Source organism: Pleuronectes platessa, chromosome 22 (genome assembly GCF_947347685.1).
Source record: "Pleuronectes platessa chromosome 22, fPlePla1.1, whole genome shotgun sequence".
Taxonomy (NCBI): domain Eukaryota; kingdom Metazoa; phylum Chordata; class Actinopteri; order Pleuronectiformes; family Pleuronectidae; genus Pleuronectes; species Pleuronectes platessa.
The window spans coordinates 6,319,479-6,433,416 of NC_070647.1; the positions used below are offsets into that span (position 1 = coordinate 6,319,479).

Sequence of the window (113,938 nt, forward strand, 5' to 3'; positions counted from 1 at the left end):
GGAAGTTAATTTTTCCAGTCGACAGTCGACTCTTTTAACCTGCCAAGAATCCAACCAGGAAACGTTATAAATACTTTACGTGAGTTCCCAAAGAATCTAGCTCCGCAGTGTCTGAGGTCATAAGAACAACTTATCAGGCCGCGGTGACAAACAAGCAAGTTAACAGAGCTCTTCAGGTTCTTCAGAAGGTGTGAAAATCGAAGGACAGACTTCCTCAAAGTCTGCCATGTTGTACCACTGTGTTTCTACAACAGACAAACATTGACCTTTCATTTTTCGTTAAAAACATAAAAAGGGAGGGGTGAGAGGAGAGGGGAGGGGTATTCAGTCGGTTGAAATCCTCAAACTCACTGCTAGATGCCACTAAAGTCTACACACTGGTCCTTTAAAACAGCACCGGTAAATCAGACCTCTAGTTCAGGACTTAATTCTCGTCAAATGTTTGTCAGGATATTAAATAATATGTGATTGTACCAGTGTTGTTTAATTAAGTCTCTACATATAGCAAGTGATGATGATAAAATGTGGTCTATTATACAAAAATGAAGAGTAAAACCCTAATTCCTTTTATCTTCCCGTGTGAATTATACGCACTAATATCAACGCAAACATTTTGATGTGATGGGATTCACATGGGAACCTGTAAGGGGGAATTAAACTGTGATTTTGGCTTTTAAGGCCAATCCACTGGAGCGCAGTCCGATCTGTGAAGACACTCCAGTGATGGTTGTTGGGTGCTGTGGGTTTTCCCACTGTGTTAGGAGGTCGTGTTTAGCTAAGGATTGTTTACGTAGTGACCCTGATCCTGTCGCAGGCCTCACGTCCGATCAGGATCAACCATGCATCTGTGTGAGTGTGCGTGTGTGTGTGTGTGTGGGAGCGACATGACAAGGTTTCCAAAAGATAACTCACTTCCTCTTTGGCGACTTGTTTGCTTTTCAGTCTGATGGCCACTAGCCTCTTTTGTATCACCAAAGTAAAATGGCGGCTGCATTCACGCACCCGAGGCCACAACCACAACATGTATAAACATGAAATGAAATGGCCTGAAAACCCTAACCCAGTAACCCCTCACACATTTGACCCCTGCAGATCTTTGCTCTGACTTTTTGTTCACACCGAGAGCGGGTGGAGAAAAACCCAACAACCTTTATTTTCCTAATAAAGCATAACCGATCATGAGATCTCCTCCTGGGGGGAAAATGAGAGATAAAGTTGTCCGTCTATATTGTAATACGGATCCTCCTTGGAGGTTAACCGTTCCAAGAATACGCACAGTGGGGACGGGGTGAGTAAGTTTGAGAGGCAAGAAAATCCATGGTCTAAAGTCAGGGAAAATGAAAAGTTAATAGGAATAGCAAGGAGTGGAGGGAGTAGGCACAGGAGGGGGGCTCAGTGGGAGACTGGTACAGTTAAACCTGATGTTCTGGGAGGTATTCAGTCGGTCAGTGGACAGTGGACTTACATAAGAAATGGACAGGATGTTGTAAAGTGTGGGGTCATCAGATCCCATCCACGTTAACTCCAGTGAGGAAACTGACACAGAGCTGATTTAAGTAAACTTCTCCTGCATCCACAAGAAGCCAGAGAGATGGAAAGTTAAACGTGTGTTTCGTATATAATTCAAAATCCCCTCATCTTTTAGCTCTGGTTTGGCCTTCACCAAAAGGCTAATTAAAGATGCCCTCACTGGTTGTTAGCTGGTAACCTTGATTGTTCTCTTAATGTTTGGTGCTTGTCAGGGTGCGTACAGAGGGTTAGAGCTGTTTGTCTCTAATCAACAGGCAGCTCAAGAGGGGAAGGAGGATGATGAGAGCATTGAGGCTGAACCCAACATTAATGGTGTCAGAAGTAAAACCTAAATAAGGAGCTCAAAGCTGCCTAAGCTTTCCATAGAGCCGAGTGGAACTGCAGGATTGGAGGATTATTCTCTGGCCCCGCTCATACTTGGCTTCAGGGGCCTTGCAACACGGTTGGCAAAGCAGACCTGGGGCCCCTGAGCACAGTGAAGACCAAGTGGTTGCATTTGACTAATATTTCTTGAGAACCCCTTAAAATCTTATGATCGACTAACTGGAGACTTCAACGGAAGCAAAGTTAGAAACCCCCTAACGAAGCCTTGTGCCACTAACGTTCTACCAAAAGCTTCATAATTGTAGAGGTTTGGGTTGAAGACTAGGATGACTAAGTGTGTATGATAAACCTGGGATGGTAGTGGGGGGTTGTACTAAATTATTCAATTTTACTCTTGTTATAATTTGATAATAAAATAATCTTTAAGGATGTTATGATGTGGCTTGGTATCATGAGTTTATTTGAGGGGGTTGGGTTTACTTCTGGGCCCCCAAAGTCCCAAACTCCTGCCGGGCATCAACATGTGATATTTGGTGATCTTATCACAAGTTTCATCTACTGCTCTCATTAGCATAAGCCTTCATCACTCAACTTGTTTACTTTCACATTGGAAAACCTAAGGAAATCAGTTCATGTATGTCAAACAGCCATAAGCATTAATATCTCCATCTCTGGTAAAAATGTATTATCTCCTTCTTCCCTTTTGATATGTTTAAAAACAAAACATCTAAAAAAAAGTTAATGAAAACGTTGTGATAATTTAACAACAGTATCTAAAAGCAATAAAAGTGGTGTCCTCTACGATTAGACTTCTGTTCAGGTAGAAGGAGGGCAGAGCTAAGAACTCCAAGTACCAATTCAAAACATGACGGTGTAAGTAGTCCCAAATTCAAGGGTAAGGTGAGAGTGAAATTTCAATCAAGCACTGAATGCACACACACACACACACACACACACACACACACACACACACACACACACACACACACATAGGGAAAGCACCAGTGTCCACATATGTGGTCCATGCAATAATGGAAATATAGATAAAGTTCACCCAGTTTATTGAACAGGCACGACTGGGCATTGTGTTTTTTTTTTTTTAAATAAGAAAGAAAACTTATTATACAAAATGCAAAAATATTATATGAAGATAAATGTGTACACAATTGCTCTGTGACAGAGAACCATTGCCCCAACCAGGAAGCTCAAAAGAACAGGACGTGTAAACAAACCAAGTCACTCATCAGGTCTAACCAGGCGGAGGTCACACGTACACATGTTGCTGATCCTGTTCTGGGAACACAGAACTTTCTCATCCCTCCTGAGTGTAAACGCTGCAGTACAGTCCCAAACACCTATCATGACAAGGCCAAATCATCTATGACTTGTGAATTACAGGGTTCCACAGTAACACTACAGCCATAGGTACAGTTTGGTTTCTTTGGTTTGAAAACTGAGGGTAAATCCGAGTCAAATCAGACTTTATATTGTCTTTAAGTGAATACTTGAAGGAGCTTAAGTAAGTTTTTTGGAGGGATTGCTTTTATCTGAAATAATTCGATATGAGGATTGAAACCATTCTCTTGTCGGTGCAATAAGTGAAATAATATAGCCCGCTACTAATAAGCTAGAACCTATTTTGTAATCTTCCTGTTTCTCGTGAAAGCTGTGGTTTTGTTCAGTGGCAGTGGCCCAGGCTGTCTCTTATTTGCTGCATTTCCCCTATTGATGACAAAACAGCTAGAATCTTCTTACAGCTACAAAGAAAACAAAAATAGCCCAGAAAAGGTTGAAGCATTGACACTTTGAATATGACATTGCTCACTTCCCAATTTTAAAGCAAGCCTCGACACACACACACACGGACACACCCAGACAAGTTTGCTGAGTGCCATTGTTGTGGGGTTGCAGACAGAGGCAGCTCATGTATGCATTACACAGTACAGAGCCTCAGTGAAATCGCTTAGATCCAGACCCTGATACAGTGAACGCCTTGTTTCCTAAACTTCTCAGAATTGGCTCTCAGTGTGACAGCTGCCTCATGACAAAGTCAGCATTATTCAAGCAGAAGCAGCAGCAGTTGGAGCCGCGGTAGCAGTATTACTGCACCAGGGGTCAGCCGATATAGGCCCAGCAGAGTTGTAATAAAGATGTAATTATAAGGGCCCTAATGGGGGGAGTAGTTTTGGTGTTAGCCAACTTCAGCTTCCTTTCATTTTTTTTACCTGTGCACCTCGCTGGCCACACCCTCACTTGCAGGTCTGGCCATGCACTGCTCCCTGGACCCCGAGACCAGATCTTCCTCTAGTGGGTTCCCTCACATCACAGCAAATGTTGTATATATTGATTTTGTATGTGTGTGGGTGTTTATTTGTGGATGGAGGTCACCGGCCATCAGTGCTCACAACACGTCCCCTCTTGACCATTTGCCCCCGCTCCAGTTTCCTGATCCGTCTTGGATCTGGTGGGTCGAGCTAAAGCCCCAAACAAAGGCTCGTACATAGAGAGAGAGACACACTAACGTACTCATGTGTGACTGAGGGCAGCGGAATGCAAAATGTGTGTGTGTGTGTTTTTCTGTGTGTGACACAGAGATTACGAGGAACAGGGGGTGAGAAAATGAGCAACTTTGTCCTTAAGAACAGGTTGCCTTTCGAAGTATTAATTTCTCTAGGTGTGTGGTTATCTGCTTTTTATTTTACTTTAAGTTGACTGACGTCTTGCCCAGTCAGTTAAAAAAAAAATTGATCGATGAAATGTTTGTGCATCTTTAAGAACAATGGGAAAGAAAATCATGCTGTGCTGTGCACCTGAATTAAAACACTTACATAGAATATGTATAAAGCTCCCTAAGAGAAACCAGCTTTTCCTGTTTTATTTAGTTTCTTCCTTAATGAATGAAAAAGGAGGAATGGACTGTGTTAACAATAAAAATGCATATCATTAAAAATATATGTTCTTAAATATAGTGCAACGGTAAAGGTTTGTGGATCTGTCTATCTCCTCAAAAAGCTTCCCCATCGTCATGGAAAGCTGCTCGGCAGTGGAATGTGTGTAGTTGACACAATGTGTCACAAGATCACAAAGCCAAAATGAATGTGAGGCCAACATGTGGTTGGGCAGTTCGGGGTGTAAATACATTAAGGTATTGCATAATGTGTCAGAGAAGAAAGATTCCTTTATTTTCAACCACTGACATTTCACATCCAGATTTCTCAGTAGAGAGAGAGAAAGTGAACATATAGAAATACTGTCCAGCGGATATTGGTAGCTACAGGAGGTAGTGATACTGTTGGTATTTGTGGTATTCGTAGGAAAATGTAGTTGTTGTAGTGCAATGGAGTAAAGAGGATCAACATAGAAGATAAATGTAGTAGAAGTACTAGTAATGGTATTAGTGCTAGTACTAATAGTAGCAGTATAGTGAACAGAAGTGGTATAAGTAGAAGCAGGGGTAGGAGAGTAATACATAATACAGGTAAGAGAGGTGTAGTGCAAACAATAGTAGTATATTAATAGTCACAGTAGCCGTTGTGGTTGTAAGATAGGGATAGTTATCATTATCAGGATGTTACAGTAGCAGTACTAAGTTGTAGTATTGGCAGCAGTTGCATCAGAAGGACAGTCTGTACTTATCAGCTCTCTGAATTCCAAGGTTATAAACCAGTCAAATAATTAACAGAGATCACAGCCCTGAGACTTCCCAGCATTAATAATAAACTGGAAACCTGAGCTGTGGAATATTCCCCTCTCACTCCCACACACAGACACACACACACACCTGACCCAACGAGATGAGCCAACACTATGAATGAGGATCAGGATGGCCACCGTCACATGACAGCGTTTGTGCGTAATCTCCTTCAGACAAGGAGGTCTGCTTTGAAGCCGCGTTCCAACCCTGATCTGCACTGACAGGCGTCCAGGCCACTTTACGTCCACTTGCCGTTAAAGGAAAATAAGAAATCTCAGCCTGACCTGCAGAGTATCTGTGGAGCGAGGGAACCACCGACCTTTTTCTGTTCTAAAAAGTAAAGGGCAGAGCAATTATTTTATGAAGAACGGCTGGAAACAAATCAGCCTACACATTACACAAATCTGTCCACCACTACATAAGTGATTCTACATAGGCTACTCCACCAGCCACCGTGAGGTACATGGAGAGATTGTGTAGCTCAATTATTTTGTAGAAAATATAATTTTATTATAAATGATTCAGTAGGCCCAGACACTGAATCACTGGAGACTGTGTGTAAACTATTTAGCAAGCTAGCAAAATGTAGCATTAGCCAAAGGTTTTTCATAAAAAATATTAAATATAAGAAATGGATATGCTATTGTAATAATTAACTAGAAATAAAGAATGCTGCTAAATGGTTCAGAGTGATTGGTTTTAGCTTCAAGTCCAAGTAGAAAAATATCTAAAAGTACAGTAAAAACATTATGTTCCCTAAACGAAACGGATATTTGTAAATAACAGTTAGGTTAAAGTAACTAAAATAGCTAACCATAGTGGTTACATTGTTGAAACAATGGAAAAGTCTTGGGAAAACATATTATTAGCTAATCGTAGGCAATAAATACATGAAACGTTAGGAGTGACACTGATCAGAATCTTGGTCACTTTACATAATTAATTAAAAAAACATGCAGATTAAAACGAATTCAAACTGTCACTGTTTGAGACTTGATGGGCACATGACCACATTGACCTCATTTGTGTTATATGGGACCATTAGAACCATCACAATACAGAGGGCTGCGGCTGCTCTGCACTGAGTTCATGTCAACATGCTGTAATAACTATGGGATGAGTTGATATCTGAGGTATTCAGTGTGTGTGTGTTGAGTTGAGGACAGTCTCTAGTCTCATGGATCTCTCGGGGGGGGAAATTGCAGGGGAGCACCTGTTGTAGAACGTACTACAGGACTCCAGTCTCTCGGTCACTGCTGTGTTTGTATACAAAACCACGGCTCCGAGGTGCGTAAGAGGACAAAAAAAAAAAAAAAAAGGTCTCCTCCTCTGGAAAGCTCCTCCTCCTCCTCCTCCACCCTGCCCTTCCTTCCCCGGGTGTGAGCTGATGCAATGCTCATCTTTAAAAAGGCTGAGTCCTCACCCCTCCTCCAGCAGAACACGGTCTTGTGCCCGATCGCACCACATCTCTGGGAATTTGGTTTGAACTCGAGTAAATAAATCTAAATTCTTCTCGCTTTTTACGCGTCGGTCAGGTTTATTCTGAGACGCCCTTTTCGTGTATTACTTGAACCTGTCGTGTTTTAGTTTTTTTTTTATCAGATCCCGTCTGGCAACAGGCCTGTATCCATTCATTTGCGTTCTGATTTAACATAAATACAGTCAAGGAGCAGCAGGGTTTTTATTCTCTGAAGAATTCGTCGGGACATTTGCTGTGTCTGTTTCTTTTCCTCGCATCGGAAGGATTTCACAGGGCTCCTGCCACATCTGAAAGGTAAGAATGCCGGTGTCTCTTCATCATGTACAGACGCTCAGTAATAACAGGGTGGACGCGGCACAGGCGCTGAAACACCAGTGTGAGCCTGAGGATGGCAGGATTTTATATTTTACTTTCATCATCTCCCTTTGTTTTGTGTTGTGAATCTTATGAAATTAACATAGATGCTGCAGCTGGTTGTCTAGGCTGGTTAGGGAGCATTAAATCCATATGCTGACATGTTCGATGTTTGGATTTTTTTTTTTTTTTTTTTATAAATAGAAATAGTTTTTTTCTGAGTGGCCTGAGGCGTTATTTCTAACCAGGTCAGTCCTGGTCCAGATTAATAAATAACGAGGTTGGTGTGACAGTGGTGCTGCAGTGCTGGACTCATGTCTGGAGGTGGCTGTCACTGCCACACTGACAGGCTGACAAAAGATATGACAAAGAAAAAGAGCATGTGGTGTTTTTTTTTTTATATCTTCACTGTGTGTGTCTGTGTGTTTTAATCTGAAATAATCTTAACGTGAGCATGGGTCTGTGCGCTCTCAAGCCTCTGCGCAAAATGGACAGAGCCATGCCCATGAAGAGACAACACGTGCCATTGTTTCCATCGGAGCTGGCCATGGAAATAATGTCATTAAACTGATCCTGGTCTGCTCCTGTTGGGCTCTGTGTGGATGGACATGTGCACAATTCACAGCCAAACACAAACTAGTATTGTCATTACTATTATTGATTGTACTTTAACAATAAAACGTGCCACTTCATTCCCCTTCATTAAAAGAAGCTTAAGGGTGTTTTGTGTGAGTAAAAAAATGACATTTCATTCCACACATCCCCACTGGTTCCACTGGGAATCGGGCGCAAATTCTGCGGTACTTTACTGCGTCTTTTTGTCATTCCGCGTCTGGTGTTAGGCTGAGGTGGTGTCGGGTGGACGAGGATGCCGGTCTGGTATTTTTCCACTGCCAGTGCGTCACCCACTTCCCCCCTCCTCTTTCCAAAAGGGAGTCACATGACCCGAGCCGTGCGCATGCACGCTCGCCATAATATTGATTATTCTAAGGGGGAGCGTGAACGCGCACAGCCAGTAACGGGCTGGGGAGGGAGCGCACTGACGCACTGGAGCAGAAATGAGTGAAAGATGAATAATGAATAATAAATAAATATTGTGTTTTTTGTTCCTTCTCTTCTGCTCCGCTACTCACAGCATGAAAAGCTCCACTACCAGAACTGAGATGGATTATCTGAACCATGAGGAGGACAACAGCAGCACCAACAGCACTGAGTGCACTTACCAGGACTGCACCAAGAAGGTCCAACTGGGCAGGTGAGGGGCAGGCTGCGGAGAAACATCTGAAAACAAATCTGGAAAAAAGTGGTCTTCATTTTCATTGTTTTCATGTCTTTAAATAATTTTCTATTTCCTTTCAAAGAGAATGCCCTGACTTAGACGCAGAGAGTCAAAAGTTCCTCCCTGAAATGAGCACGGGGAAGAAGAAGTATGAGACTGAATATGTAAGGGCTCCTCTTATCCACTTCATTTTTTTTTTTAAACACCTTTTCCCTTTTTTTTTTAAGACTGTTAAATCTTTTATTTTTCCCACAGCACCAGGGCAACGCCTCCTTCGGCATGTCCGTTTTCAACCTGGGCAACGCCATCATGGGCAGTGGCATCCTGGGTCTGTCCTACGCTATGGCCAACACTGGCATTGCTCTATTTGTGTAAGTTTTTATTCCATTGTATATAAAGTGGTATTTGGGATTTTTAAGTTATTTATACACTTCAAAAACAGGGCTTTAAAGCTGAAAATAAATAATTTAATTTAGAAAGCATAAAAAAATTCCGATCTTGTACTAATCATGCGGGTATATCAATCTAACGCTTTCCAAGGAATACACTTTCGTTTGATAATAAACCTCGGTGGAGGCAAGCACAGGCAGGTGTGTCTACCAGTCAAGGTTGTTGGTAACGATGTGTTACACAACAGGATGTGTTTTCCCGCCTACAGCATGTGTGTGCGCGTGTGTGTGTCGACTCTGCAGCTGCTTAACCCTGAGCCGTAGATTACACAGGGGGGTCGAAAGGCTACAAATGATCACCTGCACAGTCTTAGAACTCACTATCAGGTTGGCTGTAGATACAACTGTAGAGAGAGGATAATGGGAAGGGATTGCTACTGGGAAAATGCTGTGTTTTTATAAGAGTTCCCTCTATTGGTTGTCTACTGCAATTTGGGATCATAATTGCGGCAGTTAAAATTGTCTGGAGCCTAATATCATGGGGAAGAATACAACTTCTTCTTCAACCACACACAAGCAATCTACAGCTCCTCACCGCACTGATCCCCAATCAGCTTACTCTCTCTGACATCCACTCTGAAGCACTCAGGAGCCAGAGTTCAGCCGGAGAACCCCCCCCCCCCCCCCCCCCCCCCCCAAAGAAACAGAAAAAATGACCAAATACAAGTATCTGTACTCTGAGTAGTAGACTAAGCAGATACTTCCGGTGCCAACCAGTTTGACAGTAGTGTGTCAGTTAGTAAACAGGGGGTGGCAGGAGAAGCAGCTTAGCCGAGTTAATCCTGTTGCATTCAGGCCAGGGTTACGTAAAGGGAGCTCTCAGTTACGCTCGCAGGAGCTCATGAGTTGACCAGAGTCTGGTTCATTGTCTGACAGCAGCCGACCAATCAGGGCCCAGCGTCTGCAGGAAGTGAGCGGATTACAAAAAAACAAACAGCTACCACATTTCTAAATCCGATCCGTTTATCAAGCTTCGTCACAAGTAAAGCGAGAAAGTTTGTTTGCGTTTTGAAACGATGTTTGTTGATCTTCCTATCTGCAATTACGTGTACAAAAAAGCCGGGCCTCTCGCAGAACAAACTCACTCCTGGAATAGGTCATCCAAAGTATATTTGTGGAGTCTCAGTGTATAAAGTGATAAGATACGAACAATCATGAGGTCAGTGGCAGGCAGGTGGAGGCCAGTCGAGCAGCCTGATGCTCTTATGCCAGGAGGAAGTGCTGTGTCTTTACCACACAGGTCTCAAGTGACCTGGAGATTATTTTCACCTGGACTATTAATACGCCGGGGACACAGTGCTGGCGGTGCAGCATCCCAAGGGTGCTAAGAGGATCCCTTACCGGGAGACGTTTTGTCCTTTGCATCCCCCCCGCCCACGACGCTCGTGACGGACAACGTGCAAAGCGGTGATGCCCTCAAGGTCTTTGTTGATCAGGCCGATGAAATTAGACAAAGTTCCAGATTTCACCGTGCCGGATGACTTGCGAAATGATCGCCTCTTCACGGTAGATTCTTACAAAAGAGATACGATTTGAGTCATTACATGAGAAGAAGGTAGAAGACATCTTCTAGAGTTGCAGCAGTAGAGTGCGACCTTCTCAACACATTGGCTAAATGTGTCATTGAACAATGCAGCACTTCATCATTGATCTGTTTCCTCATCATTTGCATCTTCTCTGTTCACAGGATTCTCCTCGTGGCCGTCGCCATCTTCTCCTTGTATTCTGTCCACTTGCTGCTGAAGACGGCCAATGAAGGAGGTGCGTCTCATTCATGCATATAAATCGTCCCAATGGCTCCTTTAGGTTTTCAAAATGCTAAATCTCACTTTCTCTCCTCCTCAAAAGGTGCGCTTGTGTACGAGCAGCTGGGCTACAAAGCCTTCGGGTTGCCAGGGAAACTCGCCGCTTCCTGCTCCATCACCATGCAGAACATCGGAGGTGAGAGACATGAACACAGTTAATGAGTGTAGTGTAACTCCACGAGTTGATTCCCCGAGCTAGACACACTGTCACCCTGTATCCAAACTGTGTGGGTGGAAGGATAGATAGAGAAAAAAAAACTGAAAAGTCGGCTTACGAAAACAAGCGCGTGTTTTTGGAATGTCGAGGAGCTTCCAGTTGAAACTTGAGTGGTTCAAGAGAATGTGTTAAACTTTGTTTCCTTTGCGTGGAAGAACTCTGCCCCCTCGACAAAGACTGTTTCTGTTGTGGAGTTCCCTGCACAGACACATGAGGGAAATATACTAACAGCAATTTTCTTCTTCACAGCCATGTCAAGCTACCTCTACATCGTCAAATACGAGCTGCCCATCGTCATTCAAACCTTTCTGGGAGCAGGCAATGGGTGAGTCATAGAAAACACATGTGATCACCTTCAGGTTTAGAAAAAGCAGGAAACAGACTGTCTCGCTCACAGTTGCACTGGTCAAAGTGACTTGAGGGTTATGTGTCTTCAAAAACGACAAAAGTTGAGTTAACAAAACACTCATCCAAACATTGCTCCACAGCGCCACCAGTGGTCAGAAACCACAAAAGGATGTCTTTAAATTTCCAGTAGCTTATCAAGATGCACAAATCAAACAGACACTGTAGTAAATTCACTTCTTTCTAAAGAAAGAAAGAAAAGTATAAGCATGTTCCTGCGGAGAACATAAATAAAAAAACATGTTTTCATTGACTTAAATTATTTTTACAATCCAGCTCTGACCATTAGATAATTTGTTTTGCAACAGTGGTTGTTCAAACAAACCTCAATACAAACTAGTGTACCCATGTGTAGGGGGGGGTTTATAGAGTCAGGACTTCAAAGAGTCGGTGCTGTGGTGAGATTAGAAATGTTTTTGGTGTTCTATCCCAGCAGAACAACAGAGTTTAAATGACAGAGGCACTCGAGGTGAAGCGGCGCATCAAGCAAAATGGCTTCCTTTTGTTTTTCAAGTGCGGCGTGTTGGAGAAGGCGTCTTTGTCTCTCAGTTAGCAGAGGGTTGAAGGGTTGTGGTGGAGAGTCAGTCTGTGCATTCCAAAAGGACGTTCATTGCTCAGTCTCTTCACGTGGCCCTTCAAAGAGTCCTTTCAGAAGAGGCAGCCCGTGCCGCAGAGAGACAGAGCGCGGGATGAGCTCACCGCGGCCTCGCTGCGAGTTTGAAAAATTGATGTGGTCTGGGTCCTCGGTGCTGTTTCCGCGAACGATGCAGTCATCCTGCTGCATCGGGGCTAGTTTTTTCTTATTTTTTACAAATGGCGGTAAAGCTCAGATGCGAGAGCGCGCGTCGGAGCAGCAGCTGAGAGGTTTGATCAGGCCTGAAGCTGCAGGAGGATGTGAAGGAACGTTCTGACAGGAGAGGACATTAAAGGAGATGTGTGCTGCACAGGGCTGTCAATCATAAATAAAGTATAAGATACACACAATGTAAATTGCGTAATATAATATAGCGGGGTAAAAAAAAATGATAGATTACAAAAACATCTGTTATTTGCGTAACCTAGTATTGCATACATTTCAGAAGGGCCTTTTTATAAGCTGAATCTAGAGTAAACATTGCTTAAGTAATGAAAGATTATAAATATTGTTTTTATTCTAGCAAGTTAAAACTGAATTATCCGGCCCGCAGAACACTGGATGCAACATTTCACCAAAATGCTAACATCTGTGACCACAGCCAAAGAAAAAAGTGACATAGGTTTAAGTTACCTGAAGTTCATGTGTAAAATCGCGGGTTAACACAACAATAACAAGTTAACACAAGTTTCCAAGCAAAAGAAATCATCAGCTACATCATGATGACTGTTTCTTATTAAGATATGTGAACTAAAGGGGAGAGTGCACAGAGAGAGTACACAGAGAGCGGTGTTCCGGAGCTAGTTAATGAATGATTTATTCTCACTGACGTGTTGTTCTTTGTTGTGTTCCAGGGAGTGGTACACTAACGGAGACTACCTGGTGCTAATAGTGTCCTTCAGCATTATCCTGCCCCTCTCGCTGCTCAAGAATTTGGGTAAGCCGTGTGTGTGTGTGTATATGTGTGTTGAGAAAACAGATGCATTTTTTAAGTAGCGCTGGGATATGGGTCGGCCACGCACTTGCACGTGTGTGTCAGCAACTTTAAAAAAAAGTCTTCAAATGTTCACGACTCAAAGTCAAGTGATAAAAGGGGGAAAAAGGAGCATTCCACGGTTTTAAAATAGAAGCCTCTCATGAAAACAGAAGCTCATGTGTGTATGTGTGTGCTCCGCCCTCCCCCCCCAGGTTACCTTGGTTACACCAGTGGTCTGTCCCTGCTCTGCATGCTGTTTTTCCTGATTGTGGTGAGTAAAACACAAACACTGGCTCACACGTCTTTCCTACACAGCCCATGAATCAGTCGGCTGTTGCAGATGAGTCAGAGAACACGGTTCAGTTTTTCCATAGAACGCCTGGCCCCTCCCTAGTGGGAACAGTGGGGATCCATTTATGGGAAATGCAAAAAAGTTTGTATCGTAAAACTTCAGAAAAAACATGTTCTGCACCTTTGGCACCTTTTACAACTGGATTCGTCCCTAAACTGATTTCCCAAAGTAGCCAGCTCTCAGTGGAGCTTTTGTTCGGCCATGATAAATGCGATTTCAGCCCAAAAAACGTTGCCGCCTCAGCCGATTAAGACCTCTGCCGGCTTGCCTTCCAGGTGATCATCAAGAAGTTCCAGATCCCGTGCCCTCTGCCTGCCGAGATCCACAGTCTGAACGAGAACTTGACCCGGGTGCTGAACGCCACCCTGGCCCAGCTGAACACCACCGCCGTGGACTACAGCGAGGACGACTGCACGCCGAAATACTTTGTTTTCAACTCACAGGTGAAGATCTTTGACACGCAAACATCTGGAGGGTTTGAATTGGAATTGAAAGTAGTCAAATCGTAACTAACATGTGCCCCCCCCCCCCTCCTTAGACTGTCTACGCTGTTCCCATCCTGACCTTCGCCTTCGTGTGCCACCCGGCCATCCTGCCCATGTACGAGGAGCTGAAGGAGTGAGTGCTTCCAAAGCTACGATCCACAGCTGCTGTCTTATCAGCATGTTGCCACTTTTAAACACTTGTGACTTTATCTCCGAGATTATTGTGTTCTTGTGTTTCTAAATGAAACAACCTCCTCTCTCCCGAACAGCCGGTCCCGTGCCAAGATGCAGGGCGTTGCCAACGTGTCCTTCCTGGCCATGTTCATCATGTATCTGCTCGCCGCCCTCTTCGGATACCTGACCTTCAACTGTAAGTTGAATTGTGTTATACATCTGTATTCATATTTAGCTGAACTGACACTGGTGTGAGTGTACAAGCAGTCGTTGTCCCTTTATGATAAATGTCAGAGCGGATCAATAATCCAGTTAAGCGAGAAAGCTTCCAGGTCCAAACTAAATACACAGTAAAAAAAAAAAAAAAGAGACAGGAGAGGACTGGAGGTCCGTTACGTAATAGTGTGAAAAAATATATCTGGTGCAGCTGACCAGTTTGGCAGGGTGTTTGTCCTCCTGTTTGTCATTACTGGGACATCCGAGCGTAGGCAGAGAAAAGTTCCTGGAAGAACAAAACGGTACAAGAGGCGTAACGGAGAACGAGGAAAGGCCGACGGCCCTGCAAATTGTTGTGAACAAGAGATTGAGAAATCACTGACGTGTGCCGCTAACCTGTTTGGTGGGAGTCGGCCGACAGCAGGTGCCAGAAAAGGCAGCCGATCCCAAACGAAGGCATTTAAAGCGATAGAAGCAACACATCTAACGTAACTCAGGAAGCAGTGATGTGCATATATGTCTAAATAAGAGCTACATATTTCATATTTGCAGAAATGAAAAGTACACTGTTATTTTCCGACCCGTGTCACAAGAGTCTGTAGCCGTGTTAGCTTCTCTTTTAGCTAGCACATAAGCACAGCAGGGCTTTAGCTAACGTTGATATTGCTAAAACATTTAGCAGATCTAATGTTAGCCATAGCTTCCAACATTTGACCATGCTAATATCTGATAACTAGAACAACACAATGCTAATATGTTTAGCAGGTGTAATATTTTTCAGCATCTTAAAAAGTCAGCTTGCAAACATTTGATGATAATCATTAAAAATAAACATTAAAAAGGCTAGCATGTTTTAGCAGGTCTATGGTAGCATCTAACATTTGATAAGGAACACTAAACATAAAGGAAAATGAAAGAAGCGACTTGCCGAACCGGTTTCCTCCTTACGACAAAGGCTCTATTCAATGAATGTTTTAACAACTGGGCTGTTCCACGTCGTGAAGTGCCTCCTCTCTAAACTTGTCTGTCCACACAGCCCACGTGGAGCCCGAGCTTCTGCACACCTACTCCAAATTCTTCAAGTCCGACATCATCCTGCTGATCGTGCGTCTGGCTGTGCTGACCGCCGTCACCCTCACCGTCCCTGTGGTGCTCTTCCCTGTAAGTGTCGGAGATCCTGGGAATATATCAGGCAGTGTTGGTGGAACGCGGTCGGCCATGTTAGATAACCTCTCCGCCCTCTCCCCCTCCCTGTAGATTCGTACCTCCATCAACCAGCACCTGTCCAGCTCCAAGGAGTTCAGCTGGATCCGCCACACCATCATCACCGTGGTCCTGCTGGCTAGCACCAACTGCCTGGTCATCTTCGTCCCCTCCATCAGGGACATCTTCGGCTTCATCGGTGGGTGCATCTGTGATTATGCCATAAAAAAAACAAAAGAAACACCTCGCGTGTAAATAATGTTTTGATTGAAATGCCAAATTTCTTTCCGCTCACAGGCGCCTCTGCTGCTGCCATGCTCATCTTCATCCTGCCGTCGGCTTTCTACCTCAAACTGGTCAAGAAGGAGTCCATGAAGTCTGTGCAGAAGATCGGGGTAAAGAGTTGCTTCATACGTTAGAGAGAAAAAAGCTATTTGATTGTTGGCTTTGGTTGCTGTGGTTGGACACATAAGTTAAATGTGGAATTGTTTCCTCTCCCCAGGCCACCGCCTTCCTCGTGTGCGGCCTCATCGTCATGATCGGCAGCATGACCCTCATCATCCTGGACTGGACACACAACGCCACAGCCGCCGCAGACACACAAGGCAACGGACACTAGACACTCCACCTCTGCTGCCGCAGCCAGCCGGAGAAGAGGAGGACGCTGCCGCCGCTGGACTGCGGCGACCACGCAACCAATGAAGACCCTAGCGTAAAAGAAGAAAAACACAAGAACTCTACTTGATGCTCGGCTTTGACTTCCTGAGCAACAAACCATTGCCATTCCATGAGGATGTATCTAAACTTTGTACAGTATGCTGTTATAGGCCAAGAAGATGGTGTTCTTCATTTCCTCTTTTTTTTTTATCGTAGCTTATTTTCATTGTCGTTTTTGCTCGTTTTTACTCTTTAAGGTTTTTTGTTGTAGTTACTGGTACAGCTGAAAACAAATATTTGAAGGTGCCTCATGACAGAAACGACATCGTCAAAAACGCAGCTCACGCTCAGGCGCGGCGCTACGTGCACGCTCGACTGCGGCTGTGACCTCAGAGCTCGGCATCAGCCGGGTCCTGCTGAGAGAAGCACGTGAACCTCCCGAAGATCAACACGAGGCTTGAACGGTTAATCCACCTCATGGACAATTAATTTCCTTCCAACATTTGTTTCTTTTATTTTTTCCGTTCGCCAAAAAGTGTATTTGTAAAGCATCTTTGTATATTGAAAAGCACTTACTGTTCAGCACACTTGTGGAAAACAAAACAAAAACCACCGATTTGTGAGTGTTTGCCTGGTGAGGCCTCCTACCAAGGCTCTGTGACCTTTCGTGTAGCGTCAGCTTTTCCTTGTACAACATAGTGTAAGTCAACAAAACCTGCCTTTTCAAGCCCAACACTGGGAGCTGCAGAGTACCTCACACAGGGAACTCGTCTCAAACTGTATTTACTCGTTTCAAACCTGCTGAAGATCCGGTTGGGATGGCGCGTGTGCGGCGACACTACTGCTTCGAAAAACCTGGAGGCCGCCGAGCCTTCGGTTCCTGTCCCCGCTGCGCCCCTGCTCCGGGGCCGGCGGGGAGGGAAACTGAAAAATGTTTTTTCTTTATGGGAGAATAGCTTGAATTTGACCACATGCAGTGGTTTTAATGTACCTGTTAAACTTGCAAAAAAACAAACAAACAAAAAAACAACCCTAAAAACGTAGAATTCACGTGTGCTCTTCGACACTGAGAACCAAACATGTAGAGAGACGGCGGAGGAGAGCGTCTGTCACCAGATCTCCAGTGTTCTAGGTACGGTCGCACAGTTTTCTGCTGAGAAAAAACGATTCACACTGAAGAACTTGAAAGCTCGACGCGGGCCATCATCCCGTCGGGTCGTGAGCCTCGTGTGCTTCCAACACTAACTTAACACATCACCAAACTGTTATTGTCCAACATCTATTTATGGAAAAACAGTGAAATCAATGTAATTTAATCTATTTTACTATATTTATATAATATTGTATGTATATATATGTGTATATATATATATGTCTACTGAGTTCAACTGTATATATGCTTTGTTTTTGTTTTTTTTGTTATAACTTTTTTTTTTAAACGATAACGAATTTGAGCTGTAAAACAAAAAGTGCAAAGCACCCGAGGCTGGTGAGATTTGCGATGTTTAATTTGCATTGATGCAAACGAGCCGGCGCCGCTCGTCTCCACTAAGACTGACTGAATTCTCCTGGATCATCCTTCTGTGTCGAGTCTGTGAAAACTGTTACATGTGGAAACCACAGGGAGAGGGCAGCAGCAGTCTGCTTCAGTTTCGGCCCTTTGAACAACAACCTGTATTAGCAGAGCGCTCTGTGCGCCCGTGTTGGTTTAGAGACAACGTGAGCCGTCTCTTGACCTCGGGAGCAAAGAGGGCTTTGCCCACCAGTGTTACACTCTTGTTTCAATGAAACACTATGTATATCCTGTAATTAATGTCCAATTAAAATCAAAGATAATCTATGGCATCGGCTGTTGGTGTTCTTTGTGTCCCTCCTTTCTTGAGCAGGGTTTGTGGTTTATCGAGGACACTGAGCTCAGACTGACCAGGTCCTCCATCGTGCAGCTGCAGGAGAACTTCAGAGATCTGGTCCACGGCCTCTCGCCTCATTTTCACAATATTTAACACAATCATAACACAAACTTTAAAACTGTTTTCAAGGAGAATAAAGGAAAGATAAAAATAAATCTTTCCCATTTATTTATAGCAGTTTAGATCTCGCTTATAGCTTAAACACCAGAATGTCATTCAGCAGACCGCCAACCTCTGCCAGTACCAACACTCTCCTAAATCTAATCAAGTTGCACCAAACTACACAGACTCATAGAAATCCGACTCCTGAATATCCTGATTTCTTTCATCAAGATCTGTAAACTTTCTTGAGAAATCAAGAAAAATGTCATAAAAACTCAAAATGCTACAGAAAAATTCTTGTCTCTCTCAGCTCGTGTCCCATCTTTTGACCAAGTTACAATAAAACTGAGTCAGTAGTTTCCTGCCAAAAGAAAGTAAAACAGACACATGGTCATATAAAGATAAGATCCTTGGCAGAGGTAATTAAACCTTTCAGGTAGCCTTGTGCATCTTTAACTAAACTAATAAGTTTATATGATATAACCTCTACTACCTCTATTAAGACTTCCAGCATTAGGACTGTACATGGAGGAGGTTCAAGTATTAAGAAAACATGTTTTTCCCCTCTTTATTTTTCAACTCTGGCCTTGACCATGAACCTGGATCAGCCCCCCTGACCACGGTCCAGTTAGACCAGACACAAACTAAAACATGGCACGTGTCCACTTGTCTCTCTCTGGGCAGGTGTTGTTTTACGAAAACAAAGTTTAAAACTGACCTGGATGTTAGTCGGTGGGTCCTTAGCAGATCATCAGGACGAGGAGTGGGACTTCAAAATATCTGGTCAGGTGTACGTCAGACTTTAAGTCCAATACTACATCTCTGAGTGTATAAAACAAATATTTATATATATAAATATTCATAAATATAGTCAGATTTTTACAGATAGACAGATCTTGTCATTACTGTTTGGTTGTTACTATTCATACTTAATAAGGAATGAGGAAAATCACTTCACCCCATAGACTGTATTTATAAGCTTTACCTTAGGCAACACTGCCCCCTAGTGGTCACCAGGAGATCATCACATCTTCATTCAACTCCCTTTTACAATTCAAACATATCTAATGACACATTTGTGTGGCTGCTGCTCACCCTTACTGTGAATTAAGTTCCAGTTCTATAACTTTTCAAAAAATGAATATCTACTGTTCTCTCAGATGCCTTTGATTTATTCTACTTGTTTAATCGGCCCCAAAATACTAGAACCATTGCATCACTATAATAAACAGAAAAAATCAAAGGTTCACATTAGGTCTGAATATCAAACATTGTTGATTATACATAATAAATGTGAATAAACACAGGGTTCGCTCACTTTTTATAAACACAAACCATAGACTGCGTAAAAAGTCTTTATGTGCATTCTATGGTACAAACCTCACGCTTACAAGTTGTCATTATCAGGGGATTTATATAAACTGGCGTAACTATTCTGCATTGCACAAGTTATTACACTCATCAGTCAGTGAGGACCAAGGCAAACACACATGCAGGGCTTCACTCGAGGGGCTGATGGGGTCGACGCTCTGGACTGCGTGAAGAAGCTGTGGTCGGATCCCTGATCCTGGTTCGTTTTGCTGCATTTTCTATTTCTCTTGCACGTCAGGTGTAAATAACAATGTTCAACATGGCTGTGATCCGTTCAGCTGCTTCTGTTTCAGGCCCCTGGTGCGGCATGCTGGCTCTGCCACGGTTTACAGGGGGACTCAAACACCAAACCATCTTCTGTTATTTTTACAGAGAAAACCTGTGTTGTAGTGTCGGATGTCTAACGAGTAAGTTCTGCACACACACAAAAAAACTATTCTGAAATTTATGACAGTTTCAACAGATATGAATGAATATCAGAGGCTTAAGTTAGTCAAACTTCCCCATAACTGGAAAGAAGGTGAGGTGAAATACAGCTGGAAACGTTCTCTCTCAAACTACAGGCATTGGAAGTTGTTATCTTAGTTTTTCACATAACCAAGCCCAGTGTGCTGAGATCAATTCTGACTGGGGTGTTTGTATTCGTCTCTTCAGTGTTGGCCAAATAACTTTAAAGCAAACAGAATCAGCGTATCAACGAAACATGAACATATTTAAGACCAAAACCTTAATGTGTTTGACCTCGTGCATAATATTACTGCAAGATATTTTTTTTAAGCCTACAATTCAGATGATTACATTTTAAGACAGAGTAGAAACCGTGAATTAGTTCAGAGTCTGGTAACATCATGTTGACTTCCACACACAGGTCCACCCGCCGTCAGTCTGAGGAACTGCAATGACCCGTGTTCAGTGGAAAACAGTAGTCGGGCACATTTAGATGTAAAATATCGATACGATTAATACTCTGTACTGTAGCAGTGCTCTGACACTGTAAATCTATTTCATGGAAGCTGTTCACTTCCTGTCTGGTAGTTGTTTCCTTTGATGATTTAGGGAGTCGTGGTGGTTTTAACGGGCACAGAGACAAACCCTGTGCAGAAAACAAAAGCGAAATACACACATCACAGCAGTAGTTGTTTGAGAGGTGATTGTTGGGAAATGCAGTTCACCAGATGCAAACGCTGCGGCTCAAAGACGGATACAAAAATGAGGATGCGCCCTCCGGTGGTACGGAGGCGTTGGTGACAAACACACGGGGCATCAGGAAGCAGCTGATTTATTTCACTACTCTCTGGATACTTTGCACAGTTCATGTTCTGGCATTGACAGTTATTACACATTCAGGCAGGGTGCGGGGGTCAGTCTGACCTGGGTCGCCCCCCCTCCGGGACCTGCACCTTCCATTGAACACTCGCTGCTGATTGGCCGTCCCGCTCATCGACCAATCAGGGCCCTGATTACAATCACACTCATCAGATTCGTGCCCGTCACTGGGGCAGCACAGAGATTAATAAAGGCAATGCACTTTTTTTTAAACTAGGCTTTCCTCTGAAATATTGTATCATATTTAAAAAAGAACATTGACAAGAATCAATAAGCTATGTGATCAGGAGTCCTCGGAGGAGACGTTGATCGTACCAGCCGGCACCCTGGGAGAGGCTCTCCTCTACATGATCTAATGTTGTTCACTGAGCGATGCATCTTCAGTATCGAGCGTCCCTCTTCCCCGACCCGCCCCACGCCACCCCGCGCTCCTTACAGTAGTTCCCAAGTCACACGATCTATGCAAAATAAAGGGCTCTTGCATTACAATTTCTGATTGGGTCATTCTTTTTCTAACAAAATATGAAAATCTATAGAAAAAAATCTTCATTCAATAAAAGGTACAGATATCCAAAAAAATGAAAATGCTGACACGCCGTCCTCTCTCAGATTGGAGGCCAAATTCCAGCTTGAGGAAATTGCACTTGAGCAGCTGAATGGGTCGGCGAGGGGCATCGCCGCGCCAACAGCACGCTACAGATTCATTTCTTGCGGGCGTGTTTGTATTTGTCCACGTAGGCCTTCACCAGGTTGGCCACCTTGCTGGAGTTCACCTCACCGCTCTTGCTGTGACACACCTGAAGAAGAAGGAGACCACAGCCAAATGTCAAATAAACTGTGTTTTGACCTAATATCAGATATTAACTTCCGGCGAGGTTAAAAAATGTATATTGATTAAAGTTTGATACATTTTACAATTTCAAGAGTGAAGCGTCTACCTTCTCTACTGCTTTGCGGACAATCTCCTTGTACTCATCCTTAGTGACTTCCTTCTTTTGGTAATAAGGTTTCATGGCGTTCTTCACTTCATTCACAGCTCTCTCCTGGATCTGCTGTTTCTGAAGAGGACCACAGGATGATTGGAGACAAACAAATGGAAAGAGAACACTCTCATGGAGAGGCGGGCAGACAGGCGGCTGAAACGCACCTTTTCCTTTTTGGAGCTGTCGGCGTGAGCCTTGTTATGGCCGTACTGAGTGGTAGAGGATGGGAACATCTGGCTCTGTGCTGAGTGCATCTGGGTCACTGCGCCACCAGCTTTGGTAGGGGTGGGAAGCAGGGCAGGTTTCCCATAACCCATCATGGAACTCGACATCTAAGGCAACCCAGGAAATGACAATACATTTGAATAGAGCCTGGATTAGAACAGCACACATGTATCTTATTCGCGTATTGAAGCTAGTTTTAATGCTAATAGAAATGCAGGATGTAAAACTTAATCCCTTCCCGCCTGTATCCCAGTTTCACATACCTGAGTCATGTGGCCATCCGGCTGAGCTGCTGCCATCTGGCTGCCGTGCTGCATGGGTGGAGGCGGCGGAGGGGGAGGCGGGAGGCCCTGAGCGCCAACAGCGGGCACCTGAAGCAGCGGCACTGCAGGGTGGAGGTGCAGGGGGACCTGAGGGGGCATGCCGTATGATGCCGCCGGCTGCAAGCTGACAGGCAGGGCTCCTCGCTGCCCCTGCACGGGGTAGGGATGGTGGAGAACATTCAGCTGAGGCATCGCGTTCATCACCGGCACCGGTGCGTTACCTGGGACAGCCGGGGCAGTAGGATCGCTTTTAGAGAGATCTGGGGAGCAAAGGAGATGAAATGAAAACTGTTGTATAAAAGATATAACACGCAGATTTGGAAGCCGTTTTACACTACTGTTTATGTATATCGGTAAAATCATACAGATGCTTAGCGAGTAATACAAGAGAGATTTTCAAGGAATAAATCCAAAACATCAAAGCACTAAAATTATCTTCCTTTCCGAGCATCAAAGACATGACTTCTGCTTCTATTTTAGAAGGAGAGTTGGCTGATTCATGGCCTGCTTTTGGAAAAGTTTTCTCGAGCAGTTACAGGTTGTGATTTAGTGTTTTGGGAGTAATAACCAAGCAAAGACTGAGGAGGCCTCACCTGCTGCTGCTGCTGCTGGCTGCTCCTCCTCTGATCTGTTCCAGCCTCCTGCTCCTCCCCTCTCCCTCTTCGAGTAATAGTCCTGGACGTCGGCAGGAAGCGATCTCCTGACAGCCCAGCTGGATGCTGATGACCATCCCGACCGATCGGCCATGGAGTCGTTTGGATCCATGTCTTTCCTCCGGCCACCGCCGCGGTTTTCGTTGAAGCGGCTGTATGCATCATTCCCTGAATTGCCGCCTGTACCTGAGAAGTTGTTTCTGGGCCAGCGGCTATCGCCCGATTCCTCCTGATTGTGAAAGCTACGGTTGCCACCGCCTCGCCCTGCACCTCGCCCCCGTTCAAACCCTCCCCGGCCCCCCCTGCCTCGTGAATCCCCTCTGTTCCCGTCACTGTTGCGTGGACCAATTTGCCGGCTCCTGTTCTCAGCGTCCTCGCGAGCCTTTTCTGTAACCCAGTCAGGATTATCTGACCAGCTCTGGCGTTCAGGGGAACCTTCAGCGGGCACACCGTTTTCTAAGCGGCCAGCGCCTCCTTGATACCTGCGTCCCTCGCTACCTGACCCACCACTCTGCCCTGACCTCCATCCGCCCTTGCGCTCCTTCTTCTGTGGAGACTGTTCTCTGGAGTTGGGCCATTCGGGACTCCCTCGTCTGTGGGTCCTTGTTCTGGATCGAGACCTGGACCGAGAGCGGGACCTGGATTTAGAGCGACTCCTCGATCGCCGTCTCCTCCTCTCATGGCTACGCTCCCTCCTAGAATGGTCTCTCTCGCCATCCCGGTCCCTTTCTCTTTCTCTGCTGCGAGCCCGGGACGAGTGGCTGGAAGGCGGGCTGCCATCCCGCTCTCTGGACCGTGAGCGCGAGCGCCTGGAGGATTCCCGTTTGGACTCCCTTTTAGGTGACCAGGTGGAGGTCGAGGAGTGGAAGCGAGAGCGCCGCTGCTTGCCGTTCTTCCTCTCTGGGCTCTTTTCCCGCTCCTCTTGGTCCTTTTGGATCTCACCCTCGGTGACTTGGCTTTCAGGAGGAGGGGGTCCCGCAGCAGCTGGGTCAGCACTCTCCTTCGGCGGATCCAAAAGGGCACCGTTACCGTGGTCACTCATGGGTGAACTACAGTCCATGGGGATGACATTAGTATCATCCTTGGATGGACCGTCATCCTTGGTTTCTTCCTCAGAACTGTCACCGGCTGACTGCTTTTCTGAAACAAGCTTTTTAGATTCAGTGTCCTCAGAAGCTTTCGTTTCTAGATCAGCTACATTTTCCTCTGAGTCTCCAGCAGGGGGCGAGCCAGGTTCTGACAAGTTCTCCAACGATTCAGCCTTCTTATCCTTGGCTTCTTCGGACTCTGAAATCTCCATTTCATCATCCTGCTCTGTTTGCTCATCGGCGCACGGAGACGTCAGGTCTTCCAGCAGAGCGTTGTGAGAGTCAGAGGGTGAAGGAGTCTTCTCATAGTCCTTGTCTCCAGAGGAAGCTGGGCTGGGCGGCTCTTCCTCCTCCTTTTTGCTCTCGTCGCCCTCGGAGCATGAACTGGGGCTGTGAGCAGCCAAGTCAGGGGGAAAATACGGCTCATCATCGACCTCATCTGGCTTCTCTTCTTTTTCTTCTTGTTCTTGTTCATGAGGTGGTTCCTGAGTGTCATCACTGTCCTCTGCCACATCGTTACTCAGAGAATCTGCACGTACGCCAGCAGAGTTGACACCGTCCTGGTCTGCACTGAGGCTCCCTTCGGTATCAGAGTGCTGCTGCTGCTCTGATATTTTTGTATCCTGCTCTTCATCACTTTTTTCGCCTTCTTCTTCTTCCTCCTCCTTCTCCTTGTTGTCAACTCCGTCAGCCTCTTCTTCCTCATCACTAGCGGCCAGACTGCTAATGGGTTCGGGAGAGCGCTTTTTTCTTGCCGCGGCTTTCCGCTTGCCGCTGGCCTTTCGGTTTGTCGCCTTCCTCTTGGCTGGTGCCTGAGAAGTTTTGGCCGGCTTGGCAGCCTGGTGGTTGTTAGACGAGTCAGAGTCTGATGAACTGGACTGAGGCGGCGATGACGGGTCAGTCGCTGGAGTCTCTTCCTGGGTTTTACTGTTGCGTCCGGATCGTCTGGTCGGTAGAGACTCGGTCTCTTTGGTGGGCGCTTTGGAGGTTGAGGCTCGGCTGCCTCTCTTCTCTCCTCCTTTGGGACATGTGATGGCGCAGACAACACCCTCAAACACTGTGGGAAAGAAGTTAAATGATCAAGAACCCTTTTCACTGGCAAATAAGAGCCATGTACACACATTCAGATTCCCTTTTTTAGCTGATGCTGACTGGCACTTTTGCAAAATCAGTTTGAATCGCTTATGTCAGCTATTGCTAATTAAATGGTAATGTAGCTTGATGGTGACTCAACTCCAACAAAGTGATCCATCTTCTCTCTGGCTGATCTTTTCATGTCAACTTCAGGAGGTGAAACTCCCAAATGCATCTTTCATACATGTCATATCAATAATTTAAGCTGGCCAAATTATATTGAATCAAGCAGCTCATGTATGAAGTGTGCTGAGGTCAATAATCTACAGTAGCTATTTAAAAGCACTAGATAAGGACATCTTTAAATATCTTCTGCAGATATAGCCGTATAAGTTTACTAATGCAATCATTATTGGGTCCAGCTTTGGCAGACCAGGTTTGGTTCAAAAACACAAACGGCAACAAGGTTAGTTGAAATATTTCCGCATCTAGCACTGCATTATAACGTCTGAAGAAATAACCTGGTCCCGTTAGTCGCAACCTTTCGCAATTGAACTATTTAAATAATTCCATATGCTTCAACGATAAATCTCAGAGGTTACCCCTGTATGATACATTTCTCAAAACGAAGTATGCACACATATGGGGTGTGTAAAAGTGTGGGAGTGCTTCGGTGGCCAATTGGACAGAGTGCATGCCATGTAACCACAGCATCCACGGTTAAATTCCAGCTGTGGACTTTGCTGCATGTCATAGCCCCCCCTTCTCTCTCTCCTTGTTTCCTCTCTGTCTTTACACAGTGAACTACCTTAGTAATCTTGTTTTTAACTGCTAATGTCTCTCTTTTGAACTTTTTACATTCACATTAGAATGTTTTCTCGCTAGTCCTTTACTCCATCTTTCTCTCACGCTGTTTTTACTTTCTTCTATCTATACCTGTATTGTTTTCCTGTGTAATGTTTGTATTTTAAAATGCTATATAAATAAATCGGACATTCCGATAAAAATTAAGGTTAAATTGGCAAAAAAATTAAAGCTTTTCAGTATGAAAGTATCTAACTTTTAAAATGACCCCCAAACCTCTCCAATGATCATTCAAACAATCTTAAAATCTATTGGTAACATTTAAAACAGTAAACTCCAATGATATTCACAATGTGTCCAATGTGACTCACCAAAATGTCCGGGGCTGAACAGTGAGCTGGAGGTCAAGGGAGATGAGCAGAGTCCAAATGGAAATGGGCTGTGGTTCCAACTTGCGGGATGGAAACTCCGCCTGTAGAACAGAGACGAGGGTAAAGGTAGTGCCAGACTTTCCATCTGTGGCTGAATAAATGTAAACTTAGCCTTTGATATTGTTTCAGAATGTCCTATTATTTTATTATCATCCCTTCATTATTGAGCTGATACCGTGCCTCCAAAGTCCTGATGCTAATTACTAATCACAGCAATGAGTAAAATGTCGGTCTCAAAGTATGTGAATAAAACGTGCTTCTCTGTACTGAACCAAGGAATCAGCTTTTCTCTGTGGTTGTGTGACTTATTGTCAAATATTTGAATAACTGGACAGTGGAAAAGCAGGACAGAGACTTATTTTCTTGCTTCTATATTTCTGCCACAAAACTCCAACTGAAGTTATTCTGCTCTGGACATTAAAGAGAAAACTGCTTCCAACCTGCTTGGACTTTGTGTGAGCAGTCCCCTTTACAGCTGTATAGTGTTTTCTGCAGCTCTAAAGAGAGATGATGTGCCCTGCTAGTGTTCAGGTGAGATTTCATTACCTTGAGGTGCCATTAACAGGGATGGGAGCAGCAGGAGACAGCCACGGACAGTCTTGCACTTGGGATTTGCACGGTGTGAAACCAGCATCATAAGGTATCTCCTCTGTCACCCATACAGGCTCTGCACTGCAGGAACAAGACAGGAAGTTAGTTGTTTTTATGAAGTACTTCAGATGTTTGTTGAAATGTGCTGTAAATTTCAAACTTACTGACACACAAGCTATAGAAATGTCACTATGTTTTAAAATGCTATAAGATATACTATCAATAAAAATTCTAGTATTTTCATATTCTTCGAAGGTCGACATCTTGTGAGGTTAAGTGAAGACGTGATCCCCAAATGTCAGAGTCGGGACACGATATCAGTGTTTGTTAAACGCATGCAATGTTGTGACAGTGGATGTTAGCATTTGCAAGCTATGTCCAAAGATCACTAACAGTTCTCCTGCTGTTACAGCCCCCCCCCCCCCCCCCCCCCCCCCGCCTGCCACTCCTTCTGCCATGTTTGTAAAACACACAACAAATGCAGCGCTTGCTGCTCCTGCATCTTGGAGACTTGCTGACTTTGGTTAATGATGGACTGTTTCAACCAAATCATAATGGTTCAGTATTTCTCAGCAGCGCCACTGCATCCAGGCGTATTACTCTGCGCCGGTCAACAAGAGACTCTTTTCCAATCTAAGATAAATTCATATTTATGTTATGTACACAGTGCACCTTTGTGTGGGATGTCATTACTCACTGTGGTTGATGCTGGACAAGTTTTGAACATGAGCTTTACACTGTGTTTATCAACTTCGGTTATATGATCATTTCAATTTCAAGGTAAGACTAACTGATTGGAATTCAAATTGCAAATAGACCATTGCAGGCAATGTGGCTTGTATTCCAGCAGGGGGCCTGCTTAAAACGCACTGTTCTCCTGACCTATTGACCCCACTACAGGACCTTAGTCCAAACACACACAGCATTACTGTTCTTGTCATAATTTATCACAATATATATTACATAATATAATAATACATTCATTCAGGGAAGTGCAGCTTACATGTCCTGTGCTGATGTGGTGGTTAATGAGACACAGGGAGAGGGTGACCAAGTGCAGCACTCTGTTCCTCGCACCTAGAGAAAATACAAACATTTACATTCAAGTAAAAGTCAAGCAATGTGCATATAAGACAATCAAAAAGGACCAAAATAAGAACGTACCTTTTTTCTGCTCAGAGACGAGGGGTCTTCATCGTTACCTGGAACAGACATTTACAGACAGTTAGATCTTGCTGAAGAAATATGAGTAGGACAGATATGTAAATGTAGGAAGAAGGGTTTTGACATACATTTCCTCACAAGTCCTTTTGTTATGGCATCTGCTGTCCTCTCTGCCTTTTGCCGTCTCAATCTTCTTGCAGGTTTACTTCTGAAAACAAAACAACACCTACATTGTTCAGGAACTGGTTTCCAAACTAAACTGCTTAAAAATCAATCTAAATCAATCCTAAAAACAAGAGAGAAAGATCTACAACATCAGATTTCCCCAATTTCAACGGCTTAAAAAAGGGACTATTACACCTTATGATTCTATTTTAAAAAAGCTGATACTCACTTGAGACAGTCTTTTTGTTCAGGGTTTCTACAGCAGCAAATTTCAGCTTCAAGTGGAGTTGTTCTCTTCCTTACAGGAACCTTTAAACAGCAAGGACAGAAGAAGATTGTATTTTAGGGCTAAAATGTAAAATAGCTGGAAACAATGGATATTCAAAGCTCTGTGTTTAAATGACGGTTGGCATGGCTGGAGCACAGAGACACAATGAATGGTAATTGACAAGTAACTGCATCAAAACCATATAATTTGCAGTTTTTAAGTTGTTCAAAACGCTACCACGTGCGATTTAGTCGGCTGACAAACAAAAAGCTTTATGCAAAGACATTCTGTCCACAGAGGCAGAGGACAAGTGGGAGTCAGTGAGAGCATTTCCTGCTGAAAACAGGCCAGGGGATATCTTCTTTAAAGACCAGCAACCCTGGTATCTTAAGCTATGACAGAGAAAATGCAGGTATGAATCAGACTGACCTGCACACAGCTCAGATTCCCGTCCCATCTGTAAACATTAGTGAAAGGTCTTCTGTCCACCGGACAGGAAGGAGCCATCTGCAACTTTAAAGTAAAACACATCCAAATCTTAAAATAAGATTGCACACTGCTTAAAAAATAAATGATTTTGAGCTGAACAAAAAATTACATTTCACAAACGAGCTGATGCCTGCTTCTGTATTGTACAAATTCCACACTATGACAATTTAAAAAGCCAATGACGTGTGTTTGATTCTAATAAACAGTGGTGGGAACAAAATCCCACCCATTACAATTATGCTTTTTGGTCAGTATTCAGCTCACGACTACTGTACAGCTTCTTTACCTCTGCCCATGTGAGGAGGCACCTGAGGCAGAAGACGTGGCAGCAGCTGTCGGGCATGGCGAGCTCGCCTCCGGCCAGGACACCCAGGCAGATAGGACACCTCTCTGCCTCCTCAGGATCCGTCCAATCAGGCGGACCCTGGCCGCCTAAAAATACAGGGGAGGAGACACTGAATCAGATGGGAAATTTATAGGATGATACTTCAAACAACAGGAGCCCAAAATATTACTCACTGCTTCCGGCTCCAGTCATGTCCGGTCCTGAGCTGTCCTGCTCACGCCTACAACGCAGAGAGAAGGAGAGAAAATTAAGAAATTAAGCAGAAAGTATAGATACAAAAAGAGGAGTTCAGTTGCATATCAGAATTAGATGCATTATCACATCAGCAAAACACACAAACAATACTGCAAAAGTCCAAAGTGATCTGAAATGAGTTTAGATCCTCATCTGTCCACGGTTTAAAAACTGACTATAAATGGAGATTAATTTGTTGTGTGGCTTCTCTCCCTACAACTGGGTGTCCTGCTTAGATGGATCAAAGGCAGAAAGCAGAGCAATCAGTGGCCTTATATAGTAAATACAACCCCAGCGTAAAAGCTGCAGACTACAATCACTAGAGCTGATTAACATTAACAATGGTACCATTAGAAATGCCTCAACTGCTGATAGTGCCGGGTTGAGCATTGGCAAGTACGCGAATCTATGTACCTAAGTTTATTAGTTTTCCTCCCATTAAACTTTCTTTTCCCATAAATCACTTCTTCTCTGCACCAAAACAGCAGTTGGGCTGTACTGCCACTGACGAGTAGTGTTATTCGAGTGGTGAAGAAGAAATGATCTCCGGGAGTGTAGCCTTAGCCAGAGGTAGCTCACTTCAGCAATTTTGGATTATTTCACACTGGAAGCTCCGACAAGTGAAACGGCGATGTGTGTCGAATGCATGATCTCGGTTTCGAGGGGTGGCATTAGTGTTGCCAATAACACAATAGGCCATACAACAATGACAGCAATCAGCTGCAATCACTTCTACACAGGGTTAGTAGCATCGAGCTGTTACAACATTTTAAAGTTTTAAACAGCACTGGTATTGGATCGATGCTCAGTATCATCCAATGAGCAAAGTCCAGGCAACCAAAGGGAAAAATCATGACATCACTGTTTCTGAGTCTACCATACATACATCAGTGCTGTACAGAAGAAAAAAAGAAAACATAATTGTATGTTGAATGTTTGCCAAAGACGAATTCAAAAGAGCAAAAGATAACGGACCAAAGGTTTTGTGGCCTGATAAACTGAGGTTGAATTGTTTGGGAAGAGCACGCACTGCTACTTATTGTGTGGAAAGGCTAAAAGATGGGAAAGAGAACTTATGTAGCAGCAATGAATAAGAAATATCTTCTCTTCATTTCTTTTGGGCAGCACAGATAACATCTGAGCGAATCGATCATACAGTCTACACCATTTAGCCCCGACGCCACTTTAATACCAGGTTTCAGAGCCAATTCAAACGTCCTCACACTATTAACAGCTGACCAATGTGAAAGGGGAGACGTAACCTTGATTATCCTCATCCCAATGTGACCCCACTCTGAACTAAGCAGCAGGAAAAGTTAGGTTTGAACGGTATTTATTAACCCTCCAGCTCCAACACCAGCAGTTTCTGCAAAACCCTGATTTCTGTGCCACATTCCCACATATCAGAAATAACTTTCAGCCTCACAGAGGCAGCTGGACTGCTCGTGCTCATTTTCCTCAAACAGTCCAAGTTCTGAGTGTGTGTGTTAGCTGTAAGCTAGCAAACGTAAACATGTGGGAGTGTGTGATGAGACGAGGAGGACCTGACAATTGTACAAGCTTTTAACAAGAGAGCAGCTACTGTTTCTTCATAAAGCATCTTCATCAGTGTCAGCGTTGTCTTTTCAGTGACTTGTACAGTCGCACCACCTCTAAAGCAGGACTTGTTGAATTGAGGCTCGACAGTTGGTGTTCACAACGCATCGTCATAACGACAACAATCTTAGTTTCATGCTCGGGACACAACATAGCGAGCTGCTAGACGTGCACAAAAAGAGATGAGCACACACAATGTTCACTTGCTGCCTGCTCTCTAACGTTTAAGTGTTTCGGATTTGGCTCGCACCTACTCCTGAGTATTTGATTAAACACAACTGCTTACATAGACTCCATACAGCAAGTGGTCTATAGAGGCACTGACAAAAAATGCTATAAGCTAAATGCTATATGCATTATTTCCATGGTTTTATTGAAATAATTCCACCTGGCTAGGGACGCAGGGATCACGGACAGGGACCACGGACAGCTCCTCAGCCTGGCCACAGTGCCACCAAGTCCGGGGCAGACACCAGGGAGCCATGCACAGCTCCACTAATCCACATACAGTGTTCATTTAGGGTCTTTTCATACATCTTTGGGCCGAGACAAGTTATTTTTTTTACAGCTTTTTGCAACTCTGACAGTAATTTACTGCTCCTCTCTGTGTCTACGTCATCCGCGCTGTGCACTGTGCCATCTGCGTCAAACCCAGCGTGCCGCCATCTCCTCCGGCTCTACATACATTGACCACGCTTACAAAGTCTGTTGTTTCTACCCAGTCTGAGTTGACACGTGTGTCCGATCAGACAATTTGTGTGTGTATGTGTGTGTGTGTATGTGTGTGTGAGAACGCGAGGGCGAGAGAGGGGAAGAGATCAAGCGGGAGAGCTGATGAATGCGTGTACTGCTCTGAAGACAGATTTAATTAAGAAAAGTACAGATTATGTGATAATCAGTGTTGATATTTAGGCGACAATCTTGGCCTCATCTTTTAGACTGTTGTGAGTCAGTGATGTCCGTTGAGCTGGGCTAAACAAATGCAATTTGATTCGATTTGACGTGGAACACCAGTTATCACAGTTCAACCTGTCTTTTGCAATACCTATATCGCTCATGTTGATATCACGATGAAGATGAATTTGATATATCGTGCAGCCCTATATCCATTAATGGATTACATCTGGCAAGATCCAATATTCAGTTTCACTTGATGACTGTTAAAATGACATTGTTAATAATATTATTTGCAGTTTACCTTCAAAGTCAGTCCTGTTTCTTAAGAGCAGAGGGGAGCCCCAAACTCTGACCTCATGCCTCCCTCCAGTAATATGCCACTCATGCTGGGTTTAAAGTGCTACGTTAAGAGGAGCCGTCACAGAGTCTACAGAGTCATCCTAGCTACGCCGCAGCCCTGGCTCATGTGCACAACCTTAATTTGTTTTACTTCATATCGTGGCTACAAAGATACCACATGGAGACCACAAGAACTGAGACTGGTCAGCATGGCCCACTTGTGATTTTGATATGTGTGGTTCTGACAATAAAAAAGTTGTTAACGTCCTCGGTAGCCTTCTCATATTCAGAAACGCTTCACAGCATTTGCATCGATTGCTTTCAATGCAAATCATGAGCTCAGCAGGACTCTGTCAAAGAACAGAAACTGCACAGAGAAACCGTCTCCTGTTCAGTCATGCAACCAGAAGCTAACTAAATGTGAGGTGTACACTAAGCACATCACTTATCACAAAGTGAACTGGAGCTATAAATTGTGTCATAAATAAAGCATTGTGGTTTGTACAGAAATTCCGAGGTCCACAAATCACAGTGGTGCGATTTTATAAACAAGCATGTTATGATACATCTATAGAGTATCGTTCAGTGCGTTTTCTCAGCCAAAATGATATCCTAAATTTGACACCGAAATTGCGACTCATATCACAATAACCCGTGTCTAAGATGTTGTGAGGCAAATAAGGACAACAATAATTCAATATTGATATTTTAAAAATCCATAATCATCACATTGATTTAAAAAAAAACAAAAAAAACATGACAAATAAACACCGTATTCTTCACTGGTGGACAAACTAACAACATTGACAATTTTTCTGAAGTAAAGCGCATGTAATTCCTCGAGTGAATCAAACAAACAAAGTTAACGCCAGTACTCTACAATACACGTCCTAATAACTTGTGATCAGGGATTGTGTTCATTGTTAAAGTGTAGCGCAGGTCAGAGGGGGGAGTCAGGAGGAAACCGACTCCGACAGAGACTCCGACACAGGACGACCGGACCTTTATTCAGCGTCTGTCCTGATCCTGAAGCAGCAGGGTTATAATAATTCAGCGGTGGAAACCCGCTAAAACAATGAATGTAGTGGAAAACATGTATCGATTATGCTCTGTCACTGTATCGATGCAGTCGTCAACCTCCATGCTGGAGCACAAACATTAACTCGTGAGCTGCTGCTGCTCCTACACTCTGTGCTGTGTGGGTCACCCCAGCCTGACGTGGCTATAACGCTATTCCAACCACATGATTGGTTCGGCGAGGTGCTATTCTCATTTCCATTGGCTCTTCGTGTTGTCTGTCAATACATAAATTGGAACAAATTCTATCGACCATGACTTCACTTTCTATCGAAGGAAAAGTTATACCGCGATAATATCGTTATTGTTGTATCGTCCAGCCCTGCTGTGCATGCAGTGTGTGAGTGCACAAACTCAATGCATGGGTCTGAATGATCAAACTGTACAGTAATGTGATTCAATCAAAACAAAACTAAATCTAAATAAATATAGACCCTTTACACTATTACTTGTTCTAAACTGTATTGAATGAACAGAAATAAAATAGAGGGAAGGAAATGCAGGAAGGTTATAGGCTACAGGTTTAAATCCTGGCCATACAGTGGTTTGTATTATTGTATGAATTATCACAATGTATTTATGATACTATATATCTGTGAAAAGCTAATTTTAACTGATATCTTCGCCTTGTGGATTTATTGACCAGGCTGTGGTGATAGGGTTTTTACAGTATGTACGAGCTTTATCATTTAAACTGTAAACATAGATAGATGATAAGAAATATATAAATGTTGGTTGATGCAACCTTAATTTGGAATCAGTTTACAAGTTTAAGTTTATTATTTAATACTCTGCATTAGGCAACAGTGTCTTTAAAGGTCGCTTAACTGATAACACTTGTGTGAAGTGTGAGAGCTGAGATCAGTTGGGATGTTTAGGATTGAATGTGCAGGAACGAGCCTGTTCCCCTCCGAGTCCCGGTGAAGTAACACAAGTCCCGCTCGCCATCACACCTCCGCACAGGGCTCACAGCCAGCAGGAGTCCGGTGTCTGACACTTAAACCCTGCGATGGCTGATCCAGGCTCTGCTTCTCCCGCCTCGTTCGTGACGATCTAGTTATTAGCCAAAGTGAAACCGACACAACAGACTGGGAGTGGTGGCTCTGGAGAGAGGAAGCCAGCGGCCCTCACTTCAAAAACACTTAAAGTAGTCCCGGTCAACACAGGCCATTCGTCTCCAGTCCTTGTGCTCAAACTGTCATCTCAACTACCCGCTGCCCATTGAACACACCCGGATCACTTGCAAACCCGAAATCCTTCAGCAATGTGTAGCCTGGGGTTACATGAACACCTCATGGTAACTTCTATGAATAGAGGGAGGTTGTTGTGGTTAACGGGGAGTTGGGCTTGCAGATAGAAAGCGGTGAATGCCTGCTGCTGTTAGGGGCAAACACGGCCTGGCTACTGGAGACGTAAAATTAGCACCAACTTGATCAACCAGTGCCAACACGACGGTGTCAACACGGTTGTTGTCGCTTAGCCAGGCAGCTATCGCTAGCTGAAACGCTACCTGCGAGCTAACTGGCTGCTGTTAGCACGACAGCAAACACGGGTAAAAGCGTCTAATATTAGCTACGGCGATTGCAATGAAGGTCACAAGTTAGCTAGCCTGGCTAGCGGCAGCAGTGAAGTTAGCTAGGGGGGCTAGCTGGCTAGCCGCTTTGAACAACAGCACCTGCCTACGTCGCTTTTAGCTTGCTAGCATATAGCTCCAGTTAGCTGGTGACAAGAGTCGCTACTCACCTGTGAGTGCACCTGCGGCTGGTTTGCAGCTCGTAAAGTGTTCCTAAGAGTCCAGAGCTCCGCTATGAAGCGACGATCACTCGCACTATCGCAGAAGTGTTTTGGGCTAAAAACGGAGCGAAGCTTTCAGAAAGTCTCAGCCACATGTCTCGCGGTCTGCCCGAGAGTCGCTGCGAGTGGCGACACCAACCGGCCCCGCCGAGAATTACAAGGAGAAGCGGATTCTGTCCATCTGGTGGCGTTTACATTCGATGACAATACAGAAGCAACAGGTGGAGGAGTCAAGATAAGGGTTTTAGTTTAAGAACTAAGGACATATATGACCTGATGCGATCGTTGTCTCATATCTGCTAGTTTATATTTCAAACACATCAGCAAAATAGATTTATATGAACTGTGTAAACATGAAAAGAACAGGAACAAACGTGAATCTTTGCCTTGATGCTTTTCCAGATGTTTTTTATCAAACCTGACTATTTCAATCTAAAAAATGTGTATTATCTGCAAGAGTTACAGTAGATAGCTGAATGAACAATGGTAAGTGTAGCTGAGATGGTCCAAAATCCTTGTTCCAATCAGACAGATCCATCCAGTCCACATCAAAGACACATCCACCCATTCCTTATCAATGACACATCCATCCAGTCCATATCAAAGACACACCCATCCAGTCCACATCAAAGACACATCCATCCAGTCCACATCAAAGACACATCCATCCAGTCCACATCAAAGACACATCCATCCATTCCTTATCAAAGAAACATCCATCCAGTCCACATCAAAGACACATGCATCCAGTCCACATCAGAGACACACCCATCCATCCAGTCCACATCAAAGACACATCCATCCAGTCCACATCAAAGACACATCCATCCATCCAGTCCACATCAAAGACACATCCATCCATCTATGCATTAATCAAATCAGTCCACATCAAAGACACATCCATCCATCTATGCATTAATCAATTCAGTCCCCATCAAAGACACATCAATCCATCATCTATACTGCTTATCCTATCATCAAGGGTTACATGGGGGCTTGGGCAAATCCCACCTGACAATGGGTGAATGGTGGGGTAGATCTAGTTAGTCTGTCCATAGACCAACTAACAACAATTCATGCTCACATCCCCACCTACAGTCTGCATGTCTTTAAAACTGTGTGAGAAAGCTGGGGTACCCAAAGAAAGCCCACACAGACAAGCCCCTGGCTGGGATTCAAACCTAGACAAGGAAACAGAACAGAACATCTCCTAATGGGCACAAAGAAGAGTCCTACATTCAGCTGACACAAGTCATCATAAGCTATTCTCATGTTTTTAGGATAGCAGAAAACTAAATTAAAGTGGGTCCACGGAGGAGTCATCTCATATAAAAGTGCACAAAACACTGCTGGCACACAACTGCAGAAATACCACGAATACTGAAGAACATGCATGGAGGAAAAAATGAACCAACACTAAAATGCCAGATTTTCCACTAACACAGGAAGTTCTCTGACATGTACAATGAAATACAAAATATGTTTCGGGAGCTGTGGGAAGTGGATCGCTCAGCAAAAGTCATAAAAAAGTGTCCAGTGGTTAAAGAGAACAAGAGGCTGAGCTTTGCCTTTAAACGGAGCTTGTGAGGTCATAACAGACCTGAGGGCTGTTTGAAGTCCTCACTACCAACCATGACAACTGAGCGATGAATATTAAAAACACTGGCATCTGTTCAGATGTCTCCGAGTCAGATCAGAACACAGGAGGCCTGCTGAGGCCGGTGAAAGTCTTGTCCTCTGTTGGTGTAAACTCAACTGAACATTATTAAAAACCCATTACCTATATTAAAGTGGATGTTGCAAGTGTTGGGATCAGTTTTTTAAATGTGTATTTACATTACTACCAGTACAGGTAGTGGAAATTCAACCATAGTCTGTATATAAAGATTGGACGACATGACTGCTCTTCAAAAAGTTAAACCAAAACGCCTCAACGGCCCCCTGGTGGCCGATCACAGCTCCATCCCTGATCACTATTTTGCTGAATACTTCCCAATGTGTAAGATGGCAGCATTTGTCTCCAGGTTATCTGGCTTCATTTTTGGATAATGGGATACATTGTTGATCTAAATGTACTGATATGGTAATAACTATAACCATGCATCCGCCACCTTAACTTATTTTATATCTATTATATTTAAAGTTTTGGTATTCCATTCATTTATCTATGACTTTAAACTAAATATTCGTCATAATCTTTGATTCAAGTAACTTTTAACAACCTAACTCCTCACTTCACTCTGTTATATGAGCCATTTTAACAATTACTCTACCCAGAGCAATCTTTTTTGACCATTTAAGGTTAGTTATTGCCATTTAAATTCATCCATTACCTTTTGATAAGTAATTCATTAATTCAGCTACAGCCATTCATTAAACCACTTAACATGAGACATTACCATGGCCAAATTTTTCACCATTAGCTATATTTTGACTAATGTATACATTTATCAATACCCATATATTTAAACAAGTGTATTTTAGCCAACCTTCATCCAGCAACTTTTAGTATTTTTTCAACCATATAGCTTATCTATACTTAACCTTTAGCTACATAAACATTTGGCAGATTTTAAGTTAAACATGTTGTGACATACAAAGGTTGCTAATGAAGTTTTTTCAGCTCTTTCCACTTTCTAATTATGACCGTAAGCATATAAGACCATTTTTCTCTTGCATCCAATCAAAACACATGGTATACCAAATATTACAATCAGCTTCATATATCAATTTATTTTTAATCAAATCTCTAATACAGTTTTTCAAACAATCTGAACTACTCAGTCTTTTCAACGTCACCCTCCACCCCAGGATCTGCACAAATAGAGCCTGGGGCACAAATACCCCTGATTTGGAATCTCTCTGAATGTGCTTCAATGAAAAGTCAGGAAAGTGGGATAAGCTTGTAGGGGTAAAAAAAATAAATAAAAGGAAGAAGCAAGTGAAAAACCAAAGCAAAATGTTCAGTGTTTTATTTAAAAACTATAAACAGTCACCAAAGTAAATAAAGCCAATCTCTAACAGACTGTTAGGTCTATGTATAGTCACACATCCTACTGACACCGCAGAAATGAGGATGGTTGGGTCGCCCCGGTCAGATGCTAATACGACAGGCAGTCATAAATGTTACACAACACACGGTAGAGAGGACAGTCTGAGGACATGAGCCGGAATGTGGCATGGTATTAAGAATGAAAAAATAGTACAATAAAACTCCACACTATATTAAGATAGAAAAAAGTAGTGAAGAAAATATCATACCTGCACGTAAAGCAAAGAACACAGGAGAAAACCTGTATAAAAACTCCATGTATTTAAACCAATTTACAAATACAAAAGAATTTTGGTACGCGCACTGTGCCCGTACAATGACAAAACGCTTACAGTGGATATATGTCACTTGTGTGTGCGTGTTGAGGGGGAGGGTGTGTGAGGGAAGAGGAAGGAAAGAGAATACCTTCAATATTTTTTTTCTTCTACAAAATGACATGAGATATATTATTCCATACTCTTTCAGCCAGCAAAATGAGTTCTACAAGGTATTATAATACAAAAAATGTCACAGTTCCACAAAAAACTGTTTTTCCCCCTCCCTAAGCTTTACAGCATCAGTACCTTTGCAGAAGTATTTACAGGTTTTTAAGTACATTCATCCACTGCTGAGTATAGAATCACATTAGATACAAGTGACCAGGGATCATAAAAAAAGCAAAAAAAACAAACAAACAAAAACAAAGGAACATACTACTTTATTCAATCCTACCAAAGTAATGCTTCTATTACTCCACAGAGCAAGTTCTCCAGTGGCTGCATCGGCATGAAAGAGGATCTTCTTTATATATATTCACAACATATTTACAAGATTCTTTTCATTAATTGTAATGGTATTCATTTCAATAATAAATAAGTGAAAATATATTGACTCAAGTAAGAAAACCAAGCTACCAAGTTTCTAAAGAAAACAAATCTCTGCGCCAGTTGCCTGCTGAGTCCTCCTCCACCCAACCCTGGGGGATGCCTACGATGGCCCCGCCCCTTCTCCGCCTCCCTGCCCACCTGCCCACCTGTCCTCTTCAGTCGACAGCCACTCGCTCCAACGCACACATCAGTTCACGGGACGAGGAGAGAAAAAAATAAAAACAACAAAAACCTTGAACAAAATGTGCTCGTGTTTGGGGTTTCGGCGGTAGAGTCCCTTGGGGGAAGGAGTCGTAAAGAGTTCCCCCTGGTGGGCAGCTGGTGGAAGACCCCCGTGGCAGTTTTTGTGTGTGTGGGTGTGTGTTTTTTTGTGTGTGGATGGAGGGGGCGTTTGGAACACAGGTTGGCTAGGAGGGAGGTGAAGGGGGTTGGGGGGTGGCAGGCGCGGCAGAAGGAGGGTCTTTGTTGCGGATCCCGCCCTCTGCTTCCCCTGTGGACCCGCCGTAACCCGCTACGGCTCACCGGTGGCTCCTCCCCCTCTCGTCTCAGGAGAGGGATGGGGTTGGTGGGTTAGTTGTGGCTTGTGGAGGTTGTCCTTATGGCGTTAAGCCTGGAGCGAGCGCGTCAGTTCATAAAGGCATTTGGCGAGCGTGGTGGAAACCTCCATGTTACTTAGCGCGAGCACAGAGAGGTGCGTCTCATGCCTCTTTACCAACCTGAGATAAAAGGAGAGAGAAAAGCAGAAACTTTAAGAAACAGTATTCAAGAAACATGACATCTTCATTCAAAACACCCAGGGATTAGCAAAATAAATATTAATGCAGTTCAGTATGCAACTATTTTATTATTTCATGTCTATATCTGTTTAGGGACTGAGAAATTAAAAGTTAGGTTGTTGTTGTTTTCAAGCAATGCCTTGGTTTCAGGGATCGCTCTTATAAGGCAACTTAGGTTTTAATGGGTTAATAACTTCTTGACACCTAAAACCCCGCAGTACACCAAGAAACCAGCAGGAAACTTACATGCGACCACAGTCAGAGTGCTTGGCGATGTTCTTTAACGTTAAGGCAGCAGTTAGTCGTATGTGTTTGGTCACTGGTCCCTCTTTCTCATCCTAGAACAAGGAAAAAACGATATATACATGGATTCCAGTTTTAAAGAAGACAGTGGTTCAGTAGGTTTTGCAGTTAATGACAGACCTGTGCACACATGTATAAAGTAAAACTAACATATTTTTTCTAATAGGGAAAGTTACTGTACATGCTTATTATATAAAACAGTGGGTGAAGTATTGTTTAATTGCACATAGAGCCTAATGACCAATTGACAAACTATATTCAAAGTTAGAGTCACAGATATGAATTCACTGAGGACCTGGAAATGACCAAACTCCTCCAATTACTTCCAGTCAATCCCGACCTGTGCTTGATTCGGAAGGTGATGGAAACAGTGGGATTTAAAAATCTCCAGAGCAGCTTATATCCAGCCCGACTAACCAACAGCTTAGTGAGTCACACATGAGGGTGAAGGCAGAAATGTGGCTGTGGTGAGCCCTGTTCGACTCACAGTGAAGTCCCTGAAGACCAGGTTTCGAGAGCCTCTGCGTAGGGCCATGAGAGCTGCGCTCGGATGATTGACGATCGCTTTCGGCGCTCGCTGTGCCGGAGGACTGCCTGCCACTGGTGGAGTCCTTCAAAACACATCACACACATGCACATTAGTGTGATTGGTCAAATATTACCATTAGTACATTTCTTCCACTTGGACTTGATCTGTGCTAATTGGCTGTGGTTTCTAAAAAGGCAGATGATTCCTTTAAACTCTTTTTTTAAACTAGATTTTCTAGAACCAAATGATAAGTGAGTCAGTTAGCAGTGGTAACAAATAGCCAGACAGTGAAATCGGCAAAATGGCTTCTTATTTCCAGTAATGAAAAACCTTCGTAGACATTTAACCATCTTATATTTGATTAGTGACTCTAAGTAAGTTTCAAGTGTACAAGTCAGTTTATAGTATAGTTTCAGGAATTAACATTGTATTTAAATGATTTAGAAACGTGTACGTACTGGGAAGAAGTCTGATTGGGACTTTGTGCCTGTTGCTCTTCTAACTTGAGTCCAGCCAACAGAGCCTCTCGAGAACAGTGCTTATCCTTGGGAACAAAGAGAAGAGCATTTTTCATTATCATCATGTTGGAATTTCGTATTGGTGTGGTATTATCAGATCCAAGTGTGATAACACTACTGGGAAAGTAGGGGTCTTACTTGTAGATGCGTGACGAAGGACAGTCTCTGCCGAGGAAAAGGTTCACATCCCTCCCACAGACACTGGCCTCCATACACTTCCTTTCCACCGTGTTGCATTGCCGCGTGGTAAAACACCTGAGACGGCGTCTCAAACCACCTGGAGAATGAAAACAACAACATATCAGCACAAGCTTTACAGTGACTCAGCTCAGGCTGCAACTATTATGATAAGTGATTATTGTGTTGTTTTTATTTTTCGATGTATGGTATAAAAAGACAAAAGCTACTTTTGATAATTTTAGAAGTTTATTCAAAAAGCAACTTCCTGGTCTTCCTTGTATGATGCTCTTTATATATATATATATATATATATAATAAAGATATCTGCAACCTAATCATGACTATAATTCCTGTTTCATATATCTACAATTTAATTCTGACCATTCATAATTCAAGTTCAAGATACCTTACATTAAGTTTGAACTGCAGTTATCTGAACGTGGAATTAAAGATGGTAATAATTAAACTGAACTCTAGACATCTATAATGAGAAACACACAGACGTATGAATGGAAAAAGTTTTAAGTTTGAATCTTAATAGTCCAAATGTAAATGACGATGTAAAACTAGTCCAAATGACATTGATATAAGTTAATTCTGCCATAGAATCCATTAGGTGTTACAGCCCTAGAAGAAGTCACGGCCTGTCTAGCCTGCACCGACACGTACCGTTTACAGGACTGCCACAGACACTTGAAGTTCTGCCCTGGTTTCCTGCTTTGCTCTGGCGGTGCTGCAGAGGTTTGCTGTGCTGGGAGGTGAGGGTTGTGGTGACCCGCTGGTGCAGGCTGGGATACAGGGGGCGGGGATTGGGTGCCGGTCAGCTGTGGAGAGGAGACGCATCATTAGAACAAAAGGACTTTGAAGGACAATATCCACCATACATAACAGACGGTAGTAGTGGTCGGCATAAAGATTAAACATTTGCAAATAGAAACTGCCCAGCTGATACATGCTACACAACAATAACTATGTGTACTTGTTGACTGAGATGTAACCTCTGACTGTCTATTGTCAGAAGTTGTTCTCCCAGTAGCTTCACTATAGGAGGTGGGTATCGGTGAGAGCCACATGGTCTTAACTGGCTTCACCTTCTTAACCTCCAAACATCAGCTCATCGCACCCCCGACCTTTAAGCCACAAGTAGTTCTGCATCGTACATGTGCATCAGTTGTTGGGTTTAATTTTGGAGAGTTTTTGAATTGTGCTTTCCTCGCAGACGTATGATTGATTTTGAAGCTTATCTGCTGGACTACAGACGCCTCAACAGTCACAGGAACAAAAAGGGGGAAATGAGATTCTTTACATTCAACCGACGATTTTTTTTCAGTTGAGCGATAAATAGCAAACCATTTCCCAGAGCAGCACCAGCAAGTCGCTTCGTTCCTTCTAACAGAAGCTCCATTATGTAAATTAACTCATGCAGATATATTCACAGCGCAGGTCATCAGATTTAGAACTTCCATAAAGCCTGTGTCATAACATGCATATAGTAATAGTGTATTATATATACCACTAAGTTATAACAGTGAACATCATAACAGCTTTAAAATATTGAAGTCACGGCAAACTAGTACATTGTTCTATTAACTCAACCAATCCATAAATGTATCCCAGTGATCACACACACACACACACACACACACGCATGCGCACGCACACGCACACTTCTGACTAACAACATGACTCCAGTCCACGAAGCAGCAGTAATACAGAGGACTATACAAAACGATTACTCTATATAGATGCGGCAACACTATAACAGTAAACATGGAAGGATTCCGATCCTGCTGCTTTTGTACAGAATCATATACAAAATGCACAAACAGATTTTTACAAATTATGGCGGTGACTGTCTGGCTCCAACTAAATGGTTGAGCACTTGAAAATGTTTGTTATGCAACCTAATATCAGAATCAAACATGAACTATATCAAAAGTACACAGTGTTTCTCGGTTTCTGACCACCAGAGGCAGTGTAGAGCAACGTTCTGGGTTCTGGCAGTGGGTAGAGAGTAATGCAAGAAAGCCACAAGCTTCACGTTGGTTTTATGTGTTCAGTGCAGTGTCTTACACGTGAAGCTCAGCTTTAGCGTTACCCATTACAATGATTGTAAATGTGAACATCTCCGTCTCCGTCTTAATTTTGATTTCTCTACGCCAGCAGCTCATTAAGACACTGAAGTAAGAAAGCCAAGAGGTTTCTGCTCCTTCTTGGTAAACAAATCTGATGTTTGTTGCATCAAGATATAATGTTCCCTATATATAAAATTGAGAGTCAAGTTATGGCTGCAATGAGACATTCACCGCAATTGAATGTGAATAAAAGAGTTAACTACTACAATTCCGCGGGAAACCTTTAAACTGAACAGTAAAATATTTGAATATTCACAGAAAACATAAATGGCGTTGTAACACTCCCCCCTAGTGTGTCTGGGACATATTGTGTATTGCATGTCTGTCATCAGGTCACACTACCCTGCAGAGACTCACCGTCGAGCCAGCTGCCTCCATCGCTGAGCAGTTCCTCTGCTGAGAGGCCTTCTCTATTGCTACTTTGGCTACTGTGCTTGGGTCTGTTCCTGCTGGCACCGCCACCATGGTGGCACTGCTGCCGGCGTTGTTGGGGTCAGTGATGGTGATGATCCGCACTCCCACTTTATTGGGGATCCCCGAGGATGCTGCCGCTGCGCTGCGGTCCTCGCTCTCGGCTGGCCTCTTGAGGCCTCGAGCCTCAGAGGCCACTCCATTTGAGGGAGAGGCAGCAAGACTCTGGGAGGTAACAGTGACAGTGGGGGGGAGGGAGGAGTTGGGGTGCAGTTGCTGTCTGAGCACAGAGTGGCCGAGCATCAAAGGTCCATTGGTTAATTCCGAGGGAAGCCTATTGCCTACCGCCTGGGGTCCATTAGCAAGGCGCTCAGCCTGCTGGGCTTTGGCAGTGTCCTGCTGGGGGAGAGGAGGACTTGGGAGAGGAGGGTCAGGGCCATGACTCTTTTCAGAGGGGCCCACCTCCCCGTTCCCCAAGTACTGTTTGGAAGCGATGTGATTTGGAATGTTTTTGTTTAAGTTGCCAGCACTGTCAACCCGATCAAAGTCACACACTCCGTTGAGAAGAGTCTTTTTGGGGTCGGTGTTGCCCTCCAAAGGGCTGTTCAGGCCGGGGGAGAGGGCCTGCTTCCCATTCGCAGGGTGACTCTCCACTGCCGGGCCATTGAGCGACCCCTGGCTGTTCCCTGAGTGGTATGGAGGTAGATCAGACTCCATGCACCTCCGACCATTAACCAGCTTCCCGCCTGCCGCAACATCGCCATTACTGGTTTTGCCATTGGAAGAGTCTCCTTCCGCCAAGGAGGAGTTCTCCATCACCTCTATCTTCCTTTCGTGAATGTGAAGCCCCGTGGCATCCTTGGCCTCCTCCTCCTTTTGACAAATAATCTTATCTCCTCTGAGGGGAGCTGGCAGTGGCGGTGGTGTCGGGGGAGCTGCTGGGCTGTGGTGGGGCACAGTTCCAGTGGAGAATTGAGGAGGGGAAACGACGGGAGCCACAGCAGCGACAGCAGCAGAGGTGGTGAAGCCAGTGTTGGGGACCACGGTGAATGTGACTTGTCCAGATGCCGTGGGGCCCTGGATGATGGTAGCCGCCCCTGGGCTACTCGTGGAAATAAGCTGGCCTGGCAAGAGCTGAACCGTCTGGAGGGCTGGAGCTCCTGTAGCAGGGAGCTGGCCAGGAACCAGCTGGACATTGAGCTGCTGAGGCTGAGGAGAGGGGTTCTGGGTGCTGTAGCCTGTCTGGTAGATGACCTGTGGACTTGAGGCCATCATGCTGTTGGGAGGGGGCACCTGCGGAGCCGGTAGGATGAGCTTTCCTCCCGGCGTAGAAGGCCCTCGCTTTGGAAGCAGCAGCTGTTTGATCAAGCTGGACTCAGTGGAGGTAGGTTGAGAGGGTGGAGCTTGGGAAATAATTTGGAGCGGTTGCTGTTGTTGATGCCGTTTCATGGACAGTGCTTGGCTGACAGTTTGATTGGACTGGGTGCTGGAGTGAGAGGAAATGGGTGGGCAGGGGCTGGAAGCAGCTCCGGGCTGCCCTGCTATCTGGATAGTCTGGGCAACGGGAATGGCGGAGGGGTTGGCAAGAACAATCTGGTGTATGGCGGGGTTGTAGCCAGGGCTCTGTTGGGGGTTGGGGCCGACTATTACTACGCTCTGCGCCTGCTGCTGGTTGGGAGACGCTATCGTGGCTGCATGTCCACCTGACTGGTTTGGCGCTGGTTTGGGTGCGATATTCTGAAATGCGACACGTGACGCCTGTCCAGCCCCCACCTGAATGGAAGAGGAGGGCGTTGATGCAGTCTCCATCGGGGAAGCTCCACCAAGGGGAGAGGGTTGTGGCAGGGAAGGATGCTGGGCGATTGGAGGGCACACATTTTGTACCCTGGTGGTGAGGATATGGCCCTGTGGTACCTGCTGAAATAACGTGACTGGCGTCCCGGTGGGGAGCATGGGGGAGTGTTGCTGTGGACTCTGGGGGCTGTGGTTCTGAGTGGCTTGTACCGACATGGGAATCTGGACCAGTGGACCAGGTCGGATCTGCTGTTGCCCCATTGCCAGAGCATTTGGAGCCACCTGTGGGGAAACCAGGTGGCGAGAAACAGTCGGGTGGCTTGAATGGGGAGGTTCCTGTGCGGTCAAGGCCATGGAGGGGGCGGCAACCGCAGTGCTGAGTTTGGGTCCTAGGGCCCGGACAAACGTCGGTCCAACAATGAGTCCGGAACTTAAGCCTGGTTACACAGAGAGAGAGAGAGAGACGTGTTCATGTTTGGTAGCAAAGTTTTCCTAATTAAAAAACAGTCTTTTCCAAAAAAGACATAATTAGAATTTGGTGATTTATATTCATATTTCAGACTGGCTAGGTATGTTTTTACCATGTGTATTGTGAATATGTAAAGGAATATAAATTATGAGTCAACAGAGCTTCAAAGAGTGAGTCACAGAAGAAGCCAATAACTAAAACAACCTTATATGTGGCACATCATACACACACCAACATCAGAGAAAACGAAAAGCATCAGGCTATGAAATATTAGGAAACTGAAAAAATATATCTAGTTGAATATTTACTACTGCACCAGTGACTCTTAATTAAACGCAACCCTGTTCCCTAATCAGTACTAAGCAGGTCACATTTGTTGAGCTTGGTTGATTTTCTTGCTCTATTCAATTCAAGCTAAAATGACTGAGGGTCACATGATTCTCAATCCTGGATGATCTGGATCCTGCTGTATTCAAATCGTCATATTTATTGTTTCTTTTTAAATTTGAGGAGTAGAAAAGCTAAACATAATTCTAACATATCTCCATTACTAAATGTTCTCTGTGTTCATTTCCATATGATAAAGATATAGTCTAGCTTCAAGCCTTTCCATTTCCCTAGCAAGCTCCGCCAAGTAACTTCTTTGACTTTGATCATTTTCTCAGTGTGTTTGGCTTTGTAAATAGTTCAGCCATCTTGGTCCCAGTGGTACCAACTCGGCTCTCTCTGTTACACTGCCAGCATCCTTCTTCCACACTAACACTTTTCTCAAGTGCTTTTTCCTCCACATAGCATTCAGCTCCTGACATTTGGCCCTGCCCGATTCACTTGTGTATACTAAATGTATTGTGAGTTCAACATTACAAAACTGAACCAGGAGAGAAGAAGAGTCAGCATCTTGGGTGATTCAACCCAACCTGATTACTTTGATTCACTTATAGTCTCTCTAGCTAGATCACTCGACTTAGAGTCTGAATACATAATCACTTGGATAAAATCAAATGAAATAACCTAAACAGGATTAGTTCCACTTGTTCTACCTGATGTTGGGGCCTGAGGGTCTCCAGGTGCTGGAGAAACTGCTGCCGGATGCTGCTGCTGCGGAGACTGCTGGTAGTACAGCTGGATGGGCAGGGGGATTGACCGTCGCCTTAGCCCCACCAGGAGGATGTGAACCTGGCCGTTGGTCTTGGACTCATCCTGCCGCCGCATCGTGTGGTTGGGGAACACAGTCCTGTGGAGGCAGTTAGAAGATTATCACAAAGGGAAAAAAGGATTTAAATGTTGAGAGGTGCAGCAACAGATCTGCACATTTACTGGCACTGTCCCAACTATTTAGTTCACATTTGTCTCATCACAATATGAAAATGTAGGTCATAAATGTTCTGTTCGAACCAGAAGGTAGAGAATAGAATCAAGGAGAAATATAGAAGAGGTGCTCTTATGTAAAAAGGATTGTTTCCTATAAATACATGTGTGTCTAGGGATGTGTTGTGAACTGATGTGGTACAGGCTCATCAGTTTATTCAGGCCATTCAATACTTCCTGTTCCATAATATGCACACGTTTTAAGAATTGCGTAAAAAACATAAATAAAAAAAACCTGCTTTCCTTTCCTTGTTTTGGAGTCTACCTGGAGGATGATTGCCATTATCCAAACTGAAAACAGCTATGCTTTGCTCAGGCTATTTAAAACAAACAAACGGCGGTACCTGCTGTTGAGCAAAGTGAGAGGATTAACTAGTTGGGACTGACGAACCAGACGAGGGAGGAAAAAGAGACTCACCGCAGACATTTGAGGAAGCCGGTGGAGTTCAAGATGTTGCTTCGTCCCATTTTACTGCACGTGGCCAGGTACTCCGAGTACATTTCTGACCGAGACACGGAGCCCTCAGAGTTTGTCTCGAAGTGTGCGTTTAGCCTGTTGGAGAAACATGAACAGAGGTTAATCATCCATGCAAAAAAAAGAATCAAAAATATTATCTCTCACTATCACAAATGACATTTAAACTTCATTCTACAGATATCCATGCAAGAATGAATCTTACCACTGCAGTATGAATTTCTCCCCGTCTAGTTCAACGATACCAGATGGTGGTTGAGTGGATTGAACTGGGACCCTCGTTACTGCAAAGACAACAACAAGATCAACATTCAGGGCTTCTGTATAAATGATTTACTGGTGAAACAAAGCACTGCAAAGCATAAGGAAAACGCTGTCTATTGATTCAATAGGTGTCAAGTCTGTGGTGCTCCTCCAGCTGTCCACTAGATGTCAGCACACTGACAGTTTAGTAGCCTTGAGAGTATACTGACTGCACTGGATTTGCAACTCCAAGATTAGGCAGGTGTAAATCCCACCAGGGGTCACCTGTTAATTCACACACGGGGTGCTGTAAAACCTGCCCAATAATGTGTGCATTATTCAGATATCTATGACTACTACAGCACAAATATTCAATCTTTTATACCAAAACAACTCTGGCAACCAGTAGCACAATGGAATAATGTTTTAAAATAATTATAGATGTAAACAATCAGCGGTAAGTTGAGCCAGGACCGGGCAACGAACATGACAGACTTGACTGACACAGGACACGGGCTCCATGTTGGAATGTTGTGTGGCTCAGCAACAGGTGAGTTTATCATTTGAAAGTGAAGTATCGAAAGCAGACAGTGATTCCAAATTTATTGACTACAGACTCTTTCGATGCCTCTGGCCTGACGTGTATGATTGAACAACTTTTAGCCTCTGTTGGCCCAAAACACAGAGTCAAACGCAAACAGTAGATTTATTGCTGCGTGTGGCCTTGTAGTCTGTTGCCTTATTTACATTGGCTTTTTAAATCTTATTTGCATAGACACACCTCTTCAGTTGCCATCTGGGCTTTAGAAGTCAGAATACAAAACAAAAGGGGTTTTCTTTTAAACTAAATAATGCAAACTAAATTATGCATTATTTCAAAATATAATATACAAGTGATGGTAAACAATCCATTGGTGTAGATGAAAGATACTAAACATTTCCAGTGGAACACGGTTGTTCAGAAAAACTAATTCAAAACTATGTTTATAAGTTCTGAGACGCATGGAATTCCCTCGAAAATACTAATTTAATGGATAAATAAATGAACAATACTCAGCACTCCGATACTTGAGCTTGTCAGACCATAGTTTCAATCTACTCAAATCACAACAAAGTGTTCAATCTCTTCTTTAGACGGGAGAAAAAACTCCGTCACAATTCAATAATCAGGGGTAAAAGCTGTGACCCAACTCCTGTCAGCAGTGTGAGAGACCGTGTGTGACTGACATATGGAGCAGAAGTAAAGACACTCACCAGGTGCTGGTGTTCCCTGCACAGGGGCAGGTACCTGCTCTACCAGCTGTGGTCGCACCTCGGCTGCCTGGTCAGCGCTGGCCTGATGCTCGATCAGCCGCACCGCTGTTAGGGCGTCAGGTCCAAACGTGTGAAGGTCAACCGATACCAAGCGCACTAACAGGTCTGACCGGAGAGAAAGAGAAACGCACAAGAATCAGCACAGGGGTTGAAACACACAATCACATTTCAGCCATTAAGCAGAAAATTCAGCCCAAACCCAACAAGAGCAATTAATCAATAAAAGATTTCAAGGCCAGAAGGAAAGAAAGTAAAAAAAGTCACACCTATGCTGTGGTCGACGCAGGCGATCTTGCTGCAGGGAATCTCTCCGAGCTGGGCCAGCAGGTATAGCACCTCCAAGGAGGCCATGAGGAGCATGAGGTCAGGCAGGGTGAGGAGCATGATTACCTCCCTGTACGAGTCCTGGTCCACATACTCGCAGATTAGCACCCCGTTGTCCTCTGCCTTGCTGAGGTTGCCCAGGATCTCCATGGCTGAGGACACATTCATATTAAGTTCCTTCACACACCAGCCTTGACAAGTTAACCCACTGAATATTTATCGCATCGATCCCAGAGAGTGCCCAGCCTAACAAGTCACCACGGTGAGTCACCGGAGCACTCACCTCTCATTTTGAGGAACCTGTCCCTGGACATCAAGCATTTGGTGATGGTGTGAAAGATCAGGTGAGTCGTCCGAAAGTCAACGGGATCCAGCTGGAGCTACAGGAGGTCACACAAGGTTTATTTCAATGATCCCTACAACTAGCGAGACAGCAGCCAACAACTGCAACATTCTTTATCAAGGGCCGGCTGTGAAGGAAACACTGAATATAAACTAAACACAACCATTAGAGAACACTTCTGTTACTTAATTTAAAAAGCAGGTTGAATGTCCAGGCCAGTGTCCAGCAATAGGTATTTTGACCCAGTTTTACTATCCATTCATCTGTTCAACAAATCCTTAGACATCTGTGCTGTAAACTGGGAGACCCCACGGTGGAAAATACCTGCTCAGACTGTGCACCAGACCGACCCCATAGCAAGTGGGCCCATTGCCATTTGTGAAAATAAACCAGTAGAAAAGCGGTCGGCTGATGATCGAGGTTGGCCTTACCAGTTAATGGGGGTTGATTCATGCGATTCCCCAATGAACATGTTTGCATTTTACTTACATGCCAATCCGAGTGACTTAATGCCTGTCTCAGCCGCAGGAATTTGTATTTGACATTTTAATATTGTCAGGTCATGGTTAACTATTGGTTAATGAGCGCTGATTAGCAGTACAAAAAAACATCATAAAATGTCTTCTTGGTCACAACATAATAGTGCCCCAGTAGGAATTATATTATCAGCATTAAGACGTGACACAAGGCTCTGCAGTATTGGATCTGTGTAATGTGCCCTACACCCAACCATCCAATTAATCACTTCAAAGACTGAACTGATTATATCAGGGACCCAATGCATACAGTTTCTAAAAATAGATACAGGACTCATTTACATGTATTTCCTACCAGTAAATGAAACTCAAATTGAAGCAAACCCATGTGATACATTCACTTTGACTGAACAGTCGGCATATTATTTTACCATCATTTAACGTTTTCTTTCTTTCTTAAAGTAAAAATCTTATTTTTTTTTTAAGCTGAACTAGAAGTGGGTGGGTCTGAGTTCAGTGTGTAACTGCCAATAAAACATATTTCAGCAAAATTAATATGTGACAACTAAAGCACTGCTTGTGAGTTCCAGTCCTCATTTCTTTGGAAGCTGCAGCTACATTAAGCTAATGTTGTAGTTAATGATCTGCGCAGAGGCCTGGTCACATGTGCTAATCATTGCTGCTGCTAAACAGACAGTATTTCTCTTAGTACAGCCTAACGCACGCTGCTTCAACAACTATAGAAAATCCAGACTTCGACCGACCTGCTGTACATAGTTACTGCTGCCTGGCTGTAGTTGTGCCACTCAGGGGAGGCGCTTTACAAAGTAATGGATTAAATCTGTGCACACCGCTGCAGTGAATTAAGCAATATGCTGTTAAGGTTTCTTCCCCGTCAGAAGAGACAGATATCATTCATCAACTGAAGTGACTCATCTCAGGCTCCAATTCCGTCTGTTCTGGAGGAGGTGTTGGCTCAAGACAAGACACTTTAATGTGTCACACTAACCTACATTTGGATACAAATCTTCCTCAGGCCGTTTCACTTTTACTCCACAACTGAAGTGACCCAGATCCAGAAGATCACTTATACCTGACAACATATTTTGAAGCATTGAACAAGACTTTTCACTATTTCTACCCCAAAACTAATGCTGAAAAGCAAACCCACCTCGGCAGCCACGTTGCCCAACGTGTCCAGTCCGAGCTGTCGGAGTGAGATGAGGTTACAGTGGGCACAGAGCAAAAGGAAGCGCAGGCACGTTCGGTTGGCCGCTAGCAGCTTGACGTTGGTTTCCTCGAAGGACAGGTTTCGCAGGATAACGGCAATCTGCAGCACCCGCTGGGCCTCCATGTCGTTGATGCCCGCCCGCCGCGGCGGGTGGAAGAGGCTCTCCCAGCGCCCGACACACGACGTACCATCTGTAGAGAAGAGACGGGGGGGGTGACTATGAGCTCTGTGCCTCATGAGGGTGTGTGCAAATGTTGTAACAGGGACAAAAAACTAACTAAAACAACTGTGGTTCTGAAATATGGTGCATTGCTTTGTGTTCTCATGAAGATGTCAAGTCGTTGTTAAAATGTGAAATACTCTGTGTATGCAAGTTTGGAAACGTCAACAAAACCAATCCTACCTCAAAAAAGTGGTATAACACAATAATGTAAAAAGAAGCAACGGCAAAAAAATCTCTACACTCTCAAAAACAGCCTTATTGCCTTCAATAAAATAACATGGAAACATTCACAGATGTACTCTTATACACTTTTCTCTTATTTTACCACTGTAAAATAAAAACGTATGTTTACCTTGCGGTTGACTGCTCTTGTCCCAGATCAGCTCCCTGACTTCCCTGTCCTCCACCACCTCCTTCCAGAACTGCAGAGGGACAGAAGTTGTTTACATTTACACTCCGACTGAGACAATGATTACAGCCAAAGGTAGCTACTATAAAATTAGACCAACATACGACCTTCATGATAATCAAACAATTTGCTCACAGCTCAGTAAGTACATTTAAAGCATAAGGAAATAGCATGGCAAGTAATATAAAACTAGCAGCAACTCAAAATTATCTAACTCTGTTACTTTTTCCTGACCGCAAGAAATTCCTTGTTGTTGCCTTCTGTTTGTATTTGAAACCAAGGACATTTTGTCAGTGTTTCTCACAACATTTGTTGCCATTTACATTTGTCAATTTAACTCACTGATAAACTGAAAATTTGAACTCTAATCACACCATTTTATACTTTCAAGTTCCCATAACCAAAACAACCACATGTTGTCAGCAGCCTGCGTAAGAAGACCAGACTTCTCTTTGATAACCCACATTAAAGCCTCTTGCATTAGCGTCACACTGCAAGATGCGAAATTCCTACTGAACGTGACCTCTGACCTCACAGCCAAGAGGACAGAGCCGAGGACCGAGGATAAAAGAAACAGCCCAAAGCAGTATTTAAATTGCATTATTATTATTAAGTCATGACTTGACCACACATCTGAACTGGGCCGAATTCAAAGTGAATTGATCTTTACATTCTGTGTGAAGATGCCTGAGAGAAAACTGCTCTGTGAGGAGTGATAACCAATCTTCACACTGTAAAAAGTGTGGTTTCTTATTGAAAGCAGTATTTCATTTCTATCTTTAATACTTAAATGAGACGCATTGAACAGAAACTACTTACATAACACGCACAGATAGAAAAAACACATTTAACTTTACCCTGATAAAGTCCCGGGAGGTTTTCTCCTTCCAGTCTATCCCGAACACCCCGGAGAAGCTGCCTAACGCTACAGAGGGAGGTTTAGAGTAGAGGATTAGATTCACTTTAACTTGTATGTATTCCTTGTTCTTCCATTATATGGAGGTGGTGCTCAGTGCAGAGTGCCACTGATCCTAAAACAAAGAGGTGAGAAAAGGGGGAGGGCCAACCCCAGGGGAAATGATCTTCTCTAGGGTTGGGCAATTCAAAAGAAAAGTAGGTTTCTCTCAAGGAAGTTAGGATTACAATGATTATGATGAACTTTGGACATGTGAACTCAAACAACCATTTCTATCATATCATTGCATTTAGCTGTAACACAATAAATAAGCAGAAAAGCTTTATTTAAAAAAAAAAAAAAAAAAGGTATAAATATTACAAGGTTTCTTTGAGTGGTGAAGCCCAAATAAATTATTCGAATCCCTAAATAGAAATGACAGTCTCAAAAGGACAAGCTGAGGTGAGGAATCGGGAACTTACAGTCGTCGAAGACGCCGGCGTGGGCCAGCAGCAACGTGACCAGTTTGGGGTCCTTGTCCAGCTGCATGGAGTGCTTGCTCTCGTTGGAAAGCAGCGTGCAAACGTTAACAGCAAAGTCCACTTCGTTGGGTAGGCCCGAAAGGAGTGACAGCACCAGTTTGTTATAGTCACACGGTGGAACGAAATCCGTAGACAGTCCATAGCTTTGGCGGAGATAGTCTGGAGACAAAGAAAGAAAAGAAACTCAGGGTTATTATACAGACGTATTGGACAAGATATCAGCTATAAACATGTTAAATTTGAAAATTGCTTAGGTTTGAAATTAAATTGAAATTAAAGACAATTTAACACCAAACTTGTGAGGCAAATACAACAAAAAAAAAATTAAACGCGTTCATGTCTGTTAGACTCCACTGTCTTCTACCAAGTCTGAAATACTTTCATACATTTCCCAATGTTCATAAACTAGTTAGAGGGCGGGCTAGAAAGACACTAGTTCAACACATAAACAACAACAGACTGAAAACGCAGCATATATCAGAAGTGATCATTCTTCTTCAGTCTGGTTGTGAGCAGAGAAATGCAACAAAAAAATATATAAGGCTCATAGAATTGCCTATTAGTTTAAAAACTGAATTTCAGACTTTTTAAAAAGGACCTGTGGCCACCCTGATACACAAATACATAGTGTGATAAGTGAAATGTCCGACACCCACATAAACATTTACGGTCAAAACAGAGCTACTAAAACATTCTAACATGCAGTTAATACATTCAAGTTAGGGAAGGAAAAAATGGGAATCTAAATGAAATACTTTGTAGAACAGGGCTTCTAAAATAGATAAGGCATGTGAAAGGCAAAGGACAAAAAGCAGTGAAAATAAACAGATAACCCCTGGATGTCAACGTCAAGATCCCCTATCAGATGGGTCACAGTTTTAGGTCGGACTCCGGAAATAACAGATTTATCTGCAAGACCCACATCTGTGATTTATGCAGTTCTTTTGTATTCAAAGTAGATAAAAGGAACATCACACCACCATCTAGCCATGTGTCAGAGGAGAAACAGCAGGTTGAGACACTGGAGGTGAGTTTAGCATCAGCCACAGAACGGAGGTGCAGAAAAGGAGGGAAATCCCAGTTCTGTCGCTCCTGCCTCTGCAGACCTTCCGCCATGTCGACTCAGATTCCTCCTTCAAGTGAGATTAAACCAAACAGGCTTTTATCGGGTAAAAAATGATCTTTAGTTCCAATGAGTCTGATGAATGTTCGGGAACTTTTAATCGTGTTTGTGTTAGCGTCTCAGTCCCCCCCCCCCCGTGATTGGCTTTTTATAATTAAAAGACGCCTAATCCTAAATACTAAAGAGCTGTTTGTGTTATTATTCAGCAGCTCTAAGTGACAGATAATCCAGTCTGTGGAAGTGCAGTCATTGTGTCAACGATTACCCACAATACCTCACTGTGCTACAGTTCGATTTGCTGCCATCAATCATATTCTGTGCATAGGCTCCACTTTCTGTACAGGGGACATTTCAATTTGGTGCAGGACTTTTGAAAACCGCTGCCTCTGGAAACCAATCATAAAAAAGAGAGGAGTCCCACTGAGTGAATTTGATTTCCATGCTGAAAATGTAATTCAGCAGAGTTGGCCATTATAGCAGCAACAGCTCCAGTCAGAACCTGCACGTCTTTGCTCGTCCTGCAGCGAGACGCCACCACTCAGAGGGACCGAGGATATATGACAGACCAGGCTTCATGAGCAGTGTAGGATTTCTAAAGGTGGTTTCCAATATTCAAATAATAAGACATCACTGAACCTGCCGAGCCAACATTAAACCCCTTCCACCTTGCTGCCCCACTGTATTAAGGTTACATTTAAAATTCAGAGGCTGGAGAACAGACAGACTTATTTTTAAATGTCATGCATCAGAGCTAGACTAATAAATCAGCCAGTCAAATACACTTACTGCTATTAGCCTACTTCAGCAACATAAGCTCCATGTGTATGTAGAGGCTGCAGGACAGAAACTGGGTTGGTTTTGTAACATGATTTTTTTTGCCAGAGTACAGACAAGTTGTCAAATCTCAGAATGCATCTTGGTCACAATTTTAATAGATATAAATTTAAAATCTGAAAAACATATTTTGTGGAATTATTTAAACTTCAAATTTTAATATTACTATCAGCCATGAAAATCCAGAATTGCACTAAATCCAACTGATTATTCAGATAGAATTTGCAGAACCATAATAAATTATTTTAAGTATTCCTGCCTATATTGCAATTTGGTTTTCAACCTACAGTAACTTTTTTGTCCACTTGGGGACAGTGAAAACCAGCTTTGAATACAACACTTGTATGTGGTCATCTTTAAGTAAACAGTTGTGTATTTATAGCAGCAGCATTAGTATTTATCTGAAGGTGTATATCTGGTCCCCTGGTACAGACTCATCCTTGATTAGCTGAACAAATAATTTATCAATTAGTGTGTCTATGACTCAGGAGGCAAGGCAGGTCTTGCACTAACCACAAGGTCAGTGGTTCGATCCTAGGCTGCTCCATTATGTGTGCAGCCCCCGACAGTGGTACTGACAGTGTGTGAGGTCGGGGTGAATGACAAAACTGTATTGTAACGTGCTTCGAGTGCTCATCAAGACTAGAAGTGCTGTATAAATACAGACAATTTAATACAGACATGCAACACCTGCCACATACAAGCTGCTTGTGATCCACTGTTAATATGAATTAAAGAAGCTTTAATCTTTAAACCTAAATGCCCGAATGGTGAAGGAGATAATACCCTTACAAGCCACAGACTAGATTCACCACTGTTTGTTGTGCGTCTGTTCCCACCGCGGACATGTGTCGGAGTCAAACAGCTCAGCAGGCAGCAGGCTGACTGCCAGAGAAACAAGCGTGCGACTGAAGGGCTGCAGGCTCGGATCTAAACTCAGGTGGAGGGGGGAAAAAACAAGTGCTTCCTTCTTCCCTTCATCAATAACCGCTGTCAGGACAGTCAATTACCTCTGAGAGAAGCTCAGCGGTCAGCTCCACAACACTGCGAGGCTAATGGACACCTCGCGTTTACTGCGTGTGAGCACGATCCGACAACACAGACAAGAGGCTGGCCTTGGACCGCCGCACAAAATCATTTACTTTGAAATACGACGTGGTTACTCGGAGGCTGCTCTTTCATCATGAAAGCAGGAGCACGGCAGGGTTTGGAGCAAATTTTTTTTTATTCAGCAATGATTAGATGTGTGGAGGCAACTTGAAAGAGAGGGAAAAAAGGGCCCCGGCAATCACAGTATTCTTCACAGCCTTGGTTTGAAAGAAGGCAAGGTGAGGACGGAGCTACACGAGTCACAGATATAAAAAGGGATACATGTTCAATGCAATGAGGAGGCTCGTGAAGAGGACAAACAGCAGAGTTGAGCTGTAGCAGATGGTCTCCTGCTTGGGTTGTGAACGGAAAACAACACAGAGCCGTTTTCTCCCCTGCCTCTAAACTTTGCGAGAATCGTGTGAAAACCAAGCTTCACTGAAGCGGAGAGAATGGAAAGCCTCTTCGAGGCCGTTGGGATGTTCAGATGTTTGGTGTTGAAGTTCAAGGGTACCTGAGTCATGTTGTTATGAATAAAAAAACTTAAAAAAAATCACCATGGAGATTGTGTGGCAAAAACCAGCAGGTGGAGCATACAGCCAAGGACTTAGAAAACAAGTCGAGCAGAAAAACTTTAGAGCACACCTGAAAGTACCCATGGTTAAATAAAGTAATCCCATCCCTTCTGAGGGGAAAGTCCACATCAAAGTGCTTCATTTGGAGGCGACACAGTGGTAACGTGATCTACCTCAGCCCATCATTAACTGGCTAAAGCCTAGAGGAATAAAGGACATTTAGGGAAATATACCTATCCCTTTCTTGCTCAGTGATGAGTAGAAACAGTTCACACGCAACATGGGGCGTGGCGTGCTCAGCCAGGACATCAGGGTTAAACTGACCGGAACGATCTGGATTCATGATCCGACATCAGCGATTAATAACTTAAATTAATGTGAGTTAGTCAGTTTGTGTGAAGCGCGTCAGGGGCAAGGAGACACAGAACCAACGAGCACAACTCAAACCTGACAGGCACTCTACTCCGCTATTAAGTGTCCGGACTTGACCCCTGACTGATGCAGTTCATGTACTGTTGCAATCAGAGTGAGCTATGGCCTGGTCCCACATACAAACGTATCAGTGACGAACTTTCTCCTTCCATTCACTTCAAATCAAATCTGTGAGAGCGAGTAGGTGAATAAAACATTAGCTTCCAGTGGCGACGCAAATCGCAGCGCAACTCACATGGAATTCAACTTTGATATGTGTGACCGAGCCTATTCACAGCAAATATTCTCAAATTCAAATATTTCTCAAATCCAAGTTTGATCACTATGTGTAGCAAGGGTTGCACATCTAGAGGGGATACGACAAATGAATCCAACTTGTTTCAAATCACACGCTAAATGTTCCCTTTAAAAACACTGCTCATCTGTATCTTAGGCTGGACAGCAAAAATAGTCATCACTGACAAGACACATTCAAGCAATCGGGGGAGATAAAAAATGATCAAAGACACGAGGAGACATATTCCATCTGGATATGGACATGGTGCCATTCAAAGCTGTAGACAATATGGGATTTATTACACTGATGCTCTGTACGAGCCACTAGTGTTTTAATGTAATACTGTTTCTTTTTAAACGGTGTTAATAGCCCAGAGGCTGGTTGGAGTCTACGGTCCAGACTGTGGGTCATGATTGTGATAACAAGATTGTGATTTTTGGGAAGATCTGCCCCTCATTTCTCTTTTGGTGTAAGCCTGACAGCAGCTGTTTGAGCTGGGTCTGCTTTAGTTGCGGTGAAGTTTCACATTGATCCGCGACACAGTTACTCAGACGGTTCTGGGTAAATGAACAAAGCACTTTCATCCTCTCCCTGCCTCTCAGTAGAGCGCTGGCAGCCACTACCAAACAAATGCTTGCACTTTATCTGTCACTAAAGTATTTAGCCACAAAGCTAAACACACAGACAGCTGTCCTACCTTAATTATACTCTTATGAAATAAATTCAACTGACATCAAAAAATCCTTGAAACAAAATGCTGTTGTCGAGGCTCGTTTCTATGCATAGACCTGACCTGTGGGCCGACCGGCTTCCCATGAATCTAACACAGCTCTGATGAAGCGATGCCTTGCTGTAATCACATTTACTGAAGTGTCTGCGTTGGCCAAGGGGGTCGGACAGAAAGAGACAGAGGGACAGGATGAACTTGTGCATCTGAAACGGAGTGAGACAGAAAACCACAAACAGAGAGTGAACCAGTGCCCGCACTGGGGGCGTCTCTGCCTACCTGATACAACGTGTTGCTGGTAGTTGTAAGAGTTGGGAATTGCACCGATTGGAAGAGAGGTTTTGGGATTCCCCGGCTGCGCTTCTTCATCATCCTCGCCGAAGTGGTGGACTTTCTCATACTTCTCCAAGTATCTGTAAAGGGGGGGAAAAATAAATAGACCATGAGCCAAAACTTGCTTGGAATGAATTTGTGCTCTACATTCTTTCAAGGACTGGAGGGACTTATTGGGAATGTATGCAGGCACTATGTGTAGTGTAATCATCAGGTTATAGTTCTATAATATCCCTTGAACTTATACATGAATTTTGTTCTGTACTTGTAAAGAAATTACTGCTACAATAATAAAGGGATGAGGGGAACATCTTTTTAGAATTCTGCAATTATATGCAAAACACGAAAAACACTTTAAAGAACTGAGAAATGACATAGTATGTGCGTTTCATTTTACTTATATCTGCATTTCATCTCTTAATGTATACAATACAAAATTCAAATCAATGATACAAACATTTTTAAGTTTACCCACAGAATAATGACACAAGTTACCCTTCAAGGCACATTTTCCATAAAGTCCCTTCTTCAAATTCCTATAGACATTTTTTTTTTTATGATTTAACAAAGCTGAACAAACGCCATGTAAAAACAATGATTGCTTTTCCCAAACAGATTGAGAAAAAACTATAACCTTCTGTTGAGATCACGCAGAGAAACATCAGACGCGAGTCAGAGCTCTAAGCTGTTCAGATAAAGAAAACAGGTGAAGTCAATCACCCTTACTGCAGCATGTTGTTTCACAAAGGACCCACACCTGCACGTATTGTCAAGGAGACGACACGCTGAAAGCACAAAACTCACTTTGGAGAGCGAGCTGTATGACAACACTCACGTGTCAAAGATACCACCTGTTGTGGCTAATGATTCACAACATTAATCTGTGGAGCAACAGACTTTACTGGGGGGGAATCAAGCTAAAGAGAAAGACGTTCAAGTCAAACTAGAAATCCAATGAACAAGTGAGTGTAAAGCAGGAGGGCTGACATTTAGCATGGCTGATCAGACAAAGAGCATTGTCCAGACAATCAGAGGGAAATGACTCTCCCATACAGTCCGACTGCTGAGAAGTGCAGAAACAACACAGCGACACGCACTTAAGTGGAGAAATGACACGTCAACATTAATCTAAGATAAAATATGAATCCACTCGGGAACCCTGTGTACACAAGCGTAAAAGTCAATGGTAGGGAGACCACCATTTTATTACTATGAATTACACAGTTCAAGGGATTAGTTCTGAAATATAATCGGAGAGCTACAAGAGCTTTCACCGGGCACTGCTGGTTTAGAATTTGTTTAATGGTTTGAGTCAGTAACAAGAATCTTGCCTAACATGTGGTTCTTTCAAAACACTCAACACTATTCAGTTGAGCATGATCCAGTGAAAATGAGAAATGACTTTGTATGAGGGAATGCTGATGAGTCAGAGCTGAAATAAAATGATGTGAAAGTTATGTATCACGATTAAAGTGACCATTAAAATCAAGGTTCCTGCTGAACACTTTCTGTACCGATACAAACTGGAGGAATTTCATCAATTGTTGTATTCAAATAGTTTATTTATCATAGATAAACATTTGCAACATCTACATTGAAGACGAGAGGCTTAAGCTTCTGAACAAAGCTTTTGTTTTATAAACAAACCTTCCCATAATGCAGGATTAAACCTTAAATAAGTGGCCAAAGCATTAGCATCACTCATGCTGTTACAGTATGAACCAAATCACCATGGTAATTCGAATATTGAAGATTGCATACATGGTATAATGTGAAACCGGAAACTATATTTCATCACTAGTACCGACTGTGTGAGATGTGAAACCTCAGTAAAACCACGCAAAATAAGGTCAATTTAGAGTTCTGCATTTTTTTCCAAACTTGAAGAGCCTGTGAGGTTCATGCTGTGTTAATGCGAACGTGAAGGCATTATATAAACTTTACAGCGACATGTTTCAGAGGATAGGTTGCCACAAAACTTAAACAAATCAATAAAAATCAGGTTGAATACCCCTTTTCGATTTTGGCTAACCCGGGAAGAGCAACAGGACCAAAACCTGTTTCAAACTTTGAATTTGAATTACACCAGCAGGGTTGGAATGGCAGCCAATCCTTATTCTGAGTCCAGCATCATGATGATTCACTGTACATCATATGCCAGTTTGGTAGACACATCGCCCAACCCAAAACACCACAACCACTCATCTGAATAGTGGAAACTGAAAACAAGTGAACTGGCTGCAACACGAACAGCTGTGTTCAGACATCAAACCAGCGTTTCGTCTTGAACTCAAACTCTTCTCATATTTTGGAGGCACTAGCATTGAACTTGGGGGAAAAGATCGTTCATCAGCATGCAACTGCCAACCGGCACACTTACTTGGATTTGATTAGCACACAATTGTGATGCGTGGGAATCTGCCAGGCAAACAAAAACACACACACACACACACTTTCACACACATGCAGCAAAATACCTCAGCAGTGAAAGTGTGGTGAACCCTGCATGTGTGGCCGTGAGTCACCGAGCGAGTTTCTGAATGAGGCCCCGCTTGTTCATCGCGGCCAAGGTAATCCCCCGTCCGCTGGCTGCCGGGTGACACGCTGGACTATAAATACACTCAGCCTTCATTTGTAGAGTGAGGAAGAGAGTGAGAGCGTGTGAGAGATCTGACGCGGTCCCAACTGCAGCGTCATCAACCGCTGTCTGGGCACGAGCAGGAGAAAAAAGGGCTCGGGTGGAGGTATGGGAGGGAGAGAGGGGGGTCTACTGCAGCACTTCCCCTTTTTTTCACATGCATGATGAGGGGGACATCAACCCCCTCCTCCTCGAGTAGCATCCGATTACCACCCAACAGAAACCACTGGGATTTCATCGTTTAACGGTATTTTGGGGGGAAACGTGTGCATCATCACTAATAGAGGCACGTTTTACCTCTAAACGCTGCAAACGGGTGGGAAACAAGCAAAGCATGAGAAGTGAGAGATCGCCTGTTTGCAACTGCTTGTCCCTGTCATTAAACATTGTGTTATTTACAGTCATCTGGATCCCACCAGTGCAGACACTGGCTTCGGTTACTCTCAGCTGCCGGACTGCCCAAACGCCCTCGATGTGTCAGTGTGTGGGAGTCGAATGCCCCCTGCTGGACGTGGACGCAGACATGAACACACCCCCACTGCTGAGCTCTGGACAGACATGCTTCCTGGGATCCAACACTGCAGGCTGTGGGTGGTTTGCTTTGTCAATAATAGAAGGTAAAGTTTATTCACAGCAGAGCCAATTGAGAAAATGCGGCTATAGTACATTTAATTTAAAACACAGGAAGCACACTTCAAGTGGCTGCATGGTAATAAAAAAAAAAGGGAGTAAGGTGACTGACATCGTATTTAGGATACAAGGCTTGCAACCCTGAGTGACTGCAAATGATGCAAAGAGTAGAAAACCCACGTAAGAGTGTTTAAACGTGTGTAAAAACAAATTGCATGTTTGTTAACATCTCTATTTCAGTTATCAGGTTGGTCTGTCTCCATGTCACAGAAGGGGTTGTGAGCAATTCCTAGACACACTTTTGCAGAAGGAAATGTTTTGCATCAATTCAAATGTTTGCATCTTTCTGGAAATGAAAAGCAAGGGGTTGGCCAACGGCTTTCACTGAAAAACATGCTTTTCTTTTGAAAGGGTTATGCAAAGCTGCTTACTCAGTTTGAAAGTGCACCATTTCTTTGGAAATATTCCTGATGACCACTCGAATGCATTCTACCTCGCTCACTGCGTTTTGTGTTATTGAATTCAGGAGAAGGCTCCACTTATTTTTGGGCTGCTAGTGTTGAATTTGCTTCCCTTTCACCCCAAACATTAATCCTGTCCCTCAGTGCTTCATTGTAATGTATGAGATGCTGATCCCATCCACCTGCAGCTGCTATTTATTTTGTGGATTTCGCCATTTCCCTTGCGCCAGGCTCACTACACGAGATTTTGGGCCGATCTATTCCCGATTCAGCCCCTCCGGACAGTAGGGAGAGAAATCTGGTGTGGGACCTTGGTCGGTGTTGATGTTCAGCCCAGATTATCTGGTAATGTGAGGGGTTTACAGATCCTCTCTATAACCTCCCGAACTTTTTGAGGAGTCAGCAGGGCCGCCTCAATAATATCAAACGTGTTGGAAGCTGGATAACAGTGATTACGTCCGTGCTCTCACAGGACGGAACGAGAGAGACGCGTCCACAAGGAGACAGAGTCGAGGAGTGGCTCACACTGTCACCTGCCAAGCCACAGTAAACATTCTAGCCCATGACGCTAACAGCTAGCATGCAACTGTTGGCAGGTATTAAAACAGACAGTTAAAGTCTCACCTTCAGACTTGGACGACCACCAGCGTTAACCTAGTCTCCCCTGACATTCTCTCAGTCTCACTCTTTCAGCCGCCTGCTTACCATGTTTCTCACTGCTTAGTATTACTAACATAAAAGTGGGTTACTGCGACAGTTATCTGGCTCAGGTTATCTCATGACTGAAGCTTTCACTTCTATGAGACATACAATTATAAAATGTTCAATATGATAGTGTTTTCCTTTAGCATTTAATTGTGAATTTAGATTTACTTACATTTTTCAAAAATAATAAATGATATTAGGGACTGTGTGGAGAAAATGACACTTATCATTCATGGTTCATTGCTAGTGACACCACAATAAACCCCCGAGCGATTTCCTGCATCAAGTGTATACATTGAATATCAAATATACCCACAGGTTTCTCCTATCTCCACAGTGCTAGAAACATATGTATGTACGTGATATGAATAAAAAAGATACATGTCAAGTAAAGCCAGAACATTTTTCCTGCAAAGCTTGGGGCTATGCAACACCCAGAGAAAACAGTCAAAATATATCTGATAAAGTGGTACAGCCAGATTCTAGCATACAAAGCAGATGTGTCCATCTGCTTGTTAGCAAGGAGACTGAGCTAAGGAGATTAGGCTTGGTGACCAACAATGCTGGAGGGGAGGTCAAATTACACACTGGCTAAAAACATGAATTCTCAAGAGCATTCAGGTGTTTGTGCTACAGCGGTCTTATTTTATAATGGTTCCATTTTTTTTCCTCCCATGTTTTATTTAAAATACTGATATCCATTAGAAGATATTTGTGGTTTCCTCCCAATGTCCAATGCAAGATGAGGTTAGGTTGATTGTAAACTAAATTGACCATAGATGTGAAGGCAAGTGTGAAATGTTTGTCTGTGTATGTTAGCGACCTGTCCAGCAGGGACCCCCGCCTCTCGCGCAATATCAGCTGGGATTAGCTCCAGCTCCCCCCAGAGCCCACAAATGGATAAGAAGTGTTGATTGCCTATTGATATTTGTAATTTTTCAAAGCTGAACTATCTCAATATGGTTTTACATCTTATCTCTCACACTTCTCTCTGGTCATCTAGCAAGAACATAGCATTTACTGTTGGTCCCTGAATCCATGTAGAATTTTCTGTTGTCCAAGTGATGCAAGGCCAGGTCAACCATAGCGAACGGATTGTGGTCTTAATACAACTCACCATCAGATGCTAATAGGCAAGGCCACCTCTGAGGTAATTGTTAAGCAGTCGGCGCTGAAATCAGATTAAATTTTGAATAAAGTGCTGCGAGAAATCAGAGTAAAGAAGTTCAAAATACTGGTCACTATTATTACTATCCGTCTTGTAGCTTGCAAGCTTTAATTATGACACCACAACCTCAAGGAAGTCTTGACGGCTCATTTAGAGACAGTTTATGAACACAGGCTGTGTACAATTTTCCATGGGTTTAACCTTTCAGCATCTACACCTGCTTAGAAAGAAGAAAAGAGATGGAAAGCACTCTGTCTTTAATATGGGACCTCAAAGTCTCTTATTATGCTGCAATGAAAAGCAGGAACAGACACTACTCCTCACGGCCTTTTCTTACTCCATAACTGAGCATTTCTAAGTCCAAGCAGCAACCAGGACGAGGCGGGGGAATAATAACTCAGCTAATGCAAACCAGATCAAAAGGCCACTTCATCCAGATGTTCCAGAGGAGCAGGAGAATCCACCGGCTCTCACAGGAAGTAGAACAGGACCAAAAAGGCATGATGGTAACTGGCATAACCGGGTGTGAAAATAAACACTCTCCCAGCAGAAAAGCTAAGTGAAATGTGTGTGCAACATTTTTTACTCTCTTTTTGTAGAAATTGCAAAATTACAATTCATCTTTTAATCAAAAGTGATTAATCTGATGTTTTGACATTACATTCAGCTTTAACCACATTGTCTTAATTTATGACCTCAACACGCGAATAGATGAGTAGATATATTCAGAGGGAGTGGCTTTCAAGTCCTTTTCAATACCTGTCATTTTTTTGCGGGTGTTGCAAACATTGTCTTGGTCTTTATACAATTTTAAATAAGAGACATGCCTTTGCATCAGACATTCTCTTGATGGGTTCCCTGTGTGAGGCATTTTTTTTTATTCTACAGCCTCGACACTCAAGAGCTTCTCCGATCATTGGTTCAGAAACTCGTAGGGCATTGTTTGATAAGCAGAAAGGGTCCAAAGAGATTTCTAGGGCAGAAATATTCTAAACATACATTTTTAAATATCTAATATATAAGAAATGCTGACTATAACCCAGTGGTTAGGTGATAGGGCCATGATTATTTCATGCTTTGAGAGAAACATACGACATGGCCAAAGTCAGACAACAACACAAAGAGTCTAATTGCTGGGGTCATGAGAATTTTGACCCTAGCAGTGGGGTCATAAGGCCGTTGCACCTGCTTCACAGTGCAAACGGTAGTGGGACTGTGGTATAATCGTTAAGCTGTTCAAAAGCAGAAAGTTAAACTCTAAAAAAGAAAGATTACTTGGCAGTGGTTGATTCAGAAAAAAGAGAAATTGTGAAAAGCTGGTTTCTTTATATTTAATCACTGGGGACGGTAAAAACTGTCCTTGCTAGCGGAGCTATAAGGGTAACTTGCTCATAATAAAGCAGGAAATCTGACATAACTTTTAATATCTTCAATAGATTCCACCTCTGCTCATCAATTCAAGTTTTGAAGTAAAAAAAATACTATTTCTCACAAAAACTGGAAACATTACAAGGTTATCTCAGAACAACAGTCCCCCCATTCAAACTGTTTAACAAGGCAGAAGAACTTAATTTTTTCCATTACACAATTCCAACCATGTGTAAAAACCTCATAGAGAAGAAAAACAATCGATGACTTGAGCATTTCAGCTCACGCCGAAGCATTTAGTGGGCGGTTCCTAGATGACAGTGCCTCCTGGGCCTGATTTCCTCCCAATTGGGATGCAGAGCAGAGGGCAAACAAAGGTTGAACCAGGGTGTCTGTCACCCGACTTGGCTTCTGTGTATAATACACTGTAGTCTGGAAAAAGAAGTCAAAGTCAAGTCAGGCTGTAGCTACACCAGAGGCCTTATTTCAAAACAACTTTCATCAATTCTCAAATTACTGCAAGTGAGTGCCAAGATGAACTGGACTGTTTTCACTGGACCAAAAAAAAAAAAACTCTGTTGCCCCACGAAGATTGGAAGCAGCCTTTAGTAACGCTAACGTAACCCAGTGAAACAGACTGCAGAGTGCACAGATATGGAGCATAAATGTATGTCAAATTATGGAAACTGTGCAAAAGGTTCTCCGCAGTCACAGGAATAGATCTGGGGCAAAAAGCTCAGCTACAGATACACACCATGTGTACGCCATTAAAGATCTTAGTTTCTCTACTGTAATACTTGCAATATGATCAATGTTTGGCACTTTCCAAAACTCCTGGATGCTCTTAATATCAAGGTTCACATGCTGCTTTATCATAACACTTGTTCTGTTATGTATTTTGGACAACATCTTACTATATGTCCCACTGATCAATAATTTCCTTCAACCTCATGAAGTCAACTGTAAACACATCTTAATTTATTTTGTGTAAGTGGGATTTGCTTCCATTACTTTGATCAAGAGTGTGAATCCTTTCCGCCCCCAAATCTGACATGAAGTCAGCGCCACTGGCAGGAGCGTTGTCAAAGCAGCGCTTCAACAAGTTGAAAAGTCGCTTGAAAGAAAAAACCTATCTGGTCGACATTGCTCACTTATTACAGAGTGACATTCAGATATCAAATAGACGGCAGCAGGATCTGGCACTGAACTCCAGCGCTGCTCATTACACTGCTCTGAGTGGGAAGTGCTGACCGGAGAGAGCCACATCCTATTCATTCAGACAGGGGAAACCTGGTCAACAGACCATCCAGTGACAGAAGAGTTACAAGTGGGATCCCTACCGCAAGATATTTCATCATTATCTAAAACAGACAGCTAAAGATCACTGTAGCTGTCAGCACATTCATAATACAGTCTTTAAAGTGTAAAGAGCTTTAAATGCCAAGCAGCCAGTGGTTAGAGATGGTCAGGATTATAACCTGATATCAGCAAATTTCCATCCTGCTTAAGTGTCCTTGAGAGAGACAGTGAATACCAACTAACTCCAGACTGAGAGCATATCTACTGTGTAACTGGCTGTGACCCCTGAACTTGCTGGATGACAGCAAACTTGGTCAAACAAATACCTCCCACAGCGATTACACAGCTTGTCCCATTTTGCACGGCAAAACTCAACACAAGGAGAGGAAACAAACACACACAATTAATTTCTCTATCGCACACACTCATGTCAGCAAGAAGAAAACAAAAAGCAGCAGTATGGAGGAGGCGAGAATAGCCTCTTATTATCAGCCTTGTTCGGGTGAGGACCGCTGACATCCACTGCACCAGGCTGCCTTAGATAAACTTTTCACAGCCGCTCCAAAGGCTGCAGCGAGACAAGTGTGGTATCCAGCATGTCAGCCTTTAAAAAGGTAGCTGGAATATTTAAAAAAGAAAACATCTCCAGCAGACATGATGTTAATGGCTCTACATGTTTGTCTGCTTCATTTTGTCATCTGCACAATGAGGTATCAGCCTGCTGGTATTTATAAACGGCTGTCTTACACAGGATAATGGAAACAGTAGTTGGCCTTATTGTGTCCTACGACGAAAAAATCTTTTAGAAAATCAGTCGGTTGACTTTCTGCGACAAGTCGATATGCACACTCAAAAACTAAGCAGGCTAAACAAAGACAGAAACACACCTCTGAATGTTCATGTTTCATGGAGCCTGTGAGGACAATTTCACTCATAAATCAGTTCCTAGAAACCCAACACCTTTGTTCTAGAGGTGCTTCAACCGCGTGCACAAACCCTCCATCCTGGCAGATGTCTACAAACATGCTTTCTAAAGTATGCAGTCATTCACACTAAATATATAATAGGATAACAGTGTTTTTCTCAGACAACTCAAACCCAATAAGTTCATTAGAACTGCACTGCAAGCACACATGTGCCTGAGGTGTTTCTACACTGCCGTCAGCATTGATGGTTAAATATGAACTTTTGAGGAGCTACAGGTCTCGTGGGCTGTGTACGGTTAGTAATCAAATTGCCTGCTACGCTCGCAGCTTGCGACCGCCTGCCTTCCATGAAGGGCACGCTTGGTATAAATGCACAGATAATTAGGATCTGCTCGTGTTATCAACCAGTGACCTGCAGTTGGCCCTCAACTATCCAATGAGAGAGCTACGAGCATTTCACTGCTACAGAGGTGTTATCCCCTGCAGGCAGGTGCTGCTGATGGGTGCAATCGTTGCACGAGGTGGCGGGAAGAAAGGGGGAGTGTGGGGAGAGCAGCAACGGCGAAACCACAAATGCCAGCTGTTGAGGAGAGCAGCGTGTGCACCAGGCTCCCATCACTGGCAGCTGACTGCATTTACATTTGGAAGCTGCTCAACCAAAAACACGTTACAGCACCCAGATCTCACTCATTATAGCTATATGAAACCCAAATGCCCTGTGGCTGCAACACTTAGGAGTAGTTTATGATTTAGAGCCATTACTGACAAAACACACTCTTTGGCTATGTTCTGCAGAACTATGTTGCAGATTTGAAAAAAATTAATACAGGAGCCACTTGTCCACATGGGTTCTGATAAAAAAAACAGACGGATCACAGTGCCCTTTTAATGTGGCAGGGATAAGTGAGTTAATAGCTGCCAATCTGTGGGGAAATAAACACAATAAAGACCTTGCATTGTCTGCCACAATATTGTACCAGAGCAGCTTGGTAGCAGAAGCGAGCGAGAGGCTGGGTGCTGCTGCATCTTCACATTTGTAAACACTTCCCACATGGTACCTGAGAGGATGGGAGCTGCGTGGCCGCGCTACTTACCGAAGGTAGTACTGTTTTAAAGCGAATGCAGCATTGGAGCAGCTCCTGGGGAAGTTAAAGTCGTCCCCGAGTTCAATCCATTGGTTTTTGTCAGAGACCTGGAAGGAGGAAATGAGTGTGTTACAGGGGGAGAGTAGGAGAAAATAAAGAAAACACCGGCAACACAAAAAAAAGAGCGGTTACCCTGCAACCATCTGCTACAGGCTGTCCCCCCTCTACGAGGCAATATCACAATCACCAATCGATAACTTTACCAAACTGCTGGAAACATTTAAAAATGCCAAATGTGGCGAAAAAGTCCAGCCCCGCCGATTAGCTAAAAAGTATTTAATTAGCCGCCAGCGCATTTATTAAGCGAACATATTTACATTAGACACCTCGGTTGAGTACAACCGCCTTGAAGATACTATCGTTACAGTTGGGGCTAGTTAGCACCAAAGCTAACAAGCTAACTTCACTTTTTCATTTGGCCGTTAAATGCTAACGAGGCTAAACTGTTAACAAAGTGTGTCCGTGGGAAAAACGCTCGAGCTCGGGGCGAGCGCTCGGTCGGAGAGTGTGCTTTTGGTTGCTGTGTACTGTGTTCACTACACGGGCCTGTGAGGCCTACATTTTGAGATCAGCCATGAAGCCGAAGAAAGATGGCTATGGCGAGAAAGAAAAAGCCAAGCTTCCCCCCCCCCGGCTGCAAACTGCCGGTGAAAGCCCGGGGCGGCGCGCCGTGTGCCGTGCGGTGTTTTCCGAGGCCGGGCTCCGTGCCGATAATCGATGTTAAACGTGCCCGCTAATTTTGAGTCGCTCCGACTGCACTCTGGCTCCGAGGCGGTCGGGACTCTCGATTCAAACCGCACAACAACACAAGCCACCACATTGCATAGAGATACACGGCAAACTAGCACAAGGCCAACACCGAGCCACTAACGTGTTCCTTCCCGGAGGGCTCCACTTGCCCCGGGTTGCCCGCACGGAGTTGTGGAGCCGTCCGCCGGGGAGTCCACGGACGGCGGAGTGTGGCGAAAAAACCCACTTTTAGTTCCCACTCACCTTAGCAAATCCACCTAAAGCGACGACTCTGACATAGAGAGCATTCAGGTCCAGCTCTTTCCCACCCACGATAGGAATCTTCTTGAACGGCGATCTGCGTGGAAAACACAAGAAATACACGCACATATGTTGAAATAACAGCGTTGGCTCGCTCGCAGTGGCGGGCGAATAGGATTTGAAGTTATATTTGTGGGGAAGAAAGGCAACCCCGATCTCACCCTCTGCTCTGGTGGAATTGCCGCAGCTCGTCCAGGAAAGCCTGTCCTTTCCTCCGCTGATCTAGTAGATTTTTCCCCGTCGAATTTGCCATTGTTTTTGCATGCAAAAACGGTTAAAGCCCACTTCAGTCGCTTCTTAAGACACCAAGGATCCCATACTCCGCCGGCGCTCAGTCATTCGCGAAGCTGAGTGTTTAAAAAGTTAAAGAAATAGCTGATAGCAAGAAGAGCGGCAGCTCGCTAATAAAGACTGATGCACACAGAGAGCCAGCCCGATTCAAGCCCGGACTAAGTTCCAGCAAGCAGTCGCAAATACGAGCGATTTACCGGCAGATGAGGAGCGCCATGACGGACGGTGTTGAATTAATGCTTTCGGTCGCGGTGGTTTTCGTTCGGACTGGTTTGACAGTGTGTTGCGGACGCGGCTCCGAGGCTATCGCGCACACTGTGGAGCGGCGGAGGATCCAGTTCTCAGACAAAAAGATGTGGAGGCCGCGCAGCCCGGCCTGCCATGCGTGCAGCGCCCTCTGTGGCCACCAGCGGCAGCGCAGCCGTCCAGAGCGCAGCGGGTGTTGGAACAATAGAGACTGTTTTCATTTTTAGGGACCGTCTGACAACTCGCCTCTCTGTTTGGAAAACGGGTCAGGAGGTACTTGTTCAATGTCCCGTGGGGGGAGGGGATAGCACTAATTACTATAGCCTTCTAGTTAACCCCCCCACCCCAAAAAGGACATCTAAAGTCTATTTAGTGGGAACAAAACATTATATTTCAGGCTGACATGAACCCTGAGGATATTTATAGCTTTGGAAATTAGGCTCACTGATATTGACCACTAGCTCCAATAAGAAATAAAAACTATAGTCACTTTGCTACAAGTTCATGATAAATGAAAAAAATCACAGTAGCAGACACTTAAAACTAGCAATGCAGTCTTCTGAAATGTAATATATATACATTTTAAATTCACAATCATACAAGATAAGTTCATCTGTCAATATGAGTAATTAGTGTTTACCGGAGGCCAACGTGTTTACAGTTACTTTGGAAAAACTAGGAAATTCATTCACATTTCTAAATAAAAAAATGTCATATGTTGACAGTCATATTACTTGTAAGGTATCATCCAAAATTTATTTTGTGCAATTTAATGTACGCGTTTGCAACTACATCTAAATTATTTCCACATTAATACACAGTTCTGAAATAATTGTCTTGAACTGAGGGCCTTATGTCTCATGACTTTAATATTTTATAAACAATCTACTGTCAGCAGAACAAACCACCAAAGTGTTTACAGTCACATTAAGTACATTAGTTCCCATTTCTGAGATAATCTGCCTTCACTGATGGCCTTATGTATTGTAATATCCATATTTGACCTAAATGTGTTTGTTCAGACTTATTTAAATAATTTATAATCTTTGTGTGTTATGTCAACCTATTATAATAGAGTATAAATATTAGTGAATATTAGCGTTCCCACCCTTGTACAACTCTAAAATACACTTGATTTGTCTTATTAGACCCGGTGGCTGCAATGTTGTGGTTTTTGTTGGAATATCAATAAATAAACATGTCAATTTAAAATGCATAATCTCACACGGGTGAACATTTTCTTCAAATAATCTGTTTGTATCGTTTGATGTCAAGAGTGTTTGATTTTTGTTCACAGATGATCCCTGCAGATTATTACATTTTATAGTGATTTGTTTGTGGGAACTTTTACACTGGACGTCTCGCCGCCCCTGTCCCCTGCTGACCACCTCAGACCGACTCTATTCTCCCGGGAAGGTTGAACATTACTCCAGATCCCTTCTCCCTCCAACTGCCAGGCGGATATCTTCTTGATGGGGTTACATTCAACCATTACACGTACCCCTTTGCACAATGAAAAACCTGTCACAAAATGGCGGAGACGTACGTTAGCAGACCCCATTTTGAGGATTTGACTCTAGACAGCGGAAAAGTGCGCGTCCCTGCGTGTGGTTCCCCCTAAAGTGTGCCGGTCGTCTGCAAACAAACTGCGGCACACCGGAGTTCACCTCACGCCTGTTCGGGCTCCGCACCCTTCAACCGAATTCTGGGCTAACGAGTCGGTGGCGCGCTAGCTAGCTCTGTTAGCTTAGCAGGCGCCGGCTAACCGGGCTCCGACTACTTTGTGTTAATCCACTTACCGGGAGACATCTCCGCGCCGACGGGGACTTTAACCTACAGTCTAGCGCCGCTGACCAGCCACGCTAACCCGTATTTTGAGTTATTTTCTCCCGGGGTGCTATCTCTGGACGCTAGCTTTACCCGAGGCTGTCGTTAGCGTGTCAGCTTTTTGTCCTGTATTAACACTGCTAGCGATGCTAACTGGGTTACCTCTGGATTCCGGCAGCTCACGCAGAAGCTTTCGAAGCAAATGCGATATTTCACTTGTCGACATTCAGATGAATGACTCGACAAACGGTTTAAAACAGCACAAGAGGGAACATATTTCAGTTGCTGCGAAAAACTTACGTTGTAGCTAACAGGCTAGTTAGCCGTCGTGTGTACCTTCGAGTAGCATCTGTAGCTGGTTGCTTTGTTTCCAACATTAAACAGCATTTAAACAATTGTGCGACTACTATCTAGTTAATGAAAGAAGTTATTAACTTGGCTGATGATCTCTGTTGGATTAAATAACTGATGTGCTGATGGTGGAACCTGTCTATCCTGTGGACCAAAGATGCTGATAAGACATTAAATATGATAATACCTTCTTAATTAACTTGATTTGTCCTTATTTATAAAGATTCAGCTTCGTTATAACATCGTTGCTGTGGCTGAATTACTGCGGACAAATGAGCCATTCATACATATAATTAATCTGATAGGAGACAGCAGGGCCTCAGTCATCATATAGATTGAATACAATGTATTTCTGGTCGTATACGATGGCGAATTCTTTGCTAGAATGACTAAATGTGTTGCTTATGTTGTGATGCGGCGTAATCTATGTGCAGACCTAGAATCTTTGACATATTTGGAGTCAAAGGGTCTATAGGTAACATTGAGTGCTTTGTATTGTATTCCTACACATAAACTGGCATATTCTAGAGAGTAAATTTATATTTGTTGGGGTTAATTCACACATTCTTAGGGCTTCTGATTGGAGCAACAGAAATGTCAACATGATAGATGGATGATGTGGCCTGCAGCAAAACATAAACCTGTACATTTAATTGATATGGTGTCAATGTCAGGCGCGAGAATCCTCGGTCAAAGGTATGCAAATGCTGCTACAATAATAATACATTTTATTTCCAAGATAAGATTTCGAGCGGTTCCCTTGTTCCTCAACTCACAGCAATCTGACCATTCATGGAGCTTTACAATAGTACAAGCTTTCATGAGCAGTGTAAAATCAACTTTCATGTAATGTAGGTGAAACTGTGAAAGACGAGATGCATTATTTTACCTTTAGTGGATTATCATAATCTGCACCAGAGTCCCCAAGAATCCACTAGAGTCTGAAATGCATTCATTATGTATTTATCATAAACAGAGCGTGTATGTCATATTATCATGACAACCTTTGTATGATACTATGCGTTGATGCTGTAACAGTGTACACACAAACACAAAATCAGTTTTCTAAAAACAGGCTGAGCTCTTCTTTTCTTAACCTCTTCGCAGCCACCATTTTAAAGTGCATCTAAAAAACGATGAATGGTGTGCATTGACTGTAAATGTGCACTTAGAGGCTGCACGGTCAGTTATGCCATCACACAGAGGTCCTCATCTGATGTGACAGCAAGGCCTCTCGTGGCATATGGCGCAAATGGGGCCAGTGAGCCCAAGCTGCCTCCAAGCACCCAGACAAAAGATCCCAGTGGGAGGCAAACTGCATCTAACGTCCTTACACCTCCCTGCAGCCTCCACGCCTGAGGTCGGTGCCTCTGGAGCACTGAGGAGGAGGCGGGGGGAGGCTGGGGCCATTTGGTGGAAAATGGCTCCATCTCCTGGCGATTGTGCCTCATATGTAAACTGATGGGATGGATCCACCTCCCGTCTGTTGGGAACATATTGTACTTGGAGGATCAGTTTAGAGAGTCTCAACTGGATTCAGTCACAGTTGGATTAAGATGCATGCTGGGAGATTAGAGGAGGGAGTTAGTGATCCTAATGAGGCAAAACTTATGTAATGCAGATGCACTTTTTGTATTTAAAGTTTTTTTTAGCATCTAGGACTACGTGTTCCTAAAATGAATGTGGACTCAACATAAATATCCATATTAAAATCAGACACATTTTGATGCATATTAAATGTGTTTATTTCATGTTAACATTATAAGGACATGTGAATGATGCTTTTAAGGAAGTATTAAGTTTAGAGTAAAGTTGTGTTTTGCTTTCACAACATTACACAGTGAGCTGAATGACCAATTCATTGCATTGGCATTAATCCTGCCAAACAAATAATATTAGTATAGCCCATATTCCAAAATCATAATTTACGTCATAGGTCTGAATCTGCAACTATAGTCAGTAAAAACTACCAAAAAACATTCAACAGGAAAAACAAGCCACAAGTGAGGGATCCCTCTAGAGACAGAAGTTCATGTCAGTTGCTGACAAAATCCAAGGTGATATGAATATAACCACATGGCACAAATACTGAACTATGTGATTGTGCCTCTGGTTCCCATATTGATTAATAAATAATTACATAAATAAAGATAAGAATTTGATCTCTGTTTGGTCTCTAAAATGAAATGTATAGAAATCTGTTCTTTTACCGATGTCTAATGTAAAATAACACATTGCACTGTATTTATTCTATGTTGTGGTCAGATCGAAGTGCTGTTGCTGGTCAGATAGATCAGCCTGATCCAGAGTGTACAGGGTGTCGAGCTGAACATAATTTGCAGCCCCCATCCAGAGACCAGCTTTTAAGTAAATAGGACAAAGGGAAAAACAAGAAACTACTTACTGTTTCTGTGTATTTGTGGATAATAGGGATTATGTAGACACTAAATTCAGTCAATATTCAAATCAATGTTGATCACAACAATGTTTCTGTAAGAGGGTTTATATTTTAAAGTTCTTAACTCAGGTGGTTAGGTGACTAAAAGTTACTCTTTGTGCTGGAACTCTACATATCCCACATCTTGCTCCCTAGGTACCTGCTCCTTTGCTTTTATATTCTTCAAATAATAATACATATATAATTTGACAGCTAATATTTGATTGGTTTTTCTATAACACTGCAGACCTGAGTGCTGATTGGGTATAGACCAGCTCCTCCATCATCTACATAGAGAATAACTTAATGTTCAGGTTCAAGTCCTGTGAGAGTCCAAGTTATTGTATTACGGTTCTAACCAGATTAGCAGATATCAGATTAAAAAGTGTTTCAGTTTCACCTTCCTATCACTAGGTGGCACTTGTGTTTAAAGAATGGGAGCTGGCTCCTTCAGCTGGACCTTATTGAGTCATTATATACTCCCCAGTATTATTTAATTGACAGCGTTCTCATTTGTATTATATGATAACATGGCTTCGTAGGTGCAGATTGCACATGTTTTTTTTTTGTGCCATTTTAGTGTTATTGTGATCTATCTCTGGATCTTAAGCTACACAGAAAGTTCCCAGAGTGGTTTATAAAAAACATTGGTCTTTTTCTGTGCTTTGTTCTCCATATGGAGCATCTGTGTGTAGAGCACATTTGTATATATATGCAATGTAAGTGGGACAGAGCATATCACAGAAGATTAAACACAACTGTGAACATTTTATATGTCATCAGCTGCCACTGTGTTTTCATGCTTCAGCCCCTCTGTGTTAAAGGCCCCTGGTTATGTTGTACTTTACCTCCTGTTTTTTATCCTGTGCTGCTTTGTTGATACAAGTTATTGACAAGGTCATTTTTCAATTACTCTGTTCCATTCAGGAAGGGCATGAAACTGGCCCATCAATGGAACACAGCCTTCAGTAATGCCAGTTTGACTTGTTCTCTTGATAAAATCCTACAAACATGTCCACATAGATGCTTTGTAGATAGTAATAGATTCTAGATTCAGAGTTTGTTTCAGGTTTTGTAAAAAACGAGGAACTGGGTCTCGAGCACCGGCAGCATTAACCATCACAGTTATAGGAAAGAGCATCATCTACACCCAAATAAATGCATCAACAGTAGAGATTACAGGGAGGAAGAAGTCAAGTCTTCCACACAGTCGGATTGACTTGTAATCTCGGGGAAGCAGAAATATAAAGGAATCTCAATATAAATTCCTACTGTGAATATCTTGCTCAGGACACTTCAGTGTTGATTTCTGAGGGGTCCAATGCAAGGTTTTCTCAGCAGGTCATCGTACCAACCTGCCTCATGTATGCGTTTGCAGAGTTTGCACAATAATAATTTACATGGAAGAGACTTGAACATCGTATTTCCCCCTTTTTTTTTTCACCAAAAAAATTGCCACATAGGAAAAGCAGGTGTAACTCAGTGAATGAACGGTGGCTGAATTAATTTGAACAATTTAGTAACACCTGTACTATTCCAACCATGACAAATGTATATGACAAATATCTGGTGGGCAAAAGGGCTGGATCCTATTAAAGACCTCTGGTTAGTAAGGTGGACGGATGGATGGATGGATATATTAATAGATGGTGTTCTGCACCTGTACTATAAAGCATCAAGAGGGATATATTTTTTATACCATACTTAGCTGAATTGAGTAAGAGCTCGACTTTAAATCCATCTGCCCACAGCAGGTCATCCTGATCTTGTCATGACCTCCACAGCTCCACTCAATTTCTTAATGACATTTAGAGAGTGCATGGAAACTTCCAGCTACTACCACTTTGATTATTTATTACCGCCTAACCTGCTTTGAGAACATTATTTAGCCTCTTCTTAAGATCCTCGGTGACACAGTTGCTCAGCGCAGAGTCCACGGCTGCTGAGTGTTACCACAAGGTCTGAGGACTCGGAGAATTTATCCTCAGCTGACAAGTCCTCATGACCTGCCTGAGTCCATTAAGCCCTAATGAGATAATGAAGGTCTGAGACTGTGAAGGTTGAATGATGTCTGTAGTGTTGTAGTAAACATTAATTTTCTATTCTTTTTTAAGTCCCTGAAGTAAAATGTAACAGTGCATTGAAATTTAAAGGGATGGTGATTTTCATGTATGTTTCCTGCAGGGGTTGAATTCTTGAATCACTATATAGAAAGTAGGACTAAAATGTTTTTCACAAGTTGTCATTTTTTGATTTTGCTATCTGCATTATCGATTCGTTCTTGGGTGAAGGATCCATTCAATACTTGTTGTTTAAAAAAGTAAACCACACTGTTTATGGTTAGCAGCTTATGGCAGTAGAAAACCTACAAGCACGCTAACCTCAGGCCCACAAGCCAAAATGTTTAATTTGCACATTAACACAATATGTAACATCCAGGACATTTTTTGCAGAAGGAAAATGATGATGTAAAGTTTATGTTTACATTTGTCTCAAATAAAATGTCTCTGTTTATTGCCATCCACTGTAGTTGTGTGTGTTTACTTGTCAAACGGCAGAACAATATCTAGTTTCAGGGAATTCAAGATGGTCATCTGGCAGGGAGGCAGGCTCGGCAGCTGGAAGACTGGCTGCTTCCTCTAGTATTAATAACAAAAAGAATAGGTTGTAGTAGAGGCTGCCATGGAGCAACTCCACAATGGCAAGGGTGCGGCTGTAACTCAACACAAACCTGTCCTCCCTCCCCCTCACGATCCAAACCATAAGCCCCTGGAGAGACTCATCATCCTCCCTGTATGAAACAAGCCAGGCTTCCTGTGGTCTACTTGATTTTGGTGATTTTTGTATATGGAAGTCAACATCGTCATCTTTTTGTCAGCCAGGGGGCGTCACTTGTGGTTTTCAGGGGTCACCAGGGAAAAAGCCCCCCCCCCCAAAAAAAACGACATCATGCAACTTTAATGAAACATGAAAACATCACCCAAATGCAGCTTTGTCTTCCTCTCATTGACACATTGACATAGAAAAACGGATGAATACTTTATATCGAGCCTGCTTGACGCACTGTGACGCTCTAATTTCTGGTAGCGCAAAAATATTGTAAATCTTCAGCTGGATCAGATCTATTTCCTGACACATCCCACCTGTTTTAAAGGCCTCTCCCTGGTTGCCTGTGTTTAAAAGCACTTCATGGTCTTGCCCCAGTGTATTCGGGTCTCACATGCTCAGTGTATGATACACTGTGGTGCCTCAGGTCCTCTGGCATGAGTCTGTTAGTTGTTCCAAAATTCAGGACATGAGAGAATTCTTCGTACTGTACAGCCCGGCCTCCAATTAATGATATTTGGACATGACTTCTTATTTTCATCTGTGTGGTAAAGCTTACTCTTTTTTTATTGCATCAGTTTGTTTAATATTATTAAACATATTATATTCTTACACAATGTTAATATTTATTCCCTTTTAAAATATATTAACCAGACTATGCTTTAATTATTATTTGAGCTATTATGACTTTTCGATTCTATATTGTCATTGGTCATTGTTGTATCTTTTGGGTCTCAACCTGTCTTAGCTGGATGATCAGTCACTTGTGTATCTCTAACCTAAATGAAAAGTGCCATACAAATAAAGTTGAATTGATTGATTTGACAACTATACCAACAATTTACAAATTCATATTTTTACATGGGAAACATTTGAGGATGTGAAAAAAGTATGATGCTATATATCAAATAGTTTAAAATTACTTATTCTACTTTAGAATCCCGCTTAGTCTGTAAGTAGGACATGTTAAGGTCAAATTTCATCAGCAATAATGATCTATTAATATGATTGAATAGAGTAATAACATTTCACCTTTCATGTATATTAACTAAGTTACATAGCATACCTTTATGACATTGCTGCTTCTAGAAAACTTCCTCCAGGACTTTGGGATCATAAATATAATGGATTATAAATACATTAATAAATAAAAAAGTATATTTGAGTAGGAGTGGTTTGACCTCAAGTAACATCGATACACTTGATGTAAAAAAAGACCGAATAATTCCAAAGAGAAAACAGGAAAACGTTTGAAAACAATCACAGTTTTTTATTTGTCAGTTCATCTCATTCACCAGTTACATTAACATCCCCACGGTTACGGTTTCAAGCTTTATGCGAGCACTTTCTAAGAAGTTTATTGTTATTATTATGAATGGGAATTCATAATAAATTACACTCAGGTGAAAACCGCGACTCCGCCCCCGCCCAGCCGAAGCCGTGCTGTGATTGGCTGGTTCGAACAGCGCTTCTCACACACATCAGCGGAGAAGCGCATGAGTCAAACTCCTCATAGCCGATCAGGAGGAGCAGCTCAAGTTTTCCTCGAGGACAAACGGACTCAAACTACCACGACACTTTCTGCCTGAAGACTTTTACACCTCCAACATTTCCGGTAAGTCACAAACCGATGGTTGTCTTTATGTTCATCTTTATCAAAGAGGGAAAGAAACGGGGAAAGTTTGTCTGGGAGAGCGAGAGAGCGAGAGAGAGAGAGCGGATTCATTCTCGACTAAATCCATGAGGGAGCCTCGTGGAAGTAGGAAACATGGTTCCCAAAGAAAATACACAAACAATAACAAATTATGTGCTTAATATAATTGTGAAGACCGATTGAAAGTCCCATCAGATATTGAAAATAGTGAAGACCAGCTTAAACAGAGTGCTGTATCTAAAGTATGAGGAAGTTAACAGTGATATTTTTATTGTTTCTCCCGTCAAACATCCAACTCCCAGCCTGTCTGAAGATTCTAACTAGCACCATTCACTGGTTTATGGTTTCCTTGACTTGCTTAATTGTTTACTAACCGTGTCACACCTTTTCACGTGTGTCGAGGGTGCAGCTGCAGTTTAAACCAGTCCACATTCCCTTTACTGGGCAGATTTCACTGTTGCATAGTGACACTTTCATTGACTTTGACGGGTAGTAAGAGTGAATCAAAACCACAGCTCCCAGCCAGTGACCCTTGATCAGCAAGTGAGAGTCAATGGGTGAGAGGATCAGTGGTTTACTGGTGCTGCACATATGACCCTGGAGGCTGTGTCTGCTCAGGGTGATGCATGGTGGTAGTAATGTGAGGCTGTGGCAGATGATGATGATGACATAGGGTTACGTGGATGTTTGTGTTTGACGTGGCTTCATTGGGAAGAGCAGAAGAGAGGTGAGGGTTGTGGGTGCAACTCCCCTTTTTGGACAGGCATGTTTCCTGCTGCTGCCCCTGTTGTGGCAGGACACACACTCCGGAGGGTCACATTCTTATGAAGTCCTCCTGTACAGGGGGAACATCCCTGGCTTCCTGTCGGAGGAAGAGAGATGAAGCAAAGGCTCAGCAGGTGCTTCCTGCAGAGAGGGATTTCACCAGGGAACCACCATCCCCACTCTGGTGATGAGGATTTTAATGGATTGTTTTACAATGGCCAGAATTTATCTCTTGACCTTTTGATTCGAGCCTGACAATCAGGAAGGATGCCCATTTCGTTTAACCTCATCCATTATATGCAAAATGTTGAACCAGGCTATTTATTACCACGTTTGTTTGTAAAGAACATTTAAACCAGCCAGAGTGGCACAAAAACCCTTAATGCTAGTGTATAAGAAAACTCTTAAAAGCTTGAGAAAACATGGGATGTGATTTGTAACTTGTGACTTAAAGGAAAACATGTTTATCTTTCACCCTTCACGGGCTGTTCCTAATGAACAATCCTATCATTGTGTTGTCCCCCACACTCATTGCTTACAATCAACCTCACATCCAGTAATTTCCAGCGTCTCTATCCTGGCCTGGAGGACAATTAGCTGATGGGTGGGCTTTGACCCCTCTGGCTTGAGCCGCTCCGGTCACTGAGAAATGGAGCTGCATCGTATTACATCACAGTCAGAGTCAGTGATCAGGTCAACGCACTTCTGGTATCATGGCAACCTTTCAAGTCCGTTGAAGCTGTATGTGAACACAAAAACCTGTTGTGTTTCGTGATGCTACAACACTGAACGGTTCTGTTCCCGCTGTTAATTCTCTTACTCGCCCCAAATTAAATCCTGTTAGTCTGAACTTTCTCTAATCTCAAAGTCACAACAAATCAGCGTAACCTGTTTTCTAACCAGAGCTAAGTGCCTACTGGGAAACACATTCACCAGTGTTGGATTATTTTTACCCTTCTAGTTTTCTTCAGTCTACTGGTTTGATCTCAGACTGAACAGATTGGTAAATATGAGATACATCTAGAGAGAATTATCATTGGTGATTTTTACTATCTTAGCCTTTTATTAAATGTTAGTGTCAGGGTCGTGTTTACAGCTCGATGAGCTTCCCCCAAGTGGTCAAATATTTATTGACTCAATTTAGTGATTAAAACAAAAGCTGTTTTTAAAAATGGATATAGTGAAGTGTAAGTGCCTGAAACCTGTATTCCCTCGAATGGCCTATTTCTCACTTGATTTATAATGTCAGTTAACATTTTCCTAGGTTTATTAGGGTCTCTGTTGCTGGTTTCAAGTTTTCTGCAGTACAGCATGATGTCCATTTAGTAAATTATGGTTCTATATAGAGTAAAACAGGGTTCCCACGGTACCTGGAAACCATGGAAAACATGGAATTTATTTTTTCATTTTCCAGGTTTGGAAAAGTCATGGAAACTGAGCAAAAGTGAACACTTACATGGAAATTGAAACAGTTATCCTGGAAAATTGTATTGGATGATGTGTAAAATAGTAATAAAATGAATCTATTGAGCACAGAATTAAGATAAGTTTATAAAAACCCTTTACATGTGAACAGCTCTTACTGTAGATAGAAATGGATGATCCCATGTTGTAGAACATGCTCTTGGCATCCTATCTGGTGTATTGGATGTTGGAATTTGATGAGGCAACCTGGTGATATGGACTTTAAAAGTATAGTTTCGGATTGGTGGACTTCGGGAATAATAACCGAGAAACATTACTTGCGATCTCAATAGAAGGGTCAAATACATGCATTTCCCAGCCAACACGGGAGCCTTGACATCTACAGTGAAACTTCTTATGCAAGTTTATCCTCAAATGTAAGAAGCTGTGTTTCAACTGTGTGATAAACCTGGGTTTATCAACGTTAGTTAGTAAGCAGTGCAATCTTGCTAGCTAGCAAGCTGCAACTTGCTAGCTTCAGCTTACACTAGAATTGTTGACGTAATTTTTACCTTGCTTTTAAAATACTAGAACTATGTTCGATCCCCATCTGTATTTCACTCATTGACTTTTCCTAAAACCATGTTATTCACCACATTTAGGGGAGTTTGTTTTGAATTTGGATTCATTAATGATGGTTAGCAATGCTAGCTAACTACCAATACATTTTCACATTAGGCTGTGACATTACTTCTATACTAGTTGACATGACCAGTCTAGTCTTGATCAATTTTGTAACATTCATTCATATATCTACTTTTAGCTATTTTGTGATTTTTCGTTTTTTCTTTAAAAAAATGATACTACTAAATAGGAACATTTGGGGTGAGACATTTTTTAGGTTGCTGTACTGAGGAACCACAGGGGAACCAGCCTTATGTTTTTCCTTTTAGGTTCATTAGTTTGATTTACAAAAGCTTTTACAGAGTAAGAGTAGGCATATTACCTCTTCTACGTAAGACTCATAATCTCAAATGTGTGATGCATTACAGGAGTGAGTGACAATGACACGCTGTAGATTCAGGATGAGGAAGAGAAGAGGGGAGAAGATGAAAGAGGAGGATACAAGAGTAGAGGATGACAGAGGAAAAGGGAGAAGAGTGGAGAGGAGTTGAGAAGAGTAGGAAGAGAAGATAGGAGCGGATACGAGAGGGGAGGTGTGGAGAGAAGAGGACAGGACAGGATAAGATAGGAGAGGAGTGGAAGAGAGAACAAATATCAATCCCAGTGCTCATGTGTCTCAAAGTTCCCGTTCAATAAATTGTTGTTCATCTACAGATTGTTGCATTATTTCATGCATTGATATATCAATAAGACATAATCTCTAAGCATTTACAATGTAGACTTGACTGGCACATCTTTTAAATCAAGTTAGTAGTCAGGTGTCCTAGGGGGTTGTGTTTGTGAGGGGAGGGGGGCGCGGAAAGCTTCAGGGGCCTATAGATCATTACTTAATATGGTACCTGGAAAATCAGGAGGTAGCATGGAATTTTTTTTTTCAAGGCAAGCGTGGGAACCCTGTAAAATAGACGTAGATGGTTGACAGCTAGTCTCGTCCAGTGGGGGCATGTCACAGGTGAAGGTGGGCATGCAGTGTCTCTCCCCTCTCAGCTAGGCTCAACCCCCGCTCGTCCAAATATGGTCACCTCTGGTTACGCAAAACCAACATGGCTCTGGACAAAATGCCAAACTCGAGGCTTCAAAGCGTTAGCTCAGAGACCAATGGGTGACGTCGCGGTGGGTTTCCACTTTGGTCAAACAGTCTAAACTGTTGCTAATTGTAGCTATTTAGATGATTTAGATGATACAGTGATTATTTACATAAAGCTAGTGCAGCTCTGTTTTGATATTTTTATTGGACCACATCACAAAGCAGGAAATAACATACAGTAAGCAACAGATGCTGTCAGCAGGAGGAAATGTCAGGTTGTTGATATAGTTTTGTTTTCCAGTTGAGAATATTGGCCTAGGAACAGAAAAGTCTGTTACTGAGAGGGATGGCAGTTACTAAAGTTCTATCTAATTGCTGTTCCTGCTGATGAACCCCTCTGACTTTCTGTTGGAAAAGTTTCCCACCATGGTTCAGACCAACAGCAACAAACTTAACGGTTAACAGTGCGTCACCGTGTGTCAGGCGAAGCTGTCACTGCCCTTAATGAGAACGTGCACACGTGAGTAGCAACCTCAATTTCAGCGATCTTCATAATCGCCATCTGCTTGATCTTTGGCATCAGGCCTGGCGTTTTTGGAGTGGCAAAGGCCCCGAAAGAAGTTGAGACCCGCGCTCACTCACACAAACACACACACACACACACACACACACACGACCCTAACCCCCGTCTCATTCTGCTCCTGTAAGCTGCACCCTCAATAAATGAGGGCTAATCCAAGATTTCATTATCATCTCCATTGTGTCCACACACGCAGCATCGCACGCCCATATGTCCCCACGTGCATTTTTAACTCATTAAGTCTTCTTTGTCTCATCTGCTGTTTAGTGTGTGTGTGTGTGTGTGGAGCTGTTATTGTTTAGTTGGATACATGTAGTTCCTGTAAATAATCACAAAAGTTTTAAGGTCATGCTTTATTCATATTGTGGACAGTATCAGTTAAAAAAAAAATCATTATCTGCAATTAAATATTTAATGTTACTGCAATGTAGAGTAGACTGCCAAATTCAATACTTAGTATTTCTTACTACTCAGTCCCTTATTTGAGCTATCGGTCCTTTAACAAAGTAGTAGTATCCTAAATGTTGAAGTCTCACTGGTGAAACTTATGTAGTTGTCCATTAAACCAGTTCTGGTCGAGCTGCTGGACTCTACAGCCTGTGGCACAACGACTGTGTTTATGAACCAGTTGAACTCAACTTATCTCAGTCATGTGGACTGTGTCTGCAGACCAGCTCATGTCACAGATTTGTTTTCTTCTTAGGATTGGGTACAGTTTCCAGTAACTACTGAGTAGGCGTAAAACACAAGAGAACAGATATATAAGTGAAAAATATATACAATTTAAACTGCATAACAGAATTGCACAGATAGAAAATGGAGACGGTTAGCTCCTGACACATTCCCATATATTTGACTGGGCCCTGAGTTTTCAGTGTGTTGCAAGAATGACCTTTAGACACTTTACCTGGATCAGTCTGAGCTGAAGCAGGTGCTGTGATGGTGTCCTGCACGGGATGGGACTGGTCCTATTATCTATTCATCTATTAATGCACAAGTTTAAGCATGTGAAAACGGCTTTATTCAAACATTGTAGAAATCAACTCCTCATGTGGAGGCTTGTTTATTAAAAGTCTGATTCACATTCCTGATAGCAGGGAGAGTAAAATCACAAGTTGTTTATAGTCACTGATATTGTCACATCTTATAAGCACAGCTCCAGCTCTGTGTTGATTGAGCCCCTCTGTTTTCCACTGTATTGGGACTTTAAAGTGTATCGATAAAACCCTCCTGTAAACAGTCTCTTATGGAACTATGAGTTTGTTTATGTAAGGGCCCGTGTTCCTCACACCACGTCTTAGCACCGCTGAGGCTGATTAAGGTGAAAGGTGCCCCACTTTTTAAATCCCACCCTCTGCCCCTGCCCCCTCCCTATCACCTACACAAATACACTAACCAGGGTTATTATGTGACAAAACAACCTGACTAATTAGGTTGAGCTCCCTGGCCCCTTGACCTTTCTCATCTCTTTGGCCCCTGAAGAGTGGGGAAAGGGCAAATTGGCTGTTTGGGCCCCACAGGCTTATCTGAACTGACCCTGATACAAACCTGCTACAGGGCCACGCTGGGGTCGACTGCTTGGACATGGTTCACTTCGGTTTGTTGGTTAAAAAAATCCTTCATTATTAGCAAAAGTTATTGTGAGCCGACTGATTAAATGTAACATGCCACATGTCATCGGTAAGGCTAATAGAATTAAATGATAAAGTTATATGTTGACTGTAAAGAAGAGACTCAGCTATGCTTCACATACTGTTTTTAAATTTACAGCAGTAGAAGTTAGGACACCCTGGAAATTGGGAGTTTTGGCCGCTAGACAGATGGCACCTCGGAAACCAAAAGGTCTCTCTAACCGTTAGTTTCCTCCTGTTAGGCCTCACTCTGTCAACAGTTATTACGTCCCACTTCATTAAAGGAGTGAATGAACACATGAAGTGATGCATTATGGGTTGACCATTAGCTGCGAGGTCCTTCTAAATTACAGCTGATGTAAGATCAACGGTCAAGTTGTCTTTGTGTGGTCACGTATTTCAAACGGCCAGTCTGTGTTGCGACTGAAGTAGTGATGTCATTGCAGTGAGTTTGTGTGTGTGTGTGTGTGTGTTTGTGAGGTCAGCAGAAACATTGGGCATCCTGCCAGACCTGCTGCCGCTTAAAGGATGCTGTGTGTGTTGGGCACCGCTGATTGACTCAGCCAACTGACATCATGTAGAGTGGAAATTTAAAAAATGGGGAAATACTTGCTTAAAGTGATGGATCAGGCTTCACAGACACTGCAGCGCCAAGATGGAATACTTGTATGAGAGAACTGGTTTGTTGCTGTTCGTGTAGTGACGTTATGTTTCGCGAAGATATGTTTCCACATGTAGGTCACTGGGACCCAGTAGACTCCGAACAGCTCATGTGATGAGTCACATGAGTACATTAAACACTCCATTCATCCATGTCTAAACAGCTGATGCTGGAAGTGTGGTGAGGAAATGCCTGTCATCGAAAGATGGGATGATCCGAGTCATCGTTGGGGTATTCTGTTTTACAAAGTATTTCTTATAAAATTGTATCTGTAGATGTTGTGTTTGAAACCTTGAAGTTTTACATCCTGTTTGTTTTAACTACCAGCGACGACTGGCTTTGTTTGCTTTTATGAGAATAAACATGTTATCACAAGCATTTCATCTTAATTTCAATAGAAAAACATTATTGTGTCTGACATACTTTGTTGGGCGTAGTTTCCCATTCGAGTGGTCGTTTGTTCGGTCGATCGTCTGACCAGGTTCTCATTTGTCGGACAACCACTGGTGTTGCATTCATTAGGAGAAAGGCGCTAAATCAATAACCAGGATACCAGGATTAATCCATTCTTATTGACGGTGGGAGGGACAGACCTTTGAAATGGGGGACGTTGCCCAAATAAACAGCCTATATTTTGTCATGCTCTAAAACAGTTGAGATAAAGGTGGGAAGTTGTTGTGCCCAACGCGTTGTGGGTAAATACATGGCTGATTGTATCTTCTGTTTGTTTGTTTGAAGTCTCGACTTGAAGGAAGATCTTGTTTGGCATCTCACATGCGTGAGGTCTTTATCTGTAGACACCCATGGGCTCTTTTTACCGACCTGGAATCAGCCTCCATCGGTTCCTCTCTTCATCGCGGTTATGGAGAGCTGGGCGGGAGGCCTGATCCTGAGTCAGCACCGAGGGGCTTTCAGATCCCAGAGCAGGCCTGGTGGTGTGTAGTGAGCCGTGGATTAGCATCAACAAATCAAAATGGGATTGGCAGGTGGGTCCCACCCATTCAAGCCTTTAAGATGGGCTTTACTCCCACTGTCTCACCTCTAAGGACAGACCTCTCCAACAAGGACAACCGGATGGAGGCCAAGAAATGTTTTAATCCTTTTTAAATGAGTAGTAGTCTTTTTTTTTTTTTTTTCCAACCATGGAAACCCTTGAAGAACAAGCTTGTACAGGCCCACAGAGCAATGAACTGCTTTAGAAAGTAAAGGGTTATTATCACGCGGAGCTCACTTGTTCAGCCGCCTATTGAAGTATATTTACTTTTTTCATTCTCCCACCACTGAATGGATTTCCCTCTCGGCACAGTGCAGCCAGGCCCCTTCTGTAACAAAAAAGGGGGAGGCCAGGCTCTAAATGAAACGCTCCTCCGACAGGGTAATTAAGACCAGACACAAAGGGCTCAGCAGGAAGGAGTTTAATAGAGGATGAGTTGGTATTCCCTCGGGAGAAGCCGCGTCCAGCAGAACCGCTTTGGACTGCAGGGAGCTGGAAGGGCACAGGAGGTTCAGTGGCCCTCCGAGCTGGCCCACGGCCACTTCACATCACGGGTACTGGGGACACAAACACAAAAGATGTTACTCACCCGTTTCTGCCTGCTCATGTTATCGAATTCAATCACCAAGAATAGAACCGTGCTCTTTTTCACATCAAAACACACATTTGACCTGCAGGTGTAAAATATAATGTTTAAGAAGCGGTCGATTTAATCGTGGACCAGTATTGATCTGAACGGCCACATTACAACACGAGTGGAAAAGCCTGCCATCAGAGAGAGGGTGTGACACCTTCAATGTAAGGAGATAATGGGACACTTCGAACAAACTGCAAGAAACCATTCACGGTTTTGTACAAATGAAAAGTGAAGGGAGTAGCTGAGGGTTAAAGAGAGAGAGAGAGCTTGAGAGCCAAGTTGTCTCTCATCTCCTTTAGTCGTCCAAAAAGTGCCTGACTGTTTGTTTCAGGGGGCTTCACACATTGCCGGACGCAGTTCTCCCCAGGCATCGCTTGATTATCCAATTAAAGCACTTCAACTGACACCTAGAGGCTCCGTCATGTGCAGTTTGAACAGTGCAACCAAAGATTTTCACTTTTGGAAGTTGTTTCAGTGATAACATTTGAGTGTAGCAGAGCCCATGTATTAGAGCCACTGAAAGACATGTGCAGTAGAAACGTTGGTTGCACAACAGAGGAGGGAAAGCTGCGTGGAACACATGCTGTCTTTATCATGTGCTCCAGTTGCTCCAACCTTCAGGGAAATGAATAATGAAGTAAAACAATTCTTCTGGAGATTCCCACAAAGTAAATAAAAAAACGATTGAGCTCTTCAAAACTTTATTTTAATGCCGTTTACTGTTTCTATTCACTCCACATACATGATCCATGTAGCGGAAAAACCAAGTGACATCACCGATTGAACCTTCTACTTTTAACTCATTACATAATGTGTTCTCATTTCATTTTTGCACTTATGCACGGGTGCGTGCATGTACTGCCGGATGCGCTGCAGGCTGCATGGGTGCACCACATGCACGGCAGTGTGTTGTGATGACGACTTGTTGTGGAGGTGGATGCGCTCAGCTGTCTGGAATAGCCCTGATCCTCTTATATGATTACCGGCTGGGACGAGAGCGAGATGGAGAGAGGAGCGACCTGCATGGGGAACACACGCGGACAGATGTCTCACCCCCCACCCTCAAAACACACACACAGACAGCATCCATGTTTGGCCCGGGCTACAGGGAAGTTTGGACTAGATCTTTAATAGGGTAAAAGTTAATTATACACCTCATATGTGCATGGATAAAGGAAATTCCACTCTTGTTTGGCACCTTTTCCTATCAGGAAGTAAATTATTTGTTGTGCCCTGTGCAGAGAAAAAAAAGGAGCAAAGTTGACTTAATTAGCTGTCACAGTTTGTTTATATCTATCCCTATGAGTAAGTATAATGTTCTATTAAAAGATGTGTTTGAAAGGATATATATCTTTGTGGGTACACAAAGTCCAATCAACAGTCATCACATCATAACATCTCAGCCTGCACGTGGACGAGCGTCCCCACGGGCCAAACACCACATGTTTTTTAAATTATTTTGAATTTCAGCTGCTACCACTGTCCCACTCGGTGTTACACAACACACAACAAGGGACCGGTTCAGGCTGCATCTAACACTGCGATTTTCTTTTTTAAATATTGCACACGAAATGCCAGCTGATGTTAAAGTGATCGGGTCCACTGAGTCTGGAAATAGCAGTTCTCCCTAGGGGATATGACCCAAAACAAAGCCTTTATGTTACTCACTACAAGAAATACAGGTTAGGTAACGCAAACATGAGCAGGGTCTTTTGTGTCCCGGGTTTCAGTGCCTCATTAGCTCAGTTAATCCGTATGGGGCTTTAGAAATATAGGAATGGCACACGTGCACCTGAGGAAAAGCTAATGCTTGGGCAATGTTGAGTTCTGTAATTATTTTGGGAATGTTCCAAATTTGCACACTGCTCTGGTTGCAGAAATGTCTCAGAATTACATTGTTCTCATCATGTACAATTTGTTCCTCACGATGCAAGATGATCCGCAAAGAGGCTCGGCTGCATACTTGGCCCCTTAGACCATGATCTCAAGTCTTCTGGGCGGAAATCTGATTTACTGAAAGAGCGGAAGAACATGCAAGTTACAGACGGACGATAGAATAGTGCCGGCATTGTCGGATATTTTTCCGCTCAGTGACCCATGGGGTATTTGCGTGGTCGCCGTAAGGGTCGCAGTGTCAATCTGTGAACTTTCCTACTGACCACTCCCAAGTCCACAACGACTGAGACATGTTTTGTCCTCGCCTCTCTGTTTTTGGCTGCGACTCTCTCCCCCCTCCTCCATGTTTGACATTTGACTGTGTCTGAAAGCCTTTGGTCCCTGTAGGGAGTCTGTTCTCTCCAGGGTCTGCCGGGGCCCCAGATGCACACAACTGGAGTCCAAAGCCAAAGATTTGCCCTTTTGTCCCTCGTTGCTGAGTGGGACCCTTGACGAACGCCTACATGCTGAAAAGAAACAGAGCCTTTCTGGATTGTTCCTCTCTTCGAAAAACCCTAAATGTCCTCATTCTGTCAGCGGCTCTGCTCTTTCAGATTTGTAACCTTGAGGATTTTTCCCAACAATACTTGAAAAAAACGTCAATGACCCTTGAATTCTTTTCAGACTTGATCAAGACCGATCAAGCTTTGAGCTAGAAAGTTCTCGAGGTAATCCATCATCTGTCCTTTACAAATCAAGAGTTATTCTCCAGAATTTTATATCCGATTCCTTAAAACTGACTGACATTTCAAAAAGAAGCATGTTGTGGTTTCATTGGGTTGCGTTTGAATTCTTGTCTTCAGCCAAACATCAGTCCAGTGAAGATTTCAGTCTAATTTCAGGGTTTTACTACCTTTTGTGAATCTTTGCCTTACGACGCTTTTAATTGTATTTTGCATTCTCTAATTCTTGAAACATACTTTGCAAGTGTTGAGTGATGGATGTACCAAAGATGCTGGGGGTCAAATTGCCTTGTGTGAATAGCACATCTCAGTCAAACGACGCTGTAGTTCAGATAACAGAGCTGGTTGAAACAGCTGTGGAAAGCCAACATCTGTGCATGTGGCTCAGCGGCATGACGTCATGTGTTCTGTTGTTTGTTACTCAGACTTTGCATGCTCAAAGTAATTCCCTCTCTACGTGCACGCCCCGGCCAAATCTTTCACAACAGGCTCAACTTGACAACTTCAAAAACACATCAGAGTACGAAGCCGTTGTCTTTTGTTTTTTCCTGCTTCCTACCCCAAACATTCTGCTGAGCATTGGTTCAAGGGTTGTTGTGGTGAGCGTTGGAGGGGGGGGGGGGGAGGAAGTGGAGGTACCCCCAACCCTGCACCTCATCTCCTCTATCCATCCCATCTCATTCCGTTTCATCGCATCCTGATTGGGGAGTTCCTGGTTTGGTTTCTGGATATGGGGATGAGAAGAAGTGTGTTTGTGTGTGTGTGTGTGTGTGCGTGGTGGGGAGGGTGGCAAGCTAAAAAAAAACAATGGAGGCTTTGTGAGAGGGTACCGTTGTGACAGAATTGTTGAGGGGGAGGCGGGTCGGCAGAGCTTAGCGGAGCGTAGCCACTTCATTAGTATGGATTCTCCTTTTGCACCTCCTCCTGCTCCCTCCCTCCCTCCCTCCCTCCTCCCTGTCTTTCTCTCGCTGCCTCTCCCTCCCCGCTCACTCGTGGAACCACAGAGGCAGGAGCCGCTCTGGCTGGACAGTGCTGAAGAGCAGCGTAGTAAGTGGGGGGTTTGGGCTTACCAGTGGCGAGGATGCGCTCTTGAGGCTGATCCCAGTTGTTCCCTCGCTCTGTACCGCACTGTTTTTGTTCCGAGGTAAGTCGTCTCGTGTTGTCATCCTTCCTGTGTCCCCTGTCCCATCCTTGGCCGCTGACTTGGCATCTTCTTCCATCACAGCTCTGGTGTCGGATGACTGGACACAGCTCTCTGTGCCTTTGGATGAGCAGCTGAGGATGTGATTTTTTTTTTTGTGTGTGCGTGGTTCTGAGGGCAGTTGTGGCTTAGAATGCTCCTCGCTCTGTGTGTGTTGACATCGGTGGAAATCACCAGAACATTTATACAGCAGTGCAGAAGTTTTCACCGACCCACCGTGGCTCAGCACTGATGTTTGTGTGAGGGGTGACTGAGGGGGTTTGGGGGCGGGGGGTCTCCAGCGGCAGACTATTGCCTCAGCTGTGTTGTGCAAATGATCAATGTTATTAGGATCTAGGCGCTTGTGATTACTTTCTCCCCCCACCCGCCGCCCTCTCTTTGTCAAACGCACACCCTCTGGGACAGTTGAGAGTCGGGGGGGTAATCCTTCACATCCTGTGTGGGACAGGCCAGCGAGGAGCACTCGCACTAACATCATCGCTTCCCCGTGAGAGAGTCTGATTTACTCAAACTCACTCTGTCCAGTAAAAACTAAATCCTCCCTTCTTCTTTTTTTACCCAGGAGGCTGTTTGATACATCCTGTGTGCCTGTTCGCAGCTTAAATCCTGTTTAACAGGCCTTCATTCACTACATGGTATTCAAAACCCTGCAAAATTTGAATGTATTCCTTGTAAATTTGATTACATGCTCATGACATAGTAAATTTGACAAAAATGGAAGTGACTGACTTTTCCATGCTGGAATCGGAAGCTTCTTTTCAATGAGAATCAGTGGGACAGTAATAAAAATATATTAGATTTGGAATAGAAGAGACACATGAAATTCGTTTAGAAACTGATGAGATAATCAGGGTTGAATGAGGCTTAAAAGTCACTGTGTGGAGCCAGTTAATCTTGCGGGTCATTCTCTTGGCTTTGTCATGACCCGAGTCAGCAGGCTCTGGTGTACAGCTGGATGGGGAACTGAATTGGTTGTATTTGAATTATTGATTTTTTATTTTGCCACTTCTATCATTTTGGCTCTTACTATATTACATGTTGAATCTGTAAATTTAATTTAATTTTGTCTGAGTTTTCACTCTATAAATGTTCTGAATTTTGTATTGGGATGGTCTTTATCTTAATCTGAGGGAGGTGCCTACCAGGTCTCTGCCTTAGCATTTAAAATTTGGTCAGAAGGAGATGTATATTATATATTCATAAATCCCACAAGGGATGCAGCCCATTAGGCAGCATAATTTACAGCATAAAATGCCACAATGGGGGATAAAAGAATAGACAATGAAATGTGCTCTATGCATGATATTCCCTGCTTTTGCTTTGTCTTCCTTCCGCTGTCCAGTCTGCGTGTTGAGTAACAATCTAGACCTTTTTAAAGATTAGGCTTAACTAGTCTGCTTCTGTCCAGTTTCAGAAATCTACCCACCAGCCCCTAGAATGCTTGACAGCTAAACTATATCTAGTTAGTTAAGTCTTGTTCTGGTTTTAAAATGAGTCGTGAACTGTAACTATTTCCTTGCGAGCTGTAGTTTATTTGTTTGACCATTGTTTCTGTGGAGGTTGTCGTTGGGATCTCCGTGGTGATGATACGACTCACGTTAGTCACCAGTCTCAGGAGAGAAGAGATTCTCGAGCCCTGTAACTACTCTGTTTGCCCCCAGTGAGTCATAATAAGACTCAGTTTGAAAATTGTAATTGATTATCTCATGAACCGTATCAAGTCATCTATTTGATACAATTTCAACAAAGTGCCTTTTACATAATCAGATATCATGTGCAACCTGTATTCAGAAAGTCCTCTCTCGTCTCTCCACAGGATGAAGAAGTGAATCAGTCATCGCAGTCATGGCTGTCCAGACCGGCATCCAGGTGAGTTCATCCCCGTCTACGCTGCATGAGGTGCACTGTGATTGGTCGTGGAGGGAGATGTAGTCCATCGGGCTGGAGATCGACGTGGCCGACTCAGTGTTTGGTTCGCAGATGTTGTTTTTCATGAATCATGACACCGTTTGGATTTCATCACCCTTTGCACGTTCAAACCCACGTTTTGGATTTGAGGCATGTTCAGCTGGATGTCTAGCCTGGATGCCAGACGAATTTAGCCCCGCCCACAACATTTTTGGTCGGGCAGTTCGGTCTGGAGTCGCTCCATTGGGAAAAAATTATGCCGGACCGGGCCAATCAGATTGTCAGGGCGGGCTTTATACGATGATTGACAGATGATCAACGGTAACGTAATCAACCACGTCATCAAAGTGCCCTTGGGTTGAATTCGTTTTCAACAAACATGCCTGCCGCTGGCGAGCTGAGATGTGTAGATGCTGCCATTGAGTCTGTTTTAGAAGACATCGACAGCGCATTCATTTTGAAAGAGGAACACAGAACGTGGAGGCGACGCCAGAGCACCGCGCTAATCCCTATCGCCCCGGCGCTTGGCTGTTCACAACGGACACTGAAGCGACGCTGAACCGCCGGGCAGCGCTAATAATATCACCCGTTGATCCAGTAGATCGCTGCACGGCTTTGTGCCGGTCACACCGGAGGCTGAAGCACCGCGCTGCGTCAAGGCTGCCTCGCGGTGTTTCAGCCTCCGGTGTGACCGGCACAAAGTTTTAACATGGGAGTGGATGGGAGCCAGCTGTTATTTAAGGCTTGGCGCTGCGCTGAAGCGTCCGATGTGAACCCAGTAAATAACTCACAATGCGTTGCTTAGCATACGTCACATACTACGTTGCTCTGATTGGTTGTAGGTCTATCCAATTGAGCGAAGAAGAATTTTACTTCCTGGTCAGTTGAAACACGCCCCATAATCACAGCCCAATGGAGCAGTCTCAGACTAACATTCTGACTAGAATTGTGAGTCTGACAACGTCAGGCTACTGGATGTCATTACAAAGTTTGAAATCTCTACATCCCATCAGGGCTGAACCTGACTTCGAGTCCTCATTAAAGCGCCCCCTATAGGCCAGTCATTCACAGTGTCCAAGCAATAAATCCCCTCAACGGTCTGTGGGCCAAATTTAAGAAAAACTTCCCCGACATTACCAGAGTTATTTGGATTAAATAAAGAACCGCAGACATGTGTCTCACACTCGGCAGCTGGGACAGGCCCACCTGTGTTTCAGCACGCCGCCTCGTTGTTGTTGTGCATGTCTGACGTTCCACTGCCGAGACCCTAAGGAGTTCCTCCTCTCCACATTTTTTTAGGGGGAGAGGGTGGAATGTGCAACACTCTCTTTCCTCCCAGTCCCCTCCCAGCAACGAAGTGCAAGCCATCCCCAACATCCAAAACAACAAACCGATCGCGTTGCAGATTTGTCACATGGCAGAACTTCGTTGGGACATGCCTTTGTCATCTGGTTTGGATTGATCCTGGCCCCCCCACCCACCCTTCAGGGAGACTGTGGATATGCAAAATATGCATCTCAGGGCCGTGCACGTAGCACACTGGTGCCGATAACTCGTCGAGGTTGTGAAGAGAAACGTCAGACGCATCAGATTTGTCTGTGCTTTGTCTAAAATGTTACTTTCATAAATGAAAAAAACTTTCCTGTCTTCTTTTATAAGTTTAGACTTGTTTTGATTTAAGCGCAGCTCCTTAGCATTAAATAACAAATATCCAATACTATAATTCAATACATTTCTAACTAACAGTTTCTAAGTGGGGAGCAAATGTACTAAAATAGTCACACACATTTGGTTATGACACTGTGGAATTGAAAGTAGAGCCTGACCGATATGGATATATATGAGGCTATATTACCGATATTGGGGAGTAAAGTATTTATATTTTCGTCTGATTAGTTGATGTATAAAGCTCTATATTTAAAAATAATGGAAACGTGATGTTTTGTTAACTCATAATTATTCAAAGCACAGACAACAAAAGACAAAAACTGGTTTGGTATTGCGTGTTATCTAAAGTCTCCCTGTGAGGATATTGATCCTGTAGATCTGAACTGTACTGATGCTGCAGTGACTTCCACAGCTCCGCTCAGAGCTTCACTGCCCATGTAGAGCACGGTCACATCCAATAAACTGGTCCCAATCCCAACGCTCTGTTCAGCCATGTTGAAAACAAAGGCCCTCAGGGAAGAGTTGGTGGCATATGTGCATTTTTTTTTTTTAATGCCACACAGCCATTGGGAAGTGTGATGTCTGATGGTTTCACGTTCCTCAGACGTCTGAACACACTTCAGAGATCTGCAGGTGATCTAGATGCGCGGAGTTAAGACCATGTGGCAACTGGTGGGATGTGAAACCTTTAGTTCACATATAGAAGCCAAAACCTGTGGTCTTATTAGGGTCGTGCAGGTGTAATGTAAGTCTGTTGAAAGTCTGGAACAAGGGCCATTTCTCTGTTACATAGTTTACATTTTATCTGGCTAGTTTTGATTTTGTATTGTAATAGAGGGAGTGGAATAAAGTATTTTGTGTGAGACTTCAAACTATCCTGCGAAACTCGACAACTCTGTTTATCCACAGTGAGGCTTCGGCTTCTTTTGCCTCTTCTTCTGTTTACGTCTCAACTTCCTGGAATTGGTCAAGAAGTCCCGAACTATCCAAAGACAGTTTCATCTGGACTGAGACCGCCGCTTTGGGTCGGACTGAATCCATTGGTCAGGGGCACATTTCACAGCTGTTAATTTGGTCTAACCTAAAAAGTCTGAGGGTCTGGACCAAACCACCAGGGTAGGTGTGAAAGTGCCTGAGATGTGTGCAGGGACTAGGGAGCGTTGTTGCCTGCTTGTGGAGCCTCGTCATGTTTAAGTCCAAACTCATATCACTGTGCAGAAGATATGTTCAGGGTCTCTTTTGAACTGAAGAGAAGAACTGGACAGAACGGAGCACAACCATGAAAACCTCCAGAGAGACCCACAGGAAGACAATAGCAATCACACACACACACACACACACACACACACACACACACACACACACACACACACACACACACACACACACACACACACACATTGATTTACAAGTGGTGTCTTGGAGGAGCAGTGCTCCCACCGTCCATCGGCACATTCTTCATTAATGCCAAGGCGACATGAGGATCACGGAGGAGTTTTGTTAGCCTTTGAATAAAGAGATGTGACCGTGTTAGTTCAGCCTGACCAAAACCAAACAGCCCCCGACTCAGGGATGATCCTCAAGGGTCAAAGGTCAAGAGACAGAGCATGGGAAGGTTTAAAAAAACTGGATTGGCTCAAGAAATTTGAAAGATGGTTCCTTTTTTAAATGTAATGAAGAAAACGTATGTTAAAGCTTGAGATATAACACTGGACAAAGCTTTTGTGTTTTCCCACTTGTCAGGCTTGTTTAAAGGCTTCATGTACATGAATCACTGACGTGGTGTGAAAAAAGGCTTTGTGACAATGGGATCAAATGATAGTCATGAGGAATAGCTTACATAATGAGGGGAAGTCTTGAAATAAACAGTGGACATAATTGTTGAAAGGAGAGGTGATGATGAGACAAGAAAAGGAAAATACAGATGAAAGTCTTTTTCCTTTTTGTTTCTGTGTGTATCCACTTCTCCCCGTGACCTTCCTGCCATTGACCATTGTTCCAGGGGACTTTGGCCTCCCTTCGCCATAAGTGGCTCGTGTTAAGAGCATCAGATCCAAGTGCTTAAAAAAAATCTCAGTTTCTCCGCTGGATTACCTCTGTGGACATTCCTGCTCCCGGCGAGGACAGAGGTGGTGTAAGAAAAGGGAGATTAAGTGCGAACGCCCCCGCTACTCGGGTCAATGCAGAGTTTCGTTTAAATCATTAGCGTAAAACACTGAACGCTCTCTGTGAGCCTGTGTTCAGTCAGGTGACACAGTATGAGGTGGGATTAACCGCCCCCCCGCGCTCCGTCCCAGTCTCTAATCGCAGCGGTGTCTTTTACGTAACTTGTGAACGTTGCACTACGCTGCCTTGTTTTCTAATTAGCCGGATAACGAGGACAGGCAACATATGTCGTGGAGCTCCCGAGCACTGCAGGCCGCCGCCCTCCTGAACCGGGTTATGTAAACTACACTGGTGTGTTGTTGTCGGATCGTCTCTTTTGATGTGAGATGATATTTTTTCAGTTCAGAAGATCAGGTGCTTTTTTTTAACCACTGTTTACCACTTCTGTGTGTGTGTGTCTGTGTGTGTGTGCGTCCCCCAGTCTCACATCTGATGTGGTCCTTTGTGGGACTTGCGAAACTGATGACTGTTGACCCTACTGTAAGCACTTGAGGGCTGCTTTTGTCACCAACAATGAATTTAGTTGAATCACAACAGCAATCAAAGTTGATTAAGAGTTGTGCGCTAAAAGGAGCATTCCACCGATTACACACATGAAGTGTACTTCACTGATCGCAAGGAATTACTACTCTGAACGTTTTCTTTAGTGGTTGTGGAGGCAGGTTTTCCAAAATGAACAAAACTTAACAAAAGACGACGTTAAACTGCATGATGGGAAATGTGAGATCAAGTATTTTTGGAGCTTGAGCCATATGAGGAATGAAAAACTGAGGGTTTCTGCATTGTTTAGAATTTTTAGGAGTAAAAAGTTCCAGGTTCCATTTTGAAGACGTCATCAAATCTTTATTTTCAGAATTAACATGATTGGGGTTTTTATATTTTACAGTTTAACCCAAAAACATTATTAATTACTATGAGTAAAAAGAAGACACAAACTTCAATAGAGAAAATAAATGAAAAATTTTGTAAACACTGATTGTTGTAAACATCTAAAAATAAATAATAATAAACAGTTTATTATGGACAAACTACGTAATGACATAATTTCCAACTGCCAAAGCATTTTTTCTGCATTCTTGATTCTATTTAATAAGTTTTCATATCCGCAAACATAAACACTGATACCAATAAGTCTGAGAAAGGCTCATCAGATAAACACACACACACACACACACACACACACACACACTGCTGTTGGGGCAGCCTGGAGCATCAGCATCAGTACATCACTGTACAAACGGTCCCTTTGTTGACTGTCTATGAAGTTTCCTGTTTGTACGCAGAAGCATTGCGATGTATTTCCAGGCCTTTAAGAGACTCAGCCTTGTCCAAAGCACAATACCCCCAATGACGCCCCTCAGCCCAGCGGAAGCAGACTCCTTTCATTTATCGCTCGATGACATGTGACGGACACAAAGATTAAAGCCTGTATCTTAAACAGATGTTAACAAACTGGAACGGGCGGAGGGGGGTGCTCATAAGGGAGTTATGTAATGTCTGGATGAGTCGTCGTGCACATCTGCTGCTGGTTTCTAGATAACTCCTCCTGCTGTCTGGGAACAATTAGAAAAAAACTTGAAAATACAACAACAGATCCACCAGATGCTTATGTTTTTCTTTATCTGTTTAGATGTTTGAGAGACACTAGTTCCACACTATAGGCTCACTTTAAATCCAGATTAAAATGCCTTACATTAATAGAGTTGGCAATTAATTTGTTATTTCCCCCTGAAAGTATATCTAACTTCATAATAATGAGATTTCGGTATATTGTGGTTGTAACACCCGACACGCCGAAGCTACACAGGATTATTTTGTCTCTCCTTGAGCTAAAGAACTTGGTGAATAGTCAGTGTTAGAGACAGTGCAGAGCTCTGAGAGAGGAGAGACAGACAGGAAGGAAGTGTGTGTGTGTGTGTGTGACAGTAGAGATGGATATGATGGGACATCGTGGTCCAGATCCAGGATCAGCGGCTCGCTCCAGGCACCGGGCCCTGACTGTGGAGCAGCTCTGGACACGTGAGCAGTCGAGTGCAGCGGCTCTGAACTGACTCGGTTTTCGTTGGATTTGAAGCAAAGGAAATAAAACGTAGCAGTGCACTAGGGAGACAAAGCTGAGTGGTATTGAAATGGAGTAAAGTACAGTGTTTACCTGGAAGTGGGTGAGCTCCAGCTGAGAGTAGAGGGGAAGTGTGCTAAGACGGCAGACCTGATTCTTCCTCTGTGCGTGGATGGGTCATATCTCCCGCAGTGTGATGCTGAGTGGGAACTAGAGTACGATAATGCTTGATGTGTTGGCCTATAGAGAGCGGGCTCAGGAGAAACTGCTATTTTATATTCAGGGCTAGAGTCAATCCATAGTGTTTTCACTCTGAAATACATTCTATAGGTTTTTCCCTCCCCTGTAGTCAGTGACACACAGAATCAGGCTGATCTCCCAACTCCTCACTTAAGGGATCATTTTCAACATGTTTCAACAAATTCGAGTCTTCAAGCAACTTTTACAATCCTTAGCACCGTGAATGAGGGAGTCCCTTATCCAGAAGATCCCAAATCCCAAATTTCCCTAAATATGGCGGGCATATAATCCTCCTATCTCTTTCTCTCCTCTCCAGGTGTGGTTCGGCGAGAAGTTTGACGCCCCCTTGCTGAGCCCCCGGAGCCCTCGCAGCCCGTTGGCACAGCGGCACGGCCCCGGCCTCACGGACGTCTTCCAGTATGACCAGTGGCTGGCAGTGCGGCACGAGGCCAACCTGGTGCCCATGCAGGAGGATCTGGCCATCTGGCTCACCGGCATGCTGGGTAAGTGCCGCGTACCACCTGAGATCATTTCGGGGGTTGTTGGGCAAATAGTCGTTCAAACACACTTGATGTACGTTTCTCTTCTGTGGCTGTAATGACCAAAGCATCATGGGATGCCGAACTTATGAATCCACACTAGACATCTGCATGCAAAGAGTTTCCCCCCTCGAGGCGAGGGAAATAGCACAGCACAATTGACATCGGTCTCCCATGTAATTGGATTTGGATGCTGCTGTTTCCAGCCGGACGTCAGTGAACCACATAAACAGGAGGCGGGGGGGGGGGGGGCGAAACCCCTCATTTCATCTGTCTCTGCCATTATACTCCCATCTTTTGTCCCATGTGACACAATGGAGCCGTGAGGAAACCGAAGCTGACTCTATTGTCGGCTTCTGAAACTGTTCTTGTAAAAAGCACGACATTTAGATTTTTCCCTCACGAGGAATGTGGGCAGGTAGCGAAATTCGACGTGTGTAATTGGCCGTGTCTGCGATGACCTGCATCCCACGTTCTGATAGGTTTTGACTGAGCGCTGCAGAAACAGGTGGCGCGCCGCGGGTCGAGTTTCGGGTTGTTGTGCGGGAAAATAAACTTCTGTGGAGCGATCTCGGTCGCTGAGTGTTATGGCCGCTGTGGAATTTGTTCCCAGCGTGAATCAAGTCGGACCCAGTGGCCTTTGTTGAGTTTCCTATGGGCGGTGATTTACAATAAGGGGTCGTGGGAGCGCCGTGAGTCCTTGGGGAGTTTGTAGCATAGCGGAGTCTTTTACTCCCTCTAGTCCTACAACAAAAGACACTGCAGTATTTCAAAAAACAGCTAAAAGAGTGAAGAAGAATGTTGTTTGCCTCCCCCTAGGAGATTGTGTTTTCTTTGGCCTTTCTGTCTGTCTGTTATTTAGCAGTTTAACTCTTGGACAAATGGATGGATTACCACGATGGTTGTTTGAAACATGTGGTCTGGCTCAGGGGAGAACCCATGGTGCCGATCCAGGACATCCTTTTTCCATTTTTCTTAATTATTGAGAGATTTTGAAGTTTTCACCAATTTCCCGGGAATTCATTCATGGATCGAGATGAGAAAAGCCTAGTTATGTGCTCTTCTGACTGTTTGTTCTAGCTGCATTCATTCATGTCATTTCAAACAGCACATATCTCCATTTTTATAAAGTGCGTTTCCGTTCGATGTTTCAAAACTTCCGCTGCGCTCTCGTCTGTTTTTCCAGGGGAGGAGGTGCGAGCAGAGTTTTTCATGGAGGAGCTGAACAACGGCGTGAAGCTGTGCCAGCTAATCGGCGTGCTGCAGACCAAGATCGCCCAGAGCTGCCCCTCCGCGCTCGGCAAGGTGAGTCAGACGCCAGCGACGAGAATAGCTCCGGACACCTGGTCCAAAGGGCAGCTTTCATGCTCGTACGTGGGAAGGGGGGGGGCCCTTTGGGGTGAAAGAGAGCGAGGGAGAGAGAGAGAGAGAGAGCTGTGCAGGTGAGAGTGTGGACGAATCCCTGCTGGAATTAAGGATTGAAGATGTTTTCTGTAAAATCATCGTTGTTATTTGTTCTAATAAGACATGACAGTACTGCACACATCTGGCTTGACACCTGTCAGCAAAGGTGACTCATCGAAATCCAGACAGAAAAGGTAGCTAGAAGCAGTGATAACCTGAAATTAGACAATCACTTCATAAAACAAAATTATTTCTCCACTACTTTATACACTGTTAAACATTATTTTGGTTTAAGGACCACAATTTGTATAGTTTTTATATTCTGTACGTTTTCATATATATATATTTATTTTTCTCCATTGTTTTAATGTTCTTTTATTGTTTTCATTGCATTACTCAGCATGATCTGGTTCGTCTATGATTTGCAAATTTTGCACACTTTTAGTGAAACGATGGAAACAGTTTATTTCTCTCGCTCTTATTGATACGACAGTAATTATTGATGATGTGTGTGTTTCTCCTGACAGCTGTTCCCCACGAGGAAGGTGGCTTGTAAGCGCGACGCCTCCCCGGGTTCCTTCTTCGCCCGCGACAACACGGCCAACTTCCTGGCCTGGTGTCGACACATCGGAGTGGAGGAGACCTACCTGTTTGAGTCCGAGGGCCTCGGTGAGCACGGCAGCATGAAGAGCTATATAAACAATTTTAATTAGAGTTTATCTTCAAAAGATGACGTTCAAATCGAGCACTTCGGTTACTTTCTCTTCTTCATGTGCAGAACAGCAGCTTTAAGCAACATTATGCTCTCCACCTTAAATAACAGATTCACGATCATTGTGACTTGTTAATAATGGTGCCTCTGTAATTCCTACTCCATGCATCCCACTTTTATGTAACTTTGGGGGGTGCTCTTAAAACAAAAAAAAAAGAAGCTATTTTAAACCCTGAAACACGCGGCACAGTTAGTTTCTGACAGATGTGACATCACAGCTCTCATGGGGCCATGAATCTCCGCTGCTCAAGATTAAGAACCCACAGAAATTTATTAAAGCTCCTAATCTGGTAAAGATTTAGTGACGATCCTACCTTTTTTAACAAGCAGATATAAACATCTTAAATTCAGTTTACTGGAACAAGCAGAAATCAAACAATCTCACACTAATTGTCTGGTGAATCTTTTATTCCATACATTTAAAATGCGGCCACGTGTCCAAATCAGTGTCTTTCCCATGTCATGTCAAGCTTTTGAATTCCCCCAAAAATGGAAATGGAATCATGATGAGTTTTCCTGCCCTGGCCACTGTCGCATTACTGAATACCTTTTTCAGTACTGATAGGAAAAAACACTCCTAGGCTTTTATGACTTTACAGAGTGTCAGTCAAAAATGTGTCAAACCATGTAAGTAAAAGTTGTGTCCTGCGCGCGGCTTAGCTCAATCTGAAGGAATGCTGAACATTTTTACAAGGACGTGCCTGCAGGTCTGTACACAACACCCCACGGCATATCTATCTGAACTGTGGGATGATCGGAGGGTGAGACAGACGAGACGTGGGCTCTAAGCTCATAATAACGCCGTAGATTAAGCCCGACTTGTTAATGGTTTAATCGGATCTGTTGTGGGTAGAATCCCCTTGAGTTCTCTGTATGGGGGGGATCACTTCATTACTGCTAATGGCTCTGCAAGGAAAAAAAACAGACTTGGAAATAAAGCCCTACGTCTGTGGATTAGAGATCAGCACCAGTGCTTGTACATAAACAGAATGTCCTGTTCTTGTATATGTTTGTTTAATGTATATAAGTTGAGTGGGTTTAAAGTTGCACTGCCTCCCCCACAGCTCTGTTCTATTCTGCGTGAATCATCCAAACTCTCCTCGGGGAGTAATTAACTTTATCTTGTGTGCTCATAATGTCCCTGTGTTGTGTTTTTAATTTATTTAACACGTGTTCCACCTCATCTGAAAGCTGAATCTCTTTTCTGCCCCAGTGCTGCACAAGGAGCCTCGGCAGGTGTGTCTCTGTCTGCTGGAGATCGGCCGCGTCGTCTCCAAGTGAGTCTGCCAACGCACAGGAAGAAGTTTGAAATAATAACGGCTTTAGTGTCAACATTTCATTTAAAACTCCGTGCTCCTCAGGTACGGCGTGGAGCCCCCGGTGCTCGTCAAGCTGGAGAAGGAGATCGAGCTGGAGGAGACGCTGCTGCGGACGGAGGAGCCGCCGCCGGCCGTCAAGACCTTCAGCGTGTGCTGCCAGCACGGCGGCCTCTACCAGCCCGGGGTGAGTTCTCACTGTGGACAGGAAATGAGCTCCAGCAGGTTTTGCTTAGCCGTGCATTTATTTAAAAGAAAACTGAATATGAGACCACCTGGAGGCAGGAAGTGAGCGCAGTCGCTTGTCATGTTCATGCTGTTAGACCCCGTTCGTCTATTACCAGTTTGAACACAGGTGCTTAAGCTGTACACTCCTGATCGGATCTCTCGGGGCGGATGTTAAAGCCACAAAAACAAAGACCCCCCTCGGCATCACCACATATCAGGGTTCCTACGGTCATGAAAAACCTGGAAAAGTCATGGAATTTAAATTGTGTTTTTCCAGGCCTGGAAAAGTCATGGAAAAAAAGAAAATCCCAAAAGTTTTGAAAAAGTCACGGAAATTTGTTATCTCATTGTTAGTTTAAATACTACATTTTGTCACTTTTTCGCGTATACACCGAGATTTCACAAAATGTTCGGTCATGGAAATTTGGTGTAAAGTAATTGAAAATTCATGGAAAAGTCATGGAAAATAAGGAAATCCCACAAGTTTTCGAAAAGTCACAGAATTTTTTTATCATATTTTCATTTCGTTCATTTACGTTGAGTTTTAAATAATCCATATGCTTTTAAAGAAATACACTCAAAATATAAGCATGCATACTCGGGTTTGTGTCATTTAAGGTATACTGTACTCATTGTTAGTTTAAATACTACATTTTGTCACTTTTTCGCGTATACACCGAGATTTCACAAAATGTTCGGTCATGGAAATTTGGTTTAAAGTTATTGAAAATTCATGGAAAAGTCATGGAAACCCTTTGGTCAAAATCTGCATGAACCCTGTCATATGAAAAAGGCAGCTGATCACATTAGCGTCACTTAGGTGCTGCATGTGTGACCCAGTTGAGGCCGAGCCAAGATGGCGGCAGCAGGCAGCGGTTCCTGCCGCTTCGCTGCCGCCCCACAGGGCACGTGACGCACCGCGGCAGCCGACCACGTGACGCCGTGTGACTTGCTGCCGCACGTGACCTCCAGGGCTGCATATACGCCGCTCGTCACTCGGCCATAAGCGTGTGGCGCCGTGAACTGAGTGAAACGGACAAATCGCGACCGACTGTGGTTTGAACACTTTCTAAAGTCAAACTGATGTGGGGGGGGGCTTCTGCTATGTGGGTTAGTCCCTCGTCCTGCTCGGTGGGTAAAACATGGCTCGCGCTCCGTCGGGTTTGGGGTTTTATTTCCAGAGGAGACAGCTGTGCTAAAAATAACTGCCCTCACTGAAGCGGAAGGGGGTTTGGGCAAAAGCAAACTCGTATGTTTGTTCACAACCGTATTTGCTCTTTAACACGTAAGCAGCTTATACAACAAATGCTGTTCATATCAGTTATTTTTAGTCCCGTGTGACCTCATCACCCTGTCAGTTGCGTTTCTTTGCCTGACTCAGTGGGTGCAATTACATTAAAGCTCACATATACAGCAGCAGGCGCTCTGTCCCCGAGTGCCGGGCCGTGTTCTCCAGTCATCTGAGGTGACTTATGTAAAGCGTCTTTAATCACGGCCGTGCGCAAAATAAGGAAAACAGCCAGAGGACGGAGATGACGCCTTTAAGATAGTCATATGGCATATGTTTATGATCGTGATCATTATGGCTGCCAGTGGGTTAATGAATGAGCTGTGATGTGGCGTCCTTACGGGTTTCTGTTTGTGCTTTGTAGGAGCACGGCATGGACGACCCGCCCTGCAACTGCTCCAACAGGGTTTCTATTGAGTACCTGTCTGAGGGACGCTACAGACTGGGGGACAAGACCATCTTTATCAGGGTGAGAACTACACACACACACACACACACACACACACACACACACACACATACACACATACACACATACACACATACACAGAGTGAGAAAAAGACAGAGACCACGCACATACATAGAGAGACAGAAAGATGGACAAACAAAAGTAAGTGGAAGTAAAAAGTACAAATAAATAGACAGAAATGTACCCTAGTAAAAAAAACACATTCACTTCTATACTAGAGTTAAATTAATTAAACATTTTCTTTTTAAATTAGGGCTGTGAAATGATTAAAATTTTTAATCAAATTAATCACAGGTTTCTATGGATTAATCATGATTAATCACATTACCGATTTTTTCGGAATATTTTTGTGAAAACAAGATTTATGACATTTAACTTTTCTTTTGTGCTGCAACTCAGCAGTTCTTCAGCAGTTATCATTGCTTTTCCATATGGAACATTAATATAATCTTCATCCTAAACAGAATTCGGGTTCCTTAGCCATTGTGTGGTTGAATAAAACTTTTTTTTAAAAATTAAACAGAAATTATTTGAGCTTCTTAGCCATAGGATGGTTGACATTTTTTATATTTTTTGTCACACAACCATTAACCACACCATGATACAATCTAATGCCTCTAAAGGCCCTCTTAGCTACTCGGTCTTTAGCCAGTTGATGAGGCAAACTAACTTGTTCAAATTCTCTGACAGTAAAGCTGACCGCTTCTTTTGCACAATGTGTCCGGCGAGTGAGTCTGGTTTGGCGCATTCCACTTGAACGCCCCTCGCCGACCAACACATGCTTCGCGTTGCGGTGGTTAGGCGGGTATTGCTACGGTGAAACGATAACGTCTTCTCGCAGAGTGTGCATATCACCTTGGTTTTACTGAATGTTCGATCTTTGTTTTTTTGGAACACGATCTTCCCGTCCAGAAGGTCCTCAGGTTCATCAGAATTATCCATGTTGTTTGTTTGTTTGAATGGCAGCTGCCGTCTGACTGCATTAGAGCGGCGACTAGTGCAGAGGCGGCGGAATTGGAAGGTCCTTCTGCGCATGCGTTAAATAGGTTAAAAAAAAAAAAAAGAATTAATCCTGTAATTTAATCATAACGCGTTAACGCGTTATTTTTCACAGCTCTATTTTAAATATACTCAAACTATTAAAAGAAAAAGTACTTGCAGAGTACATGGTGTCTGCAGCTGCAGGCGTGTTTTTGCTTTCAGAAAAGTCAGTGCACATTCATGTGTTTTGGGTGTTTAACTTTGACGAGAGGCCTGATGTGTCAGTTTCATATTTTAATATATTTATTTTTAGCAGGCTTAACTTCTCCAGGGATTACCAACCCCAGCTTTAATTGCAGTGACACTTTGAATGTGCTTCACTACATTTTGACCCTCTTCTGATATTGAATTTTAATTTCCACTGAATATCTATTTTAAGAATAAGTCTCGAAACTCTACTGAACCCCCATTAACTTTAAACTCCACAGATAATGTTTGAAATACGGATAACTTATAACATCAGTATCGTGGCATCTGATGGATTTGGCAGTGGTACATCCACGAGTTGTAGTGTGTACGGCTATAAATACTGTTTATATCCTATTAAAGTGCGTAGTAGGATGCTCACTGTCAACACAGGCTCCTGCCAGTGTGTGTGTGTCTCTGAGAGAGGTCTTCCATGACTTTACTCGCAGCTGTGATTGGACACATGTAAGCTTGTTACCCAATCGTGGCTCGTGGAGTCGGACGATTATGTCATGATTAGTCGTGCACTGGGCCCGGCTCCAAGAGAGGACGGGCTCGTTTGCAGCTCTGCACAGAACATTTAGAGAGTGTCAAGGAATGTGTCTCATAGACTTGTGTTAATAGTTCCCTCATTGGATGATGTGTTCCTCCTCCTCAGATGCTTCATGGTAAACACGTGATGGTGCGTGTGGGCGGCGGCTGGGACACGCTGCGTGGTTTCCTGACCAAGTACGACCCTCTGCGGGTGCTGCAGTTCACCACCCTGGAGCAGAAGATCCTGGCGTTTCAGAAAGGCCCCCCCGGACTGGGAGGCCACCACGGCAACGCAGCTCCCCCTCCTCCCCCTCCTGACATGGACCCTCTCGCCGCCGTCAACGACCTCATCTCCTCCTCGTCCTCCTCGTCCTCGTCCTCCGCCTCCGCCTCCTCGTCTTCCTCCTCCTCTGGCTCGGCCTGCAAGCAGACGCCTGCGGGTCAGGTGGGTCGGCTCCACGCCGCCTCTCCGGCCTGCACGCCCACGCTGCCCAGGAGAGGTGCTGCGACGGCGGCCAAGAAGAACCTCCAGATGACGCCCTCCTCCCCGAGGAAGCCCACCCAGCTGCCCCTGCCCATCGTCTCCAAAGGCTCCTCCTCTTTGCCCTCCACGCCTGTGGGGAGCTCCTCCAAACTGTCTCCCGGTCTGGGGTGTCCGGGAGCGCAGGTCCACCGCAGAGCTCTGACTCCAACATCAGCTCCATCATCTGTCGCCACTGATCCAACTCCCACCTCCAAGCTGAAGCTCCGACCGTCGCCACGCGGTACTGCCGCTCAGCCAAGGAGCCCCGTCTGCCCGGAGCCATCCTCCAAACTCCCCAAACCCTCCAGCCCCTGCGCCTCCCCCACCACCACTGTGCCTCGCCCCGTCACTGCACCAGCACGGGCCCCCACCCCTAAAGATGGCCGCCCCCCAACGGGCGCCAGCCAGCGCTCTCGCCTTGCACAGCGCCGCCCCGGCTCCCCGGCCTCACGCCACCGACTAGAGGCCGCCAGGCGAGCGCGGATAGCCACGCGAGCCACAGCTGCAACGAGCTCCAGAGCGGCAACGCCACAGTCCAACACCCCCTCCAGCTCCCGGGCAGCCTCCCCGGCGCTGCCAAAACCCACCAGCTCCCTGCCAAAGGACAAAGAGGCCAAAGCCAAGGGGCCGGCCCCCACCAAGGCTGCCGCGCCTCCACGAGGTACCGCTGCTGTCCCCGGGCGGGTCCCAGGGGGCGCCACCGGCCCCTTTCCCACCAGCAAAGCAAATCAGAAGACACCAGCCACGGCTCAGACAGCTGGCCGAAAACAAGCCGCCGCCACGACGACTAACCCCACCCACACAAAGTCAACTCTAAAAGCCGAACCTCCTGCAGGACGAGCCGTGGCCCCGCCGAAATCCAGCCCCAGCGTGAGAGACGCCAAGGCCGAGCCCGGCGTCGGCACCAAGACCCCACAGTGCAGGGCCAAGAGGGACGAGCCTTATTTTGAAATGAACAACAGGAGGTGGCAGAGGACGTAAGACGGCGTCCTGGAAAAGACTTTGCCAAAACCACAAGGCTGCTGACGCGGCTCCTCCTCACAAACCAGCACTTGGTGGAGCTCGGACTCTTCGAGCAAACGGATAAATTAACGTTTGTCAATAATTGTCGTTACAAAGTTTATCTCTTAAAATTTTTTTGTCTACAAATTAATTTTTCTTGGTTGATGATTCTTCGGTGTTATTTAATAGTCTTTTATTTTTCTAATCCAAAAGGGTCAAAGATGTCACGTGTTTGTTTCTGGTGACGAATTAATTGTCTTTCTTTCTTTCTTTTCTTTCTTTCTTTTCTTTCTTTTCTTTCTTTTCTTTCTTTTTTTTCTTTTCTTTTCTTTTCTTTTCTTTTCTTTCTTTCGTTCTTTTCTTTCTTTTATATGATCCCGATAAAACACAACAACTTGCACAATGTTTACATATCCACCTGCGTTACACGAGTACAGCAGTTACATTTTATTTGTGTGACTTTTAAACAACAACAACAACAGACGTTTGTAGAATATTCCCCTCAGCGTTTTTTATTCAGCGAGGCCACAGGACACAGCCATGACGCACTTAGGTGAACCTTTTATTGCCGTGTTTTCTCCATGTTACCAAACTTGTTGTTTTTTGTGACACAACTGGAACACAAATCCTTATTTTCTCCTTCCCCAGTGAGAACAGGCTTTCCACTGGTGTGGGGGGGGGGTCAGTTACACTTTTTTTTTTATTATGTTTGTCTAAATGACAATATCCTGGTGGTGACGTTTTGTCCCGATGGCGCCGAGCAACGCGTCATCGGGAAGCGGTCCTCTCCTGTCGTGTGCCTTCATCAGAAACCCCTCTCTCTGGTTTCTGAGCGGCATTAGAATGTATTAGACGATGTTTAGGGCGGGGGGGGGGATTGGTGGTGGGTGGGTGGGTCCGGGGTGTTTCATGGTTGTAAGTGATGAAAATTGCACAGTGTGTACGAGCACTCATGACTCTCCAGATTCCCAGAAGCTTCAGATGAACTACTGATCAGACGCCTCTTCTTCTTTTAACCCTCACGCGGCCGCGCAGAGGCCAAACTCATTTAAAAGCAGAATCTACTCGGTGTAGACTTTTTATATGGTTTCTAAATGTGTGGGTGTGTGTGAGTTAAATAAATCTAGTTTTCTATGTGGTGTGTGTGCGTGCGTATGTGTGTGTGTGTGTGTGTGTCTGTATTTACAGTACATTATCAGTGAGGCTTTGTTTTTTCTTATTTGGCACTTTACTCTGTGTTCTGTCACATTTTTTAATGTTGATTCTGTCGATTGTGTCTCTTGTTCCTTTCTGTCGTTTTGATTAATAAATGGACAAGTGTGTTAAACAGGAAATCATCTCGGCCCAGCTGTCTTTGTCTCATGCCACGCATTCTTTATTTTTTAACCGGTCAAGTATTCTGAGAATTTCTATTGTTTGACTGGTGATTGTTTACACACAGTTCAGACACATCAGAGGACTTCACTCGGAGGTAAACAGGTGATTTTATTTATTCTGGCTGCTTTGCCCTCGTGTCAGCTTCATGTCAACATGTGCACACTGAAGGATTTGGGCTATTTGCACTTTCTATTCTTATGATAGTTTCTATGCTCAAAGAAAAAAACAATAGCGGAAATTAGCTAATAAAACCAAACCAGAAACAACTCATTAACAAATAAATATAATGGCAATAAGTGCATTACATTTATAAAATAGATGCAGAAGATGTCTTTTATTAAATATTGATAGAGATTGAGACAGTATAATTACTCATAAATAAACATAAATACAAATGTTTTAAATTAATTAGAATAAATGTAACCGCTACAAAAAAGTCGCCTCCTATCCGGTGCTTCCATCTAGTGGCTGGGGTGGAACATTGCACTTGTGTAAAAGTTTTGGCTGTGCAGTAAATGCCAATTCATTAAATTTATTCAATGTCCTTTAATAAATAAATATCAAAAAATACTTTAAAGTAATTGATCAATTAATAAATACTCTCCTGTGATTATGTTGTGGTTATATAACTGTATTACTTTGCCTTTGTATTAAATTAAAAAAAGTTGGTGCAATATATTTCTCCATGCTTTATATTGAAGTTTGTTTTATTGTTTTTAAGGTGTGTGTGTGTGTGTGTGTGTGTGTGTGTGTGTGTGTCCAAGTGATTCAAGGGGATGTGTAATCTGTGAAGTTTTGTATGTTGAGAAGCAGTTGATTGTTGTGATTTGATTGTAGTTTAGCTCCTTAAATGTTGCTGTTACTCTATTTTGACGTATTACTTTAGCCAATCTTTATACAGGAAATGTTTTGATGGTGCTGTTTATTAAACACTAACATTATTACTCAACAAAAGGTCTGGGTGCTTTTAATAGTCCATTTTGCTAAGGAACAGTCCTGACTGGGTTAAATGACCTGGAAATATTCCATATAAATATTCCAGCTGCCGCCTTAATAAGACCTTTTCTCCTAATGATAAGGAAAGGAGCTTCAATGCTTCCTAACGTATCTTCTTAAGCATTGGAAATATCTGACCATCCTCTATGACAGGAAAAGACAAAATGCAGACCCATAATTCATTGAGGCACAACCTTGTCGTTGCACCTGGCAACCCACATAAATATAGAATACAGCTGTTTTATCCTCCTGACACGATCCAGAGTTCTCACATGATCGTCTGATTTCTTCTCTGTCACATCTGTCCAGTCAGGAGGCACAACAAATAACAAGTTATTGTTCACATAATCATCATCAGAAGTAAACACAAATATGAAAGTTATTTCAATCCCCTGGAATGGACACAATTCTTTTACTGTGACACATTCCAGTTAGGTCCAAGGAATAGTGGTTAGGAAAGGAGGTTATTTAGACTTTCTCTATTTATTAATTAGTTTGTTACCTTTGTTTTAAGAACAAGTTCGATATTAGTTTAGTTGTTTTTTTATTGGATTGTTTTCTTGCTTTCTTTCAGTCTGTGCTGTAGGTTCACTGTTTAAAATTAGGTCTATGATAACAAATCATTTTATATGGTCCCTTGTTAAAGACTTGAAAAACTTGAAATGAATATTCATCCTGCATTGCTGTCCATGCTTTTCTCCTAAATGAATGTCGACCCTATTGTTATCGTCCCGATTCAATGAATACACTGCTGCTTGTAGTTGTGTCTCGTTCTCTCTCTCTCTCTCTCTCCCTATGTGTGTTTGGCAGCAGAGCAGCAGCTGAAAACCATGAGGAGACATGATGAGAGAGGCGGAGACCAGAGCAGTGAAAAGGCCTCAACTGGCCCACAGTGTGGGACTCCGTCTCACTGGGAGCCACTGGCCCAGTCCTGTCCTCAGATCAGTTCCCTTGTCTCTCATCATGTGCTCAGAGATTTGGGTTGTGATGGTTTAGTTTGATGTTTTACTGTGGGCTGGGTTGTCCTGTTGACGTAGCTTGACAGTTTGGATGTTTTTCTCACTGTGTTCAGTATTTTCTTCTTCTGTTCTTGACTGAGATCTCCAACTCGTTTAGTTTCTTGATTTACTTTTGCTAAATGGTTTGTTTGTCAGCTTAGCCACTAACTGGAGTCCGAGACAATTACAACAGAAGAGATAAAAAGACAGAATAATTATCTTCTGGAGTCCAGATACATTTGACAGGTA

The 113,938-nt window shown here is 43.6% G+C and overlaps 4 protein-coding genes across 6 annotated transcripts; 2 read left to right on the top strand and 2 right to left on the bottom strand.

The window, feature by feature from the left end:
• Positions 1 to 6,950: 6,950 nt before the first annotated feature.
• slc38a2 (solute carrier family 38 member 2) lies at positions 6,951 to 18,077 on the top strand. Its single transcript, XM_053415216.1, has 16 exons — positions 6,951 to 7,322; positions 8,518 to 8,637; positions 8,744 to 8,825; positions 8,917 to 9,032; positions 10,798 to 10,871; positions 10,959 to 11,051; positions 11,382 to 11,457; positions 13,026 to 13,108; positions 13,360 to 13,418; positions 13,775 to 13,942; positions 14,038 to 14,117; positions 14,254 to 14,354; positions 15,411 to 15,535; positions 15,632 to 15,776; positions 15,875 to 15,972; positions 16,080 to 18,077. Exons 2-16 carry the CDS (start codon positions 8,519 to 8,521, stop codon positions 16,194 to 16,196), a joined length of 1,536 nt encoding a protein of 511 aa, XP_053271191.1. The 5' UTR covers positions 6,951 to 7,322; position 8,518; the 3' UTR covers positions 16,197 to 18,077.
• A 2,803-nt stretch (positions 18,078 to 20,880) lies between these two features.
• Positions 20,881 to 35,598, bottom strand: scaf11 (SR-related CTD-associated factor 11). Its single transcript, XM_053415067.1, has 15 exons — positions 35,434 to 35,598; positions 29,721 to 29,767; positions 29,488 to 29,633; positions 29,142 to 29,225; positions 28,674 to 28,753; positions 28,408 to 28,487; positions 28,280 to 28,317; positions 28,119 to 28,192; positions 27,071 to 27,196; positions 26,465 to 26,565; positions 23,068 to 25,272; positions 22,415 to 22,734; positions 22,091 to 22,258; positions 21,882 to 22,001; positions 20,881 to 21,740 (listed from the first exon to the last, which is right to left on the bottom strand). The coding sequence occupies exons 2-15, from the start codon at positions 29,737 to 29,739 to the stop codon at positions 21,645 to 21,647; spliced, it is 3,657 nt and encodes a 1,218-aa protein (XP_053271042.1). The 5' UTR covers positions 29,740 to 29,767; positions 35,434 to 35,598; the 3' UTR covers positions 20,881 to 21,644.
• A 2,843-nt stretch (positions 35,599 to 38,441) lies between these two features.
• On the bottom strand, positions 38,442 to 74,007 carry arid2 (AT rich interactive domain 2 (ARID, RFX-like)). 3 transcript variants are annotated; one of them, XM_053414893.1, is made up of 22 exons: positions 73,805 to 74,007; positions 71,302 to 71,487; positions 71,084 to 71,177; positions 70,040 to 70,137; positions 59,697 to 59,830; positions 54,301 to 54,519; positions 53,781 to 53,848; positions 52,867 to 52,936; positions 52,232 to 52,482; positions 50,525 to 50,621; positions 50,184 to 50,393; positions 49,858 to 50,022; positions 48,566 to 48,644; positions 48,304 to 48,438; positions 47,558 to 47,751; positions 44,201 to 46,485; positions 42,378 to 42,532; positions 41,667 to 41,805; positions 41,469 to 41,554; positions 40,969 to 41,092; positions 40,425 to 40,516; positions 38,442 to 40,118 (listed from the first exon to the last, which is right to left on the bottom strand). In XM_053414893.1, the coding sequence occupies exons 2-22, from the start codon at positions 71,391 to 71,393 to the stop codon at positions 40,007 to 40,009; spliced, it is 4,899 nt and encodes a 1,632-aa protein (XP_053270868.1). In that variant the 5' UTR covers positions 71,394 to 71,487; positions 73,805 to 74,007; the 3' UTR covers positions 38,442 to 40,006. The 3 variants fall into 3 exon arrangements, with proteins under 3 accessions (XP_053270868.1, XP_053270869.1, XP_053270867.1); XM_053414894.1 differs by lacking the exon at positions 73,805 to 74,007 and adding an exon at positions 73,477 to 73,757; XM_053414892.1 differs by lacking the exon at positions 73,805 to 74,007 and adding an exon at positions 71,629 to 71,797.
• Positions 74,008 to 80,632: 6,625 nt separating this feature from the next.
• On the top strand, positions 80,633 to 111,169 carry gas2l3 (growth arrest-specific 2 like 3). The gene is made up of 9 exons (XM_053415007.1): positions 80,633 to 80,733; positions 94,791 to 94,843; positions 101,332 to 101,518; positions 102,741 to 102,859; positions 103,486 to 103,627; positions 104,944 to 105,007; positions 105,092 to 105,233; positions 106,927 to 107,031; positions 108,918 to 111,169. The coding sequence occupies exons 2-9, from the start codon at positions 94,820 to 94,822 to the stop codon at positions 110,295 to 110,297; spliced, it is 2,163 nt and encodes a 720-aa protein (XP_053270982.1). The 5' UTR covers positions 80,633 to 80,733; positions 94,791 to 94,819; the 3' UTR covers positions 110,298 to 111,169.
• Positions 111,170 to 113,938: the final 2,769 nt, after the last annotated feature.

Excerpts from the sequence above, each read along its gene's own strand:
- scaf11 (XM_053415067.1), bottom strand. Across the intron at positions 28,193-28,279 it reads CGTCTCTGAGCAGAAAAAAG|GTGCGAGGAACAGAGTGCTG; the intron begins GTACGTTCTTAT and ends TATTTTCTCTAG. Across the intron at positions 21,741-21,881 it reads TCCGCAAAGCAGTAGAGAAG|GTGTGTCACAGCAAGAGCGG; the intron begins GTAGACGCTTCA and ends CTTCTTCTTCAG.
- gas2l3 (XM_053415007.1), top strand. The coding sequence starts at position 94,820 with ATGGCTGTCCAGACCGGCATCCAG. Across the intron at positions 102,860-103,485 it reads GCCCCTCCGCGCTCGGCAAG|CTGTTCCCCACGAGGAAGGT; the intron begins GTGAGTCAGACG and ends TTCTCCTGACAG. Across the intron at positions 107,032-108,917 it reads ACAAGACCATCTTTATCAGG|ATGCTTCATGGTAAACACGT; the intron begins GTGAGAACTACA and ends CCTCCTCCTCAG.
- slc38a2 (XM_053415216.1), top strand. The coding sequence starts at position 8,519 with ATGAAAAGCTCCACTACCAGAACTGAGATGGATTATCTGAACCATGAG. Across the intron at positions 10,872-10,958 it reads GAAGACGGCCAATGAAGGAG|GTGCGCTTGTGTACGAGCAG; the intron begins GTGCGTCTCATT and ends CCTCCTCAAAAG. Across the intron at positions 11,458-13,025 it reads TTTCTGGGAGCAGGCAATGG|GGAGTGGTACACTAACGGAG; the intron begins GTGAGTCATAGA and ends GTTGTGTTCCAG.
- arid2 (XM_053414893.1), bottom strand. The coding sequence starts at position 71,393 with ATGGCAAATTCGACGGGGAAAAATCTACTAGATCAGCGGAGGAAAGGA. Across the intron at positions 46,486-47,557 it reads CCCTCAGGCCCCAACATCAG|GCTTAAGTTCCGGACTCATT; the intron begins GTAGAACAAGTG and ends CTGTGTAACCAG. Across the intron at positions 41,806-42,377 it reads CTGTGGCAGTCCTGTAAACG|GTGGTTTGAGACGCCGTCTC; the intron begins GTACGTGTCGGT and ends TTCATTCTCCAG.